The sequence below is a fragment of the Psammomys obesus genome, unplaced genomic scaffold, assembly GCF_907164565.1.
Source record: "Psammomys obesus unplaced genomic scaffold, mPsaObe1.curated_primary_1811, whole genome shotgun sequence".
In the NCBI taxonomy this organism is placed as follows: Eukaryota; Metazoa; Chordata; class Mammalia; order Rodentia; family Muridae; genus Psammomys; species Psammomys obesus.
This window is the reverse complement of record NW_026592890.1, coordinates 15,402,285-15,529,613: the sequence shown is the minus strand read 5'-3', so window position 1 is coordinate 15,529,613 and position 127,329 is coordinate 15,402,285. Positions and strand designations below refer to the sequence as shown.

Genomic DNA, 127,329 nt, shown 5'->3' with positions numbered 1-127,329 from the left:
ACACACACACACACACACACACACACACACACACACACACACACACACAAAGCCTACCAAAACTCCACCATGTATGGGAGTTGTGCCGACAAAGTCCCTCCCCTACCTGAAGAGCTATTGGTAATTTACAGCGGTTGCAGGAAAGAGAGCCCGTTTTCTTAGGATGTAGCCTCGGAAAGGCTGCCCATTCTCTCATGGATAGCTTTACACCGGTGCACACACTGGAGGCGTTATGTTGCCTCCATAGTTTAGGAATAAATACATGATTTTTAAATGAAATTCTGAGTTTTTCATATATATTTTAGATGCAAATTTATTGTAAAGCATATGATATGCAAATGTTTCTCGCATTCTGTAGGTTGTTTACTCATGGCTTAATGCTTTTCTTTGAAGCTAAATCTATCTTGACACTTAACTTCATCCTACTTTCTCTTATAAAGATGTCAGGAGGTGAATAGTTTCCTCCGAAATTTTTCATGCTATAGTTATAAATTTTCAATATCTCAGACTGTGATCTCAGCCGGGCGGGATGGTGCACTTCCATAATCCAGCACTCTGGGCACCTGCAGGCAGATTTCTGTGAGTTCAAGGCCAGCCTGGTCTACAAAGTGAGTCCAGGACAGACAAGGCTACACAGAAAAACCCTGTCTTGAAAAACAAACAAACAAACAAACAAAAATTTAAAAAGATGACAGAATGTGATTTCACTTGGAGATAGAGTTGACAAAGATTAAAGTTCTTTAATTTAAGGCTAAAATGGAGTAGATTGGTCCTCTAGCCTAATGTGAGCGGAGTCCTTCTAAGAACGGGAAATTGTGGACACACATGCATTCGGGAGGAATGCCACATGAACACAGGGATCATCTTATCTCCAGTCAAGAAACTACCAGTACCTTGAAGACAGTTCTGAAGCATATCTTTCTCTGGTGTCTTCAAAGGGCACCTGTCCTTGACAATACCTTGAACTTGGACTTACATCCTGTAGGAGTATGATACAACAAATTCCAAAGTCATGCAGATTTTAGAGGCCTTTACTGTAGTAATACTAGCAGACTAATACAGATGAAAATCAGGTTTACTTTTCATTTTTTGGTAATTCCATTATATCAAAATTCAAAGTCTACTCACATAGTATTTCTTGGTTTGTAATCTTAATTATATCACATGTATATTATATTATATTATTATATGGAAATTTACATTGCATGTGAGGGGCTAGATCATAATTTTCCTGTACAAGTATCATTGGACACAAAATTATCAAAATAGTATTAAAATATATCTACCTTTATTGGATACAGATTTTAAATTTGTATTCAAATAACCTCACCCTTCCCTTACATGAAACAGAGAAGGCAAGCTCTAACCTCAGACTTTTAAGACTGTTGTCTAAGAAACTTTTTCATTCCCAGTGGTTTCTTTAGAAATGCACAAATTACAGTTTTCAGAAATGAGACAGCAATTCTGAGGGTTTTCTAAGGAAAGTTTTCTTGTTTTCAAGAAGGAGACATGAAAGAGAAAGTCCCTTCTGCCTACCCTCTTGCAGCTTCTGCCTTTTGGACCACATGACAGACTTTCAGAACATCAATCACTGAGGAGAGGGCAGAAATGAGCATCTGGTCTCCTGATGAGGCTGTGGTGCTGTGGCTAAGGAGCACCCTGTCTTTGGATCCTTCTGTGTAATGACAGATTATTTTTAAATTTTAAAATTTATCATCATTTTGGTTCAGGGACTTCAGATTTTGTAGTCCAAAGGAGCTGAACTGGTAGGTAGCTATTTCTTCCTGATAAAACCCTTTTTAAATTTGGATGAATCTTCTTGCTATTATCAGAGCTCTACAAGTTATATTGATTATTCTGCTTTTATAAATATTTTAAAATTTTATATAACTTTGAACATCACCGGTCAATGTAGTTTTTTTGTTGTTTTTTTTTTTTTTTGTGCATCAAATGAGTTACGGAGCAGTGAGATGCTGACCTTAGAGTGATGCGAAATCCCACAATGCTCATTCTCTTTTGGTCAGCAAGCAGCATCTTTCATTTGTTCAATACCGTGTAACAAATAACACTTTCAAGTGTGTAAAAGTTTGACTTGGAATATAAATTAATTGTCATATATATATATACACACTCACTCTTACAGACTGCAGTCATTGACACTAACTCCCTTGTGTGTATCGGTAAAGTGCAGCAATCTCCAGTGCTCTGGCTTAGAACACAGATGGCTCTAATTCCAGTCTCTGCCTTTCCCAGGAGTATGAGTAGATCATCTACCTACTCTCATCTCTCACATACTTAATGTGAGGTATAAATTAGGTGATAAATAGCAGATCGGGCATTCTGTTTTGATCTTTTTAAAAATGACTATGTGTATCATAACCCAGCTTGTTGATTATTTTTTGTTTTAAATTGGAATAGTTTATTTAAATGGATAAATCTAATTTCAGCTGGAAAACTGAAATGTTGTGGGTTTTAAAAGTGTTAATTTTTGTACCTGCATAAGTATGTTCCATGCATCACATGGCATACATGTGGAGAACAGAGAAAAACTTCCTGGTCCTGGCTTTCTCCATCTACTATGTGGGTTCCAGGGCTTGGTGGCAAGGACCTTTACCTGTCAAGCCATTTTGCAGAGTCACAACCTTAAAAATTCTGTATTTATGGCAGTGGCCCTCAACTTTCCTATGCTATGACCCTTTAACATGACCCTTCCTCACGGTGTGGTGACCCTACTTTATAACTGTAATTTTTCTACTGTTATGAATTGTAACATAAATATTTTTGGAGATAGAGATTTGGCAAAGGAATTGTGACCCAGGGTCAGGGTTAAGGTTATGGAGTACAGTGTGACGATTTCATACATGTGCACAGTGAATAATGATCAAACAGAGTAATTAAAATTATGTCTCCTTCAATTTAGAACATACGTAAAAACATATGTTCTAAACATAAGAACATTTTTGAGATAGTATAGTATTTCAACATATGCATATATGCACCAACCAAATGTGTCTGTCTCCTTATTACTCTGTGTTTGGAGACTTTGCGTACTTCTACTTATTCATGCCAACTGTAACGAGTTATTGTCAGTTACAGTCACCCCTCTCTGCTTCAGAACTCAATGCTTCTGTCCTACAGTGCCGACTTCCCAGTCTCCACCTTTCAAATTCCTGATCTCTGTAGTCACTACTATTCTTTAGGTTGACGATTTTTTAAGCAAACACATATATAAGAAAATATATGGTGTTTTTTTTTTTTGTTTGTTTGTTTGGTCTTCTGTTTCTAACAAATTATCATAACGTCTGTAAATACTAGCCATTTTGCTATCGGTCGTAAAATATTTCTTTTTACGGCTGAGGGATAGTCACTGTATACATACACATTCAACTGTTGCTGGGTATCCATTTTGATTCCTTGTCTTAGCTGATAATGCAGTAAAAAAAAAAAAAAAAAAAAACCATGGGTGTTCAGACATGTCTTTGAAAACAGATAGAATTTCCTAGCATCCTAGCACAGATCTATTTATAGTATCCCATGGCTCGCTACTATTTTCCATAATGGCTGTACTAACTTATGCTCCCATTTTTGTTTGTTTGTTTCTTTACAAACAAATGTTATCCAGGGTGCTACCATTTTTCATCTCACGATATTAATATTTGTTCTGTTATGATTTAAAGGTTAAGAAATATGCAGTGATGACTCTGAAAATGGTAAGATGACATCCTGCCTTCTCTGGTAATATAAAGTAACTTTGTAATAACCTCAACTGTTAGACCCTTAAAAAAGAGGAAGATCCGTGTGGAAGAAAGAAAATGTTAACGATAGGAACATAATAGATTGCAAGAACAAAACCTCTGTGACCGTTTCCCCTCAAAAAGGCTTTACAAAGGCAAATATAAAACAAATCTGACAGAACAAAATTCACTATTTTTCCTATAGTTCTAGGTGGGATTCTGAGTTATGTTGGTTATATTTACTGTTTGCCTCCCCCTAAAAGAGTCCCAAGACTAAATAAATGGCCCTCAATGTCTTTGCTTGTATTTGTGGATAGCAGAGATGAGATGCAAGAGGCTGGCAAAGAAATAGCCTCCTTGTCAAAACACCTTTTGATTCCTTCAAATTTGTGAATGCACTTTGTACCATAAAGTCTTCAGAGTCGAAGACTTCAAAACAAAACCCAAGATAATGTGATTCACACTTAAAAGCAGATGGAGTTTAGCTGACAGGTGAGGTGAGGTGATTTAACACATTGCGGAGTTTTAAATATCTCTGGAACTAAGTGCTCTGGCAATGGAAATAAACCCAAAGGAGCATAAAATGGCCTAGTAGAAAGGCGTTTCTCATCTAAGCAATACCAATGTGAACCAGGCTCATTTGAACAAAATCCATTAATCCAAGAGTTCTTATGACTCATTTTCTACTTTTGGTTCTTAATTGCTCTGAAACGGCGACCAGTCTAAGGGCTCAGCCTATCTTTCCTACAGTGAAAAGAGCAGCATCGCTGAGCTATGACGTGGTGAACATTTTCTTTGTATTGACCACAAACAAACCCATCGGGGACATTCAATGTAAAGACATTCACTGAAAAGGTTCCAATATGGGCAGGAAGTCAGGACTCTAAACACTATATTGTATTTATTTAAAATATTGTGTAACGATTTCGAACCACGAAGGCACAGCTGCATCACGGAACCTTCATTCTTCAGAGGAAGGTTGATAAACAATAAGCTTTTCGACAGCTAAGAGTGTTCTGGAGAGAACGGCAGGCGAAATCTTTATAGAACCGACGTGGTTGTTGCTATTTTAGGTGTGTGGTCCTATTTTAGGATTCTCTACAGGGGTGACATTTGAGCAAAGAAAAAGACAGGAAGAAGTAAGCAAACAAAACAAGCTGTGGAACAGCTTTGCAAAAACAAAAACAACAACAAAAAAAAACTTTTATAAAGGAACGGTTAACAATGCTGAATGAAACTTGGCAACTTTTAGGAACCTTATGAAGGCCTCAGGGGCCAGGAAAGGATGAGAATGTTAATGAGGCCCCAGAGTTAGGTAAGGAGTTTACTCTAAGTACTGTTGGTATTCACAGGACTTTGCAAATCAGGAGTGGGGAGTAGGGGGCATAACACAATTGACATCTTAAAAACACTGCAGTTCGGTTTTTACTTCTTTGAACGTTATTCAAATTTCCTTATCGGCCGAACAGTATCGCCGCTCCCCCCTCCCCTCCCTTTCGCCCAGGATTATTTGCGCAAGCCTAGATTTGTTTGCAGGGGTTGGCAGCCTGGGAGGAGTGTGTGACAGTTGGCTAGCGCCGAGGCCGAGGCCCAGCCAGGTCGCCGGGAGGGACGAGGCGGGGGCGGGGTGGGGGCTCACCGCGGGGTGCTGGCGCCCCGCAGTCGGAAAGGGGAGAGCGGGCGCCCTTGAGAGCCTTTCCAGCAGCTCCCGGGCCGCGCGGTCTCTAGGGGTCTCCCCAGCTGGAGGCTGCTCCGCTTTGGCACCGGAAACCGTGGGGCCCGAGGCAACGGCGTGAGTGCCGGGGGAGAGGGAAACCTGGCTCCCTCCGCCCAGGCCCCGCGCCCCCCGCCGTGTGCAGGGGTCGCGTTAGGACGGGGCTCGGCTGGCAGACCTCTACCTACAGGCTCTGCGCGCGCTCCGCGCTCCTCTACCCCGCGCCGGGTTTTGTGATCTTCCCTCCGTCCTAAACCCGGCCCGGAGCAAACAGCAGGGACCGGCCGGGGCCCTCCCTTCCCCCTCCCTCCCTCCCTCTGTCCCCGTTTGGCGGCGGCAGCCGCAGGGCGTTCTGCTTCTGGAAGGAAGTGCGGCCGAGCAGCGCCGCAGGGCTCGCTCCTGCGGCCGGGAAGAGCACCGTCCCGGGCTACCGCACCGCAGACACCGCCGCTCCCCGGGCCCGGCTCCGCACTCGGATCGCGGATCCGACAACCCCTCCGCCATCACCGGCCGCGCTTCCGGCCTCAGGGTTAGGGGTGGCCGCGCCCGAAACACGACCAGACCCACTGGGTGCACCCACCGTCCGGACAGCTCCGCGGCAAGGGCAGCGCGGCGACGCCGGGGGCGGGGCCTCTGGGGGCGGGGCTTGCAGAGGCCCCGCCCAGCCCGCAGGCCCCTCCCCCGCCTCTCCCGCGGCGGTGTGGGCCCCGGGCCGAGCCGTGCACAGCGGTTGCGAAAACCCGGAACGAAGGTGTTGTAGCCGCGCGGCGGACCGGCGCCGCCCCTCGCCGCACCTCCCGGGCAGCCTTCGGAGGCCTCGCTGGGCATGCTCAGTCGGCAGGGCCGCTTCAGCTCTGGGAGTAGGAGGCTCGGGGCGCGCGGCTCGAGAGGCCCCCGCGGCGGGGGGCGAAGATGGAGCCCTTCACCAATGGTGAGTGGTTAGCCCGAGTCTAGGACTCCCGGGCTCCCGGCGGGTCCGCGGCGCGCGGGGGTCGGGCCGCGGGCGTCTCCGCCGAGGGTTTGCACGGCGGGCCGGGGGCGGCCGAGGGGCCGGGGCGCCGGGGCGGGCGTGACGGTCAGCGCCCCCGGGGCCAGCCCCGAGCTGCCGGGTTGAGGTCGCGGCAAAGTTTGGGATGCTCGCGCGGAGGTGGGGTGGGGGCGGGGAGGGCGGCAAAGTTGGCAGCTGCGTTGGTCCCGGGGGGAGGCGGCGGGCGGCCCGCTCCTGCCGGGAGCTGTCCGCCCGTCCTTCAGCGAGGGGCTCGCTGCCTTTCCCTACCGGGGCGGGGTGGGGCCGCGGGGCTGGCAGCGGGACCTAGTGCCCCGCAGGGAAGGAAACTTGCCGGAGGCCGGCTGGCGCTGCCCCGCATCGCCACCCCTTCTGCCTCCCGCTGCCTGAAGCACTCCGCAGCACGACCGGGCTTCTTTTTACCAGCTGGGAATATTGATTATTATTTTTTTTTAATTTAATTCAGAGACCCACTGCATATCAGTGGTCCGAGCGCTGCTTTTATCTTAAGGTGTCATGGGGTGAAAGTCAGAGCAGCCTGCGTCCAGCCAACAGCCACAGCCCTTCACTCCATGGCTTTTGTCTGGGCTTAGAAGTGCTGGAGTCACCATATAGCGGTGAGATGTCTTGCCATTTTATGGTGTTCCATCCATGGATTCCCCATTTAGGATGTAATGTAGAAAAACTGCTAATAAAAGGTAGGGCATACTGAAATTAAAGGATCCACTTTCTAGTTGGCATGTGTTTCCACTGTGGTTGGTTACTTCAGGTAGGTAGAAAATCAGATTAGCAGGAGAGAAGTGTATTACTGTTTGGGTGGGTTGCTTGCCACTTAACGAACTGGGGGAGGGGACGCCCACTCCCTCTACTCTCAGGCCAGACTTCGTTGTGTACTTTAACATACTTCAACACATTCCTGGAACTGTGACCTACTCATTATGTTCTCCTTTTCCCTAATTCAGAATGCTTTACTGTCCTCTTTCTGTCTGCAGTGTTTGATTAGGCGTAATGATAACAGTGTTAACTCCAAAGTTTATTTTTTTCATCTGTGTTCTATTTGTAATTACCAAGGCTCTAAGAATAGTCTGGTAAACTTAACCAGAGAATTAAGGAAGATTTGAACTGAAAGGCACCGTAGAGACCGTCTAGTACTTGAATGTAAAATAATTTTAAAATAGGTATTAGGTCTTTGAAAATCAGTATTCCAAGGCTTTTTTTCTTCTAGGCAGAATTCTTGGAGCCTCCTTGTTTTTTGTAGGATTTTAAATATGAAACTTCACCCAATTGACAATAATGTCTACACAAGAATGAGTCATTCATTTGGTCATGTTTAATGCTGGTTGATTTGCTGAACCTTCCCCTACAGAATTAAAGTACACTCTCACACCTTAAAGGTAAAATCTTTTCTCCTCCTACAGAACATTCTCCTTTAGGTGTGTTTGCAAATTGTCTCATTTGGGAGGACAGTGGAAAAATCCTAGAGAACAAAATAATGAAGCAAAGGTTCAACTTTCATATAGGAAGTTGGGTTTCTAATTCTTTTCTATCTACCAGTTTTTCACAGTTGATGCTGGAGAACGCTTGGCAATATATCATTTTAGTTAATGTAATCTTCTCTGTCCTCCTTTAACAAAGAAAATAGGAACTACAGTATATAACATTAAAAAATACCTTGGATACTGCTAATTTAAGGTGCTTTACAAATTTTAAGGTGGACTAGGTATTTCAAAACTTCTGAAAGTTTGCTGTATAATTTTCTAGTGTCTTCAAATATAATAGTACATAATGGAAACTATTTTTGTATTTGGTTGTTTTGAGTGCAAAACACACACATGTAATTCTACAGATATTCTCTTACAGACTATATTGTCCTCTTAGAATTTGTGATTGAAGGATTTATCAAGCTTAATATTGTCATTTGTTATACACTGATCCTCTTTTAGTAAATTTCTCACTTACATGCTCTTTTGTCTGTCCCTGCATAAAGAGGTATGTATGGGTATATAATAAAGAACAGTTTCAGTAACTTTGGACCCCTGGCTTTTTTAAAATACTGTCATTGGGTGACCTAAAGTTTGTAAAGGAAATGAATTTAGTCTTGTCATTGCAACCTTCAGAACTGGTTGATTTCAGTAGCATTTTCTATAGTTTCCCTATTTTCTGTGAAATGTGCTGCTGGTTATGGCTCATTTTCATGAGCACTGCTCTCTGCCCGAAGTAATGAGTTCATGTATTATATAGCTTGTTTTCATCTGTCCAATTTACAACTATTGTAAACCAAATCTCATGTTTCTAGAAAAGGCCTGTAAGAATGGCCTTTAGTGCTAGGAATTCCTTTTTGGCTCAGGAAATATTTTTGGCCTTGACCTTCAGAGGGCCTGTTACCACACTGAAGACTGGACATCTGCTCTGGCTTTAGTTCTCTGGTGACTTTTTATGGGTAGAAAATGTGTTGACTAGTACGTAAGATTGGTTTGACAGCAGCTGCCATGCCCTGTTAGGCAGGTAGAAGTGAAACCTTTAATAGTAGTGACTTGTCTATTTACCAGCACCGCAGAAAGTTGATGAAACTATTTAGGTTTTCTAGAGAGAAATAACTAGATTAAGAGAGCTAATTGATATTCATCTGCCCTTATCATTTATTTGGGATATCTCAGAATAATTTAAATTTGGGTTAAGGCATGCTAAGATTCAGGGCTCAATTGCAAAACCTGATTGAGGAGGTTCAGATTTTCAGGTCTGAAAATCTCTGAGTGCATTTTGAGGATACTAGGAATATTCACTTAACGAGTGTTTGGGGAGAAGTTTATCAGGTAAATAAATACAGACTTTATAAATACAGGATGAATTAAGTTTTTGTTATTATTTAGTATATATTTTGCTAATAGATGCTAGTTGGTGCTGTGATTACAAGTAAATCTAGTGGTTGGAAAATCATTGATAATGTTGAAGTGCCATAACTAAAAGCTTAGTAGAGTTTTTCATTTATATATTAATTATGTAGCCTCCACACAAATCATTTTATTATTATGCTTTTGTATATAATCTTGACAAGGGAAACCTCCTGTCTTTCAGAATTGTATGTGTGTGTTTTTAGATTGATATCCAGTTTTGAAAGTGTTTTCCAACTTTTAAAATGGAAAGTGTTGACAATAAATTATCCATCTATAGGTTGTAAAACAGTATAAAATTAGAATGCCATTTTTTATCCTATAAATAACACTTGTTTTATAGAGATGTGTAGCTTTCTAAAAACAACTTTATAGTATCATCTCAAAAGTAAGAGCTTACTATATACTGTTTATATGTACATTTACATATACATTTATTTTTGTTCTGTGGTGAATTACTTCATTGAAAGAAAACTCATTAATGTTTTTGTAATGGAATATGAATTAAATTTTGTGTGTGTGCATGCATGTGTGCATGTTTTCCCAATCTGCCTTATCTTTTAAATTTCAGTTGGGGAAATCTGATAGAGAAATTAAGGGTTAGCCAGGAGTGATGTCCCATGCCGAAATTCCCAGTTGATCCCAGCGGGCGGGGACATAGAGGCAGATAGACCTCTGTGAGTTCTGGGCCAGCTTGGTTTACATAGCAAGTTCCAGGTAATTCAGGGCTAAGAAAACAACAACAATAACAAAACAAGAACAACAAAAAAGAAATCAATGGCTAGATAGCATAAAAAAAAAAAAGTAGAAAGGGTAGCTAGAATGTATTTCCAGTTGCATCAGTAAGCAGTGTTAGAAAAATTCTTTGTTATATATTCATTTTCAAAAGTGTCTTGAGACAAAATAAAAGATAGCATATTTTAGAAACTTATAGCAATGGATTGTCATTTATCTGTTTTGATCTTTGATAACTCAGCCTGAAAGATATGAGACTAAAAGGATAAGGAGTTATTATTTAGAAAATCCAGTGGTGATTTTCTGCTCAGTAATTTAGTCACATTGCCTCTTTAAAATGCTTACTTTAGAGGTAGATTTTATGCTAGGAAAGTTTCACAAAAATACCATAAAATAATACTTGCCCAAATAAGAAATGGACTGAAATAATTTAGTTTTGTTTTCATGCTACTATAAAAATGTGTAAATATAGAAAAGGTAAACAATGCAGCTTTGCCTAAGATAATATTCTAATTGTTAAAGAGATATGCAGAATTGTTTTTCTAACCTGTTCATATAACATTTGTTGCTAACAAGGTTACATTTCACTAATGTCACATAATACTTCTATTAGAACACAGCATTTTTATCTTCTACAAAACTTAACCAAGCTCACCCTGGGATAAAACCAGATTAGGGCCATGGTTCCTGGCAGTTAAGTTATGTGTGGTGCAGCTGTGTCCGTTACTTGGCGTCTGGAAAAGTATATGGGATTGGAGTTGAGCCCTTACTGCTAAGCATTTCCTAAGGACTTGACAACCTCTCCCCCAAACACACTCACAACACACACACACATACATGTACATTTACACCCATTCCATTAGTGGAAAACCAGGAATAGGAATGAAGGAAATTCTGAAGCCCTATGGTGTCATAACTCTTCATATCTAATGACCTGTAGAGAATGTTACATGTTGTTATAGTGTAGACTGTTAAAAGTCACAGTAATTGTGATAGCTATGAAAGGGTAGTTATCAAGGAATGAAGGTGCTGGCAGGAGATAGAAAACATTTGCTAGGAATTTAACTGTGCTTTCTTTTTTTCTACTCAGAAAAATTCAGTCACTTTAAGGCATTACTGTTTACTGTCTAGAATATTCTGGATTTGAAGAAAACAAAATATAGGCAAGACTATCATCCCTTTTCTACCATGATAGCAATCTTTTCCTGTGCTTATTACTTGGCTCTGTTCCACTTTGCTGTTGGAGCATATGTTTGAACAAAGAGCTGATTGACTTTTAATTCTAACCATAGCATCTAAACTAGGAACCAAGCCACTTACCCAACAATATTGAGGCATACAAGGAAGCTTCCAAAAACAGTGGAGTGTTAAGTTTATTTATAGGAGAACCTTTGATGTTCTTTTCCTTCTCATATGCACTGCTTAATGAAAGGCCTCCTCGGCCTTCCACATATTTCCAGAATATAATCAATGGAACAAAATTTGATTCAGTTCTCCAAATTTTGGGAGGAGAGATCCAAACTTTTCCATAGCTACGGGGTTCTACTGGAGGAGGCTGATTGATGGGGGTGAGGGGAATTAGAGAAGGCTTCCTGATGTTTCTGTGGGGAAAGCTTCTTCAGTTGAGGGAACAGGAGATTCGGGGATACTGTGAGAGGTCACCTTGGGTTGTTCCCTTATACCAAATGGTTGCTCAGTGGGAGTGTTTCCCAGGCAACTGCTTCAAGTGCCATAGAGGATATTCCTGATAGCAGAGGAGGCTCTGTGTATTGTGCGTGCGCTAAAGGGTGTGTGTGAGATGGCATTATTGTCCTCTGTCCCTGCCTTAATTCCCTTGAGGCGGTCTCTCTCCCTAACCCTGGAACTCACTGTGTGTTATGCCTAGGCTGACAGCTAACAAAGCCCGGGGATCCTCCTGATTTACCTCTTGTAGGATTAGAGGCACATGTGGCCTTGCCCAGCTTTTTCAGAGGGAGATAGGGTTCTGCTGCCTCAAACTCAGGTCCTAGTACAAGTATTTTTAACTCACTGAGCCATCTCCCCAGCTGGAGGCATGTGGTAAGTAAGTTTCATGCTAGCTGAAACTTACTTCTGAAGATTTTAAAACAACTATCAGAACTTTCATTACCCAAAAAGCATTACATCATTTTAGGAATGGGAGGAAACTTGCATAGAGATTAGTAGTAGGGATTGAGGAACGCAATGCCTAAATAAAAGACTTCCTTCCTTCCTTCCTTCCTTCCTTCCTTCCTTCCTTCCTTCCTTCCTTCCTTCCTCCTTTCCTTTCCTTTCCTTTCCTTTCCTTTCCTTTCCTTTCCTTTCCTTTCCTTTCCTTTCCTTTCCTTTCCTTTCCTTTCCTTTCCTTTTTCCTTTCCTTTTTCCTTTCCTTTTTCCTTTCCTTTTTCCTTTCCTTTTTCCTTTCCTTTCCTGTTTTTCAAGACAGGATTTCTCTGTGTAGCCCTGAACTCACTTTGTAAACCAAGCTGCATTCAAAAGACCACAGATGGTTGTAAATTGGTGAGAAGATCACTGCTTTAGTGGTTTAAGACTGTCATATACTTTGTATTTTTGTCATTTAGTTTGTATTTTATTAGTCTGATGAATCAGAAAGAATTATTGCAAAAAAGAGTATTTCAACAAATTATCTGCAAAATAATTACCTGGTAAATTTTTCCGAGGTTAGGCTGGCAAATTTATTCACCAACTGAAATATTTTCTGACATGCGCTTTTTGCCTATGTTGAAATGTCATTCATTTTCCTTATAGATCCTATTATTGATAATTACATTGTTCTGTACCTCAGCTGAACTTCACTTCCCTGGGCTGGAATCTCAGAAAACAGAATGCTGATATGTAGGATGGCATGTTTCAGAGCACATGGAAATACGTTGTGGAATAACGCTATATCTACCCCTTTATTCCATCTTCCGAGGTTAAAGTTTCTAATTTTATATGGAGTAGAAGAAGAAATGTGAATTATATAAACTTGAAGTATAGTTGAAGTTTAATTTGATATCTGAAGTATAATTACAAATATCTTAAATAAAAATTTATAGTACAAGTATAGTACAAAAACTTGGTGATGAGCTACATAATTTTGGGAATTACTATCATGAAATTGATTGTGTTCCACCCCTCCATACACATTTTATCCATAAGAGCAACTCTTAAGGCCATTTGGTTTTATGATGTGAAACTAGCTTTCATGAGCATGGTCAGAACCTCAAAAGGAGAAAAGGAGACAGTGAAGAAACAAGATAATGAGAAAAATAAATTAAAACATTAATATTTTGATTAATTAGGTTAAATCAACTTAAGCCTAGGAAATCAGTTTTCAAGAAAACCAGACAGTATTTGTCATTTAACTTTGTATCCAATAACTGCATCAAACTTAAGGTTAATCCTTTATTTTAAAAATACCAGGAACTGTTCAGGAAGATCCTTTCTAATATAAATTTTTTTTAAATAATACTTTTTATTTATTCTTTGAGAATTTCATACATTTGTGTAATGTATTTGGTCACATTCACTCCTTCATTCCAATTCCTTGTAGCCGCCCTTCTCTTTCTTCTTCTACCCCCACCCTCCCACCCCATAACTTACTGACACTAATTAATACTGGCCTTATAGGCATGGCCATGACTTTCACTAGAATATAGACAATATAACAGTAGCCACACATCCAAAGAAAAATGGTCTCTCACTTTCAGTAGCTATCAGTTAGCAATCGCTCCTCAACTGGGCATGGGGCCTAGTGAGCTCCTCCTCATTCCTTGTTAGAATTTTCTTTGGCTTTATAACCACAGCTGCTGTGAGTAGCCATACCATGTCGTGAAGATATAATTTCTCAGCACTATTCTCAGGCTCTCCAATACTTTTTGCCTCTTTCTCTGTTCCCTGAGCCTTTCATGTTGGATGGGATATAGATGGTATCTGGTATAAATGTTGTTGTTTTGTTTTTATGCTTTTGTCTATTTAAGTATATTTTTTTCCTCAGCTGGGATACAAAGTGAATAAATTATAATAAATACAAAATTTTTTTAAAAAGAATATTTCAAAAAATACCCTCGCAAATAAAACATGGAACTTGTGTCTTTACCATATCTTAACTTACTCCAAGCTTTGTTCTTAAATAGTGAGTCTGGATAGGATTGTGACCTGGCTCCTGCCCTTAGAGAGATTACATTCTGGCAGGAGTAACTTTTAGTGTATTGTTTTTATTTGTTTGGTTTTTGGTTTAGTTTGGTTTTTTGTTTGCTTGTTTGTTCATTTGTGTTTTTTGTTTGTTTGATGTTGGAGATAGGGTTTTTCTGTGTAGCCTTCCTGTAGACTAGGCTGGCCTTGAACCCACAGAGATCTGCCTGCTTCTGCCTCCCAGAGTGCTAAGATTACAGGTATGCGCCACCACACCAGGTTAAGAGTAAATTTTTTTTCTTTAATTTACATGTCATTTTTAATTCAAATTTATTTTTTGTAATTTATTCACTTTATATCATAATTGTAGCCCCCTCCTTCTCGCTTCCCGACTCACCTTCCCTCCCTTTATGAAGTTCCTGTTCACTCCAGGTCCTTCTATTCCCCCACTCTTTCCTATGACTCCCTGACCCTGTTGGACATTAAGTAGGGAGTTGTTCAGTTTTCATGTACATGTAGGATTTTTGTTACTTCTGTTGTAGTTGAGGTCCATCATGGTCTGATAGGATACCAGGTATTCTTTCAGTCTTCTAGTATCTATTGAGACTTGCTTTGTGACCTACTATATGGTCAGTTTTGGAGAAGGTTCTGTGAGGTGCTGAGAAGAAAGTATATTTTTTTTTGTTTGGGTGAAAAGTTCTGTAGATGTCTGTTAGGTCCATTTGATTCATGATATTTGTTAGTGTCATTATTTCTTAGTTTAGCTTCTAATCATTGATCTGTCCTTTGATGAAAGTTGGGTGTTGAAGTCTCCCACTATTAATCTGTGGGGATCGATGTGTGGTTTAAACTTTATTAATGTTTCTTTTACAAATGTGGGTGCCCTTGTATTTGGGGCATAGATGTTCAGAATTGAGATGTCATCTTGGTAGAATTTTCCTTTGATGAATATTAACTGCCTTTCCTCATCTCTTTTGATTAATTTTGGTTGAAAGTCTATTTTATAGATATTAGAATGGCTACTCCAGTTTGCTTTTTGGGTCCATTTGCTTAGAAAACCTTCTTTTAGTCCTTTACTCTCAGGTAATGTCTATTTTTGTTGCTGAGGTGTGTTTCTTGTATATAGAAGAATATTGAGTCCTTTTATGCATCCATTCTTTTAGTTTGTGTCTTTTTATTGGAGAATTGGGTCCATTGATGTTGAGAGATATTAATGACCAATAGTGACAATTAGTTCCTTTTATTTTGATGTTGGTTGTGGTAGTGTGTTTGTGTGTTTGTCTACATTTAGTTTTGCTGTAGTGAAGTTACTTATTTCCTGTGTTTTCCTGGGTATAGGTAGCCTTCTTAAGTTGGATTTTTCCTTCTAGTGTCTTTTGTAGGACTGTATTTGTAGAAGGTACTGTTTAAATTTGTTTTTGTCATGGAATATCTTGTTTTTCTATATATGATGATTGAGCATTTTGCTGGGTATAGTATTCTGTTGGAGATGCTTAACTCTGTAGTTCCTGTGTTCTCTCTTTCCAGAATTGCCTCAGTTTGTGCTTTCTTTATTGTTTCCATCTTCAGGTTTTGAACCATTTTATTGATTTCCTTCAACTGATTGTTTGCATTTTCCTGTATTTCTGAGTGATTTATTCATGTCCTTCTACCTGCCTCTCTAATGGCCTCAATTTGTTTGACTGCATCTTCCTGTATTTCTTTACTGATTTTATTAGTTTTTTTCCATTGTCATCTTCCTACACACAGATTTAAGGTTATTTTCTTGTGTTTCAGTTGTGTTAGGGTATTCAGGGCTACTTTCCATTGGATAACCAGGTTCTGGAGAGGCCATGTTGATTGTGTTTTTATGCTGGCCTTTTGGTTGTCTGTGGCTTTGGCTGGTAGTTTCTGGTGCCGGCTGGAGTCTGAGGGGCAGAGGGGGTTGAGAGTACAGAAAGAGCCCTGGGCAGGAAGCTGAATGTTCCCGAAGGAGCCCTCCTCAGATTGGTGGGTATGGTCTTCGACTGTCAGGTGGTTCTCAGGGAATTGCTTCTGCTCCTAGGTATTGTAGAGGAGAAAGTTTATTATAGATATGTGGGCGAGTATAGCCAGGGCTAGACATATCTGGGAGAGTCCAGAGTGGTCATGACCATGAAACACATGGGGAAATTGTGAGGAGGAAGAAGAGAGGAGAACCAAGTCAGCAGCCAGGAGGCCAAAGTGAAAAAAAGGGGACATGTAATCATCTTCTTGCAGTGTCCCTAAGTGTCCTTTCTTTTGCAGATATGGAGCAAGCAAGCAAGCATTGGTGTTTTTTTCTTCTTATAAGTACACTATTTTTGTCAGATTTAGAACCTGCTCTCATGGCCTCATTAAACTTTAATTAGTAGAGTACACTGCTGCACACCTGTGATCTCAGCATTTGGCATGAGGTCAGCCTGCTCAAAGTAGCAAGTCTCAGGCCAGCTGGAGCTAAATAAGACTCTGTTTAAAAAAAAAAAAAAATACAAAAACTTAGGTAGATACAGTTTAATATAAAGGAGCAGGCATTTGCACACAGAGACAATAAAAGTAAGAATGCTGTTTTGATTCCTTGTTATCCTTGTTTCTATTTATGTCTGCAAGGTTTCAACATGCTGCTCCCACAGCACTCTCAGACCTCCAACACTTGTAGAGCACAGATTATCACTTCACTTCTTAACCCTTTTCTGTTTTTTGAATTATATTGGTAGGATTTTAATGACTTAAACATCTCCATGGCTAAGTTTTTTTTTTTTTTTTCCTTCTCTGCATGTCCTAATATGAAAACAGGAGTGAAGAATTACCTAAAGTAAGTTCTTTCTTCCATATCTCTCCTCACACAGAATGTTCTACACCTTTAAGAGGACCAGGATTGATTCATTGATTCTCTCTCTCTTTTTTTTTTTTTTTTTTTTTTTTTTTTTTTTTTTTTTTTTTTTTTTTGTGGGTTCTCTTGTACCGTAAATGTGTAGGCTTGATCTGTTTTCCCAAGTTTTTCCCTAAGAATCAGGTCAGCATGTGGGTTTAGACATTACCTAGTACATATAGCTCATCTATCATTACTGTGTCAAAATTATAATTACCATTTGGTGGCTGTGGGAAGAGGAAGTGATTCCTGTGAGCTATGTGCTAATTTCATCTAAATGCCTGACTGGTGTTTTGTTAGTATAACATGAGGGTCAGGTATATACAGAAACAGGTTTCATCACAGAAAGGCAGAAATCTTTTGTTATATCTTTCTCTTAGAGCAAATTTAATAAAAGTTTACCATATAAAACTTGCTTGAGTCCAAACTGCTAATTTCTTCCTTTTTATCAGCAGTATTTAACTGCTCCACTAGCCACATCACACAAAGACTTATGAGGCTAGTTGAGATTCATTTAATTGCATCAAGTGAGGCAAGATGGAGAGGGTTTTATTCCCTGCTTTGGCTTCCCATCTGTGGAGCATAAAGTGCGGGTAAGTAATATGTTGCCACACATGGTGTTCAGTGCTTCTATTTCTAGGACTCAAGTGTGTATCTGAAAGTTTTCTCTTACCCAACTGTATTTTGGCATTTTCTTTTTTAACTAAAATAATGAATTTGTAAGACTTAGTTTTGTGTTTTTTAAGCAGAAGTTAAAATATATTTTTGGCATAATTTTTTTAAAGATTTATTTATTATGTAGACAATGTTCTGTCAGCATGTAAACATACACAAGAGAAGAGAGCACCAGATCTCACTATAGTTGGTTGTAAGCCACCGTATGGTTGCTGGGAATTGAACTCAGGACCTTTGGAAGAGCAGCCAGTGCTCTTAACCTCTGAGCCATCTCTCTAGCCCCTTCTCTGACATAATTTAAAAGTTATCTTTAATTCTAAATCTGTCGCTGTTTCCACCTAGGGTTTACCAGTTTATACATGTTTTATTGTCAAGGTTAAGGAATGCTTACTAGATATTAAAAATATTTGCCAAGCCTCTGACTATCAGACATATTCTACAGTAAATAATATCTTATTCTATCCGTCTCTATTAATGTGGCCGCAGCCAGGTTGTCAGTTGACTTAAGGATCTCTACAGATGTTAATTTTGTTGTGACATGATAAAATACTGGTCATTGAATCTGTTCCATTCAGTTTACATTATCAGTGGCTATTCTAAAGCTGTCTTCCCTTCCTTTCTTGCTAAAACCTGATGACGTGCTAAACTTCAGATGTAAACTAGAGTCCTGCAAAACTAGATGATGTACCTGTCCACTCTGACCCATCCATAGGAAATACTTATTGCTGTGTTTAGACAATTAGCCCTTCACTTTGCTGGTTTTATTGTAAGTATCACAAATATTTTGACACAGAAGATTTTGTGTTGTTTCTTTGTGTGAAAGAACTGAGGTAATTGTGAAACAAAGACCTAGAGTCTAGAGTGTGAGTTATATAGCAATTGTTCAAGTGTATTCATTAACCTCCCAAACTGACCTTACTGTGATTAAAATGAGAGTATTCAGGTGTTGCAAACTCCTCACTTGGGATATTAGGGTTTCTAAGCTTAAAGTCAGGGCAAATTAACAATCATAAAATCCAAAAAGCTTTACAGTGCATTCTTCATTTCATTCCAGTTCTTTGGCATTCAAAATCTACTTTTTGTCATAACAATTTTGCAGTTGTTTTGCAAATTTGAAAATTTGCAAAAACCTAAAATTGTTTATAAATGTAATAAATTGATTTTATATAAATATAGACAGACAGAATTCCTTTTGTTTTGTGGGGTTTGTTTTGTTTTTCAAGACAGAGTTTCTCCATGTAACAGCCCTGGCTGTCCTGGACTGTCTTTGTAGAACTGGCTGGCCTGGAAATCACAGAAATCTCCCTGCCTCTGCCTCCCAAGTGCTGGGATTAAAGAGGTGTGCCACCAGTCCCAGCTCAGTATTTGGGGACTGGCTTCTTTCACAAGAATTTGAATAGCATTGCACTGTGTATCTAGCCATGCCATGATCTGTCTGTTGCCACCTGATGAACACCTCAGGAAGTCTTTGTAGACTAGGAGTGTCTGTTGTGGGTTTAGGGATATCTGTTACTTATGTTTTCAGAAACAGTTACAACTTTTACATTAGTTGTATCACTTTACTCTTCATAGGCAATAACGATATAAAGAGTGTTTATTAACTTATATTGGTTAATATTTTAATTCTATGCAATCCAGTAGGTGTGCATGGTGATTATCTTAGTAATTTGCATTTCCCCAAGGACGTTGAGAATTTTCTGATTTTTACATTTTTGACTATTAGTTCAGTTTCTTTGGAAATGGCTGTTTAATCTTTTGACATTTTTTAAATTAGATCATTTTGTGTCTTGCTGAGTGGGAAGATTTTTTTCAGATATTCTAGATATATGAGATGATAATAAATATATGTATATGTACTCATATGTATTTACACAAGTATATGCAATAATAGTTTTCTCTGTGTGTGGTATGTGGTTGTAACATGTTTGTGTGAACATACAAATAATAGTGGTAGATCTTGGGACTCTTCCTCAGTCACACCTCATACCTTTTATTTCGTTAATATTCTTAAACTTGTAAGTGTATGCCTTTGGTCATAATTGTAGTCTTGGGTTATTGTTTCTTCAAAAGATTTTTATTGTAATTTTTTCACTTATTATTCTGGAACTCCAGACTACACGTAGTTTAGGCCATTTAGTATTGTCCTACAGGTGTTAATATATGTTTACTTCTTAGCTTTTTTTAGTTGGCATGATGAACTGTCTCTCTGGACCATGGCAGACCAAAGCAAACAGTCTTGATTGTTTCTGTCAGATATTTTTCAACAATGTAAGAACAGTGAGTTATAGAGACAGCAATGAAAATTAATAGACTTTGCTACATTGATTTTATCTGTTCTACACATAGATAACTCAGAGATCTCCCTATATTTTTTTTATTGCTTCATTAAAAAAAAATAATTCTGGAGCCCTGATACTCTTCCCTTTGATAGCATTCAATTTTGGTTTTGAGAGTATTAATTAACATTCTGCTGCTGTAATAAATACCATACTGTGGGCAACATGTGTTCTTTAGGCTTTGCAGTGCCAGAGGAAGAAGGGTCTGTGTGGTGAGGAAGTAGCCGGAAGCAAGCAGCAGGCATAGATGTTGGAACAGAGGTCGGGGGCTCACATCTTAAACTTAATTTAAGCAACAAGGGGAGAGAGATAAGGTGGGGAGATGTAGAGAGGAAGGGAGAGAGAGAAAGAGAGAGGGATTGAGAGATTGAGAATGAATGCACCTGGAATAATGGTGTGGCTTTTAAGCCTCCAAGCCAGACCCTAGTGACATACTTCTTCCAGTGATGCTACAACTCTTAAATTTATCCAAACAGTGCCATCAACTGGAGACCAAGTATTCAAACAACTGAGCCTATAGGGAGACATACAGACCACCACAAACATTGTTCAGGTTTATTTGGTTTTGTTTTGTTTTGTTTTTTAATTTTTAGAATTTTTTTCAATTTAAATTTTTAATTAAACAAATTTCTCCAGCCAGGCATGGTGACACAAGCCTAAAATACCAGCACTCAGGGAGGCAAAGGCGGATCTCTGTGAGTTCACGGCCATCCTGGTCTACAAAGTGAGTCCAAGAGAGCCTAGGCTGCATAGAGAAACCCTGTCTAGAAAAACAAAACAGAAACAAAACAAAAACATAAACAAATTTCTCCTAATACTTTTATTCTCATTTATCACAACAAAGTCTACTTTGTTTCAGATCAAAGTTATAACAGCTTAAAGCTGAGATTTTCATCAGGTCTTGATTGCCTTTTACAAGGAAAATTAACATTTTCTCAGAGCTTTGTATGTAATCTTGCATTGTGACTTTTGGTTGCTAATGTTATGCAGTATAGATTCAGTATCTGTTTTGGTCCTCTGGAGAACTTCAATATTTTTTTATTTTAGCACTCAATCAAATAGCTCAGATTCAGCTCTTGAGACCTTTTACTTTGTGTGGATAGCAGCTCCAATTTCAGTTCAGTTCTTCTAGCCTTTGCATGGTAGGCATAATAGTGGTTCCCAAACACTTCCATGTTGTGATCCTGGCAGCTGGTGGTAAATTGTGTCATTAATTAAAGGGAGTTAAAGTTTCAGATAGGAGTTAAAATTGTGTCAGGTATGGTGGTATACACCAACAACTCCAGCATTCAGGAGGTAAGCTAAAACTATGTAGTGAAAGACTGTTTCCAAAAAACCCACACAAAACATAAAAGTTTTTGTCAGCTAATCTTAAAGACTAGCCACGCCCACTGAAGTCATAAAGATTTGTTAAGTGTTAAAATCAGTGTGATGAAATATGAGAAAGATTTAGCTGGCTTTTGCTGGATGCAGTTTTAGAATATGGAAAAGATAAGGAAATGAGTGTTTCCCAGGAGCTTTCAGGGGCATCATAGCATTGTTAACATGATCTTTGCTTCAGTGAGTCCCATTTTGGACTTTTTGCATCTAGAACTTTGTGAGAATTAATTTGTGTTGTTATAATAAGCTTTTCAGACTGTGGCAAGTGTTGTAGCAGTGTATGACTTGATCTTGCGTTGGTGATGATACTTTGAGAAGTTACTGACCATTATGGACGTGATGGTGGATAGCGGGTGTTGGTGACTAGGAGTGACACTTGGATGTTATACCCTGGCCCTAGCTTCCAGTTCTGCTCCCTGCATCCTTTCTGCCATGATGTGAACATTGTGGCCCAACTCCCACTGTTAGCACCTGAGAGCCCTTGAGGCATAACACCTTTCTGCTCCTGACAGCCGTCCGTCTGGACAATGTGCTGAAGTGAACACTCCTTTACTTATGTCAGGTATTTTGTCACAGTGATGAGAATAGTAATACTGCAGGCAGGGATAGACACAAGTGCGCATTGCTCCATTGCAGTTTTGACCTATTCCATACACACATAATTCCATAGTTATCCTGTAGTTTTTATAGCTGCATAGAAAATTATCTGTCTGATTTTCTTCTCTTTAGCCTTCTGTCAATACTGTAGCCTGCAGGACGACTTTGCCCGGTTCCTCTATACAAAAATATCAGGCTCGATTAAATTTTACTTAACTGGCACCAGCATACTACTATATGACTGAAGCCTGTCCTAAGGGCAGAATGGTCAGATAAAAGAGAACAGTATTGAAATAGACGCTAATCCTCATGTAGATTACTTTGCCAAGTTTTTTCTCTTTAGCCACTGTAAGGCCAAGTGAACCATGGACAGCTGTGAAGTCATCTGAGAACAAAGCTTGTGTAGACGTTAGTAGATTTACCAGGCTCTTGCAGAGTTGTCTCACATCTAATTCAAGAACAGTTTTAGGACTGTCCGTTTAGTAAACTTTTCCAGCGATTTCAGCCAACTTGTCAGAATGAATTTCTTCATGTTTCATGAGCTAGTTAGTTACCTAATAGCTATACCAAGCATGCATGCCTAGAAATGTCACTTCTGGCTCTGGGTATCCATGGACTATTAAGAGGGAAGCTGACCAGCTACAGATGTAGATACGGTGTACGTAGAAGTTTACTGATCTTCCATTGTCACCATAAGAAGAAGCACCAGCAGGAGAATAAAGACACAGACTTATTCTTTATAGAGGCCTAGCCAATATACATGTGCAGAGTCTCAGCTACTCTAACCCAACAAATTCTACCTCTCTCCCACTCAGTCCTGGCAACCGACTCCTTCCTGTGTCTCGCTGGCAAATGCCCCTTGTTGTGTCTTCTTCAGAGACCCTCTCTCAGCCCAGAAGTCCTGCCTTTCCTCTCCTGCCTAGCTATTGGCTGTCAGGTTTTTATTAAGCCAACCAAAAGGTGAGAGAGGAAGAGTGGACAAAATAAGAGGCAGGTGATGAACCATAAGAATAACAATACCAAAGTCAGACAATACTAAGCTCTCTGCCAGCTTAGCAATCAGCAATTGAATATACAGATAGATCCTTCACAGAGTACAAAAAGATTACCCCGACCCCCAGGTGTTGCCAGTAAAAGTTCTCTGTAGGCTCTGGGTGGGAGCCATGGCCTTCAGTCTCCCAGCTTCTAAAGGTCACACATTTCTTCCTGCTCCCTCTTTCATCTTCAAAGCTGCAAACGGCAAGCCATACTGTTTTTATACTACTTCACTCTAATCTTTGCTGCCTTTACCTCCACTTTTAGGACTTGTTTGATTACGTTAAGCCCAGAATTGTTTCTGCAGGATTGAGTTCATCTTTCTTCATGATTATTATGCAATTAATTGATGTGTCTCTGTGTTTTGTTGAGGTGTTCCATGTTCAGGATCTAGGAAGAGATGTGAATGGGATTGTTGTAACTTGGTTAACTGACACTAATATTTGATCCTTGGTTGCATCACCCCAGAAGCCAAGCAGCAATGATTCTCACCTAACTTAATAATTTGCTGAAATCATCATTTTAACTTTTAATAATTTGTAGAGTTTGGTTTTTCTGTTTGTTTTTGTTGTTGGATTGTTTTGTTTTGGGTATGGTTCTAGGAATCAAACCCAGGAATTGTGCCTGAGCCTGGGAAGATAGAAAATTTCTAGGGACCGGAATTTCCTCTGTATTTAAAATCACAAGCCTTATAAATGACTATAATGCTCATAAGTAGTAATAAATGTATATTTCAATATGTTTTAATCCAACCAGTTTCTTTTAAATATTTTTGTAACTCAGAGATTGCATAGAATTTTTCAATTAAATATTAAGTAAATGAAATGATTGTTACCTGATATTCTAAATCATAACGATTATAAATCCCCTGAAAAATACAACTACAATAAAATGTAGTGCTATGAAAAAAGTCTAAACTAAAACTTAAAACAAAACAAAAAATCTATGCTGGGCATAGTGAGTCATTCCAGTATTCTTAGCACTAGCAATTTTTGCCAAGGCCAAGCCAAGGGCACCACCACTAAATTGAGGCCTGTCAAGGTTACATGGGTAGTGAGTTCAAGGTCAGCCTGAGCCAAGAGTGAAATCCTGTCTAAAGAAAACTAAACAGCAAAACTCAGTGCAGTATGATTTGTTATAAATTAGGGGTATGAGACAACTTGGCTAAATTCTGGGGTTTGCCTGAGAAGGACTAGTGCCTATTTGAGTTTCCTTTTCAGACAGAACACTGAGTTCTATATTTTTAAAAGTAACAGTGAAATCATTAATCCCCCTGTCCCTCCGCCAGTGATAACCATGATCAGAATGGTTTCCTTTAGGAAATAGAAAATAGTAAAATGTATTTAAAAGACTTTATAAAGCCATTTAAGAATTTTGCATAATTTCATCACTTAGAAAAATTTAGATTACAGAATCTCACTCAGATATTTAATTTACTGTATCAGGAGTCAGTGAGTAGTACAGGAGAAAAAGAAAGGAGTTTTCTCAAAAGCCATCAACTATGATAGAATCAGAGTTCTCTAAAGATATGACCTCCCATCGTGTTTAGTCTGTTTTGTCTGAGATTGGAATTGAACTTTGTTGCTTTGTTTTATCTTACTGTGATTTTTATCTTTCTGATTAGATTTTAAGAATTTATTTATGTTAGTATGAAAGTATAAAAATTCATTAAAATATGAGTTCCCGTTGCTTTTTTCAAAAAGGTTTCAAACAGGATAGTAACTTGTAATAACAGTAGACTTGCTTATCTTGATGAATACTTGGGCAATTTTTAAGATATCTTATTATTTTTTTTGGTTTTGTTTTGTTTTGTTTTTGGTTTGGTTTGGTTTTTTGAGACAGGGTTTCTCTGTGTAGCCTTGGCTGTCAGGGACTCACTTTGTTGTAGACGAAGCTGTCTTCAAACTCACAGAGATCTGTCTGCCTGCTAGAGTGATAGGATTACAGGCATGCATCACCACACCCAACTTGATACTCTATTCTTTGAAAATAATTATTTTGAAAAAAAAAATATTTGTGGTAAAAAAACAAATGACTGCTCTGAGGTTGCTTAACCATATCCTTTTACTCTGAGAAACTGGTTGCTTTCAGAATCACTATGCTCAGAGTGGGGGGACTGAACAGTTTCACTTCCATCTTCCTGTAAATTTACAGACTGAGCAGGTTGTATTTATGTATTTACGGATGTGTGTGTATGTGTGTGCCTGCGTGTGGACACATACACATACACCATCATTTATCCATCCATCTTTTTTTCTATCCATGTTTTTCTATCATCTATGGCTCTATCATCTATCTACCTAAACAATTTAAAAAGGAGACTGTGAACTTGAAAGTTTGTAGGGAGGAATGCAAAGGCGAGAATAATGTAATTATAATCTCAAAAATAAAAATAATTATTTTAAAATGTTTTTTCTATAATTTTTAGTAAATATCCTTCAACAAATGTAATTATTAAAATACATGAAATTTCTTAGGGTTCTCTTTAAAGGCTTATTTAATATCCCAATGTTTTATTTCTTATAATAGCACTTAGTTTTTTTTAAATACTGTGTCTTTCTACATAACCCCGGCTGTCCTGTAATTCACTATGTAGGCCAGGCTAGTTTCAAACTCAGAGATCATCCTGCCTTTGTCTCCCAAGTGCTGGGGTTAGAATGTGTGCCACCATGGCCAAATCAAATTTCTTAATTTTATGAGCGAGGACAAAAGTCCATCTTATTGCCTCTGCTTGGTAAGAGAGTGAACTTAGTGGACAACATAAACATTTTTGGATATCTGTGGATGAGAAATGAGATGTCATATAAAATACTGGTAATACATGAGGCTAATTAAGTACTTGTTTATGTACTGGATTTTTTTTTTTTTTGTCTTATATAACTTAGTGAGGTGGACAGTTCTTCCCAGTGATTTTATATATTATATATTTTACAAAATATATATCAGTGATATATATGCATATATATCATGTATGCTATTATCATCTCCTCTCCAACATAGGTATTATTATTGGTACTGCTTACAGATGAGCAAATTGAGCTTGGAGGGGTCAGCCATGATTACATAGGAGGTGGCAGAATGTCTGGTTCCAGAGAAGTCCTTAGCTCTCCTTCTCTATTATTTCTGTGGTTCATTCCAGTGTGTTATGTGAGAGAGCCCTTGGTAAGTATTGCTGCTCATCATTATTGTTGTTGGGTGGTAAGGATGCTTAAAACATGTTTTATAGCTGCAAAATTAAACCAGTTAGAAATTCATCCTTGTGCTTCTCTTTAATAAAGAAGTATTAACTTTTGCTCATCATATACAAAACTACAGAAAATAGAAGTTATGAATAGGCTCTTTATATAATACGGTAGATAATTTGCAAGTGGTAGGAAATTCATTGACTCTATTTATCAGCTTGGTAAATTATACTTGGTGTCTGTGTAATGTTGCCCTTTAGGTTATTTTACTCAGAAAAGTCTGAAAATTAAAGTTAAACTTCCTTCCTATACATTATAGTTGTAGGACTGTAGTTGCGAGTTACCTGTTTGTTCTGTAAAAGCAAATGAGCATAGCTTTGGGTATTCCCAATCCCTGAGGGTAGTAGAGACAATTGTAGCATCTTTCCTGTCAGCACAGACACTTGGCAAGTGCCTAGGAGGACAGATGACCTAAAGTGTGCAATGTGGACATCGAAATCCCCCAGAAACAAGCATATAGATCTGTTGTCCCTGAGGCCCACTGTAACACTGTTGTAAATCTTAAAAAAAAAAGTAATTTGTTGGTATTTGTGGGTCTCAAGGAAAAAGTGAGATTTCTGGAATCTATTTTTGAATTTGTCTACTAATGTGATACAAATGACATTTTAGCAGTTATCTTTCAAAGTAAAGACATTGGCAAGGTAATTACTTATTCTTATGGATAAGAAATACCAGTATACTTGGCCAAAAAGTAAAACGGTATATTTATTTATGATTTATTGCGATAAAGTTTGAAGTTTCTATTCTAACTATGTAAATAGCAACAAAGTCATTGTTAATATGAGGTTTCATAGTATTCAAAGTACTCCTTTATTTGACCCCTGGATAATCACAGAAAAGCCAGTTACCCCGCCGTACTCTACCCAACTTTTAACTGGGGTTCCAATAGTAACTACCATGATGGAGCCAGAACTAGTCCCCTTGGTCTCTTTTTTAGTATTACTTAAGGCCCTATGAACTATAACCAATTTAAATTATAACAAGCTTCTAGGAGAAGAGATGCAGCTGGTGATTCTCAAAAGCTGGTATCCAGTAGAAATGAAATGTGGCTACTGCTCATAATCTCTGAAGTATTGTGAGGTCTTCTTTAAGATATGCTGCTAGACTATCAAAGCAGATACTAAGCCTGATGGCCAACTGTTGGGCAGAGTGAATGGAGTCTTATGTAAGAAGTGGGAAATAGTAAGAGCTGGAGAGGACAGGAACTCCACAGGAAGAGCAACAGAACAAGAAAATTTGAACACAGGGAACTTCCCAGAGACTCATACTCCAAACAAGGACTATTCATGGAGATAACTTAGAACCCCTGCACAGATGTAGCCCATGGCAGTTCAGTGTCCAAGTGGGTTACATAGTAATGGGAAGAGGGACTGCCTCTGACATAATCTGATTGGCCTGCTCTTTGATCACCTCCCCCTGAGGGGGGAGCAGCCTTACCAGGCCATGTTAGAGGACAATGCAGCCACTTTTGATGAGAACTGATAGACTAAGATCAGAAAGAAGGAGAGGCGGACCTCCCCTATCAGTGGACTTGGGGAGGGGCATGCATGAAGGGGGAAAGAAGGTGGGATCAGGAGGGGAGGAGGGAGAGGCTTATGGGGGGGATACAAAGTGAATTAAGTGTAATTAATAAAAGTTAAATAAAAAATATTTTAAAAAAGATATGCTGCTAGAAGAAGCGTGTGAACTCTGTCATGCCCCAAGTATTAGTAAATCTAGGTTCAGTCTTTGAAAAGTTAATGTATAAACATGGGTAATCTTCATTAATTATGACTTAATTTTAATGTATTGGCTGCTACTTTTATTTCAGATGTTTATCGCAGGCTTCTCCCCTTTTAGGCACAATATTTAACACAATGGATCTCCCTCTCAAAGAATTATCTGTGAGTGAAGCAGATGTCTTAAGTATGGTTTTCTTAATGGAAAAATTTCCTGTTCTACAAAGTAAACTAGCTCTTGGAATTTTATTAATCTTGCTTCCTTTTTTAACAATAAGAAAGAAATCATAAGTATTAAAATGTATTTATTATTCTGGAATAAATAGAGTATAGATTTTGGACATATTCCATCCTAAACTCTAAAAGCCATGTGGATGAGTTCCCTGTAGAGTTTGACAGGTAATTAGTGGTGTGCATTGTGGAGAGGGAGATGACTCATGATTCTGGAATGAATCTTTTGACTCTCCTTGTCTCTATAGAGCATTGGCAGGGCTACTGCTATAATTAGGACCACACATCTAATTATAAACAAAACTCCATGTACAGTGGTTACCAGGAAGTAAGCTGTGCTTACTTTCAAGTTGGCAGGACTAATTTATAATAATAGTGTAAAATTTACTAAAAGTTAGGTTGCTTTTCCTTGAATGACCAGAAGGTTTAATTTAGAAGGAAAGTGGGTTATGTAACAGTAATATCTGTGGAAATCATGGTTATTAATTTTTAGGGCCTTTAACAGTTTTTTTTTTTTTTTTTTTTGCCATACTATTTCTACCCTTTTCTCCTCAAGAATTATGTGTCTTGTATTTTATGGTATGCTTATTAGGGAGTAGAGGAGATTTGGTTACAGGCAGGCATTTTAAAATTAGTTAGATTGCTTTTTAAAAGAAACTAGAGATATGGAAAAAATTACATTGGAAGGAGGAGAACTAGGAGGAATAGGAAGAAAAGAATGCTGTGCAGCCATGTCCCCATCGGAGAAGTCGCAGTGTTTGTGACACGTATGGTCTCATTTTCTGTCAGGTAGATCAGCACTTGCATGGTGTGTGCTTTCTGAAATTGTAAAAGCTCAGCTGAGACAGGGGCTGATTTAGTTAGCCAGTATGTAAGCTTGGTCAGTGGTCTCTGAGAGTCAGCAAAGGTGCTGGCTGTGTAGATTGTCGTGCAGAGCTGTAACCTAAACTTCTGTGTAGGATGGTCATATTTTGAGCCTCAGAGTTGTGGTTACCTGAAATGAAGTGAAAATTTTAAAACAGAGACCCATACAGATGAGCCCCTCCTCCCTTCTTACATTCAGAACTACACAGTTAAAATTTTAAATTTTAAGGACTAAAAAGGTACAAATAAAAATATAGAGATGTGTGGGAGCTTTTACCTGGGCAGTAGGGGATAGGAGGATGGGAGGTATATTTTCTTAACTTGGGCATAGTAGAAGTGTCACTAATGGTTTCTGTTTACCAGATGCTTTTAGAGAAGGGCAAGTGCTGTCTGTAGCCTCGGACTTCAGTTTGTCTTGGAGCCGCACCAGTGCTTGGGACGTGTGGTCTTTAAGGCTAGTTCCGAGCAGGTGAGGGTTAGAAGCAAAGTGTTTCTTGCCTTCCCCCCAACAGCAAGTTTTGCTTTGACTTTCTGTATCTGTTTTTTATTTCACTGGTTTCTGGTCTTTTATTTCCTCTTCTACTTTACTGATATTTGATTTACTAGTCTTTTTAGCTCCTTACGGTGAAAAGTTCTGTTACTAGTTTTGAACATTTTTTTTCTAATACATAGGCATTAAAAAACCCTAGAATTTTTGTCTTTTTACTATTTGCTTAAATTGTTTTCTAAATTCCTTTTAATTTTTTTGACCAATGATTGTTTGGAAGTTTTATTTCCCCAAATATCTAGAAATTATCTAATAATTTGCTGCTTGAATTTTTAATTGTTTTCATTGTGATTATAGAACAAAGACAAAAGACCATTTCCTGGGCTGGGGCCAGTGATGTAGCTTATTGGTAGAGCCTGTGTTTAGCATGGGTGAGGCCCTGTGCTTAATCCCTACACTACTAATGCTATTATCAATAATAATAATAATAATAATAGCAGTATATAGTTTTCTGAAGTTTACTGATTTTTTTAAATTCCATTTTGCCAAGTGCTCCATGTATATTCTGCAGTTGTTTGCCTCAAAGTTGTATAGATGTGAGTTAGGCAAAATTAGCTGATGGTCCTTTCAGTACCCTCCTTGACCTGTTGCCTTCTTGTCCTATGAATTATGAAGAGAAAGGTGATAGATTCTTCAGCCATGATGATTGGTAGTTCTTTTGCTTTTTGAATTTCATTTTTCCTGATGGATTTGGAAACTCTGTAATTAGGTATATGTATAACTAAGAGGGGTATGTTACTATACTGGATTTTTATTAAATTTCCATGAAGTTTGTTAACCTGTCCGTGTCTTTAAATTTAAAATGTGCCTTATATACAGCATTTAATTGAATTCAGTTCACCATTTAATCTGTTTAAAATTAACATAATTGTGTATGAGGTTAAGCTTACCATTTTATCATATTTTCGTCTACTCTTTTGCTTTTGTTTCTGATAATGTATTCTCTATTTCTTCTATATCATATCTTCTGGGTCAATGATTATTTTTTTGTATCTATTTTATTTTCTTTAGTATTTTTTAGTTTTTATTTTATATTATTTAATTTTAGCATTACTCTTATATTATTTTAATTTTATATAATTTAATTTTAGTTATCTTCTATTAACTATATATTTCTAATAATTTTTTCAGTCTTGTGTGGCTAATAGGATTCATTTTTAACTCATTCAAGTCTATGTATACAATATATTCTCATTCTTTTTATTCAACCTCTTCTTTATTTGTGCCATCACGCCACTTACTTTCCCAAAGTTCCTCTGCAGCTTTTATTTACGTTTTACAGATATCTACAATGTTATTTCTTACTTTGAACATATTTTAAGGAAATGATAGATTAAATTTTAATTTTTTACATATAATCATTTTTGCTATATGTGTTATCACATTTTATTTTGATATATTATCATATTTTTTCTATAATATATGTTTCCCCCTTCCTATCTATGTAACATGTCTGATAAAACTTTTATTTATTCTAAGTTGTCTGCTCTGAAATTTTTTATAGTGTAGAATTGCTTGAGATGAATTTCGTCAGATTTCATCTATGGAGAAAGTGCCTACATACTATCGTTCTTTCTGAAGGCTGTTGTTACTGAGGATGGGATGCATAGTTGATGTCATAGTTTTACTCTTAGACTACACTGTTTTATGGCCCACCTATTAAAACTAGTGTTGTTTTCTCTTAAAGATAATGTGCCATTTTGAGGCTTCCTTAAAGAGTTTATGCTTCTCTTTGTTTTAGGCAGTTTGGCCATGATGTGTCTAGTATGATTTTTTTTTAATTTATTTTCTTATGGATACACTCAACATTTTGGATTTTTAAAAAACTAAACAGGAAAATTTTAACTAGTCATTTGTGTCTCATTTTCACATGTATTTTCTGGGGCTTTTGTTAACTTACATTACAGTATTTGATATTAACCTACAAGTACCCAAAGGAGTATTCATTTTTCCTCAACATTTTATCCCTTTGTTTCTTAAATTGGTAATTTTTAATGGCCTGTCAAATTCATGTGGCTTTCCCCACTTTCCAGTTGCTGTTAAGTCCATTCATTGATTTTTTTTTTCATTTTTAATTATTGGACATTTTAGTACTGTGGTATTGTCCAATTGTCTATTTTGACCTTCTCCAAACTCTCTTTCTGTCTGTGTGACAGAGAGTGTGTGTGTGTGTGTGTGTGTGTGTGTGTGTGTGTGTGTGTGTGTGTGTAGGAAAGGGACTGTAAGAGGCCAAAGGAAGATGCTGTGTGCCCTTTTTGCTGTGCTGGCAGGGTTCACCTGTCTTCTCTGCCCAATGCTGGGGTTCCAGGAATACAGGATCACACCACCTATTTTACTTGGGTGCTGGAAATTTAAACCCAGGTCTTCATGTTTTTGTAACTTACCCATTGAGCCATCTCTCCAACCTCTGGTCCCTTTAAATAGTTTCAGTTTTTCTGGTGAAATTCCTATCTGTTCACACAGTCCTCTGTTTTACTTTTTAAAGCCCCTTTCCTTTATTCTTTGGAACGTATTTGCAGCAACTGCTCTAAAGTTAAGTAGTGCAGCAACTGACTTGTTTTCTAATGGGTTATATTTTCTTGTCTCATTGAATGACTAGTGATTTTCTAATTACACTTTGGACAATATTGAAGAAATATTGTACAGTTTGTTTTTTTTTTTTTTTTAATTTTTCCATGGAGTGTTGGTATTTTCAAGGCGGCTTAGTTTTATCTCAGGGTGGATTCTTAGGTCTTTCGAACTTGGCAAGACTCGTTCTCAAATTTGTTTTCTCCTGTGGGTTTCCTTAGGGCTTGGGTGTACAGTGGGCCTTCCTTGAGGGTGTGACTTCTGCTCCCTGGTGTTTCAAGTTGACGCCAGAGGTACAATGAGTTCTCTTTATTGTGGCTGGGGTGTACTTCCCTGTGTTGCTTGACCTCTGGTACTTAAGTTTCCTTTCAGGGATATTGTTCCTCTCTTTTATGAGCCTGTGCTGATATGTGCTGAGTTTGGCAAAGGGCTCCCAGGGAATCCTGTGCAAGCCTGTGTGGTCCCTTGTACTTAGTTCTTTTTCTCTACTGACCCAATCTCTGTCTACCGGCCCTGTTCTAGTTGGACTCTAGCTTGTCATTCTACTATTGGAAAATTGTCCCAAGGCAGAGAACCAGTGTTATTTGGGGCTCATTTATGTAAAATAAAGGTCACAACCTTGTGACTTAGATAGAGGAAAGAATTCACCAAGAAAGGAAAATGCAGAAGTGGGTTTATTAGATGTTCTGTGGTAAAACTTGCAGTGGACAAGAGAGCAAAGAGAAACTGTCTGGAAGCACTTAAGGGGCCGGTTTTTATGGAGGTGGGGTTTCTGGTGGGCAGACAAGCAGTATTTCAGTGTCACAGTGCTCTGAAAACTTGTAGTTGGGCCTTATTGTGCTTATCAACAATCTGTCCTGTAAGCAATGATGGTCTTGCCCTAAGTCAAAAATGGATCAGCATAACTATTTATCCTTAATTTACATTCATACTCACCTCTTTTTTTCCCCTTAGAGGTCACATTCTTTATTTGTCTGTTGTCTAGTATGTGAAAATACTTGCTTCATTTGTGCAGATGAATAGTAGATTAAAAAGTATAATCTTGTGCTGAACTAACTAAACTTCAACAGTTTAGCACCAGCAACAGTTTTGTCTGATTGGAACAGCAATTTTAATGTTTTGAAATGAACTTTTACTGTTTGGTAGGTAGCTTATATATAAAAAACAAAAGCAAATCTTCTTTCCCTCCCTTCTTTTTTTCTTCCTTCTATGAGGTCTTGCTGTGTTTTCTATGCTAACTTTCTGTCCCCTGGGGTGATCTACCTACCTCAGCCTTAGAAGTAGCAGGACCAAGAGGTGTATGCCAGCCACTGCACTCAGCTCGGAATAATCTTGATTTTTCCATGGCTGAATCATTTCTCCATGATCTTGCTTCCCATGTCCAGCTTTTTCACAGAATAAACACATTGAGTTAGAAGAACATTAGTGGAGCTTCTGACTAGAGTTAATAGTCTAGAATATATTATGTAAATAAATGATTTTCCATGTTTCAGCATTTGGCTTTATAGCAGTAGATCAAGGGGAAAGGGTGTCTCAGAAGCAGAGCAGTGCTTATTAACTCTTACAGCCTTGTTTGAATAGAGCAAGCCTTGTATCTGCCCAAGTTTTGTTTAGGCTTTGAGAAGGGAGGGGGGATTTGGCATGTTAATTTAAAAATACGTACTATTTCATTTTCTTAGAAAATGAGATGGCCATTTAAAAGGGGTTGTATCTGTAGAAAGTTTGCTTCTTTTAATCCATGTCTCGTGCTATGTCATTTGTCTTGGTTTGCATTTTGTCCTGACCTCCAAACTGTACCTCAATTGAGCATTCTCTTGCCAGCACCTACTTCCCTTAGCCTCTTAACACATCCTCCCTGCATGTGAAGCTCTAGAGTCAGGACTTGCTTCTTCTATGTTTTGATTATTATCTATTTTTCTACTTTAATAGTGGTAGAATACACATTTTCTTTAGGCCTGTTAAGCGCCGGACTGTGTAAATGTCTCAGCTGTACCTGTTCTTGGGTCAGCACTCCCTGATCCTCTTCTATGGGACTTATCTTTTATTATTCTTCTCAGATAGCGTTACCTTCTCCACTCTTGCCTGTTGTGCTGGGAATTTGGAGTTGTACCTCCTGTCACTGAGGACACAGGCTGTCTGCATCTCCTCTGGGATGCCACTCTTCTCAGTCTTTTCCTCCAGTTCTTAGGCTCAGAGGAAAAGTGTCTGGCTTAGTTAGGGTCGTCCTCCTTGGAGCTCTTGTGACCTCTCGCAATCCATCTTCAATACGGTCCTTGGGCTTTCCCTCAGCTCTTCCTCCACTTCAACATTTTATCTTTCTTTTTCTTTTACATGCAATGCATGCTTAACTTGCTTCCACCTTAAACATAGACTAACAAAAACAAGAGGATTTAACTTTTCTACCTACTCCAAATTTTTAAAAACATTAATCCTGTTTTTCCTTAACAAATAGCCATGTACTTTGAAAGAACAGTGCACAGTCCTTCCCTTGCATATTATTTCCTTGGGAAACTTGCCTGGGGCCTGCATTCTCATCTTTCTACTGAAAGCATTATCTTAGAAGTTCCTGTTTTGCTTTTTTTTTTTTTTTTTTTTTTTTTAGTTGCCAAATACAGGGACTGAAAGGGGATTTCTAGGCCCTGGTTTACTTGACCTTTTTAATACATTTACTATCAGTCCCTTTCTTTATGAAACCTTAGTGTTGGTTCTGGGCATGCTCTTCTCCTGATTTGCTCATTCTGTTCTTTCTTACTTTCCTATGTTGCCCTACTTCCTCTGTCCCTTCTTAGAAACTGATACTCTCTGACTCTTGTCTCCCTTTCAGTGGTTTCAGCCACCTGTGTGATTTAAATTATGATTTAGTAATCTTACTCATCCATCTGTATCCTTCTTTTGAGCCCAAGATTCCTTTTGACAGTCTTATAAAATCATGATGTCTGCATTATAAGGTAAGGAGACTGAAACTAAAAGAATAAGTTAAGAAAAGAGCTAAGATTCAAACATTCATCTGAAAATGAAAGTGTAATTTCTATATTATGCTGCTACTTAAATATTTCTAAGCATATTAAATATATCATGGTCCATATGCTATACTTACTGCTTTCATTCATGAGTGGGGGTGGAGGGAGGGGCTGCAGGAGTGACACAGAGAGTCAGGGAGAAAGATGAAGAAAACTACAGAGAGATAAATGAAAATCTGTGTTCTGAATCTCAGGATCTGATTTTCCTTCTTTCAGTTTTCCTGGCCAGAGTGTATTTGTAGGACTTGATAGATGTGAATTTCCCTCTTTGTCTCCACGTGACTGGCCCATCCAAGCCAAAGGAGTATCACTGTACATTTTACATCTGTCATATGACTAGTAGCATCTAACCCTACCCCACCTCCTAGGACTTCTTTACTTGGACTGCCGTGATCCAGACCCATTGCTTCCAGATTATCAGACCTGAACAACTAGAGTGTCTTGTTTTTGTTTTTATTCAGATTTTTTTATTTAGATGTTTATTGAAACCTTTAATCCATTGCTAAAATTATGATTATATAAAAAGAATTATTAGAAAAGTTTAAAAAGATATGTAAAAATAATCATTTTAATTAACATTGAATCCAACAGACATAAAATTACTCTTTCCAATTGTAATAAAAGGTTTTAGAAGCTAATTTTATATGACTGTCCTGTCATAGAAAGGTAATAAACATTTTGCAGATTGGCTCTGGTCCAAAAGCATTGAGTCTAGGCACAGCGTCTAAGGGATAGAAATGTTTTCAGTTTTCTTAGATTATAGCCACATGGATATATGTTATTTAGTAGTGAAAGTATAACTAGGAGTTTTTGGGTTACAGACAGCATCTGTGTGTAACTTTGGAAGGCTTGAGAAAACTCTGCTTCTTGGCTATAGTGATGGTTCAGCCAGTAAGGACAGGCTCACAGACAAAACAGCAAGAAAATACACTGTTTCTTTAGGATACTGTTTGTTTGTTTGTTTGTTTTTATTTTTCAAATGTGAAAGCTTTATAATATGAATTGTTATATATCAAGCTACTTATACTTACTAAGAAAACACATTTGTACTCCAGTTAAATTAAATTATACCTTTACCATTTATATATATACATATGCAACTTTCCTTTTTGTTTCTTTTATTTTTGAAAAGGGAAAAGAGGAAAATGATATATTAAAAAGGATTCTGCTTTTTTTTTAAGAAGGAATAAGTCCATTTACAGTATAGAGTAACCTTGTAATTATGCTAAAATTAAAGTGTATTTACATAAGAATTAAGACATTAAAAAAAACAGGTTTAAAATGCTGTCTTTTGATTGGCCTGTAATAAAAGGTTTTCCCAGGTTGGTATTTAAATGGAGATGATTATATACATCAAAATTGTGTGCTTCTAATATTCAGTATAATATAGCAGCAGATAATTTGGTTTGCTTTATTACTGGAAGAGTAAAGTTCTATGTAGATATTAATCTGGTGAGGTGCTTAATAATAAAAATGTTATCTGCATTTTTGGCAGAGCGCTGACTGGCCAATTCTCAGATTTGATGCAGAAAGGACAGGGTAAATGATCAGCTGTTACATATTCCTTGGCTTTAAACAAATCGTGTCTAAGCAGTTGTGCTGGCTAATTTTTATGTCAGCTTGACACAAGGTACAGACCTCTGGGAAGAAGGAATCTTAATCAAGAGAACACCTCCACAGGACTGGCCTGCAGGCAAGTCAGGAGGGTACATTCTTGGTTGGTCATTGATGTGAGAGGGAATGCCATTGTGGTTAGTGCCATCCCTGGGCAGGTGGTCCTGGGATGTGTAAGAAAACAAGCTGAACAAGTTAGGAGGGTCAAGCCAGGAAGCAGCACACTGCATCTCACCTCTCTGTCAGTTCCTGCCTCCAGGTTCTGCCCAGCTTCTCGTAGTGATGAGTGTGACCTCAGAGTTGTAAGGTAAATGCCTTCCATCCCAAGTTGGTCATGGCGTTTATCACAACAGTAGATCCCTAAGACAAAAGCCAGGCTCAAAATGGATCCTAGGTGGTTAATGGGAATGCTCTAATATTAAGCTCTGGCGTTACCCAGTGATAGACATTTACTGAATTAACCATGCTGACTAGAGCTCATATTTGTCTACATGAGGTGAGTGAGGCACTTAAGGAACATCTCATCTCACAGGAGCTGAAATACATCAGAAAGGTTAAGAATTTACTAAAGGCTTACAAACAATTTTTAATATTTCAATGTGAGATTGCATGAATGAAATAACCCCTTTGGTGGTATGAGTGAGAAATGACCCACATGGGCTTATGTATTTGAACATTCGGTCCCCACTTGGTGGTGCTTTGGGTGATTATGGAAACCTTAGGAGGTTGAACCTTGCTGGGAGAAGTCTGTCATCATAACATGCTTTGAGTTTATAGCCTAACCCCACTTCCTGCTTTCTCTCTCTGCTTCCTGTGTTTGGATGGAAATGTGATCAGCCAGCTTCTTGTTCATGTAGGTATGTCGTCATATGTTACCTGCTAAAGTGGCTTAAGCCTGTGGATCCAAAGCCAACAAAGAGACCCCCAAAAACTTTTCTTCAAGTTGATTTTGTTCTTGGTGTTTATCACAATAACAGAAAGTAACTTTTAATACAACCCCAAACAAATAGCCATTAAAACCAACCATCACAGGCAATGGAAACAATATTGGAAGCTTAGAAAATTAAATAATAAAAAACAGGATATTGTACCCACTGTTCTCTATAAACACCATTAACAGGGGATGGGCAGGTGAGCACTTGCTAAATCTATACCTATAAATGAGTAGAAGTTTTATTCAGAGGAATCTTTTTAAGGTAGCATAATTTTATTGTCGTTGTTGTGACTGGGTTTCTCTGTGCAGCCTTGGCTGTACTGTACTCGCTTTGTAGAGCATGCTGGCCTAGAGCTCACAGGGATCTACCTGCCTCTGCTTCCCAGAGTGCTAGGATTACAGGCATGCACATAATTTTTACCAATTTCAGAGTAGAGAAGTAGAAATTGGTTGGCCATCTTACTCGAGTTCCTATATCAGAAGTACACAAAAGTGGGAATGACGGCTTACTGGTAAAAGGAAATGAGTTTTCTTGATTCATGTTCTAGTGAGTTTAGTTATCCAATAACAGCTGTGTATCAAACTGAAATGAAGGTAAAAAGAGGAAATCGTGGCATCCAGACAGAAGGAACTAAGGAAAAAGGGCCTGTGGGAAAGAGAATTAATCTGACTTTCTCACAGATGTAGAACAGTGTGCTATGGCCTGAGCACTCCCCAAACTAGTGTGATTGGTGCTTGTAGGATCTGATCAATGCACACAAGTCACTAACTAATTTCCTGAAATTCATGCCTAGAAGGGAAGGAGTCTGCTTTTAAGAAGCTGTAGTGTTGCTGGGTGTTGTGGCACACACCTGTAATCCCTAGACTCGGGAGACAGAGGCAGGCAGAGCTTTATCAGTTCAAAGCCAGCCTGCTCTACAAATCCAGGACAGCCAAGGCTACACAGAAAAGCCATGCCTCAAAAAGACAGGAAAAAAAAAAAAAAAAAAGCTGCAATATAATTTGGGTACTGTGGTCTTCTTTAAACTTTATCCTAATATTAGCAGTGCTTTTATTTTGTGAGTTATGAGTTATCATTGTTTACTCTTTATTGAGAAATATATTTTTCTGGATATTAAGTAGTTAATATCAGTTTTATCCTACTGATGATGAAATAATATTTTTAAAAATTTCATTTCCGGATACCAAATTGTTAAGAGCCATTCCCTTTTGTTAAATGAACATGAGTCAGATGATGCAGTACATTAATGAGAATATGAAATTTTAAAATAAATTTTTTAGACCTGGGCTCAAATATATAATTAAATATCTGTATAGCTTTGAAATCAAATTAATCCATTTCTGTTTGTTTTTTCATGCCTTAATTTTAATTTATGCCACTTTATAGGACTGTTGTAAAGATTGGAAATGATAACTGTAAAGTGCCTTGTGAAAACAACTTAAACGTGATTTCAATTTGTTAAACTCTTGAAATCTCTTAAAAGGTGTGATTTTGAATGCAAAATATTGAATATGCTAATACTGAGTTATTGATAGATATATAGTATTATTTATCCCTTTGTCTCTTGAGACCTTTCTCTTCAGTGATTGTTGGCAGGGTGTGTGGTTGTAGCTTAGAAAAGGTCCTACCACTTTCCTGTCTCAGGATATGCTGGCACTCATGGTGTTTGTTCTGTTTTTAAAGGTGGGAACTGTTGTACTTGTGAATGCTACAGAAGGGTAAACTGTAGTTTGACCTGTTTTTTAAGTTGTTTTGTCCATGTTACTATTTCTTGCTTACCAAAATTTCATAAGTACTTTTCTACTTTCAGCTTACTATGGGGTGGAAACATTTTTCTCCTGAGAAAAACAATAGCCCTTTCTCTTGATGAGCCTAGAAGCAAGCAGACCAGTTTGTGATTTACCTGAGGGAGAATGGAACTCAGGAGGAAGGAGACCTGTACAGGTCTTACAACCTGGTTTGCAGTATTTGGTCAAGAATTCTGGGCTTCTGGTGTCCAGACCCAGAAGAAAGACACTGAGTACATTGTCTTTGATCCCACTGACTCCTAACTGTTCAGGGATGGCCAGAGTGATATCCTCTAAAGGCAAGCCAGGGATTCAGGGTGTTTAGTAGGCCTGTATTAAGAAAAGTACTATGAAATCACAGTTGTTTAAAAAAAATTAATATACTTTTATTATTAAAAGAAAAAATAAAATAAAATATATATCACACACCAAAATTAGCCAGGCCTCAAGCCTATATACATCTGAGTAAGCTTCTATGCAGGTATAATAGCCATTTTTTTTCACTCAGATATATTTTTATGTATTTAGTGACCATCAACAATGAAAAATCTGTGACAGAATTATAACTAGAAAAACAATTATCTTTATACCCTCTTTCTTTAATATTAGCCTACTTAGTAATTTTTTTTGTTTTTGTTGTTGATTTTGAGTAATGTCTGTAGTGTGCTTTTTTTATACATACTTGAGTTTTTAATGAATAACCCAAAAATTCCATAAAGCCTCTATTTAATTCAAATAGCTTTAAAATGGAAATAATTCTTAGTGATTAAAAAATCAGGTGAGTAAAAAATCAAGTTTTGTGTTTCCAAGAAGCATTGTATTATGAGCTTTCCACCACTTTGGTCTTATCTTTTTGTCTTAATTTTGTAGATCGACTTCAGCTTCCAAGGAATATGATTGAAAATAGCATGTTTGAAGAAGAACCAGATGTGGTAGATTTAGCCAAAGAACCTTGTTTACATCCTCTGGAACCTGATGAAGTTGAATATGAGCCCCGGGGTTCAAGGCTGCTGGTGCGAGGTCTTGGTGAGCATGAGATGGATGAGGATGAAGAGGATTATGAGTCATCTGCAAAGCTGCTGGGCATGTCCTTTATGAACAGAAGCTCAGGACTTCGGAACAGTGCAACTGGCTACAGGCAGAGTCCAGATGGGACTTGTTCAGTACCCTCTGCCAGGACCTTAATTATCTGTGTTTTTGTCATTGTGGTTGCTGTCTCTATAATCATGGTGATTTATCTACTGCCTAGATGTACCTTTACCAAAGAAGGCTGCCACAAAACTAACCAGTCAGCAGGCCTAATCCAGCCAATTGCCACAAATGGGAAATTGTTTCCGTGGGCACAAATTAGGCTTCCCACTGCCGTCATTCCTCAGCGCTATGAACTCAGCCTACATCCAAACCTAACATCAATGACATTCAGGGGCTCTGTGACAATTTCACTTCAGGCTCTTCAAGCCACATGGAATATCATTCTCCATAGCACAGGACATAATATTTCAAGAGTGACATTTATGTCAGCAGTTTCAAGTCAAGAAAAACAAGTTGAATTCCTGGAATACCCATATCATGAACAAATCGCTATTGTGGCCCCTGAACCCCTTCTAGCAGGGCACAATTATACCTTGAAGATAGAGTATTCAGCAAATATATCTAACTCTTACTATGGGTTTTATGGCATCACCTACACAGATACAAATAACGAGAAAAAGTATGTAAAACTCCGAAATGGTTCTTGTTCTATGCTCTTCTGCATGTAACTTCTGAAATGGAGATCCTTTGGCATAGAGGTTTTATATTTAGAAAGTTATGTGCAAAATAGAATGGTAATATGGAAGAATATACTTCTCTTGGGCTTTTCATGTTTTATGAGATGAGTATTAATTGCCTTCCTTCCATGAAGCTACAGGAGGCAGAGTTGGGGATATGGGCTATTTTTCTGACCTGAAGGGCTTTAAGGAGTTGGAGAAAGAGGGTGTGAAATGTGGCATACTGAATATATCATTCTTAGTGTCCTTAATCTTTACTGGTTTACTTTTAAAAAAACTACTTTTATTTTATGTGCATTGGTGTTTTGCCTAGGTATATGTCTATATGAGATATCAGATCTTGGAGTACAGACAATTGTGAGCTGCCATATGGGTGCTGGGATTTGAACCTGGGTCCTCTGGCAGAGCAGTCAGTACCCTTAACTGCTGAGTCATCTCTCCAGCCCCCTGGTTCTTTTAAAAATGCTAGTTTGAGTGTGGAAACTTTAAAAGTGTAGGAAAGTATCCACCTCAAAAAAAAAAAAAAAAAAAAAGGTGAAGCTGGGCAGTAATGGTACACACCTGTAATCCCAGCACTCAGGAGGCAGACGCAGGCCGATCTCTGAGTTCAAGGCCAGCCTGTTCTAAAAAGCAAGTCCTGGACAGCCAGAGCTACACAGAGAAACCCTGTCTCAGAAAAAAAAAAAAAAAAAAAAAGGTGGTGGGAGGGACAAAATATAAGAGTATTCCACAGCCTATTTGAATCATACTCTGAAGTTTAATCTTCATGGTCATATCATAACTGAATTTTATTAAAGACGTTGTGTATATTTCTATAGAATATTTGTATATAATGATAGTGTCATGTCTCATCTGTGCACTATTTGTATGTGTTTTATTTTTTTTATTTTTTTTTATTATTATTATTTTTTTTTTAGTTACATTTTGTTAACTCTGTGTCCCAGCTGTATCCCGCTCCCTCATTCCCTCCCCAACCCCACACTCCCTCCCTGGTCTCCTCCCTGCCCCTTTCCAAGTCTACTGATAGGGGAGGACCTCCTCCCCTTTCATCTGACCCTGTTTTATCAGGTATCTTCAGGGCTGGCTGCAAAGTCCTCCTCTGTGGCCTAGCAGACTGCTCCTCCCCGGGGGGGGGGGGGGTGTCAAACAGCCTGCCCTTGAAATCCTGTTAGAAATAGTCCGTGTTCCCCTTACTTTGGAAAACCCATGGGCCACATCCGAGCAGAAGTTCTAGGTTATATCCATAGATGGTCCTTGGTTGAGTGTCAGTCTCAGAAAAGACCCTGTGCCCAGATATGTTTGGTCCTTGTAGAGCTCCTATCCTTTCCACATCATACTAACTTCTGTATGTGTTTTATGTTAGCAGAGAATGCTCTTATAATACTCTGTAGACCAGTTTAAGAAATACTGACACTGGCCATTTGGCTAACATATATTAATATATTCTTATTGTTATGTTCAGTGTTTCAGAGATTTTTTTTTCAATTTATTGAAAGAAAAAATAATCTTAAAAGAGTAATTTCACCAACTGAAAATAAAAACGTTAGTTCTTTTTTCTCCACCCAAGACATGTTTAATTAGCCATAGAATGGCCATTTTCAGGGTAGGTATGGTGGCATATGCCTTTAATCCCAACACTCAGGAGTCAGAGGCAGGCAAATCTCTGCGAGGCCAGCTTCTACAAAGTGAGTTTCAGGACAGCCAAGGCTACACAGAGAAACACTGTCTTGAAAAAAATCAAAGAGAGGTATGTATGTGTGGCATTTTCTTTCTTAGCTTTTGTCAATGGAAAAAATTATTTCTCTTCTTTCTTAGTCAAAGTACTAAACAGATTTCTAATACAAAGCTGCAGCACTCTGTTGAAAATTAAGAATCAAAAACTGCTGTAATTTTCTTTTTACATCAAATTCTGTATCTGTTTTTCACATACATTTGAGAATTTTACACTGATAATTTAAATTTGAAACATGGTTAGATTTTTGCAACTACTATGAATGTCAGATAAATTATTTTTTTCACTTTTTAAACAAATATCTTGCAGTCTGTATATTTTAGTTGTTGATTATTTAGTTGAATGATTCTCTAAAACTGATCACAAATCTGTGATTGAAATAGTAGCCTTGGAGATTTTAGCTTTAGTTCTTGGTTTGTAATCGCTATTATCCCTAGGAAATATAGTATTTAATACCCTATTTGCATTACACATTTTATATGTAGAATGATCAACATATATAGATAGAGATGATGTGTAGGTAGATAGACACACACACACACACACACACACACACACACACACACACCACTCACGTTATGAAACAATGACTTAGATTTTGAGGTCAGCCTGCTCTACAGAACAAGTTCCAGGATGGCCAAGGCTACACAGAGAAACTCTGTCATGAAAAACCAAATGAATGAATGAATGAATGAAATGGTGAGTTAATAATGGAAACAGGACTCCGAGAGACGGCTCAGAGCTATCTCATCTAATCTGGTTATTTCCTGGAAATTTTGGACCTTTGCTACATAATGGGAAAAATGATATTGTACAGTAGAATCCAGTGAAATTTAGTATGAGCATATGTAAATTCTTGGCATGGGCTGGATTGAGTTATGACACATGCTAGAAAAATGTGGGTCCTTGAAAGTAAGAATTCGAATTTAAAATAATATCTTAAACTGAAATTTTGGAACAAACAGACTCTAAGTTTAGTTACCTGCCTGTTAAAGTGAAGACCCCACATGATTGTTTCTTGATAAAGAATAAAGTTTAGATTATTCTTACCTTCAGGATATCTGAAAACTATTAATCCTAAGCAATTTTGTGTATGCCTTACAATTTTGCTTTATTTTGACAGAGATTTTTATTCTACCCCCACTACAGTTAGAATAAGTATTTAAACTGATAAAGTGATTGGGGGATGCATTCCTTGTAGCTTGGAAGGCATCTATTCTCATCACTATGCCACCAGTGCTATAGTTGCCTGGAAAATCACAATGTCTGTAAATGTCATATGCTTTGAATAGACACTGCTTGTGGTCAGGAAACTTTACCTACTTTCCACACTGTTACCAACGTAATCTATGCCCATTCTTGTCTTTGCACTTGTTTCTGCTAGTAGAGGTGTTCATGATGGCCTTTGGTGTACAGTCCTTCCACAGTTCTTGTTGGTAACATTTTGAAGATCTTCTTTATCTGGCCTTTGTTTTCTCTCACAGCCCTTACTTTCCTATCACGGTGAACTCTATTCCCTAAAACTAAGGATAACAGTAGCCAGTACTTATTGGGAACTAAAGTGCTAGAAACTGCTCAAAACACTTTATATTTCTTTAGTCTTCTACCCTGTCTCAGTAAGAATATATTCACTAATATATTCACAATACCAAGAAAAAATATGCGTAAAGTAATAATAGTCTCACAGGGCTGACAGGTAGCAGAGAGGGAACTCAAACCTCTTCACTGCACTGAACTACTTTCCTAGTTCACACTTCTTTTCTTTTACACATTATTTTGGCCAGTGCTTGGGATTCTCTTGCTCAACTCTCAGCTAATTCCTGTCTTTAAATAGGCTTGAGGAAATGTTGTAACAAGTGTTTCTGAAAGAAAACGGTCACAAGGAAAGAATAGGCATCAGATATTTAGAATAAAGTATCTTCAAAAAGTAACCCTCTCAAAGATTTGTGTGAGATAGTTGTTACATTGCTTTAATAATAATTTAAGGAATTTTTTAAAATTTGCTTGTTTTATCTTAGAATGTTAGTATCTATAGTCAGGTGTGATAGAATGCACTCACAGTCCCAGCACTTGGGAGGTAGAGGCAGGAGGATCAGAAATTCAAGGTGTGTGTGTTGGGGGGATTGTAGATAGTGAATATGAGGCCAATTTGGGCTATTTGAGATCTGATCTCAAACAGAGAACATTATGATGTCACTTTTTTTCCATAAATAGCTCGCCTAATTTGAGTAATAGGGATATAATTAAACTGTTCTGTTTATTAGGTAAGAATGTTGGCAGTGGGTGACCAAAAGGAATGAATGTTAGAAATAGCATGGAAATATGACATGAAGTTAATTCTGCCTTTCCTGGGCCCAGCCTTATCAGAAGGCATGGTCATTTTAAGTATGGGATAAAGTTGTAGTTACCTAGTATTAGTAATATGCATATATATAAAACCACCTACATAGTATACAAATGTTTTGTTTTATGTAAAGTTTTCCTGGATTCTTACAAAACCCTGGACTTGGTGCAGGTAATCATATCCCAGTCATAATATATAATATACAAAACTGAGATATAGGTTATAGACTTAACAGAATCATAAGGTTAATAAATGTAGACTCCAAACCCAATTCCCTCTTTCCTGTTTATCTTCTAAAAGTGGAGTCTAAGGACTGAGGAACAGAAGGTGCCAAGACCAGAGTGCCTGTGGCTGGTGTATATAAGCTGGTAAAAGAAGGGGGCTTAAGAATCTATCATTAGCCCTTGCTTTTTTTTTTTTTTTTTTTGGTGGGGGTGGCTTTTCACATGACCTGTAATTCAGGACTTCTGTAAGTATTACAGTCTTAACTGCTGCTGTTGTGGTGTGGAAGGGAGAAAAACATTTCTGATCATCTCTGAAAAAGAGAAAAAGGAAAACAGAACACTGTTAAAGAACAACTTTTTTTATTTTCATGAAAATGCATGTTGTAGATTTGAGATGCAGTGTTGCAAACCCATATGCCTAGTAGCAAATAATGACAATCCTCCCTATGGACCCTTTAAGAGCCTGCCTTTGTGAATCCCACCACGCCCAGCAGCTGCCACAGCATATAGACGCATGCTGCCTTCTTGCCTTGTGCTGTCCTCTTTCTCAAGGGCACTTTTCAGTTCTATACTTTAGCAGGGATTCTTGGTACTCGTTTCTTTACAGTGTTCAGCTTCAGCAGAATTTGTTTCATGCCATTTGATCCCACTAATGTGCTTTCACTGTTAGGATACGATTTGAAGCCTATTAGAAAATTCTGTCCACTCTAGTCCTCTGCCTGCCTTAGTTAATCGTGGGTCCTTTAAAGTCTGAAATTGTAATGTATTTGTTTCTATGCCTCCGGCAGTTGGCAGGGTGTCCTGTCGAGTAGTAGGCACTCCATAACTGTGGCATTGCATATGCATTTGTTTTTAGGTACTTTGCAGCAACTCAGTTTGAACCTCTGGCAGCGAGATCTGCTTTTCCTTGTTTTGATGAACCAGCATTTAAGGCCACTTTTATCATCAAGATCACAAGGAACGAGCACCACACTGCGTTATCAAATATGCCTAAGGTACTGTGACATGAAGGTAAAATCTTTGGATAGATCTCTTATCTCTGAGAACAGTTGGATTCCTTTTTACTGTACTATTGGTAGGAGTATTTAGAATCATATGTAAATATATATTCTTTCTGAAATAATTAAATAAAAATGGAAAAAAAAGGACTTTGTAAGTCTGAGGAGCACTTGAGGAAGGAAAGAGACCCTGCAGGACTTAGAATGCATGGGTAGGTGTCTTCCTGCTCTCCAGTTGCACAAATAAGAATACTGTGAACTAGTGCAAGCCCAGGAAATTACTTCAGACATAGTGTATTTGCTCTTTTAAGCAGTGTTAACAGTATGGAATTGTGATTATTCTTGGTTTTGGCAAATGAAACTTTGGATTGTTTTCATGTGGAAATAGACAACAAGAAGAGGAGCTTCTTTCTTGGATGTTTACTGTGTGGGAGGTATTAGGGTTAACAACAAGAAGTTCTGCTAAACAGAACTTGGGTTCCTTTTGTGTCTACCTGACTGGTTTTGTGCAGCCTGTGTAGTGCTTCCTAGAACATGTATGGCTAGAGGTGAAGAGGAGCTATAGCCAGAAGGTAATGCAGTCTATCCCCATAGACAACAAATAACATGATTTTTCATTGTCACAGCCCCACTCATAGCCCAACTCTTCACCTTAATCAATCTCTTAAAGAGGTGGGCACCTACTTGTCTAGTAACCCAGAGTAAAAACCTGATTGATGGTTAGTGAATTCCAAGAGTTTCTGGTATTTCTCCACCTTTAGTCTGTTGCAGACTTCTCTTGAGACTTAACGCCTTTGATTTCATTTTCCTGGAATCCTCCATGGAGCACTAGATCATGTTAGGGGATATCTTAGTTACAGTTCCTTCTTGAAGTCAGTGATCCTAAGGTTCTGTGGTCAGGGAAGGATTTCAGTTATGCTATAATTTTAAAATGCTCCCTGTAACTTGAATATATTGAGAGTAATGTTGAGGTTCTCATTACTTTGTGTCTTCTTGATCAAGTGTGGTAGATGAAACTAAAACCAGGGCTATGCCCTCCAGAAATTTGTGTTGAAAGATTAAAATGTGCAACTATTACCTGTATGAGTTTTTTAGTTTGTCATTGATTCTTTTAATTACAAAACTGTCATCTTTTTTCCTTTGGCTATAGAAGTCATCAGTCCCTGCAGAAGAAGGACTTATCCAGGATGAGTTTTCTGAAAGTGTGAAAATGAGCACATACCTGGTTGCTTTCATTGTAGGGGAGATGCAGAACCTGAGTCAGGATGTAAATGGAACCCTGGTATGTTGGTGTACTAATGCTCTGAAAGCCTGTTTATAGTAAGCTAGCGGTGGTTTATGGTGGCTGCCTCATGAAGAGAAGCTTTTATATCAGACTCTAACATTTTATACTGGAAATGCCACTGTTATTTAACTCATAATTTACTGTTATCCATTTAATACCTGAAAGTCAATCGTTTTTAAGTTTCTTCTTTTATAAGAAAATTATAGTAAGACAACATTTCTAGAACTGTACTGTGGAATATGATGGTCAGTAATTTTATATCACTCTTAGGTTTAAGAGTCTCTACTTGTCATGCTTTAAGAGTTAATAGTAGTTTGTGTGGCTAGTGGGTATCATATTGTATTTGCTATAAAAAAATGAGATGATTACTCTTTAAAAAAAAAAAAAAAGCCAGGGGCTGGAGAGATGGCTCAGTGGTTAAGAGCACTGTCTGTTCTTCCAAATGGACCCGGGTTCAATTCCCAGCACCCACATGGCAGCTTATAACCGTTTGTACCACCAATTCCAAGGAATCTGACACCTTCACACATAAAATAAAAAGTAAAATAAATTATTTAAAAAAAAAAAAGCCAGATACAGTGGTGCACACCTGTAATCCCAGCACTCAGAGACGCATGTGCAGGTGGTTCTCTGTGAGTTCAGGGCAGCCTGCTTTATAAAGCAAGTCCAGGACAGCCAAGGCTACAGAGAGAAATATATATATATATATTAGGAGCTAGGCTATAGTGTTTTTAAACATGTGTAAGACTCTAGTTTCAGTCCCCCAAAACAAGAAGAAAAAAAAAAAAATCCTGGTTTAGTTTATTCATAGAGAATGTGTACAATTGTTTAACTTAAGGGCCTAGTTTATTTTCGTTTACTCATAATTTATGGTTTAATAATGCTTTTGCTTTTGTCATTAATATCTATGTACAAACAGGTTGATTTGAATTTTTATTTTATAGTAGAGATATAAGCACTGATGATAGATAATAGTTTCTTTTACTTACCTTTCATAACCTTACCCCCTGCCCATCTACGATGTAAGCTAGGTATTGTCTGTAGAATTACACTAAAATTCATCATTTTGATACTAAGACCTTTTATAAACTCAGCAGTATTTTCAGTTGCTCTAGTGTGAAGTCTTCTATCTCTCCTAGTGTTATAGTTTGTTATCACATATGTAACTCATCCTTATGTATGCTTGATGTCGGGATGAAAGTTTAAGAAAGTTTCATACAGCTTTTTTAGGTGGATGGGCAGAGGCTTTTATTCATCTGTATTAGGCATCAGCACGGTTTAAGAATGAGACCTTGGCATGGAATTGATCCCTCACAATTATTAGCACTAATCTCCTGAAGAGACTGCATTGCAATCCCCTCCGCATCTCCTTTCTAGGGCTGTAATGTCATACACAGACACACACAGAAAAGGAAAGCCATCTACACAAATACATGTATTACGCAGACACATATAAGTAGAGTACACATTCCCTTTCTCCATATATTGTTGAATCTTTTGCACACCAAGAGATGTAATCTTATTTAAATAATAGTTTTACTATTTTTCTTCTTTTTTATTAGGAAATGGATATATGTTTTGTGTTAGCAGCTGTACTAGGAAATCATTATAAACATCTTTATTTCATAAAAAGAAGAGGGCCACAGCACTAGTCCCATATCACTGATGGGAGAGTGTCTCCGAGAGCTTAAGTGATTGACCTAGGACCACAGAGCCAGTAGAAGACAGTTTTACTCTCCACATTGTATATTGCTGATATCAGTAACTTGGATAGGTGTTGCAGCCAGAAATCTAAAACTTAGAAGGTAGTGAAGGATTTTTGTCATTTAAGAAGTTGAAAAACAGCTTCTCTTATGTAATATTTTTTGTTTTGTTTTAATTGAATTTTATTTTATTAATTACTCTTTATTCACTTTGTATCCCCCCCATGAGCCCCTCTCTCCTCCCCTCCCAGTCCTACCCTCCCTCCCCTTTCTTCACGCATGCCTCTCCCCAAGTCCACTGATAGGGGAGGTCCTCCTCTCCTTCCTTCTGATCTTAGTCTATCAGATCACGTCAGGAGTGGCTGCACTGTCATCTTCTGTGGCCTGGTAAGGCTGTTCCCCACTCAGGGGGAGGTGATCAAAGAGCAGGCCAATCAGATTATGTCAGAGGCAGTCCCTCTTCCCATTACTATGGAACCCATTTGGACACTAAACTGCCATGGACTACATCTGTGCAGGGGTTCTAGGTTATCTCCATGCCTGGTACTTGGTTGGAGTATGGGTCTCTGGGAAGACCCCTGTGTTCAAATTTTCTGGTTCTGTTGCTCTCCTTGTGGGGTTCCCATCATTTCCAGCTCTTACTCTTTCCCACTTCTTACTTAATGTACTCTGCCCAACAGTTGGCCATAAGTCTCAGCATCTGCTTTAATAGTCTGCAGGGCAGAGCCTTTCAGAGGCCCTCTGTGACAGGTTCCTAGCTTGTTCCCTATTTTCTTCTTCTGATGTCCATCCTCTTTGCCTTTCGGATGGGAATTGAGCATTTTAGTCAGGGTCCTCTCTCTTGATTAGTTTCTTTAGATGTACAGATTTTAGTAGGTTTATCCTATGTTATATGTCTATATGAGTGAGTATATATACCGTGTGAGTCTTTCTGCTTCTGGGACAGCTCACTCAGGATGATCCTTTCCATGTCCCACCATTTACCTGCAAATTTCATGATTTCCTTATTTTTCATTGCTGAGTAATATTCCATTGTGTAGATGTACCACAATTTCTGCATCCATTCTTCAGTTGAGGGGCATCTGGGCTGTTTCCAGCTTCTGGCTATTACAAATAAAGCTGCTATAAACATGGTTGAGCAAATGTCCTTATTGTGTACTTGAGCCCCTTTTGGATATATGCCTAGGAGTGGTATGGCTGGATCTTGAGGAAGCACTATTCCTACTTGTCTGAGAAAGCTCCAGATTGATTTCCAGAGTGGTTGTACAAGTTTACATTCCCACCAGCAGTGAAGAAGGGTTCCCCTTTCTCCACAACCTCTCCAGCATGTGTTGTCCCTTGAGTTTTTCATCTTGGCCATTCTGATGAATGTAAGGTGAAATCTCAGGGTCATTTTGATTTGCATTTCCCTAATGGCTAATGACGTAGAGCATTTCTTTAAGTGTTTCTCTACCATTTGATATTCCTCTACAGAGAGTTCTCTGTTTAGCTCTGTTCCCCATTTTTTAATTGGATTACTTGGTTTGCTGCTTTTCAGCTTCTTTACTTCTTTCTATATACTGAATATGAGTCCTCTGTCAGATAAAGGGTTGGTGAAGATTCTTTCCCAATCTGTAGGCAGTTGTTTTGTTTTGACAACAATGTCTTTTCCTTTATAGAAACTTTTCAGTTTCATGAGGTCCCATTTATTGATTGTTGCTCTTAGAGCCTGTGCTGTTGGTATTCTGTTCAGGAAGTTGTCTCCTGTGCCAATGAGTTCAAGGGTATTCCCCACTTTTTCTTCTAACCGATTTAATGTGTCTGGTTTTATGTTGAGGTCTTTGATCCACTTGGACTTCAGTTTTGTGCAGGGTGATAAGTATGGATCTATTTGCATTTTTCCACATGTAGACATCCTGTTAGACCAGCACCATTTGTTGAAGATGCTATCTTTTTTCCATTGTATGGTTTTGGCATCTTTGTCAAAGATCAGGTGTCCATAAGTGTGTGGGTTTATTTCTGGGTCTTCTGTTCAGTTGCATTGATCCACCATTCCGTTTCTATTCCAGTACCATGCAGTTTTTATTACTGTTGTTCTATAGTACAGCTTGAGATCAGGGATGGAGATACCGCCAGAAGATCTTTTATTGTAGAGGATTGTTTTAGCAATTCTGGGTTTCTTGATATTCCATATGAAGTTGAGAATTTTTCTTTCCAGGTCTGTAAAGAATTGTGTTGGTAATTTGATGGGAATTTAGATAGTAAGTCTGTTTAACAAGGTTCAGGAATAAAGAGGTAGAGTTGACTAATAAACTTATTTTAATCAATGACTGTGGAATACTATATTCCTGTTTATTAATGAATTCTGCTTTTATATCAAAACCTCAAAGAAAAAACAGGACTTAGAGATATAGTCCAGTTCACTGGACATTAGCTAAGCCCTAGGTTCAGTATTAGTAACACTCCCCCGATACCTTTTATGTTTCAGATTTTATCCCTTATTTTAAATTTTATTTATTTATTTTACATCCCAGACATAACCCTCTCCTTTCTCTCCTGCAGATTTTATCCCTTAAACTTTTTTCTTTAGTAGAAGGTGAAAGATCCACTTGGTCAAAAAAAAAAGGATTTTTCTTTCCTTCTTAGGCATGTCAGAATTAACTGGAAATTTGTAAGCCAATTGTGAAAAATTCTGTTTCATGCTTTTCTTATGATTTTTGTTTTTTTTCCTTGCTTCCTGCATTTGTTTTTGCTATAGTTGGGCTAGTTGTTAGAATCAGTTTAATCAGCCAGATATGAGTATCACATCTGACATGTAGCACTTAACTAGAGCTCTGAACAGTACTATCAATATAGCTATAATGTTAATTTACTCACTAACATGATTTTTAGCAAGATTTCTAAAGTAATTTCTGTCCTGTCTTAGTTAGGGTTATTATTACTGTGATGAACCACCATGACCAAAGATACTTGGGGAGGAAAGGGTTTATTTGACCTACATTTGTACAACACTGTTCATCACTGAAGGAAGTCAGGACAGGAACTCAAACAGGAAGAATTCTGGAAATAGGAGCTGATGCAGAAGCCATGGGGAAATGTTGCTTACTGGTTTGTTTCTATGGCTTTACTCAGCCTGTTTTTATAGAACCCAAGACCACCAGCCCAGGAATAGCACCACCTACCAGGGTCTGGGCTCTACCCCATCAATCATTAATTAAGAAAATTCTTACAGCTGGATCTTACAGCAGCATTTACTCAATTGAGGTTCCCTCCTTTCAGATGACTCTGGTTTTTGTCAAGTTGACATTAAACTAGCCAGGACAAATCCCAAGTGTCTTTTAAACATCCTGGTACACATTGGACATTTGATATCATTCCTTTCTAGTTCATCTAATCAGTCATTAGGAAGAGATTCAAGACATTCTTTATGTCAGGAACTCTGGCTTTATGCAGTATGCTCAATTATTCTGTTTTGGAAGGTGAGTGTGTTCTTTAGCTCCTTCAGGCCCTATTACTGATTTTCATTGGGTGATAAAGTTTGGTCCTGCTTCCTAGACCCCGTGCTCAGATGTAGCTGATTGGCACCTCAGTCTGCATGTGGATTCCCAAGTAAGAGGAGCAGGGGCTACCTCTGTCATGAACTCCGTTGCCTGCTCCTTGATCACTTCCCCCTGGTGATGCAGCCATACCAGGCCAGAGAGGAAGAGATCCATACCATCATGATGAGACTTGATAATCTATGGGCAGATGGTAAAAGAGGAGAACTCCCCCTTTCAGTGGACTAGGGGAAGGAGATAGGGGGAAATAGGGAGGGAGGGTGTGACTGGGGGGAGTTGAAGGAGAGGGCTTCAATGAGGATATATAATGAATAAATTGTGAAAAAAAATTAAAATTTAAAAAAGTTTGGTCCTGCTGTTGTTAGCTAGTTTTGAACTTAATACTTTAAGGCACAGACAGGTTAAACCTACCAAATCCTCTATTCTTTCATCATTAAGAACTCCTTGCTGTGAGGAGCCAGGGACTTTCATAGTTGTAGTTATAGAAATCTCTTAAAGGGTTCTTGCAAGAGATAACAAGAAAGCATTAGGCTATAACTATCAAGGCTTAATTACCCATGGGCTTTCATTTGACAGTAACTAGAATATTTGTTTTGCCTATCTTTTTTTCTTAATTTTTTTATTAAGTTTGAACCCAGAGCCTTAGGCTTGCTAACCATCTCCTCTACCACAGAGCTATACCACAAACCCCATACAGTAGTAAGTAGTGTTTGCTTACCCAACCCAAAATGTTGTCTAAGACATCTTTCCTCTTGTGTGCATGATAATGAATACCTATAATCCACCAACTCAGAATGGTGGGGTACAAGGATCTCAGGCTCAAGACATGCCTGAGCTACCACATGAGTTCAGAACCAAGCCTAGAGAATTACTTATTGATTCATTTACTTATGTATTTATTTACTTTTTCATTACAGTTTATTCACTTTGTATCCTGGCTGTAGCCTTCCTCCTCATCTCCTCCTACCCTCTCCTCCTCTTCTCTCCCTATGCCCCTCCCCTATTCCACTGATAGGGGAGGTCCTTCTCCCCTTCTATCTGATCTCATCAGGGCTGGCTGCATCATCTTCCTCTGTGGCCTGGTAAGACTGCATCCCCCAGGGGGAAGTGATCAGAGAGTGTGCCACTGAGTTCATGTCAGAGACAGCCCCTGTACCCCTTACTAGGGAACCCACTTGGAGGCTGAGTCCATGGGCTACATCTGAGCAGGAGTTTTAGGTCCTTACTGGAGGAATGGATACAGAAAGTGTAGTATATTTACACAATGGAATACTACTCAGCTATTAAAAATAAGGAAATCATGAACTTTGCAGGCAAATGGTGGGAACTAGAAAAGATCATCCTTAGTGAGGTAACCTAGAAGCAGAAAGACACACATGGTGTATACTAACTTATAAGTAGATATTAGACATATAATATAGGGTAAACATACTAAATCTATAGTCCTAAAGAAGCTAAACAACAAGGATGACCCTAGGGAAGATGCTTAATCCTCATTCAGAAGGGAAAACTGGATAGACATCGGAAGTGGGAGAAGATATGGAACAGGATAGGAGCTCACCACAGAGGGCCTCAGAAAGACTCTACCCAGCAGGTATCAAAGCAGATGCTGAGACTTATAGTCAAACTTTGGTCAGAGTCCAGAGAATCTTATAGAAGAAGGGGGAGATAGAAAGACCTGGATGAGTCTAGAGAATTTAATGAGACCCTGTGTCTAAATAAAAAGTAAAAAGAGGTCTGGGGAAATAGCTCAGTGGTGGAAAGCTGGCTGAATATGCATGGGCCATAGTTTAAATCCCTCAGACCACAGAAGGGCAAAGGACATTTCTGCCAAGGCACATTATTCTCTTTGCTTATTTTCTACTGTTTTATTATTTTTTTAGAATAAGGTTACTATAAATATAATGAGCATGATATATGTGTATTAAAAAGTTAAAAGCATGTGTTCTTTTAAGGAAAAGAAAAAGAGGTGGAAAGGAAAGATAAAATTCAAGCTACTCTTCTCCTAATTGTATTCCATGATTGAGAATAATTGCATCCCTTGGTCAAATTTCAGTTTCTTTTATAATCATACCATATGTGCTGAAACTATACATTAATCTTCCAAGTGAAGGTAGAAAGCATAGGTAGTTAAGCAACCTGTGTGATTTCCTCCTGAGTGCGTAGCCTGAAGTGAATGAGCAAGGTGAGACTGAATCATAGTGAGGCATCTTATATGATTATTTTTATATTACATGATTCATAAAAGCAAGCCAACAACTTGTTAATGTTTATTTGCTAGTAGTTAGTGCCTACTGGATGAGAGTTAACAGTAATAGGTACCAAAAGGATTAACACCTTAGTTCTGTGCTGCATGTAACTTGTCTTCATACTTCACAAGTAAGAGCACTCAGAGGTCATAGGAGTGCAAGAATGCAGCATTATAATTTGCTTTGAGATGTGCCACAGTAATTTATTTGAGATATTGGTAAAGCTTAAAAAGAATAAAACGTTAGGCAATTTTTTTTTTTTTTTTTTTTTTTGGTAAGTGTGGATGTGAATAACTTGTTCTGTGTGGATGGCAGAATTATAAGAATTTGCTGGTCCTAACAGTACTCAGCTGAGTCCCATGTCATTTTAATTTTTACCTGTCTGATGTTTACATCATGGATTATGTTTCTCCTTAGGTTTCTATATATGCTGTACCAGAAAAGATTGCTCAAGTTCACCATGCCTTGGACACAACTGTAAAGCTCCTTGAGTTTTACCAAAATTATTTTGAAATTCAATACCCACTTAAGAAATTAGGTAAGAATTAAATAGTGCCTTTGATTTTTATTGCCATTTATAATGAAGATGTGCTTCACAAATGATATTTTAGAAAAACAGTTTTGTCAAATTTTAAAACAATCTACATGTGTCTGAACTTAGACTTTAAATTATTTAGACAACTTAAAAGTTTATGGGGTTATAGAAATTTGCTTAAGGCTCCATCTGGAGTTTGATAGACTCTAACTTCCAATAAATTTGTGATTCAAATGATTAAAAAGTACATACTGGGATCCCCTGAAAGCAAGAAGATTTAAGTTCTGTTGAGTGTGATTCTGATTCTGAAGAATGTTATGGAGTCCAACTTGCCTCTGTCTTGCTTACCCTAATCTGATTCATCTGGAAGGGAATAGGGTATTTTTGTCTTTTTTAATGGTACAGAGGAATTGTTGATCATAAAAGGGTTTGATCAAGTCTTTCTCAGCTGGCATCAGGTACAGAGCATTTAGATCTAGGAAAAGGACAATTCTGCATGTTAAAGATCATGAAAGATCCCACTGTCCTTATTGGGCAAAGCATCTTGACTTGGGGAGTTACTTAGATGAGAAGCTGATCTCTTCTTTCTTGTCATGTCCAGATTTGGTGGCCATTCCTGACTTTGAAGCAGGAGCAATGGAAAATTGGGGCCTGCTTACATTCCGAGAAGAGACACTTCTGTATGACAACACCACTTCTTCAGTAGCAGATAGAAAACTGGTCACTAAAATCATTGCTCATGAGCTGGCACATCAGGTATTACCAAGCAGTGCCATTATATATTACTCCCTAGAATTTTAGTAAATACCTGTCTAGTACTAAGTATGTTATATTTCTGTGGTTTTAGTATTGCTATTATATTAAAATGATGCATTTTAAAAACAAACTTAATGACAACAGAAAATATTATCTGCTAAGATTTTACATTTAAGTCATTTTCACATCCATTATCTCATCTCATGAATGTCCTAAGGTGAGTGGTAATCCCATTTTACAGGTAGAGAAACTAAGACTTAGCGCTAAGAAATGACTTGTTCAAACTCACCCAGCTATTAAGTGGTACCATCGAGCCTTGAAGAATAATTGTATCTTCAGATTATCTTTTTTATGACCCCAGAGCTGGGACCAAGCCCAGGACTTTGTGTTTGCTAGACAGTGCTATATCACCGAGTTAAATTATCTAACCCTGGAATAGCACTTCCCTTAAGAATACATATCTGTGTCAAATCTAGCAACTGCCAGATGCTTAGTGTAAGCTTGTAGGATAGAACTTGCCCCCTCACTTACACTATCTCCCTTATGTGTTACTCCTGCCTCAACTCTGGGATACCAGATTGCAGGTGTGGGCTACCACATCCAGCTTTGTAACAATTCTTGAATCACAGTTGTCAGGACTAAATTCCTTTTTCTGTTTCCTGCTAGAACTGAATTCTTAATTGATGTGGAGAAGGAGATTTCTCTCCTTTGGAGAGAAGGAATTTTTTGTATAAGATGGAAAAAAGAAAAAAAAATTGTTCATGAACATCACCATTCCCAACACATTATCTTTGTTGTGCTCTGGGATCAAGATGCTTTTTCATGGTTTTAGAAGCTATGAAGTGGCAGTACTTGAAAGACAACTAGAAAGTCCCATCGCCAGTTAACTCTGAATCAAACATCATTTGTAGATGCCTCTGACCCTTATAAGAACTTCTTGGCAAATTGATATGTTAAGCATATACTTAAGTGAGCTGAAGAAAAAGTTGTCTTTTTTGAGATTTCTTTTAACGCTGTTATTTCTGAGACTACTCATTACCACTTAGAATATGTCTCTTTATTTTTTCTTTTGTTTAGGGCTTATATCTTATCTTCCTGTTAAACAGATTTTTTTAAAAATAATGTCATTGAAAAATCAATGATTACAACTCTCCAAAGTTTTGTTTTGTTTTATTAATAATCTTATTTTTTGCTTATTTTTGTGAAATAAACCCCAGACCACGTTGACAAATTTGCATACCGTAAGACATTTTATTGCAAGTATGTTTAAAAGAAATCTGTTTATTTGTGTGTGTACATGTGCATATGTGTGCTCTGCCTGCATGAATGTATGAGCACGTGTGCACACCTGTGGAGGACAGAGGAGTGTGTCAGCTGTCATCCTCCATCGCTCTCTACACTCACCTCTTAGTGAGGTGGGCGTCAGCAAACCTCAGCAATTGCATGCGTGTACCTCCCTCAAACTGGGAGTGCAGACGTTTGTGGAGAATGACACGGTGACTTGTGACATGGGTGCTGAGATCCAAATTCAGGTCCTTAGGGTCGCAGGGCAAGTGCTAACTGCTGAGCCATCTCTCCAGACCCAAGAGTATTTTAACCATACGTTATTTACAAAGAATTCTTACCCTTTTTCTTTCTTTCTTTTCCTAAAATACATAAGGAAGCATTTAAAGATTTCTCTGATTTTCTTTGTGGTGTTGGGGTGTGTGTGTGTGTGTGTGTGTGTGTGTGTGTGTGTGTGTGTGTGTGTTTATGCCTGTGTTCATTCCAGGTTTTTATAGGAATGCTACTTGAATTCTGAGGTGAATCCATGTGTCTTGAAATGAGGTAATAGAGCAACGTGAAACCCAGACACTGAAACATAGGGAAATCTTTAGTTGTCATAGGTTATTATATATATAACGGAAAGTAATCTTATTAATTGATACTAGCTCAAATAATTTCATTATCTAAGAAGATTCACTTTAACAACTTTATATATCATGATGTATTGCATATGTTAAAATTTCATACATGTTTTAGTAAATAAATATATTCATAGCCTTTCCTGTTTTTTTTCCCATTCACTTAAGGTAAAATATTGAAGTTTTATTTTACTTCTAGAATAAATTCATATAACTTAAAATCCTTCATTTTTTGGTATATTTTGTATAACTTTTATAAGTCTTTAATTACTCTGAGTATAGTTTAAGATATTTTAATTTGATTATCTTCAAAGAACCTGACAGTACATCCAACTAAGAAATTCCTGAGAATGTACATGTCACGCTGGTTACTAATTGTCTCTCTTACAGTGGTTTGGTAATCTGGTTACAATGCGGTGGTGGAATGACCTATGGCTAAATGAAGGCTTTGCCACTTTCATGGAGTACTTCTCTGTGGAAAAAATATTCAAAGAGCTCAATAGTGTAAGTACTAAGTTTTTTTGTCCTATAAAGAGGAAATAACCAGATTAAAAGTTATATTTACCATGTATTTTCTGTGCACTTGAGGTAATGAAATTTTTTTAAAGGTATAGTAAAAACTGGAGTTCTGGAAATTTGACAGTGAAAATCTCACTTTTGCTCATTGATATATTTCATTAAACATTGAAATGATTATATTTTTTAATTCAGGATGAATATTTTAACTGCTACATTTTATTTTTAATAGATAGGGTCCTTTTGAAAATATAGATAAGCTGGAAATTTTGTTTTGTTTTGTTTTGTTTTTTTTAAATAACTTAGCTGGCCATGGTGGTGCTTGCCTTTAATCCCAGCACTCAGAAGCCAGAGGCAGGGGGCTCTGTGAGTTCGAGACCAGCCTGGTCTACAGTGTGAGTTCCAGGACAGCTGGGCTACACAGAGAAGCCATAAAAAAATAACTTAGGGGCTGAAGAGTTGGCTCAGTGATTAAGAAAACTTGTTGCGGGCTGGAGAGATGGCTCAGAGGTTAAGAGCACTGGCTGTTCTTCCAAAGGTCCTGAGTTCAATTCCCAGCAACCACATGGTGGCTCACGACCATCTCTAATAAGATCTGGTGCCCTCTTCTGGACTGCAGGTGTACATGCAGACAGAATATTGTATACATAATAAATAAATCTTAAAAAAAAAAAAAAAAAAGAAAACTTGTTGCAAAGGACCCTGGTTCATTTCCCAGCACCCACTAGTAGCACCTGTGGGGTACAGATAGATGCATGTGAAAGCAAAACACCCACACACATAAATAATAAAAAAATAAATCTAAAAGAATAATTTGAAAACCCTTTGTTTAAAGAGAAATCAAATGAAGACTGACTTCAATATTGCTTTTTATATTGTTATTGAGTATATTTTTAAATAACATATAAGCTGCTTAAATAAACAAACAAATAAGTAAATTGACCTTGCTATGTACAAACCACACGTTTATTTCAAAGACTTGAATACTTGTTATAGAAAGGCATTGTGCGGGCCTTGGCAGCTCAGTCTCTGAGTGGTTCCCTCATAAGGGGAACAGGGAATGTCTCTGACATGAACTCAGTGGCAGGCTCTTTGATCACCTCCCCCTGAAGTGGGTGCAGCCTTACCAGGCCACAGAGGAAGACAATGAGGCCAGTCCTGATGAGACCTGATAGGCTAGGGTCAGAGGGAAGGGAGAAAGATTTTCCCTATCAGTGGACTTCAGGAGGGGCATGGGAGGAGAAGAGGGAAGGAGGGTGGGATTGGAAGGGGACGAGAGAGGGGGCTACAGTTGGGTTACAAAGTGAATAAACTGTGATTAATTAAAAAATAAATAAATATTTTAAAAAAGAAAAAAGAAGGCATTGTGCTATGAGTATGTCATTAGAGTTTGGAGATATTTCCTGTACCCAAGGCTGCTTAGACATAGTAGGCCATTTTTGACAGTTATTGCTGAAATAATGCAAGTATTATTGGGCACCTGAGGGGAAACCGGAAACATGGGTCCCTCAAACTATAGGAAAACCTCCCACACAGAAATGTTTTCAACCCTAAAAATCTGACTTGCTAGTAGACTACCTCCACGCATTAGTCATGGACTGCAGAAAGTACTCTTGAGAGTTTCCAGTCTGACATTTCTGCACATAGGGCTTGATGACAACTGCAAGTAATTTTTAGTTCAGATACTAAGTAGGTAGTTTAAATCATGTGTGCTTTTTAACTACGCAGTGAAATACACAGTTTTACCACTTGGGGGTGCCCAGAATACTTAAAATTCTGATAGACACTCTTGGGGCACGCTTAGCTGAGCTCTCAATTCTTTCAGACCAAGAGTTGTACTTTATTGAAAATAACCTTAACTAGGAATTGTATATGTTTTAATAGAAAATCAAGGAAAGGACCACGTTTCTGCCCTAAGTTTCAACTTTTATTGTAAAAATAAACTTTAACTGGTATTGCATGTTTATCTTGGATATTAATATTTGGAATTTGCTTTTGATAGTCATAGATTCTTAATTTTACAGTTATGCTCTTTCAGAAATGCTGATTCTCACATCCCTCAATTATAAGTGCAGTTTTAAATTTAAGGAATATGCATACACTGTATTTTCATTTGTTTATACGCTAAACTTTAGTAAGTCCAGGTCTTTTCATTCTGTATCAGTTTGTGTAATTTGTGTAAATGCTAGATTGCCTTTGTGCTGGTTATGACTTCCTGCTGCTTTGTTTTTTGCTAGTATGAAGACTTCTTAGATGCTCGGTTTAAAACCATGAGGAAAGATTCCTTGAATTCATCTCATCCAATATCATCATCTGTTCAGTCTTCAGAACAAATAGAAGAGATGTTTGATTCTCTCTCTTATTTTAAGGTATTACTGTGCACAAAGAAATGCACTTTTAATAGACTTCAAACACATTTTGTACATCAGCAAACAGCCTGAGTCATATTAAAGATTGAATAAGTATTGCCTTTGAGTATCCTTTTAAAGTTTAAATTTTAAACATGTAAAACTGTTTACATTTTGGTTTTAACTTTTGTGAATGTTTCTCTGTCTCTCTTTAAGTCACTGTGACTAGTATTCAGGCAGTGAAGCAGCTCCTGTAAGAATTCATCTTTCAAACTTCGTTTTCTTTGTTGATCTACAATTAGAACATATGCTCAGAAGGTCCTGAGTAAAGCCTTTTATTGTGCTACTCAGATAAGGTATTTTCTAGAATCAAGATCACCAAAACAATTAAACAAAAAAGTTATTTTAATAATTGGCAATTAACCTTGAGGATGTGAAGCATAGACATTTGGTTTGTGGATGGAAAGTAGAAGCTCTGTTGAGATCTGAGCAGGCTGGAGAACAGAGAACATGGTTCTGGTGTTATTCAAATATTTGATGTCAGAGGGGTCATGTCAGAACTGATTAGCCTGTTGTGTTTGGTTGTCAGATTGCTTGATTAGTAAATCTCTATGTCAGATAGCAAAGAAAATACAGTAAACATGTGAGGATAGAATTTGTATTATCAAAAAGCTCAAAATTGGGTAGTAAATACATGGTGAGGCATAAGAGAGGTTGTATGTGCTGAAGTAGTACAGCATGCACGCTGAAGAGAGAATGGAGGACGGTGAGATCCGAAATACCTCTAAGCACACAGGTACTGTGGTTGGGCAGGGATGAACCCGTGTTCTCTGCAGAAAAGAGCCAGCAGTGCTAATGGCTGAGGCTTTCTTCAGAGATGGAGCCAGGGTTTAGGAAGGTAAGAAAGGAAGCTTGAGCCCGGCTACAGATGGTCCTGAATTCCATAACAAATCTAGGTGTTTTTTGTTTTGTTTTTTGTTTTTGTTTTTTGACATAAGGATGACCTGATTAAAGTTAATATTTAGAAAATTTAAATTGCATTCATTTTATAAAGTAGATCCAGTAGGGAGAGACTAAAGATAGAAGCTGGCACTAATAATCAGACATGGCAGTGGAGAATGTTTGAAATGAGCGGTCATAACAATGGAAAGAAAATAGCTCTGAAAATAAAGTGAGTTTTTGTACTTAAAGGACTTAGTAAAGGTAAGGACTTAGTCCTTGGTAAGGACTTAGAATAAGACACAAAAGAAGGCAAAAATGTTTTCCAGATTTAAGCCTGATGAAATAATAGTACTTTTAACAAGAAACCAGAAGTTTAATTTGCTCTAAAAATATAGACACTCATCCTCCTTCTCTGCTGTTTTTCTTTCTGTAGCTTCAGTTACCATCACTAACCATCTAATGAAAAATTCTAAAAGGAAAAGTACAGAAATAAGCAATTCATAAATTTTAAATTACATGTCATTCTGAGTAATGGGAAACGCTCATGCTGTCCTCCCCTCCCATGAGTCAGCCATTTCTTCGATGTATCCATGAATATGCTACCCATCTGTTCATGACTAAATACTGTATCGATTATCAGATTAACTGGCTTAGTTAAGGCTTGTGGTCAGGTATCTCCTACGTTATTTATTAATGATCCCTAATGCACAAGAATTCTGTAGTTGCCAAAGCAAAGGTATGAAGTGGTTCCTTTAAGTGACTAGGTCAAAGTTCTTAAGTTTACAAGGAAAGAAAATCATAGGCATTTCTTGCTAAGATCTGATCTGTACTACAGTAAACTATTTTGAAAGGGACTACATTCATAAGACTTATTACAATGTATTGTTTATAATTATTTCTCTTATTAGGAATTATTAATCCTTATATACCTAATCCATTGATTAAATTTTATTATAGGTGAGAGCATAGCATATGTAAAGTTTTGTGCTATGTGATGTCTGGAATCCACTAGGGATCTTGGAAATTATCCCTTGTGGATAAGGAAACTACTATATTCAGTTATTTACTATAGTGATTGTTAAAGCCCATACTTGAATGGTTGATAAGGAAAAACTTTAAATGTGTTTCTGTTGCTATACAGAGGGTAAACAAAGTTGCTATTTCAAGATGTGTTATGACAGAGCTCTGGCACCAATCATCCATCTAAAATCAGAATTCATGCCTGCTGATCATGAGATTTCAATAGCATGCCTAACCCTTCAAAATATGGTAACTGCTTATTTTACAACTGAAAATTTGACCAATATCCCACATCACCAAGTAAAATAGAATAATTCTAGTAGTTTGTGAAAGAAGAAATGCCTGTGGAAGTATGTTTAACAGATATGTTCCATTTGTTCTTCACAGTCTCCAAGCCACTGATACAGGTTGCCTTATGAGGGTTCATTCATTAGCCAGTTTTGAAAGTACCATATGCCAGTTACTGTCCTAGATGCTGGAGATTCTTCAGGAGACAAACTGGAGAATGTTTCTCTGGGGTATCCATTTCATGGTTCAAATTTAGAGGTAGTCATTAGCTATACACAAGAATTAACAAGTGTTGTATTAGATGAAATAAAGAAGAGAAATGAGAATAACAAAGAAAATGCCATTTGATATTGCATAGTCAGGGAAGGCCACTTGTGAAGAGGCAATATTTGTAACCCATTTGAGAATTAAGCGTATGGGCTGCCAGTGACAAATATTTTATGCAAAACGAATTAAAGTATAGATTTTGTGTGCAGAAAAGAGTTAATATCACAGTGTTAGAACAACTATCCTTTGGTAGTCTACCTACAAGGCTATTCCTTGGCTGGCATCGGGCAGATCAGGTTTGGGGCTGACTGTATTGTTCATGATGAAAATTACTTACTCTGCCTAAGCTGTATAAAAAATATATTTATGCTCAGTGTTTTCTATTCTTTGGGAGCTCTAGAATTTGGTTACTTGCAAGCTTGAAGGTGCTTCTATGTCTTTACCCCTAGGCAAAGCAAAACAAAATTTGGATCCTGAATTTCTTTTTTTAACAGTTACCCTGGCTAACAGTATTCCATACAATTAGCACAGCTTGCTAAAGGAAAGAAGTACATCCTCTTTACTAGGAAAGGACTCAGGGAAATTGAGGGCCAGCTTTTTTTAGACTTTATAACTACTCCTAAGCTGATTTTACCTTGAATCTTTTGATTTTAATAGATTATAATTGTGTGTGTGCCTATCAGTTGAGTTTTGTGAATCCATTTTAGTGCTACATCAAACCTGGTACTGATGTTAGGAAGTCCCACACAGCTTAAGATGACAGATTGCTTTTCATGTTCAAGCATAAGTTAGGAGCAGGCTATTTGGAATAGAATAAACAATAGAAAATAGATGATGTCAACAGACTTATAAAGTGAAGTCACTGTGAAGTGTAATATATGATAAGGACCTTTTATTCTAGGTGAAAAAAAAGAACATTTGGTCAGGGAAGTATCGTGATATGTTTAATTGTTTTAAAAATTATGCCCCGTGTTGAGCAACAGCTCATGGTCAGGACGACTGATTAGGTAGTTGTCATATATGGAGTGTGATGGTAATGAGATAATGGTTGGACCTGATAAGTGTTGTAAAAAAAATATCTAGTAGCATTCACTAATAAATTCTGTATAGACTGTATGAGTAGAGTCAAACACAATATTAACAGTTTTTCCTTTCCCTGGGGCCCAGCTAGACCTGAGGTCTGTTCCTGGGATCCACATGGAGAGCACCAAATCATGAAAGCTATCCCTTCACATTTACATACACACACAGAGAGGGGTGGCAGAGAGAAGAGGGAAATGTAATTGATTTTTTTCTCTCAACAACTGGAAGTTAAGATTGGCATTTGCTAAAATGGAGAAGACTACCGGATAACTAGAATTGGGGCAAAGAAAAAAACTGAATTTTAAAATAGGAAGTGCACATTAGATAATCAAATAGAGATACAAAGTAGGCAGATGAATTTGAGTCTGGAATTCAGAAGTAAAATCTAACTGGTTATATAAATAGGCTTAGAGCTGCTAGACTAGAGAGCAACTAGAAAGCAAATTCAGGTGGAGAAAAAGAGAAGCCCACGGGGTTAAAGAGAAAATGGCAGGGCACACCAAGCTTTAGTCATTGAGAAGATAAGATTCAGTAAAAGAGACCGTGGATAGAGCACTGAATTAGAGGTAAAATCAGGAACACTATCTCAAGACTGGATATATAAAGCTTTCAAGCAGGAGTGGGTTGTCAATCATGTTAACCGCTATTGGTGCATTATTGATAAGGCAAGCAAGAAACTGAGATTTATCTGGCACCAGGAAACTCACCAGTGACCATTGCTAGTAGAGTAATGGTTATTCTGTGGTTGAAATGAACATGGGAAGAGAACAAATGCAGATGACTCTGAAGAGTTTTACTACAAATGAGAAGCAATAGCTAGTGTGATAACTAGAGGAGACATGATATTAAGGAAAAGCAGAGAGTCAATACATATATACCTACATGTGTATATAGACATATATAATTAAGAATGTTTAACTGTATTTTATTGATGGAAATATTATAGTGTAGAAGAGAAAGTTGGTAATGTATGAGAAAAGCAAGAACTGTTGAGAACAGGAATGCTTAAATATGTAGAATAAATACAATTGTAAAATGCAAATGGGTATAAAAGCTATTAAGTATATTTGTATCTTGATGACTTGATATTGCTACATTTTTATCACAAGTGAAATTCATTCAAACACTGTGTTTAGTGCCTACTGCTAGGTATTGTAGTAGGTATTGTTTCTGTATTTGCATCTTTGAAATTGTTCGCTCAACTGGCCTTCACTATAGAAGAAGATATAAACATCCTAGATGTAGAAAATAATATCAGTTCCTAATGGACCAACTCAATTTCTCTCTCAAGTCAGAAAGGACACCAAACAGGTATTTGTTTTCTAGCTGGAGTGTGCTGTGTGTATGAGGGAGTCTGTTACTGCCCGAACACTTGCAAACCTGGTTATGGACCCTTAGTGTGTGCTTGCTCCCTTGTACATTCATTAGTATAGTTCAGAAGAAGAAAGATCCTGACTATTTCAGCAACATGGGAGACTAAAATTACAGTGTAATTACTGCCAGCAGAGAGATTTTGAAAGTTCTGCTGATTGTGTCTTCCTTGGTGTTTGTACATAGGTGCAGCTAGCACTTTAAGCATTAGAGATGGGGGAAGAGATGCCATAGAAAATTTGTCATATGTTTTTATTTAAAAATACATAAATGCTAACCATTTCAATACTGACAAAAACAACAAAGTACACTTATAGGACACAAAGAATGGCTCATGGCCGATTTTGTGTGCATAGGAATCTAATTCCCTTTGCCAGTATTTATATTTTTAAATAATTGTATTTGAATATGGTCTATATCTATGTATACAAAACTAATTATGTAGTATATATGTGTAGTATGTATATATGTTGTATATACATATGTACATATATACATGTATACATATGTATATACATATGTATATATGTTGTATATATGAAATCACGTTTTCGAAATTATATATTTTTCAGTCTTAGATTTTTGATTCTGTAATAATCTGGGTTTTTTTTCTCTTCATTTTTTGAACAGGGAGCTTCTCTCTTGTTGATGCTGAAAACTTACCTTAGTGAAGATGTGTTTCAGCATGCTATCATTCTTTACCTGCACAATCACAGCTATGCATCCATTCAAAGCGATGATCTCTGGGACAGCTTTAATGAGGTAAGTAACCTGAATAATTCAGTCCTGTCTGCAAGCTGTAAGAGGTCCTCAGTTTATATTTCTATCACATAAATAAATGGTACCAATGATATGTAAGAGATAAAAGGGATAGATTATTGACACTTCCATTTTCTAACAAGCAGCGTAATTAGATAGAAGCTATTCTTCAGAGCATGTATGAACCCAGCTTGCCTATGCACATATGTTGGCTACACAATTCTGATAGACCTCTTAAGTTTGCTATTCTGATCTAGTTTGGTAGTTCTTTGTGCTCTGCAAGATCACAGATATATCTGAGAATCTGATAAAAGTTCCTGTCATTTGCCTCAGAAAAACCACATGCAGAACATCACACATGGTTTCAGAGTCCTGTGGATGCTGGGTCAAGAACCCTTGCTTTGAATGAGTTTCATTGCCCACTGTGGGTGGTGATGTTTTCTAGTATTAACTTTTTGTCCAGAATGTAGGACCTACCTGTTTGAGAAAAGGAACTAATTCTTATTACCTAACACTGGCTTCTGTATTATTTTTCCTCGAATCATGTGTTGGCATTCCAGTTTAGAGCCATCACTGTTTTGCTTTCTGTTTACACAACTCTTGACACTTGCTTGGAACATATGCCTGCCTTCATTACTCACTGCACATAATGCTGCTGCCCCGTCTCAACCTAGTTTCTAATAGTCTCAGTTCTTTCAGCATTATTATCAAACTATATGATAGTCTCTTCTTTTTATTACTGCTTTCAACTTCTCAAAGTGTCTTGCTTTTCTTCCCAGCCTCTGGTCCTGAAGTAGATAGGTGGAAGCCATGAGAAAGACAAGATTAATACCTCAGTGAAATTGGAAATCATTGTTCCATACTTCTGTACTTTAAACAGCCATATAATGATTGAAGTAGAACCTGCCTTTTGATGATGTGGTGGCTTGAATTTACATGTATGTGTATCCAGAAAAGTAGGCTAAATCATAAACGTGATCTTCCTGCTTTAAAGAGACCATTTATTATAAATCGCTTTTTGGTCATTGATACCAGATGTCTTCTGGGTAGTGAGCTTTACAGGGTCTAATAACCTGATACATTAGATCTTAGATTTTACAAAAAAGTTTGTGTATTTTGGGGGATGGGGGTGAGAAATGATCCCAAAACAAGTTTACTATTATTGTTCTTTAAGAGACTCAGTTAAGGGACCAGAGTTTTCTATAAGTGCTGCTGATATTAGCTCTCCCCCAAGAATGGGTCTTTAAAAGACAGTGAAGAAGCAGAGTAGGGGAATAAAGAAGAGTGTAGATTTGCTGCTTCTCAGAACTGAGTTGCAACAGTTCAATCCAGTGAAGAGGAGATGCTGTCACCCAAAGTGCACTTACATTCTCTATGGATTCTAATGTTAAAGTCTACGGCTGGAAACACACATGCTGCTTTTTAGCGGGATTCATGCTGAAACCCTCACTTATATTCCAAGCTAGTTGGCTTAAGCAGCTTCTTAGCATGGTGAAAAATGTAAACTAACCTTAGGATCAATTCTATGTGGTCTTCATGAAGTACATTAGGGAAAGAGTTAAAGTAACATGCAGATTAAACTAAAACTTTTAAACTGATTTTATCTTTAAGCAAAATTAATTCTTCTTAATTTAATAGGTCACAAACAAAACACTAGATGTAAAGAAAATGATGAAAACTTGGACCCTACAGAAAGGATTCCCATTAGTGACCGTCCAGAGGAAGGGTACTGAGCTGCTTCTGAAACAAGAAAGATTTTTTCTAAGCAAGCAACCAGAAATTCAGGCTTCCGATGAAAGGTATCATTTCTCTTTCTTCCCAGCCTGTCTTGTTCCCACCTTCAGCTATAAGGATTTTAGAGGTTCTATACCATCATTTTTGTGAAACCTGATGAGGTCTTCCCTTTCTGGAAGGAGTTTGGAAACATTCAGTTATTGTCCCATACCACCAAATCCTGACTAACTGAAATATTAGGGAGAGAGCTAACCTCCTGTGTTTTCCTTTTGCAGCCACCTTTGGCATATTCCAATATCCTATGTCACTGATGGAAGAAACTATTCAGAATATCGATCAGTCTCACTACTGGACAAGAAATCAGGTGTGACTATAGTTAATATTTTTCTGATAAAAAAATTACTAATAATGTAGTTTAAAATTTTTGATCTTAGCCAATCTGATAGGCATGAGGTGGAATCTCAGGGTCATTTTGATTTGCATTTCTCAGATGACTAAAGACATTGAGCATTTCTTTAAGTGTTTCTCTGCCATTCGATATTCCTCTGTTGAGAATTCTCTGTTTAGCTCTGTTCCCCTATGGCTGTGATGCTTTAATTTCTGCCAGTTAAGATTTTAAAACACTCTACTATTATAAGAAAATGTTTGACACTAAGGACAGTTGAATCTTCTTGGCTCCTGATACCCCAATAGTAATTACTTTCAACTTAGTTGCATTTTTTCTATTCTCAAAATGTAGCAAAGAAGATGACTTCAGGCTTATTTTAGGTCATGCAACATTATCGCACTATAGGATCCTCTGGTTTCTTTTTGTTTTAATTTTTAAATTTAATTTTATTTATATATTTCTTTATTAGAATTTATTCACTTTGTATCCCCCCTGCAGCTCCCCTTCCTCATCTCCTCCCAGTCTTAGTCACCCACCCTTTTCTCCCCCTTTTCCTAGTCCTCTGATAGGAGAGGACCTCCTTCCCTTCTGTATGACCCTACCTTTCGGGTCTCATCATAATTGTCTGTATCTCTTCCTCTGTAGCCTGGCAAGGCTGCAACCCACCCCTCAGGGGGAGGAAAGAGCCAGCCACTGATTTCTTGTCAGAGACAGGACCTGTTCCCATTCATTACTAGGGAACCCACTTGGACACTGAGCTACCATGGGCTACCTCTATGCAGGAGTTGTAGGTTATCTCCATGCATGGTCCTTGGTTGGAGTATCAGTCTCTGTAGGCTGTCCCAGGTCCAGATTTTTTTGGTTCTGTTGGTCTCCTTGTGGAGTTCCTCTCCTCTCCAAGTCTTTCTATCTCCCTCTTCTTCCATATCAGAATCCTCTGGTTTCGTAAGTCTGCAGAGCTCCAGGCTTAGTTTGGTAGGTCAGTTGTGTATATGTGTTAATTTCAGTCCCAAACACATTATTTTTTAATTGTTGTTGTGCCTAATAATGGTCTAACGGATCAATTTTTAGACTATACTAAAATTTTCTATTTTGCCCTTCCTACTTTTTCTGTTATCTATTTTTTTTTTTCAAACCTTAAGTTTGAAAACCTTAACTGTAGGAGGTATTTAATTCTAACAGGAAATGTTATGTTTCTGAAAAAATGTATCATCATACAAGAAATATTTCCATGAAACTAAAAGATGTATCATTGGAAGAAAAAGCAAGTAGAAAGAAAAATAAGGGGAAGTGATTTATTAGCATACCTCCATGTGCTGTTATTTGATCTTTTTTCCTACTTAATAAGATAAAGAATAATGGAAGTGAATCAAAGAAGGAAGGACTTTTGCAAGAGGTGTAGTTAAACTGTGTGCCTTGGTAAACCCTGGAGTAGACTTTATATTTTAATTTTATAGTAAAAACATATCTTTGTTTGTTTCAGGACTTGAATATCTATAAAACAGTAGTTGATTTTCATAGCTTTTTGACAATTAGCTTTTAAAATCTCAATTAGATTACTTTGCCTGGATTGTTGCCATTTAAAATTAAATTGCTCAATATTTTACTATACAATAGACTATAAAAATGAAACTGTTAATCTGCTAATAATTATAATAAATTGAAAACATATAAAAGTAGTCTCATCTCATCTGCATTTGAGCTAGCAACCAGCTTAGTCCCTTGTGTATAAAGCAATTTTTTTTATATACATGTGGTTTTGAGATCCTGAATCCTAGTGCATACTATTCTTGGTATGATAAGTTTCCTCTCTCCTTCTGCTGTTAGCTGTGTTGCTCATGTGTTGGCAACTTGAGGACAATAATAATCTGAAATATACTCTCAGCTGTATTCCTTTTCTTTCCTATCTGGAGTTGGCCATGTATGCAGTATGGCAAAGGGCTCATCAATGAAAATGCTATTTTTTAATTATTTTTATTTTTATTAATTACAATTTATTCACTTTGTATCCCCCCCGTACCTCCCTCCCTCTTTCCTCCCCAATCTCACCTTCCCTCCCTCTTTCCCACCTGTGCCCCTTCCCCAGTCCACTGATAGAGGAGGTCCTCCTCCCCTTCCCTCTGATCCTAGGTCTCAGCAGGAGTGGCTGCATTGTCTTCCTCTGTGGCCTGGCAAGGCTGCATCCATTTCAGGGGGAGGTGATCAAAGAGCCAGCCACTGAATTAATGTCAGAGATGGTCCCTGTTCCCATTACTATGGAACTCACTTGGACACTGAACTGCATGGGCTACCTCTATGTAGGGGTTCCAGGCCATCTCCATGAGTGGTCCTTGGCTGGAGTATCAGTCTCAGAAAAGACCCCTGTGCCCAGACTTTTTGCCTCTGTTGCTCTCCTTGTGGAGCTCCTATCCTTTCCAGGTCTTACTATCTCCCATTTCTTTCATAAGGTTCCCTGTAATCTGCCCAAAGTTTGACTATGAGTCTCAGCATCTGCCTTGATACCCTGCAGGGTAGAGCCTTTCAGAGGCCCTCTGTGGTAGGCTCCTGTCCCGTTCCCTGTTTTCTCCCTCCTCTGATGTCAATCCTTTTTACCTTTCTGAATGGGGATTGAGCATCTTACCCAGGGTTGTCCTTCTTGTTTAGCTTCCTTAGGTGTACAGATTTTAGCATGTTTATCCTATATTATATGTCTAATATCTACTTATGAGTGAGTATATACCCTGTGTGTATACTGTGTGTTTTTCTGCTTCTGGAATACCTCACTCAGGATGATCTTTTCCAGTCCCCATCATTTACCTACAAATTTCATGATTTCCTTGTTGTTACTGTTGTTGTTGTTGTTGTTTTTGCTGAGTAATATTCCATTGTGTAGATGTACCACAATTTCTCTATCCATTCCTCAACATCAGAAGTGGTATAGCTGGATCTTGAGGAAACATTATTCCTAACTGTCTGAGAAAGGGCCAGATTGATTTCCAAAGTGGTTGTGCAAGTTTATATTCCCACTGGCAGTGGAGGAAGGTTTGCCTTTTTCCACATCCTCTCCAGCATATGTTGTCACTTGAGTTTTTCCATCTTAGCCATTCTGATGGGTGTAAGGTGAAATCTCAGGGTCGTTTTGATTTGCATTTCCCTGACGACTAAGGACACTGAACATTTCTTTAAGTGTTTCTCTGCCATTTGATGTTCCTCTATTGAGAATTCTCTGTTTAGCTCTATACCCCATTTTTTAATTGGATTGCTTGATTTATTGCTGTTTAACTTCTTGAGTTCTTTATATATCCTGGGTTTTTTTTGCCCTCTGTCAGATATAGGGTTGGTGAAGATCCTTTCCCAGTCTGTAGGCTGTCATTTTGTTTTGAGGACACCATTTCCTAACCCTATCAAGTGAAATGCTTATCATGCTTATCTTTCCCTTTTAGGTCAGTCGAGATAGGGATGTATCATACTTCTTCATAGCATTTTATCTTTAACTCTTCCGTAGAAGACTGTGCTTGCCAACCCAGATGTAGAATATTAGTACTTTTTGGATTAGCTAATGATATAATTGATCTCATCAGTTATAAACCTGTTTACAATGACCCTAACCTGGAACTATAACTTTTTCTGTCACAAATACTATACAAAACTACATACTGCTCTGGAAAAAAGAAATTTAGTTCATCTAACTGATCTTTTCCATCTGTTACTATGTCAAGAATATAACAGAAATTAATACTGAATCTTTTAATAAAAAAGACTGATAGTTCTATTGAGACATAATTAGATGCATTTCCATCTTCATAATATCAACAAAATTAGAATAATAAAAGGAATCAGATAAATTCTAATAATTTGTACTTTTGAACTTGTCAAACAGTAAGTCTAACTTCAAGTACTAACATATCTTTCATTTTAGAATGTGTTTCTAAAGCAATTTGTATACAAATAATCCATTATATAAGTATAATGATAGCAAAATTTTTAAAATGATATTTCAAAACAAGAGTTAGCTAAAGTGGGGCAAGTCCTGAAGTGAAAAGTTGGATATTTAACAGTGCATATAAAGACAGTGGGTGGTGAAGCCTTAAAGGCATCAGCATGAAAGTCATCAATACTGTAGGAAATAGTACAGGCAGATAAACAAGTACAGGAAAAGCATGGCAATAAATACACTCTGCTGTGGTATCATTGGGTTTAGATTAGGTTTTTTTTCTTTTTTATGAATAAAAAGTATGCTTTTACTTTAAGATCAGAAGATAAATATCACTCAGATTTTAATCTGATTTGAAAGTATTTGTTACAACATTAGTCATTATTTATTCATTCATTTGATAAGGGTTTGTTATCTGCGAGGTACCTCACTGTATCACCTGAGAAGTTAGCAGTGAAGGATCAGCACATAAAACTTGTATTCTAGGAAATCTTCACCTCAAGGTCTTTCCAAGAATGACTTTTCTGCTGTGCCTACATCCGTGCCTACATCCTTACTGTCAACTTTTAAGAACATTTTTATTAGTAATTTTAAGCATGTTGAAAATATCAATAGTCAGTTTCTTGTTGTTTGTACATTCTCTCACCCCACAAAAAACAAATCCATAGGCATTTCTAACAATTCTCTCAACACATATACACTGTGCGCATGTTCACAGACATGCATACGTGCACACATACATGTATGGGTTACAAAATACTTTCATTATTCTATTATTTTAATTTGACTATTTCTTATCTTATGCCTAGCAAAACCTTAAGCTTTTCCTAATGTTTATTCTAATAACTGTGAATTATTTTCTAAATAACTTTGTTTTCTTTCTTTACGAGTATAATAAAAGACAGATTTTGAGATGGGACATATTTTAGTTGCTGCTCCATTCTGCACACCATTCCTTCCCCACATATACACACACCATACATAATTTCTTAAGGCATGTGTATTCTGAAGTCACTTAAAAGAATGACATCTTAGACATATTTTCTTTTATAAAGCCTCTCCAGACTGCCCTTCAGAGTGAAATATTTCTGTGTGCTTTCATGGAATGTTGTGTTTTATTTTTCCACCAATGACACTTATGTAATGTTATATCTGGGTGCGTTTATTAGCCCATAAAAACAGGACTCTCTACCTTGTTTGTTGTTTGTCTTACAGTGCTTGTCCTAGAGCTAATAATGTATGATGAATAAGTAATGTTTAAATGAGTGAGTAGCAGCCTTCATTAATGTGACACTTACTGTACCAGCACACAAGTATTTAGTTTCTTAAAAGAATCATAGATATGAAAACATACCTTGTTAACTTTGAAAAAACTAAAGTCCCCTATTGTCTTCTCTCTCGGTATTTTAATTTTTCCTCTCTTTTAGATATCATCAGTCTCCCAGAACCAGTGCAGTGGGTCAAAGTCAATACAAACATGACTGGCTATTATATTGTTCACTATGCTGATGACGACTGGACAGCTCTAATCAATCAGTTAAAAAGAAATCCATATGTTTTAAGTGACAAAGACCGAGCCAACCTCATCAATAACATCTTTGAACTTGCAGGGTAGAGTATGCTCAGTTTATATTGTTATTGTCATTTTTAAAAATGCTATTGTGGTAAAGAAAAATTCAGAAAACAGTTTGAAAGAACAAGTATATATTGGCTGTTAGGTACAGTCTTAGAAACTTCAGAAAATGTAAGACATGTTCATTGCTTTCAGAGAGTTTATAATGTATTAAAACTTTGGAAAATGTAAGACATGGTCACTGCTTTTAGAGAGCTTATAATGTATTAGAGACATCAGCTATGAGCATATTAAATAATTAACAAAAAACAGCAGGATCAACTGCTAGTTCAAGTGTAGATACCAACAGGCAGGTTACATACTTTGTTCAGTAAAAATGTTGTAGGAATTCAAGCTTCACATTATTTCATGAAAGAATTCTCTTCATGAAGCAATTGGCTTCTGCCTAAAGCTTAGTTGACTATCATCTCTAGTGCCCAGAGCCTCTTTTATATGTACATGGTTTGCCTCCCCAACCACCACATACATTATAGAAGCCCAAGGCCAAGAGAGGCAATGATCTTTCATAAAAGTATCTTCTGAATAGTTTACAAATTTAGATTGATTCTACTCCTAGAAACACAATGAATACTTATCATTATTTTTCAATTTTGACTTGTGTTTGACTTGTGTAGGGGAATTTTAATTCAGAACATGGCTGTTCTGGCAAAAGATCACCTCCAAAGACTTTCTAAGTCTGTGTGATCTGGCTGGCAAGAGATCACCTCCAAAGATCTTCTAGGTCTGTGTGATCTGGCTGGAAACAAACATGCATTTAATCCAGGAGACAGAGGCAAGCATATCTGAGTTCAAGGCCAGCCTGGTATAGAGCCAGTTCTATGTAAAGAAAAGCATAGATCCAGGCAAGGTGGCACACACCTTTAATCCTGAACAATGAAGGTAAAGTTAGTTTGTAGAAGAAAGCACCCATGTTTGAAAGTGATGTCTAAATGAAAAGGTGATAAATCAGAGAAAGACTTGACATAATGGAATATGGTGAACTCTTGTGAAAAGAGAGGAAAGAGAAGCTACTTAAGGGGCAATACAGAGAGAGAGAGAGAGAGAGAGAGAGAGAGAGAGAGAGAGAGGAGGCAGTTTTACCAAAACAGTAATAAAGAGACAGGTTGCTGAGAGAGAACTCAGATGAAGACCAAATCAGCAGAGAATGAGAAGGAGCTGGACTTAGTTTGAGGCCAAGCAGAGCAACTCAGGAGCTGAGAGAAAAGCCAAATTGAATAAGTCAGCGGGGAGAGGAATTTGAGTGAGAACAACTGAACCAGCCCAGGCCAGAGCTCAGAAAGAACAAGATAGGATGAGCTTATTAAGCAGTAAGTCTCAGAGGCTGAAGACCTTGAGGCCCAGGTTAGATTGTAGAGAGTCTAGAAGCTTCTAGGACTAGGCCTAAGTTAGCAGAAGAAAGCTGTATCCTCCAAGACAACAACTGAAGTGGGAGAATAAAAGTTCCTTTTACAAAGTAGCCTTGTTATGACCTTTGAACCATTAGTGTTATGACTTCTACAAACTGCTATGGTGTGTGTGTGTGTGTGTTTTAGCCTTGGCTGGCTGGCCAGGAACTGGACCATGCTGGCTTCAAACTCACAGAGATCCACCTCTCTTCCTCTTGGGTATTAGAATTAAGTGCATGTAATACCCTACCCAACCTAACTGCTTAGTTTTTAAAGGGCATTCACTGTAAACTCACAATAGACCTTGTATTAACAAATTTGGCAGACTGATTGTTTTTACAGAAAAAAAAGATTTGTCCGTTTTCTGTTTGTTTGTTTGTTTGTTTTGTGTTTTGAGATACGGTTTCACTGTGTAGCCCTTGCTGTCCTAGAACTCACTCCACCTGCCTCTGCCTCCCGAGTGCTGGGATTAAAGTGTGCACCACCGCCTCCTCGCATAACAGGTGCTTGATTTGTCTGTTTTCTGATTCAGGTACTCTAAATCAGATACTGGCTCAGATAGTGATTATGTCCCTCCTAATCATGTGGTAAATAGAAGTAATTAGTAAATAAAATTAATAGCAGTTGTTTTTTCCAAGACAGTGTGATGCTTTTACTTAGTCAGTGGCAAATAATAGATGACTTCTGGATCCAAAACTGAACTGTTGTATATCTTTCAATTAAAATGCATCTTTACCTAGGAGCTAGTTAAATATAATTAATTGAGTCTAATTTTGCCTGGCGCTACTGTAAACTTAAGTTTCTTGTCTGCAGAACTTACCAACTCACTGTAAAGTTTCCCTCAGTAGATTTATACTTCCTATTCATTTATTCTTCAGCCTTGGCAAAGTGTCTCTTAGGATGGCATTTAATTTGATTGACTATCTTAAAAATGAGACCCATACTGCACCTATTGCTGAAGCCCTGTACCAGACAGGCCTCATCTATAACCTCCTGGAAAAACTGGGACACATGGACCTGGCCTCAAGATTGGTGGTAAGTCTCTCTTCAGTTTCTCTTGTAGCCTACCTTTAATACTGGTATTTACTATTCTGTTCAGCTCTTAACATTATTTAAAAAAAAAAAAAAAAATCAGTTAACTTCCAGTTTCTTTACTTTGCTAGTTGTAAAATCTCCAGATCAAAATGCCATTACTAATCATGAAGAGTTGAAGCTTTTACATGAAATAGTATTGTTTGAATATCAAAACACAAACAATTGAATGCTGTCAAATGGAGCCATCTAAAAAGAAAATGTCTCTGGGAACCCTCTTTTGTTTTACACAACGTTAAAATAGGGTCTTTTAGAATGTAGATAGCCTATTAATTTGCTAGTGGTCATTATAAAATGCAGCACGTATGTACTGAAAATGTCCTACGTAGGAATTGTTGCTGCCTACGCTCCCCTGGGTAATAGGTGGCAGTGACTGTACAAGCTCTAAAGAAGCCACTTTCTTAAAACTAGTCACCTAATCACAACAACTGCTACTTTTGACACTTCAAGACTAACTAAGGTAGCATAATAGTTACCTAGGATGCTCTTACTGTATTATTACAGTTGTAGTGTACAAAGAGAGCAGAGATTTATGTATTATGCCTCTGGACAAGGAGAAGGCTAAAGTCAAGGGGCTGGCAGGGTAGAGTATTTTGTAAAGGATAATCTACCTGCCTTTCCTTTAGCTTAAACTGAATACTGCCAATCCTTGGCATTCCTTCCTTAAACCCTGTCACTCCCGTCCTGTCTCTGTTCACAAAGTACTGTATTGTGTTTCTGTACCCAGATGTACCAGTTGTCATAGATGTACCAACCCTTAGGTTAGAGCCCATAGTAACCCTGTTTAGCTTCATTTTTACTTGATTATATCTCCGGAGACACTGGTCCCAATTAAGGTTATAGAAATTGGGAGAAGGTACAGTATTATGTGGTATGGGTAGTAACAGACAAGACTAGTGCACATCACTCATTTTTACCACTTTTGAAGGACACTGATTTGAAGGGTTTAAAAAATAGCCTAAAGGGAGCCAGACCATCTGCCTATTCCAACTGTATGGCTAGTTAGTTTCATGGTGGTAGAAGCCCTTCTTCTGTGTTCCTTTCTCTACTCTATTTAAGATTACTCTTAGGAGACACTTGGTGAGTAGCTCAAGCTATCCCTTTGTTAAAATAGTAGATTGGGTCTTTGTAGTATTTTCCTTTGGTGTTCAAGTAACCTCTCTCCTGTTGCATCTTCACCATTGGTGGCTGCAGGTGTTTGTTTGAGACATAATATAGCGTAAGATCCATGAGATTGACGACTAAAGGGCAAGGATGGGAAACTTAATGTCTATTTCTAAGACTTGGACTCTTTTAGTGCTGTAACTCCTTAAATTTTTAAATAGTAATCGGGCTTTAATTCATAAAGAGGAAAAACATTAAAATTCCTGTTTTAGTCTTCGGGGATTTTGATTGCCTCAAAACTATCAAATTGTGAAACCATTTTGTAGTTAGGAAGTGGGATGGCAGACATTTCCAAGCCCTTGAATTCAGTATTCAAATGTATTGGTGTTTAATATTGGTGTCTGATTAATATTTACGTTGTTATAACCAGAACACTTTTTATTAATTTGTCATTCTGTCTTAAAAACAGTATATGATGCATACAGTATTTTGTGGACTTTGCTTTGGTTTGGTCGGAAAGGTCTGGAGGGGACATTTGAATTATGTTAAATTGTTCACATCTGAAGTTAATGACTGGTTTTAGTCATATTCCTGTTTCATAACTTAAAAATCTGTCATTCTCCTTCATATGAAGCATTGGTGGGATAAGCCTTTGCAATAAAGCTGACAGTTCTCTTTTAAGAAATGACATTAACTTAGGAAAGAACCTTCCTGAGTGTATTGCTGTAAAATTAAAGCAGTAAATCGAAATGTAAGATGTAGCAAAGTGTCAGTATTTTTTTTCTGTTTTATTTTTAAAGTAATTTTGTCATTGTTGCTGTATTTTATTGCATATATAGTATTGGTAGCTAATATGACAGATCTCTTTATTCTCTTCCTCTTTTTGCCTGCCATTCCTTATGAAATTAGTGGTAGTTGTTTAATTACCTTAACTTTAAAAGGTTAATCTAGAAACCATATGAGAAGTATATTTCATTCCATAAGAGGAAAAGACAAGTGGAGGCACCTGCTGTTAATATACACAATATTGAAGACAAAACCTGAATCACTTATTTAAATAGTCATATTTACAACAACAAGATTTTTATGAAAATAGAATGATCGTAGTAAAATGTTTATCATACTTTCAAATATACATAAAATATTTTGAGATTCTTTCTCAATCATTTGGTGTAGGAGGCTAGCAAAACCATGGTCTCTGATTTTAGGGTATGAGTGCTTAGGGCTTAGAGTAAGCTTCTTCAAGTGTCAGGCTTTCTCTGCTTCAAAGTGCCGTTTCCACTGTTGCTTCTGTGTCTCTCAATGTGATTCCACACATTGTTTCTTTGCTTCTGATAAGTACCTTAAATTTTCATCTTTGTAGACCAGAGTATATAAATTGCTCCAGAACCAAATCCAGCAGCAGACTTGGACTGACGAGGGCATGCCATCCATGCGAGAGCTTCGGTCAGCCTTACTGGAATTTGCCTGTGCCCACAGCCTAGAGAACTGTACCTCTATGGCTACAAAGCTGTTTGATAATTGGATGGCATCCAATGGAACTCAGAGGTGAAGTGCACATCTATTTGAATGGTTTCCATTTATTACTTCCTAAAGAAGGAAGGAATGATATCCCCCTGTATGCACATGCCCTATTTAATACATTTTTTATGACCTTTGAATTGCTTCTACTTCTTGCCCATTGTAAATATTACTGCCATGAATTTAAGCATACAGTTTTTAACTCTTGCAAACCTGATTTGAATTCTTTTGGTATATATCCAAAAGTGGTATTGCTGAATCATAGAGAATTTATTATTTGTTTTGTTTTATCATATACATATATCTATGTATGTATTTGTGTGAGTACACATGTGTGTGGAGGCCAGAAAACCATCTCTGATGTCAATCCTTATAACACTTTTTTTGAGACAGTGGCCTCCACTGGCCTGGTGTTCACTGAATAGCCTTGGTTAGATCCCTAGAGAGCCCCTGGGATCTGTCTGTTTCTGCACTTGACTTTATTATGTGGGTTCTGGAGATCAGACTCAAGTACTCATGCTTGCTTGGCAAGCTCTTTACTGATTGAACAATTTCCCCTAGCATTCCATTTTTAATTTTTGAGGAACTTCAATGATATTTCCCATCGTAGTTTCCCATAGTAATTGTGTAATTTTATGTTTTCACCAACAGAGTAGAAACATTCCAGTTTTTCTATATCCTTGCCAACGTGTGTTTTCTGGTTATATTTGGTGGGTTTGGTTTTGAGATAGGGTCTAACTGTGTAGCCCTTCTTAGCCTACCTCTGCCTCCTGAATGCTGACATTAAAATAAGCACTTCCATACGTGGCCTCCTTTTCTGCTTTCTTTGTATTTAAAACTTTTCCCCCTATGGTGCTGAGCATCTAACCCAGGGTCCCATGCTTGTTAGACACATGTTCTGCCACCGACTTCTGCTCAGCTATCCCCATTTCCCCAGCATTGGAATCACAGTGCATCCTCCCAATCTCAGCTCTGTTGTTGTACTCATGGGTACTAGCTGGGTAGTAGCTGAGCTCAGGTCCTCCGGCTTATATGGTGAGTACTTTAAATGATGGAGCTATCTCCATGACCCCAATTTTCTGAGTTTTTGATAGGAGATAATTCTCAGGTTATGAGAGATGTCTCCTTTAATTTAGAAGTGAAATGACTGGTGCAGTGTGTAGTTAGAAGACATGCTACTGAATGTAGAATTCTTTCCAGTCTCCTTATTGAGAATTTTGGAACAATGATTAAAATTTCATTTGCAAAGTTGAAATGGGTAATTTGAATAATGGTCTGAAATATTTCCTAGATCTAAGATCTTAATAAAGGCAGTTGGCTATGTTTCATTCCCTTTGTACACCCAGTCTCCCAAACATGTATATACTGCTTTATCTATACCATAAAACTTAGCACACTGTATTATAATGTGTATAGTTACTGTGTATACTTTGGCATAGCGCATAATCACCTACAGAGAAAAGAGTGTGTCTCCTTCCTCACTCTATTCCTCCTCGGTATGCAGCCATGTGTCTTCTCAGTAAATAACTATTATATTGAACTTACGTTCTTTAAAGTCATAACTATAGGAAAGTAGCAATCATTGAATTAACTCTATAAAGTGTATGAAGATTTACAGTTATTATTTAACCTGAACCCAGAAACACTACCAGTCAACTGCTTGCCTTTGAAGTAATATATTTTCCTTGTTATTCTTGTGCTTCATTATCTCTCTTATAGCCTGCCTACTGATGTCATGACCACTGTGTTCAAAGTTGGAGCAAGAACTGAGAAAGGCTGGTTGTTCCTGTTAAGAATGTATTCCTCCATGGGCTCTGAAGCAGAAAAGAACAAAATACTTGAAGCCCTTGCCAGCTCAGAGGATGTACGGAAACTTCACTGGTATGGAACCACTCAAAGAACTTAGTAGAAGGAAACCAAAAGATGAAAGCTCTTTGCTCTGTAAGACAGGAGCCCATTTTCTCCTGAGTTCTCAATCTGACTACTTGCTGACTTGGACAGTATGTGCAGAGTTTGCATGAGCTTGACTTCTTCTTGGGGACTGACCCTTGGCAGATGTGCAGAATACACTTTGTTTGAGAGATTTGAAGATGTTAATAATCATAAACCCCATCTTCTGCTGGTACTATATATGATCTGTTCATGCTGTCACTTTGAAAACGCAAACACTTCAAAAATAGACAGCTATAGAACTGTATATTTTTATCCTCCTATGAATTTATTGCTTATACTTCGTAATGTCCAATTGGGAGCCTCATGCAGGTGAAAGAAAGGCAGTGAGACACAACACAAAGAAAGAAAGAGGCAGAGTAAAGGTTCAAGTGGCCAAGTGAAATCAAAGGTGCATTCAGCGTAGGACATAGACAGCAAAAGCCATACCAGGGGGATCATCTTAGCTTGGTTCTTCTCTTATATAAATCCCCTCAGCTAAATCCTAACAGTCTCCAGGAGACATCTTTGGCCCCTACCCAGACCCACTTGCTAAATGACACTTTGTAAATAAGCATTATCTTTAAATCACTGGCCAGCCTCTGTCCTTAGCACAGTATACTATAAATTTCCATTATAAACATTCAAACAGCACCTTAACATAGAGAGTACAATGTAAAATACTTTTGTCCACTTTGTACTATTTTTCTTCTTGTTTAGTAGTATCAGTACTGATCTGTATATTTGTATACAGAAATACACAGGCTGAGAATTCCTGACTTGAAAACCAGAAAACTGTAGAAAGTTGGAGATTTTTTCCTTGATATTTCATAAATCATTTTGTGACAAAACATGAATGTATCATGACTTGTAAATAATTGGCAAGTTTCAACATGGAACTAATCTTAGCCTAGTCCAACCTGATTTACTGTGAATTGATAAAGAGCTTTACGTTGAAACCCGGTGCTAATATCAGTTTGTTTATCACTTCAAAAACAATTATTTTGAAGGCTAAATCTTGTTTCCTTTTTCAGGTTAATGGAAAGTAGCCTTGATGGTGATATCATCCGAACACAGAAGCTGTCACTTATCATTAGAACAGTGGGCAGACACTTTCCTGGACACTTGCTGGCATGGGATTTTGTTAAAGAAAACTGGAGTAAGCTTGTACATAAGTAAGTTTCTTGGGAAATGACTTTAATATTCTCAGGCTATGCATTTGCAAAAGGCTCATTGTTCCTTGCTGGCTCCCTGCGATTATGATTTGTCCTACCACGTCTAAGGAAGCAGCTTTCTGTATTTATAAGCATTACACTGTGTAACAGTGGTATTCCATTGAAATGCTGATCAAGGCCAGGGACACCTAATAAGCTAGTGGACCTAGCATGACCACGGGCTATTTCAGAGAAGCTGCTTGGTTATATGTGTTAGAAATATTTCTTGATTGCCAAGACATCAGTTAAGGAATCACACTTAGCTAGGTAGCACATATAGGTGTTTTCTTCTTCTCGTAAAGCAATATTTATTTTTCTGGATATAGCTGATTTTTGAGACTCGGATTAAAATTCTATCAGAATATCCCAAGCCTCCACCTCCTTTCCTGCCCAGTGGCAGTAAGTGTGAAAGATGCCCTAGCTTTTGAACTGAATTTCCAAAAGGAAGACCCCACTCTGCCTTTACATTAAAGCATTTCCTTCATACTGTAGAACAGTGCTTTGGTTGTCAGCAGCTGCTTCATTATTATTTTTTTTGTGTGTGTGTGTGTTATATTTGTGTTTCTTCAGGTTCCATCTGGGCTCCTATACCATGCAAAGTATCGTTGCTGGATCTACTCACTTGTTTTCAACAAAGACACATTTGTCTGAGGTTGGTTATACAAAATACTAGCAGGGAGTGGAGACTTGCTGTGCTAATTCTAATCCCTTCAGTTTTCTTTCACCAATGCTAATGATTCTGCATTGAGATTATTTTTAAATGGTTGCATGTATAGCCGGAGGTGAAGCTCTGCTTCCATTGTCAGCACTACTTCCTGTCTCCTCAATACAAATAATGTTAGTAGTAGTGAAATTATTTTGAGAAATTCCATTCAAAGTGAATTTATCAAGCCTAATTTTAGATTGACTCTTTTTTTCTCTTTTCTATTTATTCATTCATTCATTTATTTACACTTTATTCACTTTGTATCCCAGCTGTAGCCCCCTCCCTCATCTCCTCCCATTCCCACCCACGCTCCTCCTCCCCCTATGCCCTTTCCCTAGGCCTCTGATAGGGGAGCACCTCCTCCTCTTCTATCTGCCTATCATTTCTCATCAGTACTGGCTGCATCATCTTCTTCTATGGCCTGTCAAGGCTGCACCCCCAAGGGGAGGTGATCAAAGAGCTAGCCACTGAGTTCATGTCAGAGACAGTCCCTGTTCCCCTTACTAGGAAACTGACTTGGAAACCGAGCAGCCTACAGGCTTCCTCTGAGCAGGGGGTTCTAGGTCCTCTTGATGCAAGCTCCTTCTGTGTAGTATCGGACTCCGCAGGGACCCCTGGGCCCAGGTAGTTTGGCTCTGTTGTTCTCCTTGTGGAGTTCCTGTCCCCTCCAGGTCTTTCTATCTCCCTCTTCTTCCATAAGGACTCATTTTTTCTTCAGAGTTCTTTTTCTATTTTAAGACATAATAAGGAAAGAAGAAATAGTAGATATGGGAGTAGAGGCACCAGCAGGGAAGAAAAGTTCGTTTTTGTTTTTGTTTTTGTTTTTTTTAGGATTACTTCACTTGATTGAGGCAAATACCTTAGATGGTAAAGTATAGGGCTACTCTTTTACTTTACTATGCTCCTCCTACTTCCTACATGTCAGATGTTGGAGCTACCATGACATAGTTAAAACTTACTTCAGGAGGCCCAGCCTTTCTTTGTTTAAAATATTTCTTTGTGGAACTTGCAGGTCCAGGCCTTCTTTGAAAATCAGTCAGAGGCAACCTTGCAGCTTCGGTGTGTCCAGGAGGCTTTGGAAGTTATTCAGCTGAATATCCAGTGGATGGCGAGGAACCTGAAAGCGCTGACGTGGTGGCTCTAGTACTCACAGCTGACCTTCTGGTGCCCACAGCTCTGCTGCTTTTGCAAAGGTTGAGGTGAAGGCAGGCCTGCTGCAGAGTTGTTTGCACTGTTAGGAGTTCTAGTTAGCTCAGGGCCCAACTGTATTTTTTATGTCTTTTCTGAAAAATCTTTAGGCAGCAAATAGTTATTTATTACAAAATTATATTCACCTGTATGCCAACCATATACAAAAACAGTAATTTTTATTTGACATACACATGGAGAAAAAAGTCAGATTTGAAATTCTGCTGTATTTCTTAGTGTCCAGAGTGTTACTGGCATAGTGCAACCAAGGAAGGTCTGCTGAAGGAACAGCTGTAGTTGTAGGTTGCTGATTGGTCAGCAGTTTGTTGCTTCTTGCTGATAGACACACCTGGAATGTGGGCGTTAGCCTGGAAGAGTGCAGTGACAAAAGCATTGAAGATGCAGCTATAGACAAGTGACCTCAGCTGGGGTGTCTACCCTGACTAGGGTCCTGAAGTCCTAGTTATGTCTATAGAATAATAGTTCCTACAGAAAATTCTATAGAATTTTTCATGTTTCTCTTAAGTTGAACAGCTGAAAAAACAGACTCAAATTTTCAGTTTTCCAAATATCTAACACTTTTTGCTTCATCTTTATGGCACTATGTAGGTTCTGAACTGAGTTAATCTTAATTATTTTATTCAGGAATGCCAGTATCCCCCAATGGTGTATACCTGGTTAGACTTCTTGCTGGGGAGGCTATTCATAAGCTGTGGCAAGCTTTCTGTTAAGCACTGATGTTTTTGTCATTACTTTCTCACCAAGAATGTAATTTGTTTAAGTTGCCTTTTGAACCTAACAAATCATACCCTTTTCTCTGTGAATCATACCATGTGTGGGTTTTTACTTTATGTTAAAGAGTGTATTAGAAGCATTTCTTAAATAGTGTCCTCAAGAAATTAAAGCTTTTTATTTTGAAGTTCACCATAGTACCTTAAAGGGACAATGAGAATGTGGAACAGGAATAAGTTGAAAATATGGTGGGCTCTGGCTTCTTTTTTCACTGTTAAAAACAGTGCTTTTGTTTAGTTGAAAAAATTATAGGCTTTTTTCTTTTATCATGGGCAAACTATGTTAAACAAGGTAGCCAAGGATCAAGCAAAGGAAAAGTGAGGGAGGGTGACTAGAAAGGGATGCAGGTGTCTCCACTCCTTCTGAAGGAGAAATACTGTACTTGAATTTTTTGAGCTATGCAGACTTATGCCTAGATTGCTGTGTTTCTTTGATTCTTAGGAGAAAAGTTTTCTTCTTAGTAACTCATGAGAATTTGTTTGAAAACAGTGTCCATGTACATAAAAGGGAATTACTCATTTATGAACACTGAAAACACTCCACAGGGTCAGACCACAGAAAGGCCACTTTTTTTATTCAGCTGTTGTAAAGTTAGAATATGTGGAGTTGTATACAAAATTATAGTTTATTTTATGAGAATATTTTTATATAACAAAACTTTAATGGCTGACAAGCTGAAAAATAGCCTGCTTTAATCCTAGTGTTTGATCCCAGTTTTGTCTTTTATAAACATTTTTGTGTTTTTGAGTAGAGAATGTTATTCCTGAGAATCACAGAATCATCTTGATATCTTAGTAAAATATGTAATTATAGATCTTTATTTCCCCGTGCTTTTGGTAAATGAGTGATAGTTCAGTTGATACTGAAGGTTAGTGGGGTTTTGTATTTTTAGAGTGAAGGAAAAATACTCTTGTAGGTTTTGGTTGCTCCTTTTTGTTTTTTAACCATGTTGTATTACTAAATTCTACTTTGATACAGAGTTTAACTTTTGCTACTTTTCAAGATCAGTTCAATCTTGAGATTTACTTGCCCATGTTGGCATTGATCCTAAAGACTTTGCAACTCTTCGTATGGCAAATCTTGTGTTAAATAACACTTTTTTTCCATGGATGATTGTGAATGTGTGTGGTGTGTGCCGTTGTAAATAAAGCCTGAGGAAGGTGTGGGCCTAAAAAGAAGGAACTCTTGATCCAATGGTAAAACAAGCTTTTCATTCCCAGGATACTTACCTATAACATTCACCTCAGTGGTTTTTAATTTTGGTAGGCTTCCTGTTAATTCCCCCACAGAATTCTATAAGTTTTCATGTTTTGGTAACCTTTTTATGTGCAACTTCTTATAGCTAACTCAAAGTCAGGTCTGTAAGGCTGAGAAGTGGCTTTTATAGTCTGATAAATGTACTGGTAGCATTCAGATTTTTCTCCTCTGAAGTATAGTCCTGCACTCTGTACTTTTAAGAAGGAAGATTGAAGCACAAGGTCAGCTTGTGGTTTGGGTGTAAGCACACCAAGACCTTACATCACTGGGTAGCAGCTGAATGAGCATTCTGCTCACTACAGAGAAAGGGTATATTGAATGTAATTTGAAAGCCACATCTTGATTATTAGGAAAGATAGAATTGGAAATCTCGGTTTGTGGAAAAAAATTGATTTGGAGATCTGAAAGTTTATTAAAGTTAGGAATTGGAGGAGACAAGTTTGCTCTACTAGTATGAGTTTAGCTATAATAAAGTAGTGGCAATTCCCTCCCCACCCACATGCTTGTGCCTTCTTCTGTCTCCTTTTATTTGTTTTTTTAAAATGAAATTGTATTTGTCATTACTTCAGTGTTTACAGACTTTCTCGCTATCACAGGTTCTTCTTAGCTGATTTCCTTTGCCATTAGAACAAAAGCTGCCAGTAGAGTCCTGGGTATAAAAAGCCAGCTGCATCAGGTTTACTGGGTACCAAACAGTCCTTTCTGATTATTGGGGAGCAAGAAATTAAAATGAGGTCTCATGTCATTGAATGATTGATAGCCTGTTGTTGAATTGAATTTTAAAGATGCTTACCTAATCTAAAGCACCTGGAATGATAATCTTCAGCCAGACTGCTGAGCGCTTGCTTCTCTAAGACCATGTGTTCTGTGGGTTCCAGAGATGGCACAGTGCGTCTCAGGTGCACTGTTGCAGAGGACTGCAGTCCTGGGGCAGAGTTTACATAGGAATGGCTTGGTTTACATAGGCCTCTAAGAATTGGGATCATGGGTTTAATGTATATATTCTCACCTTTGCCTTACTTTTCTGTATACAAAATTAATTCTCTTTTTTTGGAAATGTTCTGTCTCCTTATATTTGTATTTCTTGAAACTCAGGTGTATGTTTTTGCTGGGTTTTGTGTTCTTTGATTTTGCTCTTAAATTTCTGAAATATCAAAGAAGTACCAAAAAAAAGTGGAGGTCCCAAAGTATGACAAATCTACTCTTTTTCCCCATCCCTTATTGCCTGAGTAGGCAATAGATAGAATAAGTGATTGACTTTTAGAGGGTTTGTAGGCACTTTTGAAGGGCTGATACATAATTTTGAACCATACACATCTATTTTATATATTTTTATATTTTAAGTTTTGTCTTGGTGAAGAGTGTTCATCTTTCATTTTCCCATGTTGCCTGCTATAGGAAAGAGTTACAGAGTAATTTGGTTTTAATTTTTGAAAGGAGTAGGTTTCAAGAGGGGAGCAAGGTAGCTTCTTTTAAAAGTGTGTGGAAATAGTTTTGCTGCTATTTTGGACTTTCTTATTGCTACCCTCATTACATTCTTCTTGTGGATATGTACATAAACCATGCAAGGCCACACAGATGTGTTGGCAATAGTAGAATGATAGTAGTGCTTACTATTTTGTTCCAGTCTTAGGAACTTAGATTGTCTCTCAGCCTTTCAAGCTTTTTATAAATGCAGTGTTACTTTTTATGTTTCACTTAGACTGGTTTGTTTTCATAGACACTTAATTACCGTGTGATTGAGTATGGCAGATTCTACCTTTTTTCTTGTTGCCTCCTAAGGCAAGAGCTAACTGTTTTGTTTGGGAGAGTGTACAAGAGAGTAGAGTAGTGCTTCCTATTGCTTTTTGTTACTAATTCATTTGGCCTTATGCCCTTTAAATGCATGTGAAAATACCTGATGAAACATGGAAGACTAGATGTGAAGAACCACCACTTCTCATCTTTTCCTGCCTGTTGAATAAAAGCTGTTAATATGTTAATAGAGTGGGAGTGGAGTGTGGGAGACACAGGGAAGTGTATGCAATGTCTGGATATATGTTTATTTCTTACTGCTACCTTGTATTAATTCACTGGGTGCTCAGAGTGGAAGGTACCCAGTGTACTGCGGAGTTCAGATGTATAACAGTGTCCTCTTTCCCTTTCCAATATTGCCTGGGTGCAATACTTTTTAAAGTAGTTTCAGTTAATTGAAATAGCTGGGTTTGGAGTTAGGGTGGTCATGGTTTGCTTGGTTGGTTTTTGCTAGGCAGGAAAAGTAGTTTGGGAGCAAGAGTATATACTTTTTAAGTGTATGAACATGTTGTTGCTGCATTTTTACTTCCTTTGTTTCCCTGTCCTTTCCATGAATTTATGAGGAAAGCTGGGATCTCTGAGAAGCTTCTTCCTTCTCTTAACATTGGCTATGTAGAGTGTTTAGTAGCACAGACCATGCTTAGGGGCTGCTCTGGGTTGGGGGGTGCCATATGGTTTCATTGTGTTTTGCTTCTTGGTCACTGCATTTGGGGGGTGGGGGGTACCTGTCCTGAACTTGGACTTGTAGGTTTCTGATGAACCGTGGAACTCTGAATTTAGTGTCCTCCCATAGGCAGGTTTTTCTCTTCAGTTTTTTCTGTTAGCTTTAGTGGGGACTTAAGGGCAGGAGATATACTCTTTACAAATATAAATATGTATATATATATATATTTTCATTTGGTACTGAATCCCTTACATGGGTGTCTAATGAGTACCTAATGAGACGTGGAGGTCCGGATGTATGAAAACGTCCTCTTTTCCCTTTTCCTCATTGCCTCTGTGGGCAATAGTTATAGAGTAGCATAGATTTTCTAATTCTGTTCCCCCAGAGGAACTTTATATATATGTGTGTGTTTGTGTATGTATATACTTTAAAATGTAAATATGAATTTTTTAATCTTTTTGTTGTTGTTACTTCTTTTGTACCTAAATCTGTTTATGGACACTTAGGTACATAAGGAATATTGAGGTTCATTCTATGAAAAATGTCCCCTTCCCCTTCCCTCATTGCCTGTCTGGGCAATGGCTTGTAGAATAGTTGTGTAGCTTTGGCATAGAGTATGGAGTAAAAGATTTCTGGGTTTTTACTTTTTGAAATGTCTTTAAAAGATTGCCAGTTATTTCAGTTTTTCACTCCCAATCTGCTTTGATGTTGTCTAAAGAAGCAAGAGTCTGTACCCAGAAATGTGGGAATGTCTGTCCTTTACTCTATCACCGTGCCATACTGTAGTGTGTCAGTACTGTTAGGCTTGGCTTCTTGTTTTGTCTGTTTGTTTGTTGCTTATAACATGCTTGTTAGAAAATGATTGTAAATGCCTTGTGGTGTTAAGTTCATTTTGAACCTGGTCCTTGGTGTGACTATTTTTTAATATGTACTTAATGAACACTGAGATTGATTCTATGAAAACTCTCCCCAATCCCTATCCCTCATTGCCTGGTAGGCAGTGGTAGACTAGATGTTTTACTTACTTATCTTTTGTTTGTTGGGGGGGGGGGCGTGTTCTGGATGTGTATATATACATATATACATATTTTTTAAGTATATAAATAGTTGGTACTTTCTATATGTTATTTCACATAGCACCAGTTGTTTGCTGGGATTTGTAGATATATAATGAAACATTGAGGTCCAGACGTATGATAACTCTATCCTGCTCCCTTTTCCTTGTTGCCTACAAAGGCAATACTTTTATAACCTGTTTGGTTTTTTTTTTTTGGGGGGGGGAATTACTTAGGTGGGTAGTGGTTGGGGAAAGGGATGAGTGCATGATTTTAAAATATATTTTTTCATGGTACTGATTAGGCCCATAGTCCTTTGCATGGATAAATGGGCACCTAGTGAAAATTAAGGGTCAGTGTAAGACATATCTCCCATTCTCCCCCTCCCCTATGCCTGTATTGGCAATAGTTAGTAGAGCACTTGTGTGTTATTTACTTAATTGTTTTGGATTTATATTTTTGATAGTAGATTTCTTAATATAAAGTTTTCATTTCTTTATTTCATTTTGTATTCTGTCCTTTGCCTAACTGTAAAGGACATAATGAAAATTAGTTTCATAATATGACAGGGCACATCTTTTCATACATAGTTCCTTACTTAGCAGTAGGTAGTACAGTTGTTTTCTGTTTATTTCTGGTTATTCTCTGGATATATCTTTTAAGATGCAAATATATGCATGCATATTTAATTTTCTCTCTTTCCCTTGTCGTTTCCCTTTAATACTTTTTCCCTTGAAGGTTTCTACATGCACCTAGGAAAAAACAAAGGTTCCTTACATCTTAGGTATCTGATTGGAATTGTAGCCCTATGATTCCATGTCTGATAGTGGCAGTGGGCATGCAGCAGATAAGATGGCAGAAGACACTCAGATACGGCTGTATTGTGGAAACTAACTAGAGCCAGCATTTCCAGTATTTATTTAAACTGAGATTGTGAAAGGTGAGCTTTGGTTTTGTAAAACCAAAAAACAGAAAAACAGAGGGAAGTGCTGAGTAAAGTTGTATTTTGATGGAGGTGTGCTATTGAAGCTTATGACCAGGATCAGTGTTTCCTACAACTGACTTGAAGAGCCCTTAGGAGTAATCTGACTGTGAGGCCTGGAGTTCAGAGTTCTCTTCAGAGTTCTGTTGAATCTTCTCGAGTACCCAGGAGAAGTCATTGTGATTCTTAGAATGGATCATCTGAATGATCGCTGCTCCTCTGGTGACTGACAGACAACATGGTCCCAAAAGAATTTCAGGGGCAAGCCTTTCTATCTTAGAATATCTGCATGTGGCAGGGCACACTGGCCCTTTCTTACCCAGAACTCTTCGGTGTGGCTGCATCTCTCTCCCCAGTTCTCTCTTAACTGAACCATTCCTGTTCTGTTTTGCCTTTGCCTCCAGTGCCTTCATTGTTGTTAGATGCTATCTTAAGTTGCACTCACAAATTTAAGCTAATGCTGCTTTCTCATTAGCTTTGTGACTCTGTGCATTTCATGTACCCGAGCCTCTGTGTTGGTCTCAGAATTCTTATATTTCACATTGTCTCTTTATCCACCACATGGTAAATGTTACAACTACACATTTGTCTACATTAGAGAAAATGCATGTGAAAACTTCCTGTCCTTCCAGCATCTTAGCTTGTTTTCACATTTTTACTGGTACTCCATGAGGAAGATTTCCCATATCCATTTAAGAAAGACTGAGTGATAGATAGGACTCCTAGAAATTCTCAAAGACATTATTTACCATATCAAACTCTCAGGAATGTGTTGGAAAATTAGCCTAGTAACATTGCTGTTACTTATACCTGCTGCTGTAGGAAAAAGTTTATTCATGACACATTTACCTTTGATCATAAATAAAAGAGAAAGGGCCACCTTTTTGGAGTTAGTCATGGTAGTCATTAGTGATATTTTTGAACCGTTTTTAATTTGAAATACTTCAAAGGAAGTAAAGGTCATGGCTTAGCTCAAAAAAAAAGAAATGCTCCAGAAGTTGGGCTGTATAAATCATCAGTACAATAATATCCTTTGTGTGTGTGTGTGTGTGTGTGTGTGTGTGTGTGTGTGTGTGTATGAAATGAGAATTGCCACATAATTGGAGCATTTGCATTCATCAGCCAATCACTCTGAGTCAAACTGTAGTCGGCTGTCTTGATTAAAGCCAAGTGTTCCTTGTGGTTGGGAGGAAGAGTCTCTTTCTTGCAAATACTTTGGAAAGTGATTACTTGGAAATTTACAAAGGTATTACTTTTTTTTTTTTTTAATTTAAACAGCGTAGAAACCTTCAGTTTATTCAGTCTGAGTTTGCGGGTAGAATTCTAAATCTGTATTCTAATCTGTCTTTTGTGGAAAATTTTGAAGATAGTATGTTTAATATTGTATATGCAAATTGTGTTGTTTTACTTGTAAAGGGAAAATGCTTATTTTTCTTTGTACTTGTTTTGCATATGACCAGCACTGATTGAACAGCATGTTTAACTGCAAACACTGTTGCTTTCTTTGTAAAATGAAAATAAAAGTATTTAAATACAATACTGTGTGGATTCATCTAATTAGACAGACTATATATTACAAGTATTTCATCTCAGTTCTAAGTTTTATCAGAACTGTTCCTATATATATTAATTTATCCAATTTGCTTCCTGCCTCACGCCAGTATCCTTAACATGTAGGAACCCAAACTCACTGTCAACTATTTTGTTGCTTTGAGATATTGTTATACAGACCATAGAGTTTTCAACATCCACCCTGACTATTGGTGCCAGTTTCAACTACAAATAAACAACTGCCGATAGCAACACCTCACTCCAGCCCTTCTGAGAACTAAAAAGTTTACTTCATTTATACACAAATGTTCCCTGGACTGACAGTTATTAAAATTTTATGTGAATGCTTGGGACAAGTCTCAGTAGTAGGGGAGCTGGCTTTAGGACAGCTACTTGCTTCTGAATCATTATGAACAGTAAGATACTCTAAGTAGCAACTGATTCCACAGTAATACACTACCTAAGTTAGAGTAAATCCACTGAAAGCGAGCAGTTCTCCCTGCTTTGACCCTATAGGTTGGAATACAGGTACCAGCCCTTCTGGAAGGACATTGCAACAGTTGGGTCCACATTGCTAGGAAGTTAGGTCCACAAAGGTAGCCTACCTATGTCATCTCCATGAGTAGTCTTGATCTAGAATTGGGAGTATGTTAGGTTTCCAGATACAGGAATGAAAACTAGTGTTATTTTTACAATAATTAGAGTTTAAATTATGAGTTTAATGTTGGGCATTTGAAAACTAATCTAGTGAGGCTCTTAGTTTCCACCCCCAATGAGTCCTGTTTGGGGGATTTAAAAGCCTTTATGCTGTGCCTTTTTAACCATATTTACAAACTGCTCAGAAATTGCAAGGATTTTTATTTTAAAAAACTTGTTACCTGTCTTATATTCATAGATATCAATAGTAAAAGTTGAACTAAAATTCAAAAGTAATTCCACTAGGTTGGGATGGAGGAAATAGGATTGATAAACCTCTCACTAATTTTCAAAATCACAGTGCAGAAGAATTTGATGTTAGCCTTCTTTTGATTTTTTCCCATCTCCCGACACACAGAGCCTCCAGTGTTTACTTAGATTTGTGTGGGGATTGAACATTTGACATATGCTATAGAGTGGTGTTTTATTATCAGAGCGAAAACATGTCTTTAAATAACCAATTTCATTCACCCCAATCCAGTAATTGGTGGTAAGTTCCCAATGCCCTATGCTTGTGTGCTTTCATTTTCCTTTGTGTGTGACATCCAGTTGACTGGTCAAAGTCTCATTGAGGTTAAATGCAATTTTGAGACCACATTATTTTTGGTTTGGGCTTAGCTGTATCATTTTCAAGACCTTTACTTAGAGTAATTTTCAACTTTCCCACTCGTTTTTGTAAAAGAACATGATGCAATTAAAATAGTTATCAAAATTAAACTGTTGACAAGCACCAGGTGGCTATAGTTTGAAAGGGAAGTATGGGTATTTAGAAGAGGCCAAAGAAGGGCAAGAGAAGCCTAGGGTGGCAGTGCATTGCTTACTAAGGCTCTTATTAACAAGCTCTTTGTGCACAAGCCGGATCTGAGAAATGGGAAGCCTTTTTTGAGTGTTTCCAATGTCTCTTCTTCATGCATGTCGCTGCCACATGCAGCTTTGCACAGTGAGTGCCCTATCTTGGTATCATTCTGTCGATCACAAAGATGTCAACTTTTTTTTTTTATTTTAACAGAAGTTAATGCGATATTACTGTTTCCATGTATTTAACAAAAGATTCATGATTTGAGGAAATTAAGATATTAAAAAGCTTCAGGGCAGAGGGACACTAGTCAGAGACAGGACTTCTTTTTCACCTGTTACCTTCTACTTCAAGATGTTTTTCGTTCCACTAGCCAGGATACTCCTCACAGATCTATCTTCCAGGAGTGTTAACCTGAGATAAAAACATCTAGAACTGTATGGCAGTGCCTGACCCAGAAAGCATAAATTCAGCTTTGGTCTTTAAGAATCCCAACTGTGTGCCAACATCTTCTGTAACAAATGGAGATGATTCCAGTAAATTGAATAAGGTTATACAACATACCAGCAAGAAAATTATGCTTTTCTTTTTTCAAGTTTAAGCCTTGAATTTGCCTACATTTTATTTGAGGAAGAGTGTCAGATGTTAGACAACAGGCCAGGGAGAGGCACTGCCAGACCTGATGAGCTGAGTTGAATTCACATCATGGAAGAAGAGAGCTGACTCCCACAAATTGTCCTCTGACTCCCGTATGTACTGCGATAAGTGCATCCTGTCCTGCCTGGCACATAACATTAGAAACAAGAAAATGCAAATGCATGCAGTTATGTTGGTGTTGGTATAATGTTCTTGTGGAATGTATACAATTCACCCTTGTTCATTCAAATGCTGATTTCTCTACCCCACAATCTGGTTTCAATCCAGACGTTGCATTGTGGTGCTTATTCTAAGCATCACTCTCTCAAGTTTGTGTAAATATGCTACCATTTGTTCTCTGTATTGCCAATAAAACAACCAGACAGTGCTGAGCAATGGAGAGAATAGGGTAGGACATCCTGGTCTGGAGGGGAGGAGAAAGAAGCTAGTGGGAAGAGAGAGAAGTGAGATCTAAGGGGAAAGGATCTGGAAACACCAGGAGAGATGAACCGGACCTAAAATATCACTAAAAAGCAAGTATAATGTAGGAAATCTGAATGGGAGGAAGTTATGCAGGCTTGGAGGTTTAGGATGGAATAATTATTGCCCAGCATTGTGCTCTAGGTTAATTAAATAAATCCTAGTCTCTGTGGTGATTTGGGTATACAGCTGGTTTAGGAAAAATCGCTGTTTAACAAAAAGATAAATCAATGTTAAATATTAATCAACAACATGTTGGTTTCAGAACTGAACTAAAATCCTGACTGCTAATGAATTTTGGTTAATTATAAGGAAATTGCAAACTAAACTCTTGATCGACTTATAGTGGAGAAAATATTTACTTGGCCATCAAGGTATGAGACACAAATATGTGGGATGCTGGACCTGGTGCTTCAAAGATGTTGAAGAAATTCACTACTCCTCGACTTATTTGCCATTAATGAGTGAGACAATCAGATTCTAGCTAGAAAACATTGTATGCAAAGTATACCATATACAGAGAAATTGATCAAATGTCTTAGGCTTGCTTGTTGCTAACAGGGGTCATAGAGATTGAAGAAGCCACCCCTTAAATAGACTGGACTCCTAGTGGCTGGAGGAGAACACCAATTCACCCACAAAACCTTCAACCCAAACTTACCCTACCTACAAGATGTGCAGAGATAAAGATAGAGCAGAGATTAAGGGAATGTCCAACCAATGCCTGGCCCAACTGAAACCCACCCCATGGGAGACAGCCAACCCCTGACACTATTAACAATACTCTGCTATGCTTGCAGATAGGAAACTGGTGCTGAAAGGAACCTTCTAGATGATCTAGTCCACTCTCCCCATTACATAGGCTAAAGGTAACAGAACACACCTTAGCTAAAATTTCACATATGTCTATATGTGTAGCTTAGACGTAGATGATGTGCACTTGCCCGTAGGACACTGTTTTCTTCGAAAAGAGTAAGAATTGCTTCAATGAAAAAAAAAATCCTATTATGAATTCACTATCAAAAGAGGTGGGTACATTACTGTAAAGTTGAGCTTGGAGTTAAATGGTTTAAACGTACTGATAATGTAAATGTCATGATCTTGAAAGGGTAGGCCATTTTGTATGTGTTTGGATGAAGTGCATTGCATTGAAGTAGCACTGTCTCTGGAAGGCAATAATGTCAGAAGGTTGTGTCATCACCAGACCATATTTGGTGAGGAGAGCGATCACCACCAGTGACAAATGCTGTGACATGTGACAAGCCGAGCAGAAGGTAAATACTAGCTTCACTAACGAGGTTTTCTAAAGTCCATTTATCTAAAATAGTTTGCATTCAGCCCAAAGTAAACCATTTACTCTTGGCTGCACACTCTTGTGCTTTCTATTGCTAGGGCAATAGATCAACTAAATAAATACTGCGAAAGAACTTTCACAAAGTTTAGTTTAGTTTTTTTGTTTTTTTTTTTTTTTTGGTTTTTGGTTTTTTTGGTTTTTTTTTGCTTTTGTTTTGTTTTCTTTTGTTTTTGAACGGGCAAAACCTGAATGTCAGATGTCTGTCTTCTACCTTGTGTGCATGCTTGTAAGTCTCTTTTCTGCCTTTAGCCAACTTGGATTCAGAACTTAACACTTGGTTCAAGATTCTTTTCTATAAAATGTGCTGAAGCCAACATGTTGCTGAACAACATGTAACAAATGTAAGATTTTCCAGGCATCAAAGTGAGGAAATCCAAAAGAAAACTTACCTTCCTGAGCCTTTTGATATTTTTCTTCTCCAGAGCCTCTCCCTGTCCTGGCCATTTCCGGGGGGTCCTTTTACATAAGACATGCACATATGCACGTGTGTGCATTCACACACACATTCATACACGCACATGTATGGAGAGAAAGACATAGTCACAGAGAAACTTGGTTCCTAAGGGTGTTCCAGGTGAGTGACAAGAGGCATGGAATCCTTTGCATGTGTGCAGTTTCACCTCAGGGTTCCCTTCACTTCCACTTAGAAGAGCATCTTTCCTCTGTGTGGCAAAGCTTGAACGAGAATAGCTTTTCAGAACAGAACCACAAAGCAGTGAGTCTTGACTTAAATCTGAGTTTAGGCGAAGAGGCGTCTGTAAGCACTTGAAGCCTGGAGTATAGTCAGTTAAATGAATCAAAGAAATACACCTTTTCATCAGCTAGGTTTCCAGACGGTACATACAACTGCCTGCCTTACTTCATTGACCTCTAGCTCAATAATCAAGAAAGGAATTGTGATATTCTGTATTTCCAAGGTCCTTGCTTTAACAGCGATCTGCTTGGGATATAGCTAGACTGGTGTGTGTGTGTGTGTGTGTGTGTGTGTGTGTGTGTGTGTGTGTGTTCGGGGTGGGGGACATTGGGAGAGGTAGTTTTTTTTCTACCCAATTCACACCATGGATGAACAGAAACCTCTAAGAATACCTGCTTTTCTTGAGATGGCTGAGAGTCCACATAGTCCTCATGGAAGCACCCCCAAACGTGAACAGAGACCAAGAGAAACTGAGAAATTAAAGGAATCCTGACAGAACTATGCATGTGTGTATTTTTAAATGAAACTTAAAAAAGAAGATGCTAAAGAAAGAATTTCAAGTAAAGTGGTCTAAAATAGACACGGTTCCTTTTATATTTTTGAGGAGATCTGTTGCACTCATTTTTAAACTTTTTTTTTTAAGCCTCTACCTCCCTTCCACCAACTCTTTAACCCTAGGTAAGAGAGAGAAGGTTAGTGAGGAGAGGGGTCGCAGACCCCTTTACTTCTCCCAGCTGTGTAGGGTCAGTGTGTTCCTTTGGGGCTCTACCAATCGATATCACAGCAAACGCAGCAAGTAGTCTCCTCCAAGTCACTGCGCTGCATAGAAATGTTTCTCTCCGTCTTCTCTGGTCTCTCCAGACACCACACCTTCTCTATCTGGGCTCTCATATTTATATCTCTCAGAGCCCTAGACTACTCAGAGCTTTTCCATGCTGCACGAGGAAGGCTATTACCATCTGGCGAAGATCACACCCCACAGGAGGCAATTATCAGCTGTGGACAAACTGAAGCCCAAACTAGAATCCCACACTTGGGATCTAAACAAAAGCGTATTTACGTAACATAACTGAGTTTTGGCTGGAGAGATAGCTCAGTGGTTAAGAACGCTGTATGCTCTTTCAAAGGACCTGGGTTTAATTCCCAGCACCCACATGGCAGCTCACTATTGCCAATCCCAAGGGATCTGACACCTTCACACTAATGCACATAAAATAAAAATTAAATAAATAAAAAAATTTAAAAAACAACAGTTTAAAGAAACCAAAACTTCCATTACAGAGATCTAAAAGATAACATATTCATTCCTAAAACATAGCTGAACTGACCTATAGTCCAATTTACATAGTTTAGACATTGTTACCAGCTAGAAGATGACCAGTGATGAAAGCAAATCACCTTGGGTAAGGTTTGTTCAACAGAAACTATGCAAGGTGACACCTTCTCAGGGGAGGCAGGGGGTTCTCTTAGGAGATAGGGCCAATTTGGCATCACTATATCCGGGAACAGGGTCTTGCAACAGGAGGGAAGTAACAACCTCCCCATGGTAAAATCTCTTGGCCTGTTGCTGTTTCATACCAGAAACCATGGAGACCAAAGGGAGTGTAATGGCATAATGACAGTGTGACAGAAGAAGAAAAAATCTTGACAAAGACATCTATGTTCCACAAAACTATTCTTCAGAAACAGAGGGAAGAAACTCCCAGATGATCAAAACTCCGGAGTTTGTTGTTAGTATAGCTGTTGTACATGAATCACTAGAAATACTTTTTGAGTTGAAATAAAAAGACACTAGATAATAAAGCCAAAGCAAAGAAAGACACAGTGTAATTAACTGCATAGATAAATGTAAAAGACAGTACAAGTACATTTTTTTATTTGCAAATCTTTTTTTCTTTTACCTTTTTTTGTGTCAATTACACTTTATTCACTTTGTATCCCCCCATAAGCCCCTCCTTCCTCCCCTCCCGGTCCCACCCTCCCTCCCCCTTCTTCACACATGCCCCTCCCCAAGTCCACTGATAGGGGAGGTCCTCCTCTCCTTCCTTCTGATCCTAGTCTATCAGGTCTCATCAGGAGTAGATTCACTGTCTTCCTCTGTGGCCTGGTAAGGCTGCTCCCCCCTCAGGGGGAGGTGATCAACGAGCAGGCCAATCAGATTATGTCAGAGGCAGTCCCTCTTCCCATTACTATGGAACCCACTTGAACACTGAACTGCCATGGGCTACATCTATGCAGGAGTTCTAGGTTATCTCCATGCATGGCACTTGGTTGGAGTTTGAGTCTAAGACAACCACAGGTGGACCTCACAGTAGTGAGGGGATAGAAAACTGGGGTGAACATGACCAAATACAATGTAAGCATAGATGAAATTGTCCAAAAATAATAAAAATACTATATTTTTAAAAAAGAAAAGACAACCACACTAGATTAGATTACCCAACTCTATATTGTCTATAAGAAACACACTTTGATTTAAAGATACAAATAAATTCATAGTCAAAGAAGGAAAAATATAATACTCACCAAATAACACTAAAGTAGTTAAACTAATATCAAATAAAATAAGTTGAATACCAAATTTTTAATAAGACAAAGGATTCTACTTTATGTAAAATGCCGATGGCCATGAATTATAAACAATATTTACTTTAAAACACAGGCACAGATTACAAGAAACAAAAAGTAACTGACCTTAAATAAGAAAGAGGCAATCCAATTCAATAATAGCTAGAAACTTTAAACTGCAAGTTTAAAACCCAATGATGGCTATAAAACAAAAAATCATACAGAAAGCAAAGCTACAGAGAACTTGAAGATAGCATAAACTACCTTGACTTAGAAAATTGCCACAGAAAAATACCACTCAGCAACAGCAGAATATAGTCTTTGCAAGCATACACAGAACTTCATCTAACACAGACCATATAGAAGGCCATAAAACAAACCCAAGGAATAGTATAAGATATAAAGTATGTCTTCTGACCACACTGAAATGGAATTATCAATGAGAGAATGTGGAGGAATTACGGGTAGGCAGAAACTTAAGTACTCCACTCATAAATAGCCAATGGGTTCTTTAGGCTAAATAAGAACAAAGAGAAAAGCCTAACTACTAAAGTTAGGGACGAAAGAAGGAACATTACAAAGGACTTAACAGAATAAAAAAGATCGCAAGTATGCATAGTTGTGTTGGGCAACTCAGATAACTATATGAAATGAGCCAATTCATAAAAACACATAAACCACTAAACCTAAACTTTAGAATAAATAGAACATTTGAATAAACCTATAATAAATAGAGATTGAGGTATTGCTCAAAAAATCTGCCTACAAGAGTAAATCCATAAACAATCATGAAATTTGCTGTGCAGTATATTAAATACTTAACATCAATTCTTGACAAGCTCTAAAGAAAAAAAATGAAGGTTAAACTTCTCAACCAATTTTGTGATGCTACCATTAGACACCTAATCAAAACAAAGAAGTAAAACACAAACACACACACACACACCAAAAACAAAACAAAACAAAAACTACAGATAAGTGCCCTTGGTAAAGGTAAATATTCTTTATAGATACCGTCGCAAAAATACCGAATGGAGTGGTGGCTACTTGAATTCAACAACATACATGAAAAACTACACATCCCTATAAAGTAAGATATCCCAAAAGTAAGGGTGTATTGCATTTCAAAGCTAGCTAATGAAATATATCATACTAAAAGATTAAATATAAAGAGCCAGGCATGGTGGCTCAAGCCTTTAATCCCAGCACTTGGGAGGCAAAGCAGGAGGATCTCTAAGTTTGAGGCCAGCCTGGTCTATGGAATGAAAAGAAGAGGGAAAGGAGAAAATAAATAAGTTACTAAATAAATAAAATAAATAAATAAATATAAAGCCAATGCATTTGACTAGATGCTAACAAAGCATTCATGATTAAAAATGCAAGTTAGTCAACTTTCAAAAGGAACCTGTGAAAAACCCATAGTTAAAAGTATCTTTAGTGCTAAAAAAGCAAAACAAAACAAAAAAACGAAATGTAATCCTTTAACAGAAGCAACAAATGTGCCTTTTCTAGCTTCTTCTATCTAGCATCATTTGAAAGTTCTATCTGTTGTTATAATGAATGAATCATTATAACACCCCCAAATAATTCTATTTTAACATTTTGGTTGCCCATGTTGGGTGGCAAAATGTTATTATAAAAAAAGAAAATCCAAACCATTTGATTTTACCAATGAAGACTCAGGAGCCAGATGCTGGGGTGAATGCCTGCCAACTCAGAGAGGCAGAGAAAGCACCCAGCTGACCTTCCTACTCAGCCCATGTCTCAGGAAAAAGCCAAAAAGCCAAAAGCCAAAAGCTTGCTAGCTCAACCAACAGCCCAGGAGGAAAAAGCCAACAGCTAAAAGCCTAAGAGCTAGAGAGCCAAAGCACCTTTCTTCTCCATGCTGTCTTAAATACTCTTCTCTCAAAGTTTCTCCTTTCTGTTAATCCCTGTCAGCTGGTTACTTGCTCCACCTCTTGACCTAAATTTAACTTCATTAAATCCTGAGTACAGAAAGCTCTAGGATTAAAGGTGAGTGTTAGGGCTGAGCCACACCCTCATCACCTGCTTACAATAAACAGGAATTTCTTGGATTAAAGGTGTGTGTTAGGACTGAACCATACCAAAGACTGGTTTTTACAGTTCACAGTCTCGGAGTTCATCATGAGATAAAATATCCTGTAACATCTATCCAAGAAACTATGTCAAGAAAATTAAAGAAAATGTATCAAGTTTGTAGAGGATAACATCAGTATTTTTCTAATAATAAAGACAGCATTATTTTTAAACACTAACAATGAATGACATCAGTGTGAATTAAAGAAATTAATTCCACAGACTATGTACTTCAGTGGTAGAACCACATTTAGTGTATATGATAATCAGTATTCAGTCCCTAGTACCATAACAAAGGAAGAAGGGGAAGGCGAATAGGAGGGTTTCATCATTTGTCCACCGAAATCTGTTAAACATTGCTTAGATAAAGAACTTGATAGATGTAAATAATCTGTGTGTTTTTGAATGGGAGATTGAATAGTGTTAAGACAAAAATATCTCTAAATTGATCTGCTGAGTCAATACAGTTTCTATCAGAGTCTTAACAGCCCCTTCGTAGAAACTGCCAAACTGATGCTAAAGTCCCACAGACCCTCAAATAACCCAGAAAAGCCAAAACAATCTTGAATTAAGAAAATGCCAGCGGACATAACAAGATCTCAACCTCACCATGAAGCTACAGTAGTTGGAATGATGTAGGTTAATCGACAGTGATTGTTGATGAATCAACAATGACAATCAGTGGGAGAAAGTTCTCTGCTATAGTATTGAATCAACTAGATATCCAAATGTGAAAGAATTGGGACCACTTTCTCAAGTCCTATGAAAAGACATTAATTCAAAATGGGTAAAAGCACAATTCTAACGACTAAAATTATTAAACTCTTAGAAGAATGTGACTAAGCTCCATGGCCTTGTATTAAGTAAGGTACACTTATTAATATATGAAAATGAAAGTATAGACAGCAATAAGTAAAAAGAAAGTTCACCAAAATTAAAATCTTTCAGAATCAAAGGACATTTTCAAGAAAATGAAGAAACAAAAGAGAATGCCACAAAAAAATTTTCCAAATCTTACATAATGAACTCAACAATTAAAAGATATTCTAGATTTTCTAGATTAAACAGGCAAAAGAGCTGGAGCTATGACTCAGTGCTCCAGAGCACTTTGGGGTTTGATTCTCAGCATCTACATGATTCACAGCCATCGGGATCTCCAGTCTTGTGGGATGTGACACCCTCTTCTGACCTCTGAAGGCTCTGCACACAATCTGGTACACAGATGCAGAAAAAAACACCAAAAATGCATAACATTTTTTTTAAATGAAAAAAGGTTAAAGAATAAAACAGGTAAAGATTTGAACATTTTTTCCACAAAAGATATGCAAATAGGCGCTAAACATGATAATCAAAATCATTAGTCACTAGAAAATACAAAACAAAACTTATCGTGTCAACTACCTGGACTTAGACAATATGTTACATTAATACAATAAAGTTTTACTCAGTATCAGAAGGAGTGATGAACTTTTATAAATTGTGCTAAATGTAAAGGGATAGACACAAAAAAGCCCACATATTGTTTGGAACTATTTATTTGAAAGCAGATTGTGTCTGCCAGATGGAGGGAGGAGGTGTATGTAAAATGATTTTTAATGAGCATGGGGTTTCTTTATGGGGTGATGAAAATGTTTCTGAGATTGAACACAGGTGATGATTTTACAATCTTATGAACTCAAAACTATTGAATTTTATACTTTATCCACATTTTATAATGTGTGAATTATATATCAACAAAAATTAAATCATGTATAGCAGAATAGCAATTCTCAGACTTTTTGTTTTCTGGGCTGCTTTACACATTCCAAGTTATTGAAGACCCCAGTAAGATTTTATTTCTATGCATTAGAACTAATACTACCCCTACTGGACATTAAAACTAAGAGTTTGAAAAAAAATTGAATTAGAAACTTACTTTGTAACAGAAGAATCTGATTACCTACTAACATAAATTACATTTTTATGTCAAATAACTACATTTTCCAAAACATAAAGCTATTGTTTTACATTTTTGTAAATCCCTTTCAATGTCTGAAATAATAGAAGGCAGCTGGATTCTCAGATCTGCTTCTTTGTGCATCTGCTGTTAGATGTATTTGGGGGCTGAAGTATAAAAGAAGATCCAGCCTCATTTAAATATACAAAGAGAGATAGGGCGAGTCAGGTAACTATTAATATTTGTTGTGGATCACCAAAGACCCACAACTTACAGTTTCTGAAAGACTAATTGCAATATTAATGGGATAAAATGGCATTTCAATGAACTTTTTGTCTTCCGTCTGTTTGAACTTTGAACTCGCTGGGTAGCCAAAGAAGACCTTGAATTTTCATACGAAAGCTCCATCCCGCCAGTGCTGGTCATGCCCAGTTTATCAATGCCCTGGATTGACACCAAGATTAAGGCAAGTAAAGCAAACACTCTACCAACTAAGCTATAGCCTCAGTACTCATTTCCTTTTGTAGGATTAAATTTTTTTTAGTTTAAAATGATTACAGTTTCACAGGAAATATCTTATATATTCTTCCACTGATGTCCTCTTATGATTACTTACTTATAGTGCTACAGGGTGTCATTTTTATTACATGTGCAAGATTATGTAACTACAGTGATGAATACCATAAAGAATATTCTAATCTCTACTCCTCTCTCCCTTTATAACCTAACTTCTACCAAAAACTAATCTGGTTTCTATCTATAATTTAATGTTCAGAATATTAATAAGTGGTTACATAGTATGTGATCCTTTCATCTTTGTTTTTTTTTTTTTTTTTTTCACTCATCACAGTTCCCTTGAGATCCATGTAAGTGGCTGCATGTTTTAGCAGTTCATTCCTTTCTTTTGACAGACAGCATTGCACGGTATGAATGCAGTACAGTTTGTTTAACCCTTTCTCTGTGAAGTTTCCATTTGTTTTCACATTTGATTATTTAATATAATCACTGCAATTTGCATTTTCTTAGTGCAGAACATCTTTTACAGGAAACAACTTTTATATGTTATCATTTCATTAATTTGTGAGAAATTATACACTCAATACTTATGATTGAAAAACCATGATTTGTTAGTGCTCTTCAATTAGCAATGGTTTTCCTTGACTAATTCAGCTCACGTCATAACTGTGCAAGTAATTCCCCATTTGTAACAATCTGCTTCAGAAACGAATAGAAATAACTACACTAGAAATGCTTTCCAGTGCACTATGCAGAACATTTAAAATACACAAACTTAGAGGTTTAGATTTGGTAAGATGAATACCTTACCATGAACACCACATGAGTTACTGTCCTAAGAAACCAATATTTTGTTGTTGTTTTTAAATAAGCTTTACTTTAAAATATTTTAGGCTTACAGAAAAAAATATCAAAATAGTTTAGAGAATTATATATTGCTACCCATCCATTTTCTTTTTCTTTTTTCTATTACCATGTGTTTTTTGAAAAATAAAACGACTGCTAGCATGGATTGTTTTCGCTGTCTAACTAAGTCTAAAGTCCCAGTAGCTTTATCTACCAGTGATTTTACAGTATCAGCAAAAATGTCAACATAGTAAAAGGTAAGAACAATGCTAAGAAAATAGTTCTGAGCCAGGATTCCCCTGAAAAAAACTTTCATGCTATCTTTTCTTGTTGTTATGAAAAAAAAAAAAAATCCTGGCAAACACAACTCAAGGGAGAATGAACTAATTTTAGTTCACAGTTCAAGGATGCAGTCCACTGTGGTGGGGGACATGAAGGAAGCAACTTGATCATTTTACATCCATAATCGATATGCAGAACACTTGTCCTCAGCTCACTCTTCATCATGCAGTTCAGAATCCCAGCTGAAAGAATGGTGATGCCTTACTCTCTCCCCCTTCTTTCCTAAGATTCCCTGCACTCTGCCCAAAGTTTAGTTATGAGTCTCAGCATCTGCTTTGACACACTGCTTGGTAGAGTCTTTCAGAAGCCCTCTGTGATAGGCTCCTGTCCTGTTCCCTATTTTCTCCTTCTTCCAATGTCCACCCCGTTTGCCTTTCTGAATAAGGATTGAGCATCTTACCCAGGGTCCTCCTTATTGCTTAGCTTCTTTAGGTGTACAGATTTTTAGTTTGTTCATACTATATCATATGTCTAATATCTACTTATAAGTGAGTACATACTATGTGTGTCTTTCTGCTTCTGGGATACCTCACTCAGGATGATCTTTTCTAGATCCCACCATTTGCCTGCGAATTTCACGATTTCCTTGTTTTTAATTGCTGAGTAGTATTCCATTGTGTAAATGTACCACAATTTCTGTATCCATTCCTCTGTTGAGGGACATCTGGGTTGTTTTCAAGTTCTGGCTATTACGAATAAAACTGCTATGAACATGGTTGAACAAATATCCTGTAGAGGACAGGAGCTCCAAAAGGAGAGTAACAGAACCAAAATATCTGGTCACAGTGGTCTTTCCTGAGACTGATACTCCAACAAAGGACCATTCATGGGTATAACCTAGAACCCCTACTCAGATGTAGCCCATGGCAGCTCAGTTTCCAAGTGGGGTTCCTTAGTAAGGGGAATAGGGACTGTCTCTGACATGAACGCAGTGCCTGGCTCTTTGACCACCTCCCCCTGAGGGGGGAGCAGGCTTGCCAGGCCACAGAGGAGGACAGTGCAGCCAGTCCTGATGAGATCTGCTAAGCTAGGGTCAGATGGAAGGGGGAGGACCTCCCCTATCAGTGGACTTGGAGAGGGGCATGGGAGAAGATGAGGGAGGGTGGGTGGGATTGGGAGAAGATGAGGGAGGGGGCTACAGCGGGTATACAAAGTGAATAAACTGTAATTAATATAAAAAAAGAATGGTGATGCCCACAGTGAGTTTTCCTACTGCAACTAACTTAAACTAGACAATACCACTACCCACATGCCCAGAAGCTAGATAATCCCTCAGAGGTGTATCTGGAGGATTATCTTCAGATTTTAGTTCTCATATAGTTGACAATCAAGATTAGCCATTGTTACCTATGCACAAAAATACACATATCACTTTTCCATTAGAAAAAATATAAAATATAAAAATATAAATAACTGATGCTTATTGCCATCACATACATCAAAAAAAAAGGTAGATCCATAATAGAAGAAGATAAAAGAAGATAGGAGGGAGAGGGAGATGGATCTCAGGATACCCAGCATTCTTCCCATGTTCCTTGCCCCTCTCCGCCGATCCTGGACAATCGCTTTTGTTGGGAACCTCTGAACAATATGCTAGGTTATGTCTGTGGATGAGTCGTGTCCACAATGCTTCAATAGCCCCTTCCTCGAGACTTTGATACACTCGCTTATGAATGGGTTTTGTATCTGCCTATAGCTTTCACTGCAACTCAGTCAAGACTGAGAAAACCAGGCATAAAAACCGGGTGTAGAGGAAACAAACCAATGTGCTGACCCAATGAGGTTCACTAAATATCATGGCATTGTATCGCAGGCAGACCTAATAAATTAATTCAAGGAGACTGTGCAATACACATTTATGGATTTAGTTTGCAAGGTACTCTGAGGCAACGCATAGAAAGAATGCTGTTTTTCCTTATGTCGAGTCTAAACGTGCCACATTTCAGGAACTCCATCACAGAGCAATGGACAGGCGATCATCGCATAGGAAAACCACCACAGAGCAGCCATCTATATCTAGCCTATATAGCCTAGACAGACAAGTGGAGCTGAAACATGTAAGCAGAACTGTAAGATTACATGGGCAGACTTAGAACCAACAAGATGATGTACCTCGATTTCTGATGCTTTTCTGTCCCTTCATCTGCCTACTTGTTTACCACTTGTAACAAAGCTTATTGAGCATTAATGCCAGGAAACCTGCTGGGATAGAAAGATCTTAAGGCCTGAAGATTTTTCTCACTTTTCCAAATACCTATTGCTCCTCCCATAAACCTCATTTTGAAGGCGTCTTTATTCCTTATAACCAAGTTATCTCATATATATATAATATTTAATTATAATATATGTATCTAATATATAATGATATGTAAAATCAAAACTAATAAAATGTTTTAAAATATGTATCTATATATAATTTTTAACTCTTTATTAGTTCTTTGTGAATTTTACCTTATACACCCCAATCCCACTCATTTCCCTCTCTCTTCATACCCACCCTCCACTTTTGTAACCTCTCCTCGCAACAAAGAAAAAAAAAATTTGCTGTGGAAACTATAGTGTGTCACAATGTGTCCCATAGTGTACCCTTTTGTCCATACTTCTTTGCTTGCAAATGTTTGTTGCAATAACTCACTGTTCTAGTACTAGGCCTCTGGATTCTGCTACTCTGTTTAATACTGGAAACTCACTGGGACTTCTCTTGGATATCCCGTTGTTGCTCTGTGTCATGGAGTTTTGGGTCTGTAGAACCGGCCCTTTCATGCACTCCAGCAGTTCATCTATGGGGTAGATGTTGAGGGGGGTCATCTCGTAGCCCTGGATCTAGGCCTGAGAGGTCTCTGAGCTGATCAGACCATAGAATCTCCTGCTCTCACAGCCCTTGGTCTGGCTCGCCCAAACCCCTACAACTAGTGCCAGCTCTTCTTTGTTGCCCAGGCAAGGTACAGGGCCCTTTCTGCATGTGAAGGAGAAGGTGAAGGACTAGGCCAGTTCTCCCATGACTTTAGGGCCAGCTCTTCTACCTGCCGTAGATGGTGAGGGATTAGAGAAGGGAGAAAGGCATCTCTTCCCCACTCACGCTGCCCACACAGCAGATAAGGGCAAGGCCAGCTCTCCCACACTCATGCCCTTGGGGCCAGCTCACCTGCAGCTCCCACTACCAGGTCCAGCTCTACTATGCTACCCAGGCAAGGTTCAGGGCCTGTCCTCCCTAGTGTTACTGCTGGTGAGGGCCTGGGACAGATCTCCTGCACTCATGAGCCAGGTCTCCTGCCTGCCACAGGTAATGGGGTAGGGAAGGGGGAGGAGGGTATCTCTCCTTCATCCAGGCCACCACACAGGAGATGAGGGGTAGGGCCAGCTCTCCCCAGCTCATAACCTCAGGGCTGTCTCACATCATAGTCTTTAATTATCCACATTTACTAAATGAAAACAGTAATTTCAATACAGGCAGATTACACAACACCACGGTTAGCACTGCTTCCTCATTAAGTCCAATCTTTAATAAAAGTCTTCCTAAGCCTCTACTTACACACTCTTCTTTGAATGCTCATAATTTGTTTTTAAAGGTGGGTCAGGCATAGTGGCACATGCCTTTCATCCCAGTCCTCGGGAGGCAGAGGAAGGTGGGTCTATCAGTTTGAGGCCAGCCTGGTCTACAGAGTTCCAGGATAGCCAGGGCTACACAGAAAAACCTTGTCTCAAACAAAACAAAACAGTAAAACAAAATAAAACAAACAAACAAAACAGCTCATGTTTCTGAAAGATGCCAGAACATATGAAGACAGATAGCATGTTAAATACACTGAAATTGTTGCCTGGGAGGAAAGGAAGGAAACAGGGGCAGAGAGCTGAGCAAAGAACACAGCAAGAAAAGGAAACTGTGCTACCAACGTGAAGCCATAAAGCAGAGTAAGTAATATAATTCCAATTTTTAAATGTATTACACCTCCCAACGCAAAACACAAATAAACATACTTAGATGCAAAAATTGTTTTATAATCTATTTGTCCTCACTATATTCAGTGTTCCATAGTCATATTCTTTTCTTTTTTTTTTTTTTACTTTCTTACTTGCTTTCTTTCTTTCCTTCTTAAAGTGGGTGGAAGTCAGAGGACAATTTGCAGGAGTCAGTTTCTTCCTTCCATGCTATGATACCAAGGATTGCACTCGGGTCCTCAGACTTGGCCACAGATGCCTTTAATCACCCAGCCATCTTGGTGGTCCGTTATTCTTTTATTTGGTGCTTACAACCCACTAAATGAACTTGTTATTTTTGTAATGTCGCAGGGTACACATAGATGGTAATTGGAATACCATCCCTCAGAGAAAAGCGCACTCCTAGGCAGCAGCTATTCCTGCTAAATATTTTTGTCAAGGACTCCAAAAATCAATTAAGCACAGAAATGTTTATGGAGAAGGAGTAAAACTGTTGGTATTTTGCTATTTTATGTAGGTAAATTTGGGGCTCAATTCTTTTTTTTTTTCCGGTCTTGGAGATTTGGAGATTAGGCCCAAGGCTTCATACATCCTAAGTGCATGCTGTAACAATGAGCAGCCGCCTCAGCCTTCTCATTTCTATTTCTGATTGAGCTTTGGCGCTACTGTGTGATAAGCAGACGGTCCCCTAAAGACACCCATACGCTTATCCCAGAACCTGTTATCTTATTACCTAACATAGCAAAGCAGAATTGAGTTTGCAGATGGAATCAAGGCTGTTAATCTGCTGACCTGAAACCTTGGATTTTCTGGTTGATCCCACTGGAATCACAGGACCCTCAGAAGCAGACAGGAAAGTAAAGATTTTATGAATGTGCAACTGACACCCATGGTACTTTACTACAGTAGCAAATACAAAATTAATATGCACAGTTATCTGTGAGTATAATTAGAAAAGTTGAATATAATCATTTGCTACAGAGCTGGTTACTAAAAATCCTAACACTGAGAAGAGAGCTCTAAGCTTCAGGAAGTTATTACTAATGCCAAGTAGAGTTGCTTGGCAACAAAGAAAAAAAAACTAAGCAGTTTCAGATGCATCCAGCTGGAGACTAGAATCAACCTTTTCCAGACCTGTCTCTTGGTACAAATTCCTAATGCTTTTAATCTTTGACTATTTTTATTTTTTTTGGAAAGAAAAAAATTCGGAGACTAATTCAAATGATACTAATTCAAGTGATGGCAAATTTTTCAAATATGAGACTTTATCAGGTGGTAAGAAGTAGAGAAACAATGGCATTCAGAAAATTTTCTTCAATAACAATCATATCTAAATCAGCATTTGCTCCTATCTTTTGTACTATAGATTTATTTAAGACTTTCTGGAGGAATACAGATATAGACCTGCAAATAAAGTGTTGCATGTTATGGGTTTTCTAGGATCTATAATGTTTATAGGCCCATATTATAACCAGTTACATTGATGTATTTTTTTTTTAATGGTGTATTTATTTTAGTGAGAAATAAAATTCTCATAAATGATTCATGTGGCATAAACATTAGAAATGGTCTTAGGTTTCTATTGCTGTCATAAAGACCATGTCCAAAAGCAAGTTGGAGAGGAAAGAGTTATTTCGCCTGGCAACTCTCAGGTCATACTGAGGGTTGGAACTCAAAGCAGGAACCTGAAGGCAGAAATTGAAGCAGAAACCATGAGGAAGTGCTGCTTCCTGGCTGGCTCTTCAGTACTTGCTCAGCTTTCTTACGCACTGTCCAGAGGAGGCACCATTGATAGTTCTTCCAGGTAATGTAATGGAAATATTTTCTCAATTGAGGTTCCTCTTCCCAGATAACTCTAGCTTGTATCAAGTTGACTGTGGGCCTTGGGGAAACCAGCAAGGACAGAAATAAGAACTATTTTAATTAACTGAGAGTAACTAGATTTTCTTTGAAGGGCTGATGATATTTGTTTTCTTGACACCAATAAGATCTAAATTTACTCTGTGGACTCTGAAATCTAATAATTGTGAGTGCTGTAGGAGATATTTTAATTAATTAATTATTTTTTTATTACAGTTTATTTACTTTGTATCCCAGCTGTGGCCCCCTCTCTCATTCCCTCCCAATCCCACCTTCCCTCACTCATCTCCTCCATGCCCTTCCAAGTGGGTTCCCCCGTAAGGGGAACAGGGACTGTCTCTGACATGAACTCAGTGGCTGACCTTCCTCCCCACGCTCCGAGGGAGGCGCACCCTTGCAAGGCCACAGAGGAGGACATTGTAGCCATTCCTGATGAGACCTGATGAGCTAGGCTCAGATAAAGGAGAGGAGGAGAGATTTTTTTTTTAAGTCACACAACCCTGAACTATCACTTTCAGTGGAAGCATCTTGGAAAAATAGGATATGAAGAAAGTGGCTATGAATTCCTGAAGGACAAGCTCCAAGAATGCACTATGGGATTTTTTTTTTTCCAACTTGTCTATACAATACTTTTCAGTTTCTCTGGTAGAGAAATATAAATCCTGTGATCATATGGCAAGTGGTGGGGTATTGTGGTAAAGCTGCAGTCTTCTCAGCTATGAGGCTCCATCTTACAGGGCTTTCATGCCCTGAGTGAGCCCGGGGAAGCTAACACAGCAGCTGGTATTATTGTAACTGTTATTATGAAGTACATCCTGTAGTGATATGATTCCCAGACTCCTAGGCTGGTTACTTTAATCACTTCTTAGATTTTTTCCTAAGTTCAAGGGTTCAGTTTTTACCTCTGATTTGACTTTGGAGGTAGCTTAATTCTCTAATCTCTTCCTCATTTTACAAGATAAACAAAGAGCAGATTAAGTTATCAGTTTTGTCCGAAGCCAAAAGCAATGCTCAGGAAAAGACTACAATCCCATCGTGCTTGCTTAAAAAAAAAAAAAAAAAAAAAATTCTTTCTCCAGTCCAGTGGAGACATTTACAAAATACTCCTTCGCCTAAGGCTTAGGTGAGGAAGAGAGGACAGAAATAGAGTAAAAACCAGAGAGTCTGCTGAGACATTGTGTCCACTAGTGACATCAGAAGCTACATCCATAATGTCTGGTCAGCATAACTACCTAACCTAACCCATGAGCCAAACAAGAATGACACCAGCAGACATGCCAAAGTAGATGGCGGAAAGCCTGTAAGACTTCAACCCTACACAGAGAACTACAGGCACTAAGGAATGTCGAGGAAGAGAAATGGTCTTCCCCAGGGAAGACCAACACATCAGTTGCTGCCCAATACCAATGGTCAGCCCTGAAAACATACATATGAACAGCATTATGCAAATGCCTCCATATATTTAGGAATGTGTATGTATGTGTGTGTGTGTGTGTATATATATATATATATATATACACACACACACACATTTATGCATGTAATAGCAATTAATAAAAAGGAGACGGTGAGTTTGAAAGATAGCAGGGGGATACATGGAACAGTTTAGAGGGAGGAAAGGGCAGGGAGAAATGTAATTATAATCGCGAAAAGTTTTTAAAAAACTTTTAAAACTTCCTTTTAGCACTGTTGTGTTGGCTTGCTTCTCACCAAGTCTGTCATAGTTTTCTGTCTGTCTAAGAAAAACAATGCTGTGTTCAAGAACTTCAGAGGACAGAATTAATATTTGCTATGCCCATGGATGGAAGCATTTTGTGGAAACCAAATAAGACCAGCGGGCCTTTATAGTTTCTTGTTAGTTCCCAGTCTATGCATGATGGACTAGTCACAGAAACACACAGGCTCAAATGGAAAAACCTAGAGAAAAAAAATATAAAGCAGATGGTCACAAAGATATCAAAACACATGTAGGATATGTTCTAAGCACTTCGTCCTTACATGGGAGAAGCATGAAATACAATAGCATCACTTCACAGCCAACAAAAGAGGTAAAACAAATGCCAGCTGACTTCCTTCTGCCATGGCTCATGCAGCGTTCAAGCATATTCTGGTTTTCCTTCAGAGCAAGACATGGTTGACTGTTGCTAGGAATAGGAAGCAGAGAGGGGAGAAGGGAGAACCTGCAGGAGGCTTGCAATTTGGAGTGCGGATAATCCTCAAGAGCCAGGTAAAAGGAAGAAGTTGACCTTCCTAAAAGAAACAATGTAGCCAAAAGCCTAAGGCTAGGAGGTCTAGCCAGGGATGAGACAGGATGCACCAGGAATTCAGCAGTGCAGGCTCTCCCTGCAGAAGTCAGAAAGGAGTGTGTGCCATTCCTACTCAGGAGACTCAGTAGTTCACGTCATAGCTTCAGATAACAGAGAGGGCAGAAATGTACTTCCAAGGAAAAGGACTACGATGGAATAGCAGGTTAAGCTGACCCTGCAGAGGACTGGATATAACTGAAGGATAGGTCCCGTGCTGGCAGCCTCTTGGTATTGCAGGCACTCAACTCTGACCTGGCTCAGCTGAGAATCACGGGTAAGATCATCTGTTCACGTGTGGCCCTGAAGGGTGGGGAGTAAGAGGTATAACTTGATGTGTTCCACCGCAGGAGGTGCTCAGTTGGGGTTTTCAGGAGCCCCTCAGATCGTGCAAGGCTGGCTGGGTTCCTAAGAGAATGCTGACCATCAGGAGATGTTTGAAGTTGGTTTTCTCAGGATTTGTGATGGCCTAAGGCAGCTGCTAAAGCTATGGATGGCTTTCCATCACTGTGACAGAATACTTAAGATAAACAGCTTCGGAATTTGTTTTAGGTCAGGTTTTCAGAGATTTCAGTCATGGTTTTATGCTATGTAGCTTAGAGCCCATGGCTGAGGCCGATCATCATGGCCGGAATTCATTGTCAGCCTGGAACTGAAGGAGAGAGAGGTGGGAAGCTGAGTCTTCAGCACACTCTTTAAGAGTATGTCCCCAATGACCTAACTTCCTTTCAAGAGGTTCCACATCCTAAATGGTCCTCTCCCTTCCAAGCACAAGGCCTTTGGGGAAGTTAAGATCCGGTCCCCTCACAGGCTGGTGAGAGGAAATAGGACCCTACATCTGCGAATACGTGGGAAGACAGAGAACAAACAAGTAAACAGATACGTTTAAAGCTGAGCTCTGAGACCAACACTTTACAAAGAATTGTGAAGTACTATATTTATCCAAAGTTAGTCATTATTTGGCTGGCTACGTGGGGATCTTGCGGAGTGTTTTGCATAGGAGTAATTAAATCATATTTTAAAATGCTGACATAAATGGCTTCAGTTGGAAGTCAGTTGTATACTGAGGAGAGGATAAGAAGGGAAGCAGGCTAGGCAGCCCTTGAGTCAGAACGTCTCCATCTATTTCTGTCAAGTGCCTGAGTCTGCTGCCCTTACAGATAATCCTGCAAAATGACGACCACATCGTTGCTTTAAGTAAATTACTTACACACACACACACACACACACACACACACACACACATTTATAAACATGTTTAACTGGAAAAAAATCTTTTGTGAAATAATACTATCTTAGCACATTAGCTCTTTGCTATTTTTAAAGCAGACCTCTGGGAGAAAAGGTTTCTTTTTTTAATTAGGCACAAAAAAAGAAGTACCCAGAATGAAGGTTCCCTGGATTCCCCATAGGAACTCCTTTTCTTTATACATACTTTCTATCCCTTACAACGTGAACTAACTATGAAATAGTGCTGGGTAATTTACTCACTTAATAAGAATTCTACTGTTTTTAATCACATCCTTCCTTCACCATCTTCTGGATGTCCAAGTCCTTTACTTCAGCATGTTCTCGTTAATCTTGTTTGGGAAAAAAAAATGAATAAACCTGAGCTGGGAGCGGTGCATCTATAACACAAAACTGCATGTCACAGCTCATGTTGAAGGCCAGGAGTGGCTCACCTGTGGCCTTTCAGCAGGCTGCAGTACAGCCTTGGCTCCTGAGGAGCTGTAGTCTCTGGAGGCAGCAACAGTTCAAGAGTTGGGTCCCTTCCTGTGAAAGCTGCATTCTCAATCCTGGGATTGCTCCTGGTTTAAAGCTACTACCTCTGCTGCTAAATTTCCAAAACAATGCACTTTTCACTTTCAGTTTACAGCTCAGTCATTTCTTGAAACCCTGTGCAGGCCAAACCTAGCCTTCTGCTGGGAGAGAGGTGCTGGGGCTCACAGTCTGGGGCTCTTAGACTAGATGGCTTAGCTTGGAAATCTTTACACGGGTAATTTTATTGACAATTGTTAACGTACATAATTTTTTTCATATTGGAACTTAATTTAGTAAACTGAAAGAAATATGTGTTATTGAGGGAGGGAGAGGGGGAGAGGAAGAGGAGAGATTTCCTGGCATAAAAATGTTCGAATATCTCAATTTCTTAAGAAGCTCAGCTGTATGTGTAAGAGTTGAAATGTCAGTTAAGCCTAGAAAGTCCACCAATTCAAGCAATGCCCCGCAACAGAGGTAGGGGTCGGCATGGGGTGTGTACGAATCTTTCAAGTTACCAGAGCATGGCGACACTGCTGAGAAACTAGATATAATTTTCAGACAGAATTGGATGCCCTGTCTCCTCCCTCCACACACACATTTGTTTTTCGTGCTACGAATATCGAATGCTGATCATTTCTAAATGTCTAAATGTCCACAGGATTTTCACCTCAGAATATGCTGGAGTGTCAAAGTCCCCAAGAGCTACAGAGATTTACAGACGAAAGAAATCGCGCTGTCTCCAGCCCTCTGAGTCCAGCTTGTACAGCTGAAACAGGCGCCTTAATTGAGCTGATCCAGTCCTGCTTTCCGGTGCGGCCTCTGGAGTGATCCAGTAACCTGAGCTCCCCAGCTCTCTGGCCATCCCAGGCAGCGGAAAGAAGCCATTTCCTTTCCCTTGGAGGCAATGCTCAGCAACTGGGTAGGACCACACGTTCAAAGGTAGCTTCGCCATCTGCATTGGGGGTTGGGGGGTGGGGTGGGGAGAGGCAGGCCTGGTAGGAGCCCTTTGAAATGCCAGGACTAGCTGCAGGCTGACTGAGCAGGCAACCAACCATGCAACAGCTGGAACCCATTAAGGTTGGCAATTTTGGCCCAAGGGAAGAAAGTGTCTTTGCACAGGCAGGGTGAAGGATTTGGCTCGCACTTGACCATATTTGTGAAGGGACGCCGAAGGGAATTTAAGGCAGAGGAGGTGAGCCTTTCCCCCAGAGCTCTGCTGCAAGCTGGAGCAAACCGCCTGTGGAAGTAATTAGGTGCGGTGCTGATGGGCTCTCTGTCAGCAGCACATCACAATGTCCAGGAAAGGGTGTCCACAGAGTGCAGGCCATTCTGTGAGAATTTCCTTGAGGGGAAAATGGCCTGTACACAGGGATGGTATTCAAACAATAATGACAGTGCAACTTCCCACCTGTTCTTGTTGGTATTGGTAGAGCTTGGCTCCAGGGCCTCACGCATGCCGATTATAAACAGTTCCCCTGAGTTATACTCCTAAACCGCTATTATTATTGCTTTTCATATCAGTACTGTTTAATACTGATAATGTTTAATGTTAACGTATCAGTGCATTCTATTTAATTTGTGTTTAGAAAATTTAATATTTGGGCTGAGGAAATGTCCATTCAATACAGTGCTTCCTTTCAAGTGTAGGATTGGCGTTGGCATCCTCTGAATCCAAGTGAAAAACGCAGGGCATGGCGTCCCATGTTTATAATCCCAGTGCTGAGACAGGGACAGGTAGATTCCAGGCACCCAGTGGTCATCAAGCACAGCCTGTGTAGAGAATTACAGGGCAGAGCGTGACTCTTCTGACCTCCACACACACTGTGGAACACCACACGTACTAAATAAATAAATATGTAAAATTTAACCTTAAAGAAAAATAGCCAGCGGTTGATGAATTAGGTTGAGGAACTGCCTAAACCCCGCCCTTAGTAGCTGATGGTACAAATGAGAACGCCAAGAGCTCCTGGTTAAACTTTAAAAAGACATTTTTCACTTTCTTTTACTACCATAACTTTTTGAGAAATTTAGTTTTAGTTAGCTTAGTTGTACAAATGCAAGACTTGGGCACGGTCTGAGATAAGTGGGGAGAGACAAGTGAGCAGAGAGTGTTCATTATAGCAGGTCCGGGTATAGCGGATACTAAATGACTTTGGAGCCTAGAGCTTTGAGGGGAATAATTCATTCCCTCAGTGAACACCAAAGTATGGTGTTTCTAAAACCCACAGTGCAGAGGCAGCTTCTTCGATGCTAGATTTCAACTTAAATAGTTTGAGCCTGGATCTAGCAGTTGCTGGTGTAGAATTCAGATCCTCAGTTTCTCTCACTGTAACGGAGTCAACAGTTCCTTTAGTGCGCTAGATTATCATAGAGTTATTCTGAATAGCATTTGGTCAGTCCAGCAAACAGCCTAGTTTTCTAGCTATTCCAGTGATTCCCTGATTTAGATTCCTTTCTACATGAGAAGAGAAGGATGCTTTCTCCTACCTGCAACTGATTCCTGCCCACTTGGTTGTGCTTTTCCTCTTGGTGAGGTCTTAATACCTACCTCTTTCAAGGTATGCACATAGTGACGTCACTTCAAGCATTTGATTACCTTTCTCCTTCTGTTTTGTTTTTGTGTGTGTTCTAATTTGGGTTCATATAGGTTCCGAGGGTTGAAGACTATAAAACCAGCACAAACTTAAGGAACATCTTAGTGTTTATTTACCTTTAAAACGCTAAATTGAAGGCTGTACTTCCCTTTAGTTTAGCTTAGGTTTCCTCACAGGCTTTTTCCTTCATAGTGTAGCGCTTCCGTAAAGGGGACGAGCATGAGCATGCCGAGAAGCTCTGAGGCTGCTGTACTGCTCCTCAGTGGTGTGTTTTGCAAATGGAAACAACTGTAAGAAGCAACAGAGAGAAGGTGGAAATCCAAAGAGAGAAACTGAAACAGGCTTTATATGGAAACATGTCTGAACAGATGTGTTTCTGTGAATTATTTTATTCTTCACTTGGAAGTGACTGGTATGAAAACACTTTGTATTGTACACATGCACAATGCTGAGTAATAATCATTTGGGTGTGATGCTCATAGTACGTCTGAGGTGAAAACTCGCAGCGATTGACCCAGAGTTATTTTCTTAAAGACTTCTGGCTAAATCTTTGATGAAGTTCATGAATTTGAAACCATATGATTTGAAGGCTGAGTGTTCCATAATGCACCTTTATTTAATTTCCATTCCGTTAGCTGAAATCTGACTCTGAGGAATGCAAACAGAAAGGGGTAGGAAAGGTACCTCTGAGTAGGGAAGTCTCTTTGAGACACAATTGTCTGATAAACATTCCCTTCAGCAATGTCCTTGGGTCTCTTGATGCTAGGCCTTCCCTGAAATGGACACATGTCCCTTTGCCCCAGATGTTTAACTGATCAGCCCTACTATATGGTGACATAAAACCAAAAAGAAGAAAATGGAAAAAAATATTCTAAATATGTTATTTATTTTTCTACTTCATTTTTATATCTTTCACTGGAAGATACAGAAAAATGCAAATAAATATGTTGTAAAGTGAATAACAGAGTTTCTTCCTTAAGAAAACTAGGCTAGGCAGTGTGCCACTAAGATTCCAAAATAAGATCAATATTTTAGAACAATGTTCCCAAACTGTTTATTAACTTAAATAATGGGTCTATTACCACACTCTGGCTTCACTCAATTCAGTGTAGAGAACTAGCCTGAATGTGCCTTTTAATAAAAACACTACCTTCAAGAATCCAAACACCTACTAAATTTTGCTAATTAGCAAGAGATGACAGATGACTTCATTATGGTGACCATAATGAAGTATAGTGGGGCTGTTAAGGCAGAAAAGGAAATGATGGAATTTCACTTAACAATCACACCCTGGACAGGAAAAGAAAAGAAGTGGAAGAAGGTGTTTTGTCATTTTGCCCATTGTTTCGTCCAACCAACTCTCTCTCTCTCTCTCTCTCACGCATACACACACACACATCAGCTGTGCAATCTACGGAATTCACTACATTATTGCTATTACTGTTTATTAAACTAGGCAGCTAACATTCTTTCAAGATGCTTTAATGGACAAGTTAGGGTGTAATTCGGAATCCTCACTGCTCTTTGTTATTATGTTCTTATCCTACACTGTCTGCCCATGAAACTTCTAAGGCTCTTACAGAGGTACTCTAACTCCCCCCCCCCCCGCCATTTATATCTCAGGCACTTTTGTCTTGGACAAAACGATACTTGACATTTTTATTTCCTTAGAATTCTTTAATGAATTTTGAAGTAGAATCCATGAAACATAATAGCCTTGAAAAACCTGGTCCATTTACTTTAATTGTTCCTTACTGAAAACAAACAAACTCATTTTCCAACTGATACTCCTTTTTCCCCTCTCAACTCATTAAATAATCTAATTTGAAAAGCTTTTAAAGTTAAACAGAATTCCCAGGTAAGCACTATCCTTTCCTTGTACGTACTAAATGCTGGTTCCTTTGTGTGATTTTTCAAGACGGGCATGTGGAGAGAGGAATGGGCTTCCAAGACAAAGGGAAAGATGGGGAAGACAGAGGCAGATTTTCCAAGGGTGGGTCCATGTGCTATACTCTGTACATACCAGTCAGTAACTTTTCCTGGCTCTCTTCCCTGCCATCCAGAGCAGCCAAGACTATTATAAGAGTCGCTTGAAGGGCACTGAATTAAGTGGAAAAGAAGCAGACATGTGAATCTGACAGTTGGTTTTGACTCCCACCCACCAAGAGGGAAAAGAAGTTTATTGTTTCAGTTGATACCTGGTTTCTGGTGATATATTGTTTGTTGCTGTTATTTTTAGAGTGATTCAGTTACATTGTTTTGAAAGTTGGGTGAGAGAAAAGCCCTTCTTACTTCTTGGAACAAGTCCACAGCTTGGCCTACAAGCAGCAGCAACTGGTCTATGTCACTCATTTGCTGGTCCAAGCACGGAAATGAAGCCTCACAGGACTTAGCAACCCCAGAAACAGGGCATCATTCATGCTGGGTGCTGCATTCTTCTTCACTGGCAGTGCATCTATTACTGAAAATCAGAGGGGGTGTTATAATCTGAACTTCTGAAGCAGATAGCACTGTGAAACATATGACCTGTCTCTAGAAATTTGGTCTCTGAGAGCTGGCCATGGGTGACTCACACCTTTAATCACAGCGCTGTGGAGGCAGAGACAGGCAGATCTCTGAGTGCGAGATTTACATAGTAAGTTCCAGGATAGCCAGAGCTACATAAAGAGATGCCATCTCAAAAAAGATGTGTTCAAGGGATAAGAATTTTCAAAAACCTATGTTTAAATTTAAATAAAATACTGCACATAATTTTTTTTTTTTACATTTTGTTTTGGAAGATATCTATTGGTCTGACTTAAAGATCATTAATTCTGTTGTTATTGATCCCATAAATTATCTATAAAATTTTTTGTTCATATAGTTTTCTGTCAGCTCTAGTATTTCTGCTCAACTCTGTATAGATGTAAATTCTAACTTTGGTTTAATTTACCACCATTTTCTCTATTTTGTTGTACATATTAATTGCTTAAAATTCTTTAGCTGTAATGCCAATATTTGGGTCAATAAAGGGTCCGTTTCTACAAGTTTTATTTTAATCTTAGTTTTAAATTATATTGGTCTGCCTCTTGGAATTCCTGGTGATTTTTAAAACCTAAAACTAGAACAATGCATTTTAAAAATTACTGCTGGTTCCACCAGTTTTTCACATAGAATCTTTGCTAAATGCAAACATAGGAGCTAAAGAGACAGCATGGAAGAGAGGATTACAAGCATGGGGTCCGTGGATCCTCAGAAACCATGTAAAAGGTGAATGTGGCCATGAATTTGTGTAACCCCAGCAGTTCAGGTAGTGTGTCAGGAAAGTGTCTGGGGATCCCTGTTGGGGCCATCTTTTTGTGCACTGGTAAAGACTGTCTTTGTATTATTCAAATGCAGATTTCAGTATCCAGAGAGCTGAGTACAGCCTAGGACTTTGGTATTGTCATTTTTATGAAGCGTCATCTGTCTCAGCATTTTGTAAACTTTGTTTCCTAACATCTTCTGAATATTTGAATAAAAAACTGAACAGCCTATAGCAAAGGCAAGAAAGAAGAGGCAGGAATTCTGGCAGAGATAGGAACTCTAGGAAAGAATCTCAATTACAGGGGTTGCCAGCTGGACACAGAGAAAGAAACAAGTGCCAGAACCAAGATGGAGAGGTAAGGGCCATGTGAAAGGACTTAGACCAGGACAGTATTGTCAGGTTAGAATAGCTGAGAATCTGCCCAGCTTACAGTACCTAAATTAATAATAAACACAACAAGTCTCTGTGTCATTGTTCAGGAGTTGGTAGTCCAAAGAAAGTTCTGTTTTAGATTCTTTTAAAAAGAAAAAAATAGCTCCATCTTCAGTGATAGAATGTCCTCCTCTGGCCTCTGCATACACAAGTGCTTACAAAACACACACACACACACACACACACACACACACACACACACTGCATGAAATATGAGACAGTAGGTCGGTCAGCTGTCATATCAATTACATATAGATATCTGGGCGTGAAAGCTTGTTATCAATCTTTTTCAAGAATCAAGGTGATCCTACTAGCAGCAAAGCTCAGGAAGCTGTTTCAACCTACTGTTATCACCAAGGACTTTTTTTTTTTCTCGTTATTTTTTTCCCACGCCTGTTACTATTTTAAGGATCCTAATTGGGAAGAAAATACCATTTTCTTTAAAATTCAGTTTTCTGTGTGTTGAAGCCAACACCCTCCATGGGTAAGAACTATTTGTTTTATTTCAAATAAGGCGCTTTCGCTAGTGGCTCACTTTGTATGAGAACTGATCACTTGGACATTGGACAATGGCTAGGCCTGCAGAACCAGGCCCTGTGCAGTGGAAAAGAAATGTTAAATATCAATCAATATAATTATATATAAATACAATATAAATATATAATATAATTAATATAAATATGAAGTAATAACAGACGATAAATATAAATTAGGTACTAGGGACAGACCCAGTACTGAAAAAGTACTGAGCTGCATCCCAGACTAACACATAAACAGTCTTTGAGAGTTCATAGGCTGTAACCCATACACACTGCGGTTCATAAACACCATATACACATATTCTAACAGCTCATTTTAAAAGAATTAAACATTGTTCATGTGTCTAATACACAGCGTAGAGAAAAGGTACAAAAGCAATGTGAACTATGAGGAGAGCTTTGTCTGTGAGCAGGTATCCGAGCACAAGCCTAGGGTTAAGCTTCTCCCACAACTAAAGCTCAGCTCCAAGGGCTCGTGAGGGCAAAGAAGCTTCGTGCAAAAGAAAAGACTGGTTTAGTATTGGAGTGCTGACCTGAAGCTATGCTACCAGTAAGGAGGAGGCAGGTGTTTAAGACCTGGGCGTTGTGGGCTCATGGCTCTGTCTTTGAGAAAAAGACATTGACTATGGCAGCCGGAATTTAAGGAAGGCCTCATTTATAGGCAGAGTGCCGCCGGTAGCTCACAGAAGTAGAGGAGGAAGTAGAGAAGAGGTCCCACAGAGCTGAGGGACCAAAACTCGCCCCGACACCCTGAGTCCGAAGCATCATTCTTTACCAGTCTCAGTTACCTGGTAGTGGCGGGAACAGAAGTGCCTTTGGCACCCCTGTGACATTATAGATAGTAGTTTGGAATGTACATCTTCGTCGTTAAGAAGTTATCGGAGATTATGTCTTGAGTCAGGAAACCAAGATTTTTGCACTGCTAGGGCTCACATTTGGCAGAGAAAGAGATAACAAGCCAGAGACTCTGACTGCTTTGTTATCTCCTAAAATTTCACTCATGGACCTTTCAAAAACTTGTATTTCATTCATTCTTGAAGATTCCTGCTCACTCATTAAGACAGCTCAGAGCTCATACCTGTAATAGTAGGGAAGAGGGAGGGCGAAGCAACAATGAGGAGGAGGATTGTCATGAGATCAAGGGCCCCTTGGCCATCTAGTAACCTCCAGATCAGCCCAGGTTACAGAGAAAGACCAAAAATAAAGACCCTCAGGTCAAATAAGACTTTCCTCCTTAATGCTTTCCAGATATGTCTCTTCTACCTCCCTCTAGAATCCAGGGTCCCTATGCCACTGTTTCAACAGCTCGCTCATACAGTAACTCGATCTCAGAGCAGACAGCCGCCATGGAACATGGCAGCTTTCTTGAGTTAGTACCTTTATGCATCAACATTCCTGGACAGCACTACACACACACACACACACACAAAAAAAAAAATGCCAACACACACGTTACCTGCCTAATGGGTTTTATGAACTGTGATAGGACAGAGAGTTCAAATCTGAGTAAGGCAGAGTTTATACTCTAGAAAGAATTAACATGCATAAGCAGGTAATTTTAATGTAATGTCAACCTTGACAGAGAACCATTGAGAGAGGACTAATATACGATGAGTAACAGATTTAAGAAATGTGCTGGGTTCCAGAGCTAGGCAGGCATAGCCAAGGCAGTCTTGTTTTATTCCCGGCTCTTGTGTAGAGGAACATAACATCAGAGTTACATAGGGTGGGGTGTATACTGGGCTCAGAAGTAAATCCCAGCTCTATTTTCTATTATCCATTTTTTTTACTAAAGGTGTGACCTGGAGGAATGGAGCCAAAAAATGAGGTAGACTAGAGTCTTGTGTAATAGCCCACTTTGTTCAGAATATCAGACAATTTATACTCTGGAGGTTAAGAGGAGTCACATGAGTAAACTTCAATCACAAGGGCAAGATGCGTGTGATGGACAAGTTGCACATGGCAAAAGGTTTTTTTCCCCATAGAGACATGTAAACAAATAACAACCAGTTGTAATGGCTGATCTGAAATAAACTCACTCCTATCCACCACACCTGGAGAAGCATGAAACAGTTTAAGAACAGTTTTGTGTTTTTGAAGAAACTAAGGTCACAGGATGCTTGTCTTGCTTTCTTGGAGTTTTCTCACAAGCAAGCAATCACAATTCTCATGTGACTCCATTCTTAGACTGTTTGCAAACAATTTGTGTGAGCTTGGGTAAATCACGTAAAGCAATTAGGTTTTTTTTGTTTGTTTGTTTTTGTTTTAGTTTTTATTATCTGTAGATCAGGAATGAAAAAGTTACACCACAGGAGAGTTATGATCATTAAATTCAAATTATAGTTGAAGTTATCAACAAAATTCACAGCCTCATGAATATTATGAAGATATTATGGTCTCCCTAGGTAAAATGTGTTCTTTCATTGTTTGCTTTCTCTTGTAAGTATACTTCGAAAGCATACTTCCTAAAGAGCAGCTGCTACATAATTGTTTTGAGGATTTAAGGTTCGGTCAGTAGCTGTCAAGCTGCAAAAATCTCCTAGGACATAAAGAGCAGAATTTTACACCAGATTCTAAGTCTCTAAAGTTCTTCAGTACAACTGTATGAAACTAATTGAAAAAGACTGGAAATGCTATGTAGCCCTATTTTCTCTACTGGTGATGGGGAATGGATTTGACAGGAGACCAGAAACTTAGATAAGTCCTATGATTCCTAAGAATTTTAATGGGCAAATAAAAGTTATTGACAATTGTCAGAGCAAGTCTCAACATGTCAATATGATTTCCTCCACATTTAACAGACATACCAGAAAGCTCAGAGTATGGTCTGCTGGCCTCCATGTGTGCTAGAGCCATGAGGCTGATATATGGTTGAGAATAGCCTTGCTTTAAGAATGATCTTCAGACACATAATGTCTGTGTCACGTGGAAGCTTGCAGATTCACGTGTTTCATCAGGAACTACTGAATCAGAGACCGGACTTCAAAAGATCACCAGCTTATTCTCCTGCTCGTGAAAGTCTGAGAAATACTGAATTGGTCAGTAATGAGAAAGGATTTACACTCAGATCCATCTCATTTTATGTTTTTGGACAAGCCATTTAATCTTTTTGACTGTATTCATACTCTATAAATTGAAGATATAATAGTTCCTAAACTATTGAAGAACAAATACTCTGACAATTACCGAACATTAACACAGCACTTGATATACTATAAGGGAAATAAGTTTTGGTGTTTTACAAACTCATATAACACAAAGTAAATACAGAAAATTATGAGCCTCTAACCATTAACTCAGAAGCCTCTAACTTTGGTTCCTGCAGGTGAAGAACGTGAAGAGAAATGTTGATAAGATTTCATTTCACTCAAAGCCACTATGTCAACATTTCTCTTCATAGTTTACAATAGGAATTTTATTTGATTCCCTCAGCTGTTGATAACAGTCGATGATTGCATCTCTGATTTGGCCCTAATCCACTGAACCAGTGTAACGGCAGTATGTAGATACACTAAAAATTAAGAATCCAGAGTGAGGGATTTTAAAAATGCACATTGTGTGATATATGTCATCTGAGAGTAATGCCCCACTAAGTTGTCCTGGCTAGTTTCAACTGCCCAGACCTGCATGATCCCTCTGCTTCTGCCTCCTAAGCAACTGGGATTCCAGCTCAGGCTAGTGCCCCTGGTAAAATGTAACTTGTAGAATGCAAATTTGTCACAGTTATCAAGTGTTAGATTCATCCTGTGACCATTATTTTGGGCAGAATGACAGAAGCATGAAAAGACATGCAAAATAGATTCTTAATATAATTAGAAAAGATTAAGGAACCTATGGGAAAAGATACTAAACATTTGTATAGCACATAATTAGAGCATGATTGAGTTAATATTTCACAAAATTGAAATATTAGGCTATAGATGATTATTTCATCATGGTCACTTTTAATATAGTTTTCTCCTTTGATCTATGGTAACTGAAGTAAATTGTTTTCAGTTGGACTTAAATATGCCTTTCAAATCATCTCCATCTTTATAAATATAATTTCTTTAAATAGCCAAGTGAGGCTATTTGAGAAGAGCCAACTCCTCAAAATCCACATACATACCTTTATATAGATACAAGTGGGTAATTCATCACAACTTAGATAAAAAATGAGAGTTACATAAATTCTCTTTTAAGATTTGTCTTTAATTTCTATTCATGTGTATATGTGTATGAATCTTTGAGTGCAGTTGCCCTTCGAGGCCAGAAGAGGACATCAAATCCCCTGGAGCGGACATAGCAGGCAGTTGTGACCTAACAAATGTGGTTGCTGGGAACCTAACTCGGGTCCTGGGCAACAGCAGGAGGTCCTCTCAGCCAGGGATCCAGCTTTCCAACCCCAAGAGTTACAGAAATTCCTGAACAGAGACCATACTACTCTTTGCCTTCTGTGCTATATGATATTTGCCCAAGATAATGCAATATTTTTCTGAGAAATAAATTTCC

General features: G+C 38.2%; 1 protein-coding gene across 1 annotated transcript; it reads left to right on the top strand.

The window, feature by feature from the left end:
* Nucleotides 1-6,130: 6,130 nt before the first annotated feature.
* Lnpep (leucyl and cystinyl aminopeptidase) lies at nucleotides 6,131-93,149 on the top strand. The gene is made up of 18 exons (XM_055615972.1): nucleotides 6,131-6,379; nucleotides 40,503-41,343; nucleotides 46,558-46,696; nucleotides 47,850-47,981; nucleotides 55,890-56,010; nucleotides 56,609-56,763; nucleotides 59,058-59,171; nucleotides 61,421-61,552; nucleotides 67,133-67,264; nucleotides 68,900-69,060; nucleotides 69,271-69,359; nucleotides 74,724-74,907; nucleotides 77,193-77,349; nucleotides 79,874-80,058; nucleotides 81,751-81,912; nucleotides 82,995-83,135; nucleotides 83,745-83,826; nucleotides 84,893-93,149. The coding sequence occupies exons 1-18, from the start codon at nucleotides 6,361-6,363 to the stop codon at nucleotides 85,022-85,024; spliced, it is 3,078 nt and encodes a 1,025-aa protein (XP_055471947.1). The 5' UTR covers nucleotides 6,131-6,360; the 3' UTR covers nucleotides 85,025-93,149.
* Nucleotides 93,150-127,329: the final 34,180 nt, after the last annotated feature.

Excerpts from the sequence above, each read along its gene's own strand:
- Lnpep (XM_055615972.1), top strand. Across the intron at positions 46,697-47,849 it reads CGTTATCAAATATGCCTAAG|AAGTCATCAGTCCCTGCAGA; the intron begins GTACTGTGACAT and ends CTTTGGCTATAG. Across the intron at positions 67,265-68,899 it reads TCTGGGACAGCTTTAATGAG|GTCACAAACAAAACACTAGA; the intron begins GTAAGTAACCTG and ends TTAATTTAATAG.